The sequence below is a fragment of the Rhopalosiphum padi genome, chromosome 2 (assembly GCF_020882245.1).
Source record: "Rhopalosiphum padi isolate XX-2018 chromosome 2, ASM2088224v1, whole genome shotgun sequence".
In the NCBI taxonomy this organism is placed as follows: domain Eukaryota; kingdom Metazoa; phylum Arthropoda; class Insecta; order Hemiptera; family Aphididae; genus Rhopalosiphum; species Rhopalosiphum padi.
This window is the reverse complement of record NC_083598.1, coordinates 69,119,474-69,263,652: the sequence shown is the minus strand read 5'-3', so window position 1 is coordinate 69,263,652 and position 144,179 is coordinate 69,119,474. Positions and strand designations below refer to the sequence as shown.

The 144,179-nt window shown below is 28.3% G+C and overlaps 4 protein-coding genes across 10 annotated transcripts in view; 2 read left to right on the top strand and 2 right to left on the bottom strand.

Annotated features, from left to right (window-relative positions):
- LOC132920786 (serine/threonine-protein kinase NIM1-like) overlaps positions 1-41,624 on the top strand; it is a 46,893-nt gene extending 5,269 nt beyond the window's left edge. Inside the window, exons 2-9 of one of the 5 annotated variants that reach the window (XM_060983451.1) lie at positions 13,486-13,670; positions 33,536-33,611; positions 33,753-33,905; positions 34,878-34,989; positions 35,240-35,396; positions 35,497-35,602; positions 37,388-37,627; positions 40,125-41,624. In XM_060983451.1, the coding sequence (XP_060839434.1) occupies positions 13,596-13,670; positions 33,536-33,611; positions 33,753-33,905; positions 34,878-34,989; positions 35,240-35,396; positions 35,497-35,602; positions 37,388-37,627; positions 40,125-40,543 (1,338 nt within the window). In that variant the 5' untranslated portion in view covers positions 13,486-13,595 and the 3' untranslated portion in view covers positions 40,544-41,624. Of the gene's footprint in view, positions 1-13,485; positions 13,671-27,840; positions 28,220-33,098; positions 33,197-33,535; positions 33,612-33,752; positions 33,906-34,877; positions 34,990-35,239; positions 35,397-35,496; positions 35,603-37,387; positions 37,628-40,124 lie in introns of those variants that run through there. The other 4 variants (XM_060983453.1, XM_060983452.1, XM_060983455.1 and 1 more) reach the window with 4 other exon arrangements.
- A 27,429-nt stretch (positions 41,625-69,053) lies between these two features.
- Positions 69,054-93,813, top strand: LOC132921591 (uncharacterized). Of its 2 annotated transcripts, none has more exons than XM_060984695.1 (8): positions 69,054-69,309; positions 76,675-76,797; positions 78,892-79,188; positions 85,668-86,000; positions 92,237-92,338; positions 92,531-92,650; positions 93,086-93,163; positions 93,244-93,813. In XM_060984695.1, exons 2-8 carry the CDS (start codon positions 76,690-76,692, stop codon positions 93,436-93,438), a joined length of 1,233 nt encoding a protein of 410 aa, XP_060840678.1. In that variant the 5' UTR covers positions 69,054-69,309; positions 76,675-76,689; the 3' UTR covers positions 93,439-93,813. The 2 variants fall into 2 exon arrangements, with proteins under 2 accessions (XP_060840678.1, XP_060840677.1); XM_060984694.1 differs by having other exon boundaries at positions 85,665-86,000.
- Positions 93,814-94,015: 202 nt separating this feature from the next.
- Positions 94,016-127,039, bottom strand: LOC132921590 (FERM, ARHGEF and pleckstrin domain-containing protein 2-like). Of its 2 annotated transcripts, XM_060984693.1 has the most exons (23): positions 126,518-127,037; positions 110,846-111,206; positions 110,679-110,780; positions 110,382-110,604; positions 110,189-110,312; positions 110,043-110,130; positions 109,826-109,981; positions 109,575-109,735; positions 109,437-109,511; positions 108,437-108,525; positions 107,437-107,613; positions 101,213-101,366; positions 101,055-101,145; positions 100,821-100,907; positions 100,557-100,748; positions 100,292-100,478; positions 100,128-100,237; positions 99,922-100,065; positions 98,032-98,171; positions 97,736-97,872; positions 96,734-96,900; positions 96,289-96,548; positions 94,016-94,644 (listed from the first exon to the last, which is right to left on the bottom strand). In XM_060984693.1, exons 2-23 carry the CDS (start codon positions 111,038-111,040, stop codon positions 94,548-94,550), a joined length of 3,156 nt encoding a protein of 1,051 aa, XP_060840676.1. In that variant the 5' UTR covers positions 111,041-111,206; positions 126,518-127,037; the 3' UTR covers positions 94,016-94,547. The 2 variants fall into 2 exon arrangements, 1 of the variants encoding a protein (XP_060840676.1); XR_009660913.1 differs by lacking the exons at positions 94,016-94,644; positions 96,289-96,548; positions 98,032-98,171 and having other exon boundaries at positions 96,758-96,900; positions 126,518-127,039.
- LOC132921589 (uncharacterized) lies at positions 101,338-107,430 on the bottom strand. Its single transcript, XM_060984692.1, has one exon. The coding sequence runs from the start codon at positions 107,402-107,404 to the stop codon at positions 103,538-103,540; it is 3,867 nt and encodes a 1,288-aa protein (XP_060840675.1). The 5' UTR covers positions 107,405-107,430; the 3' UTR covers positions 101,338-103,537.
- Positions 127,040-144,179: the final 17,140 nt, after the last annotated feature.

Here is a 144,179-nt window from a genome sequence, read left to right as displayed (position 1 = left end):
AGTATTAATTGTTGTCAGTAATTAATAACTATTAATATTATAACTTAAATATGCATCTAAAATATTTATTAGTAGAAAGTATTATGACAGGGTGATAATGTGTCTCCTAAATGCATATTGAACTAATTTAAACGTTATTTGCTCATAAAATTAATTATTAATTCAATATTATTAAATAGTCTTCCATATACTATAGGCTATACAGTAGGCGCAGGGTAATATGAAATTAAAACTCTACGTTGTCATTCAAAAAAAGTAAAAATTTAAAAAATATAACGATAAAAAATATTTAAAAATATAATACGTTCAACGTTGTTTTTTTTAACAACATGAAACTATGTAAAAAAAAATGTTTTCAAAAACATGAATTCTTTTTGAAATAATGAGTGTTTTGTGATAAAATAATTGCCCTGTATAAAAAATATATATATTATTTTACATTATATTTTTGTTACTTTTAAGAATATGAAATATATGTAAATGCCATTATAATCAACTAAAATTAAAATTGTGTACCAAACTTTCCAAATACATGCAAAGCCATTGATGTAACCATCTAACTATCTATTTATTCAATAACTGTATTATTTATTATTATAGCTAATAAATACTTGAATATGTTTTGTAGAAAAATACTTGTATGTTTTTACATGAATAAATATTATTTCATGTATAAATAAGTTCATATTAAATCAAAAATCAATTATATATAAGCAAATACTAAAATATTGAAACAAACATTTTTTGTGACTTTAAAAGCTGGGAAATTATGTAAATTGCAACTTTTGGCTCTGCTGTCTCAAAAGGTTGCCGACCTCCGGGCTTTAGCTATATACAAACATTCAGTTAAATATTACCAATGAAGTAATAAAATATAAATTAGTTTTATATTTTGTAAATAATAAATATGACGTAAGTAGGTACATAGGTACTAGTAGTACTACACAGGTCACAGGCACATCACAGTAACACACGCAGTATATAGTGTCTTAAAAGTGTTTATTATAGGTACATTCGATAATGTTTTAATAACATTTGATTTTTTTAGCTACAGAAAAAAAACTTTTAAACTACGTTTGATTGATAATCTTTAGAGCTACGTAAAGACGCGCTGTACAAAAATACCGTAAAAAAAAAAAAAAAATTAATAAAAGAGTTCACCTATACACCTGCAGTGCTGTAAATATAGCTTGTGTGTATTTTATCGAACGACTAATCGTTATTCTATAAAAAAAATCAATAGTATATAAAATATAGATATTAGATATAATGATTTACTATGTATAATATAATAATATATATATTAACACACAATAGAAAACAAAACAAGATAGGTACTACTTAACTCAAAAATATACTTATGTTATTGTAAAGAGCACAACTGAACGAGCATCTACCATTTTTTTTAATAAACATAATAGTATATTATTAAATCAGATGACAACTGACACCTTAAATTCTTTCTATGTATATTTATTTATGTATATATAATAATATCGATTATTAGTAAAATTGTAATGTAATCGTACAATATACGTATGGTTTATTCTAATATATTAAATTAATAATAGTCATTATGCAGTTTATTAGCTTTTGCGGTTAGGATAATTTCCCAATACACCCGCCAACGCAGATGTTGGGACAAATAATTTAACTTTATTTTTTCTCAGTTATAAGAAAGTTATAAGCAAATTTACTTATATTGATTGAAACCGAATTGTAAACAAATAGAAACCATAAACTTAATTCTCAAGTATAGTTTCAAGACGATTTGTTTGTTACAACTTACACTCAGTACACGCATATTCAGATGTTAGACCTTTATGTCAAACTCCTTTTCATTTATTCAAAATGTATTACATACTTATCTGTTAAATATCAACAACAAGGAACATCGATGAGAAAAACTTTGTGTCAATCTTAAATCGAAATTTAAATATTTTATTTGATATGCAAAATGTATAGGTGTATACGTATATGTTACACACAAACAACTTTATATATAAACACATAATCACAATCACGAACCATTTTGTTATACTTCACGCGGTGTTGACAGCCTTAAGTGTGCATACGTTAGACGAGTCCGTTGTTTTAATTTCGGGTAATAATTTTTAAAAAAAATAATCGTTTTTGGTCATTAAATACATGTTAACAAACACCAATATGTGTTGAATTTAAATGAATATCGTAATATAATTTACAACATGAATAATATTAAGTATTAACTGTGTTATATATATGTATACCTAAAGAAATATAAAATATTCTTTCTAATTATTTAATAGCGTATTAACGTATAATGATTTTATCACGCAACGCGTTTATAAAAGTGGGTTGGTGAATGCATTTTTGCATATCATTTTGTTTCAATCATAAAAAACGTAAACCTTTTTTTTACAACGTGGTTTAGTGAGACAAAAATTAATTTTTTTTATGGTTTCAAAAAGTTGTATATTTTATTTAATTCCACATATTGTGTATTTGCGTGGGCGAATTGTTTAAAAGACGCTATACATGTTATTATTATTGTTAAATCTTCTTATTAAATTCGATTCATGTTTAAACATATCATCGAAATGGATTTGTTTTGTGTTTCATACGTTTTTCAAAAGAGAATCATATCGCGGTGTGCATAAAAGAATTGTCGGATTATCGTCACACGTGGTGTGAGGCTTAGAATATGCGCATTATCCGTATTAGTGTGTGTTTATTCCAAATTCCAAAGCGAGTGGTGTTTATTAATTATTCTAATATTTTACTAAGAATTCATTGAGGGATTGAATTTATATTAATCAACACCAGAGGCTGTAAGGTTATTGAATATATTATAAATATATAACACACGCGTTAGTTGTTATTTAACCAATAATGAACACATATTTTTTTAGAAAAAATTATTGCCGATGCACGTTTTTATTTTATTTTAAATATTGATAAATTGAGTATTGAAGTTTTGCATTTATATGTGAAGCATTTTTCGTTATTTAGATTTATTAACGCGATATTAATTGTATGTCACTTCTTAATATTATTGCATATTATAATGTGTATAAATATTAATATTAATGCACGAGAATAGAATTTATCGTATAAATATGATAATATTCCAAATTCATGTATTATTTGGACGAAAATAAATATAAAATAAAAAATTGAAAACTATGAATAAAATATAAATCGGATATATAATGCATATGCAAGTAAGGCCACTATACTTATAAGAGTTGAAAGGGATGGTATTTTCAATTTTTTATAATTCTCTTGACTCTTGTCCTTGAAGAATCTATGAAATACTAAAAACTGGTGTTTGTTTTAAATTATTTAAAATTTCGAAAGAGCGTAATTAAAATTCAATGCAATTTTGGTTTATACTTTATAACACATATATACACACACACATACACACATGTAAATTTAAAATATGTAAGTCGAGTTAGTTCCACAATGTTTTTTTCACACATATTTAGATGTATTACTGTACTCGTATATTTTAAAATGAGAAAATATACTATAAATTAAAAATAAAAAAATGTTTATTTGAGAAATTATAACTATACGTTGGTACATTATACCTAAGTATTTAACGATCATTTTACAATTCATACGAATAAATGAATAATTATACTTGATATATCTAGGGCAAACTATCAGACATTTGGTTATTTTAATTTCTTAAGATTTATTTTGTTTATCAAAAAAAAAAAAAAAATGTAATTATTATTGCCGTAGCGGCGAAAATGCTGATTGTACTATCAACACTGAAATATATATTCTTTAAGATCTTATTTTTCCTACACATTTCGTCGTCCCTCGTCCATAAATATTAGTCTTTAGAAAACAGTAAATTAAAATATTATACGGCGTTTATTATATGTGGTTATCGTAAAACATTTCGATGACCGTGCGCGCATTAATGGCTGCAGTTTTGCAGTTTATATGACGTACTAACTGTCTTCCAATTTCTGGGTCACGGGCACTGCATGCACACAATATAATATATTATAGACTATAGTATATATATATATGAAAAAAATGCATATATAATATTGTATTGATATTATTATTATTATTATTATTATATGAGCTAGGGGTGGTTTTTTTTTTTTTTGAAAACGGAATAAGCCCACGAGGACTATATCACGACCATATCGTGCCTCACCGTCAACAATCGTAAAACACATTTACGCGCGATCGTCGTCGGGAATAGTATCGCAACGAGCTACACATAATATTTAATATAGGAATTATTATTATTATTAATATTATATATAGGTGCCTTAGAGGTACGTGTACGCACGTTATGCCATTATTCGAAAGACACACGATATTATATAGTATTATAGGTACTACTGTGATACCTTTATAAACCTACAGTCAACACCGTGCGTTATATCAGCGTATTATTGCACGGATACGGGATATAGCTATACAATATATAAATATGTATAATATATATTATACATCATAATAAGTAGGAACTTATCATTCGCGTGCCGTACAACACACGTTTCGTTTCCGGAACAATATTATAGCGAAGAAGTAAAATATTATATTATAGTCATATTATGGCCTATATATACATGGGCGATGATAATGATATATAATACGTTTATGTTATTTATTTATTTTTTTTAACTTATTAAAAACTCGACAGCAAAGGCCATTAGTTATATTTACCTACTAGTACTATATTACATACAACTAATTAATTTCTAGTTTAAAACTAAATTAAAGTATTAACAAATTATTTTTTAGATTATGTTCTATCGATTAACTTGGCTGATTTTAAAAAGCTCAGGATTATCTTCTTCTGTTCAACGTTTGGTCCAAGTGAAACGTCTAGGTTTTCTGTTATGTTGAGATTGTTTATATTTCGTTAATAAGTGTTCTACCGTGAGTGCATGTAACACCACGCAATTGGCAACCTAGGGCCTAGGGGGTTCTTCTCTTACTATAAGAAATTCGTGTAGTATGAGTCTTATGTGCTTGATTCTCAATCGACTCATAAGTCATAATTGATTTTTCTTTATGTTTAAGAGCTATATTTTCCCATATAAGTGTTGAATTCTTTGTTTGGCGTTCTGGTTATTCCAGAATATTTTCCATTTATGTCTAAAGTAAATTTTCATAAAGTTATCAAAGGTAATTATATTTAATAAGAGTGTGTTTTGTCGGATATAGCGAGTTTAGCGTGCTTATCCACAGTTTCATTTCCCTTTATGCCAGAATGCCCAGGTATCCAGGTGAGTGATATTTGTTTTTTTTTTTAATGTTGGTTTCGTCAAGCTTATTTTGTTTTGAGATTGAGGTATATATATATTATTATTTTTGAATGTAATCAATATTTTTTAATATAACAATAATAATTTTGTAATCATACTATAACTATATACCAAGTTGAAGATTATTAATAGAATAACTTATTTTTTATACGATTTATAGATATTAAAGTTTTAATTTTATTTGAATGTTCATTTTACTTTAGCTAAAGCACTGCACTGCATTATTAAATTATAAAGCAACTTGCAGATTTTATACTTTAACGGTAACATAATAATATACAATTTCTTACAATCGAAATTTCTTGACACTCGTTAGTCCTGTGATAATCTATCAGGTTGAAAACTATAATGAGTTGAAAGTCTATTAGTCGATTTTGGTATCGCTGATAATATATGTGTATTATAATATAATATATTTTACTTGAGCGCGATATTGCGATCGGTTATCTCACCGTATTATTAGTTATGGAGGGTATGGTACTAGAGTTTGGGTACATAGCGCCAAGTTGAAAGTTTATTTTTTATCACCTAATAATAATAATAAAATACGAACTTTTAAGCCCGTCTCGTCCCCGTTCTCGTGGTTCTCCTTTAACAAGAGGTTCAATACGGTCAGTATGGGTATATTACGTATATACAGAACTACTTAATACAATATTATACATAGAGGTTAATGTCTTCCGCACGACGATAACAATCCCCTCGGCATGCACCCCCGCGCGCGAAACCCAAAGTATAACGTCCGACGACGGTATATAACACCCCCTACACACACAAACAAATATTGATCCCTACAGCGGCATACCTATTTACATACCGACCACCATCGGACAGTACGTTATAGTCTCGTGCGGTAGATAGGTAGATAGGATCACACACATATATACGGTTTAGTGTTACCACGACCTACTCACCATAGTCACCACCACACGGTGTGGTGTTTTCCTCCGTCCGGCGAGACCTTCGCGGATAGCAGTGGGGCACGACGGTTTTCGCGTGTTTTACGCGTTAAAACTATAATAATAAGTAATAACAATAATTATTAACACAAAATTACACCACTGTGTTTGTGTGTGTGTGTGTGTGTGTATAGTGTAACGTAGAGAAATACGCGCGAATAATATAATAACACTTAGGTGTACGTTGTACACACGCAGTCCAGTTCGAAGGCTCGAGAAATGCGGTCGCCCGGACGTACTTTGACGGCTCGGCGGACCAAAAACGTTCCCTGTAGTGGTTTTCGTGGTGCGCGTATAATATTATAAAATACACTTGATTTCCTCAAACAATCGACAAAGTATGTATATATTGTATAGTGTGTACGTTGTACATAGGAGCGAAAGTAGGGATTTAACTAATGGGGGCTTGAGGGTCCACATTTTTTTAATGAAAACTGTTGTGGGCAGCTTTCCCTCCTCCTGAAATTTGGAATAAAAATATAATTTTACAATATTTTTTCATATGAAATAAATACATATGTATATTGTATTATAAATTAATAATTGCATAACATTAATTCGATACTCTCGACATACAATGCAAAATCATATTTTAAGGTTATTTATTATAATGAATCATGTTTACAGCATTGTAATTTTAGTTTTTATTTTTGTATGGTTGAAAAAGATTATTCAAACATTGGTAATTTAATTCCGAGTAAGATCATTAATTTTATTATAAGCACGTTTTTGTACAATTTTTTTTTATAAAAATGTATGCACAGTCACGGGGTATGGTTGAAATAAATTAAATATATTGGTAGATTAATGGGGCTTAATTTCTACTAGGACTAGGGTCCCTTTCAAGCATTACCCTATTTATGCGTATGATGAGCATATATTATATACGATTGTCCGACTTTTTTTTTAACTTTAATGTCTCCGGATTTTGTGTTGTTACACGCGCTGATAGGTTAATTTTATGGCGATATGACATGCATAATGATATTATCATTCGGAACGAGTTGACCCAACTAAATTATCTCTGACTTAAAATCCAAAATGACGTCACGGCGTTCCTATACATACTATCCATCGCGCGTGGTAAATCCACAATGGTTACTAAGGTTACCACAGTGTGCTCATATACCATTGTCATATGTATATTGTATACGCGTAACTGCAGACTGGTACCTACCTATAGGTACATTCTATAAGTAGTCGTAAAACAATAATATAGATATCTACAATCTACATGGCTACATATATTTTTTGTTTTTATTTAATATACAGGATGATACATCGAGTATGTTCATTCATACTGCTTTACGTTTTAATATATTGGATTCATACAAACTCTAATTTTTAGAATTTTAAATGTTTCTAGAGTCCGAAGATCATTTTTCAAATACTTAGATTTTTTTTAAATATTGACCTTATTCATACTTACATTTATAATAATCATATAAAAAGCAAAACGTAACAATAATTTGCGTACTTACAGTTTAATTATTTGGACAAAATAGCGAACAGAAAATAAAATATTTTTGAACCAACTAGGACTCTATGACCTAACCTCAACGTTTCCATTTTAACAATAACGCGTGTTCTCGAATTCTAGAAAACTTTATAAAACATATTTTGCAAGAATGTATAGAAAATGTAGATATTGTTTGAAAAATGTCAAAATAAATTAGTTTTAAAAATGTTATTTCTATTGGTTTTAATTCATGTCTTATATAGTTATATGTACAACAATCGCTATTGTATTTTACATTACCGATGTATTAAATTTATTAAGCAATATGAGTACGAATTGTACGTATATTGCCGAAATGGCTAAAAGTAACAAAAATAACAATATTTCTAATTTCTAATAAGAAAAGTAAAATAGGAAATTAAAGTTAATGTGTATAATTTAATAAATATAAAATATTATGTACAATTAATTAAAAATATTTTTTTTCGTTTTTCTCTACTCCGATTATATAAGGTTTATTCGGTTTTAAGACTCATTTTGTGCTGGTCCCGAAGTGTGTCTTATAAACGACGTCCACTGTATTATTAGTCAGTCAAGTTGACCTTCAAAAATGTATAATTACAGCTGATAAATATTATTAAAATGGCATGTGTTTGTGCGGACGAAAAAAAATATCTATATATAAGAACACGGTTATATATAAATATATTATAAGACTGTAGTGTATATAATAATAATATCTATATGTATATGCTAGTAAAATGAGTAATGAATCAAAGATCGTTTTTTATTACTAATATAATACCATCGTTGTTGGAGTATAATAATATTATCGACATACCTATTTACTGTGACGTGTATAATATTATGGCGATGGGCATATTATGTCAGTTATAGTTTTTGTATAATGCATCGCAGCAAAAACGAATAATATCTATGGTTTGTTGATTACTTAACTAAAAGGGATCTAACAAACGCAATTAATGACGATAAATCGCACAATGCATATGTATATATATATATATTATATTAGTTATCGCGATTGATATTGGAGAGGGACAATATACAGTATATTATTATATTTAATTGTGCGACAGTAGTTCCAGTGACACGCGCGTACAAGCAGCATAATATAATACGCTCAATTGACCAATTATATGGGCTAAACACTAAAATGTCTATTAAAGTATTAACACAAAACAAAGTTCATGTCCGGTAGTCGCGGTACCATTGTTATTTATGCACAACGTTTACTAAATAATTTTTATTAATTCGTCGACGTTTAAAAAACTAAATCGTTTGATTAAACCGATGCCGATATGGATACATTTTTCTACAACTTCCGTAGTCGCAGGAACTAGGTATATATTATTATTTTAACAGTGTAACAATGTTTATAGTATATTATAGTTATTAGTCAAATGTTATCTTAACACAAATAAAGCAGTCTACATTTCAAAAGAATTGTAAATTTTCAATATTATGCTGACGCTGTGTACCTAGCACTTTTTAAGTTTACATAAACAGGACGTCAATATGAATTTATTTTGCAAGTTAAAAAAGTATATACGTTTCCCACTATTCAATGTACGGCTAAAATGATTTTAATTTACGAACACTGTAGATACAGCGTGTTCAAAATAGTAATGTTATTACAATGTTTTCATTGGAATAAAATATGTTTATAATTTTCTGGTAGATTAGCGCAATAAACTAATAACTTATAATTCATAATAAGTAAGACTGTTTAATAATACGAGTATTGTCTGTATAATAATATATTATTGCCTAATAACGCGTTATTAATCGTTATTTAAATAATACATCTTGACCGATAAAAACATTTCGCGTTCTTTGTTCCCAATAATATCGAGAAAATAAATAATTTTTTTTTATATCATGATTATTATTGTGCGATTATATTTTGGAAATCGAAATAATATTTTATGCGTGCAAATTACCGATATTCGTATCTTTCCAAAACCTATACAATGATTTAGTTCGTAAATGTATACAGGTATGTGTACGAGTATTATTTTGTATATTTCTCGCGATTTACAGATTAGCTTAATAATAACTATTGTCTTGTATAAGTATTAATTATTAGCAGTAATAATTAATCAATACATGTCTCGGAGATGCTTTGTGTACAAAACAATAATTCACAATACACCGTACTGAGTTGTTATTTTTGGTATTAAATATATAAAATATAAATTGAGTTTAGCATCATTCATGACTGAGGTGGTGGGTGCGAGTTTGCCAAGTTTATTATTTATCGCGTAGTGCTAGCCTGCAGCTACTCTATATAGTAATATAAGTAGCATAAATTATGTAACTAGTTAGTATATGTATATGTATATATATATATATATATAGTTTTATATGCAAAACCAGTAGTCTGGTGGTGTATAACAGGAGTCTATTACTACCTATTTAATTTGTTTTAAATTATTTTTATTATTATTATAATTGTTATTATTATGCAATTTCGAGATGGTCACGGTGGCCGCCACTGCCAATTTATATTTTATTGGTCCAATTTGTTACAAAGTTCCCGTGCCCTGCCATATACACATCGCTCTGCACAATACTGCACCCGCGTCCCACGCACACTTATAATTGTTATATATTATATTAAATGACACACAACTCGTAGTTGGGCCGTTGGGTGTACCTAAGTATTTGACAATATAATATATATATAATAAGAAAAATGTACAATTAATTGACATTTTACTCACCTATGTTTTATTGGACAATATAATAAGCGACGATGTGGTCACTTGTAGGCCGAAATAGAGAAGTATATACCAATTGGAATAGATTGATCGGCAATAAATTAATAACGACGTAAAATAGATGTTTTAAAAATAAATCTTCATCACACGACTCACTTTACCACGTTAAATTCCGTCAACGATGATGTCCTTATCAATTGGGACCAGTAAAAATAGATATTGGTAATTTTTTCACACCTGTAATCTATAAATAATATATAAACGTATCAATTATTTCTTATTATTATAAATTGTCAGTTGATTTCCATACCCAATTTCATGTGAGATATTGTGTATATTCCAGCACGTAATATTACCCGCAACGTATTATGCGAGTACATAAATTAACTTATTTTAAACCGAGTAAAAGAGAGCCAATGATATCTAAAATTAAGTCACGTATTTATTTGGTCTGTAAGTAATAAATATGAAATAAGTATGTGCTTTACTTAAAATATGAAAAGTTATAGCCTTTTATAAGTGCACGCGTTCGAGTTTGGACTTAAGACGTCAACTTAATTACAAAAATTGTATATTATATTTTAAATGAATGTTATTATGTTATAAAATATTTTCTACTACTGTTTTTACTCATGTATAATATAATATAAGTTAATTAGTTTATAATAGTATTTATAATCAGTGGCATTTAAAATATATGCGTTCCGGGAGAAATAATTTTTTCCTGCCTCCTCTCATCCCACTTATTTAAAAAAAAATAATACACTCAGTACAACAATACAACTGCCATCAGTGCCATCCCTAAAACTGTAAAATGTTGTCTCTGGGGCATTCGCTTCCTCCGCTCCTCCCCTAAATTCGCCACTGGTTATAACTTATAATACTATATAATGGTATCTAATAATAATACATTGTGGTATTGTATACATTCGTGGATATGTATAATTCATAAAAATAAAACCATTAATTTTTTATCATATACGTGAAAACGTATATATAGGACGGTACCATTTGAGCAGTTAAGTTGGAACTTAAACACCATTTCTATCATTATTTAATAAGTATTTATTTGTTAAATATTATAGTATTGTAAATTGTAGCCTTGTAGGTTTTCCGGTCAGGAACCAAAGACGTTTCCCGAGAAATTTTGATATATCATACGTCACATTACGTGACACGCAGTTGTTTTGGAATAAAATAATAATAATGCATATACATGTGAGTAAATGTAAGTTCTTATACGAGAGCTAACAGGTAAAAGAAATACTTTTACTTTTTAATACTTAATATGTTAGTTTCTACATTGTGGAAAAATGATTTATGTTTGTTTCTAATGTTTCGTTTCTATACTAAAACTGTATATCTGTGGTTATTGGAATATAATTGTGTGTATTAAACATATGTTTTGGTTTTATAAATTTTATTACCGTAATTTATAACATATTATATTTTAATTATTTGATAATGAAATTATATAGAACTGTTATTTTTATATATTAATTAATGTAGTCAAATGGATGCTAATGTCTTAACTTTTAAAAAATAAACAACAAGGAATTAACCTGTATAATTTTTTATCCACTACTCTCATATAAGAACTTATTATTTTTCATATACATTATTCACAATAAATCTCATATAATATATTTAACAGAAAATTTACCTGCGGGTTTCGAGTTACACTGTTATTATGCTACACGTATAAGTTGCTTTATGGGCATGTTTGATGGAAGTTTTTCGATGTACCTTCAAATATTTTTCTTCAAAATATACCGCGCTTATTATATTCTTTATTCAAAATAATCCCCATATAAACCACCATATATTAAAATAATTACATTTTTTATTATAAAATATGGTAATATTATATTTAATTTTACTATATATTTATATTCAACATCAAATTTTTATAATATAATTGAAAATATCATTCGTAATTTTCATTTATTTTATTCAGAACTACAGGATCACATTTTAAATTATACTTTTGTAAATATATCGAATAAATACTTCTATCATAATACACTCATTACTTTTTTAAAATTACGGATTAGGTTTAATAGCTTAAACATTGTTCTGAAGTACCTACATTTTTAAAATAAATACTTACAATACTTTATATTTATTATGTATAAGTTTTTATTATTATTATTTTTATTTTATAATTTTATTGTAAGCAATTATCTCATATTTTAATATGAGTTTTGTGACAATAACCTTTACATTTATTATTTATATATTCAACATTTTTAATTTTCGGATTTCAATTTAATAACAACATAGAAAGATAAGAAAAATAATATTTAAGCAGTCTCATGAAATATCATCGCTCAAGAGTAACGCCGTTAACGTAGGTACTAGGTACTAATTGAAAGTTTCAAAGAGTCATTACCTCATAAAGTGCTCTTGGCTGATTATTATAATGATAACATTATATTAAAAATCTTACCTTTATAAATTTAAGGAAACGCACATTTCTAGTGTATGCAATATAATCGTTGTACCTGCAGTTGTATTAAAATAGAAATACAAAAAAAAAGTTTTATCGCTTATACTGAGATGGTATTAATTTAGATAAAAAAAAATAATATGATTGTAATAAATTAAAATTTAATATGAATATAATTGTGAAATAAATTGTTATAATTTACCAGTCAGTCGGATGCATATGGATATAATTGAATCGACAATAAAATGCAATAATAAAATATATTTCTAGGGGTAATTATAAATATGTATATTATAAAAACCAGTTATTTTGCTGTGAAGTTTAATTTAACATTTTTATGCACTTTTAACTACAAAATAATTGATATATTTTTGTGGTTTTGACAAATTTTGTAAAATTTTGAATTTGAAGCAGTTAAAAAAATACAATTATATATTTTTAATAAATTTTAATTTTTCTAAGAAAAAATTATGAAAAATCTTGTATTGGATTTTCAAGTTATACTCATAAACAAACATTTTATCATGTATAAATCAAAAATAAACTAAAAGAGAGAATTCTTTTCCTAATTTTTTTTTTTTATTTTTCCTAGTATTTTAAAAATATACGGGGATGTTTTTCATAAGAATCAACTAGATTCAACTTGCTTAATACCAATTTGCTACCAGAAATTGAAGTTGAAGATCGAAGAATTTTTCCTACATGCGTACACATCAGATACAAAAAAATACACATCATTGCGCTGCGCTCAGAATCTATAAAATGGGAATGATTGAAGTAAGATATAATATTTATAGGAGTATTTTGTACACGAAAATGTTTTTAACGAGAAGTTTTGATCGTAGGATACTGAGATTCTTTGAAGCATGGTAATTTGAGGGTGAATCAGTTTTCTATTAAAGCGTCTACACCTATAATTGTATCAAACACATTAAAGTAATCTTGAATATATTAAATTCAAGTCAACCTGCAATACGTTATCGCGTGTATGTTTGTATATTTGTATATTGACGTTTTACAATACAATAGTTATATATACAGAAATTTAAACAAGAAAAATTTGCACACCTCCTATAAGCTAAAAGCTTGTGTTGGTATAGGTGTAGTTCTTAAAATTAAGTTTGTATACGGACAGTACAATTAATATATAATAATGAATATTTATACTAATTTACACAGAATACAATTTGGTAATAGATAAGTGATAACAGTATAATACAAATAAACAACTTAATATTAATAATTTGTAACAATAGTTGACTTATATTAATTTTAAAATGTTTATAATTTCTTAATTGATTAACATTAATATTTAATTATTTAATTGTCACGTTGCGGTATTCAACGAACTTTTGAAACCAACATTTTTACAACATCTTTCAATAGTTATATCATAACATTTTTTTTTATATCCATTATTAAAATAATGATTACATTTTGGAATAATATTTTTATGTTTATATATAACTATACAAGTGATAACAGGCATTTTTTCAATAATCTATTAAAATTAAAAACTTTTAGCTCATTGTAGCTAAAATCACTATAAGTATAGCTTGGTAATTTTAATATAAATTTAATTATTTTATTGATAGTAACTTTTAATTTTGCTCAAATGGACATCATAAGTACATCCCCAACTCTCAATATACCATAAGGTATAAATTATTGTACAAGTGAAATGAATATATAATATTCTTAAATGTTTTTCATCAACAATATGCCTTAAATTAAGCAAAATATGAAAAAATGTACGAATAAGTTTTACTAAATAATCTATATGTTTTTTCCATTTTAATGGCGAATCAATATATAGCTCCAAATATTTAATATAATTAACATTTTCAATGCATAACACAAGCAATTACATTTATTAGAAACTAGACCAGTGGTTCTTAACTGGTGTTCCGTGGACTTGGTATAAGTGTTCCGCAAAAATCTTAAAATCAGTAAGAAAAATATTAAAAATATATATAATTACTGTTGTATTCTATGGCTGTGTTCTGCGAAAACCTTATAAAATATTAAGTGTTCCATTATTCGAAAAAGGTTAAGAACCACTGATCTAGACATTGTAACGAATGATCGCAAATATTTATATTGCTTTGAATTATAACATTTTGCATATTAAACACAATATGTTTAGTTTTATTTTAATTAAGTTCAAGTAAATTATTATTAAACCATGATTTAACTATGGTAAATGTTTTATTTGCTTTATCATATAAATGTTCAATATTTTGATCATGTAGTAGAATCGCTGTGTCATCTGCAAAACATATTGTTTCAGCTTCTACATTAATATTAAGTAACCCATTTATGTATAGTATAAAATACTATAAATAATATCGGACAAGCACAGTTTCTCGTGGTACTCAATGGTTAACTATTAGAGATTGACTCAGCTTATTGTTAATTAATACGATTTGATGTCTTTCATTAAGATATGAGCTAATTAAATTATTTGCAGTACCTCTTATTCAAGCATAACTAATTTTTTTAATTAAAAGTTTATGATTTACACAATCAAAGGCATTTTTAATGTCTAAAAACTTACCCATAACTTTTTCACTTTTATTTAACTTTTAATGTATATATTTATTTACAAAAAAACGCGCATCTCTCCTTGATTTCCCTTTTAAAAACTCAAATTGATTTTTAGAAAAGAAAAAGTTATCATCAAGAAATTTCATAATTCTGGTTTTAATGCATTTTTTTTTATACATTTTGGAAAAACTTAACGAAAGAGAAATTAATCTATAGTTACTAAAATCAAGCTTATCAGCTTGTTTATAAATAGGACTAACCATAAATTTTTTTGAAAAAACGATGGATATGCGCCTGTAGAAAGAGGTAAATTAAATAAATGCATTAGAGGTAAAGATAAACTATACACACAATTTTTAAGTAGTTGTATTCCATATTTACAATATGAGGAGTGATTTTTAATTTTTTAATACATAATTTTCAATTTCATCTTGTGTAATACGTGTAAGAAAGATAAAATAATTTATGTAGTTTTCATTATACAATCTAAGAGTTTATAAAAATTGTAGTTTTATGGATATATAAATAAAAACACTTTATGAAATATTACAGCGTTTCTACATCTATTTGCAGGTCTCAAACACACAAAATTTTCGTCCTCTAAAATCAAGGTCAAAGAATCAATGTAGTTGAATTTTCCTAATAACCGAAGAAATAATATATATTATTATAATATACGAATAAAGTTTATTTCACGACGAATTGTGTCCAATGGATTAGACATCGGGTTTATGCAATAACATTTTGCGGCCCGCGGGCAATGTTTACGCCAATATAATATATAAACTTGGCATAAACATCATATATTTATCAGCGTTGCTCGCCGTCGGCTCTAGTCGGATTATCTCGAAGCGTTGTATAAAATAACGTTAACTTACTATTGTAAAAAAAATATAATGCTATGGGTTTTCAAACGTTATTAGAATATATTAAATCACATATTTTTTGTTATAACTTACAACTATGTCGCAGTGCGTTTTAATGTATTTTGTACAAATATTGACTTATGAATCTGCATATGTAGATAGGGATTAACCTATCCAATTAGGATTATCAATATTCAATTAAAAATTAATGGTTTAACTTAATACTGATTGGTATAGACCCTATACTACAGGATTGATTCACTTCAATCTATGACGAAATATCAATGGAAAAATATCCAGTACTAAAGTATCTAAATCAAAATAACCAAGGTAAAATATACCGCGATTGATAAAAGTCCAGGGTCAAACAATATATGCATTAAATAGTCCGATAAAAATAATAACAATAATTTCATCATGACTGTAAAGTGTTTATATAATATAGTTGTTATAATTTTGTGAAAAAATAATCCTTAGGTATATAATATTGTTATTTACTGTTACATATACTTTATTATTATTTATAATTTATTATTGACACTTTTATTCACTTGGCAATCATTAACAAATAAAATGTATATTAAACGTATTTTAACTTGAATAATTTATTAATTTTTTCATAGTTAGCTATTTATAATTTATAAAACATAATTTTAATCTCTTTTTTTAACAGTCAATTTACATTTTGGATTTTTGTCTTGTCATTAACATTTTATGATATAACTATTGACTACTATAATAGTACTGCATGAGCGATCGATATGATACGATGACCGATAGCGTTATGATAATAATTTTAATAATATTATACCTTGTAATTAAAGTATCCACCGTTATCAGTATGTAATATACTTTACCAGTGGCATCGAGTTGGGTAAACATTATATATTATGATAATATGTACTGTCGTATTTTATATTTTATAGTTGTTTTTAACATCAACAACAGAAAAAAAAATGAAACACAATTTCAAACATAATAAAATTGTTTGACATAAAAAAAATAACCTGTGCACACACACTACCACTGTATTAATATTATAGTTCTTTGAGACACGCGTTTATACATATAGGTGGCCGAAATATTGACACTATGAGACTAACTCGTGGCAGTACAACAAAAATGTAAAAAAAAACTGACTTATGTGTTTATATACTTTAATACTTTATACAACTCAATCATAACGTAAATTATTAGTGCACACACAGATAATGTGCCTCTAATTAAGGATAATGGGCCATATGAAATTTCAAGTTTGCTCTCCCTTTCATATTTTATCGATTATATAATATGATAAAACGCAATTTTCCACAAAATACAAAACATATTTGATTTATTTGTTTTTAGACACACGTCTAACAACAATACTATTATGACAACCTTTATTAAAAGCTAAACATTTTATTTTGCTTTTACCGACTTAGCTCAGAGTATAGATATTGGGTTATCTTTTTTGAGAATAAAATGCGCGTGCGAAATCTCGAGGCGTGTAAAAATATATTTTCTTAAAATTTTTTCTCATATTCGTGGAATTATATTTCGTCCGTGAGTTGTGTGATTTTACGGTGCAGTATAATTACTTTACGCCATCTATATATATTATCATGACATATTATGCTCAGTGAGTAAGTATACACACACTCACAAAGACACACATAAATCTCGACAGCGCGCGCGGTAACTTAATTAAGCGAGCTCGTCGTCGTAGGCAGAAGGGCCGAATGATGCGGAATAGGATTACAAATAATATAATATATTATAGGGGGTGGGATTTGTCGTGCGTATATCATAGGATCATTTTGCAGGAATTTCTCATTTCTCCATTTTCTGCAAATCTATACACACCTATAAGTTCCAACTATAGTAATGCACTATACGTCTATATACATACTAAAATATCTGGCTATTTCATATAATAATATACAATCTCGCACGTATATATTGGTATCTAAGAGGTAGGTCGTCTTCAAATTTCAACAGCTTATTGCAGCTTCTGCACAATATTTATTATTTACGTTTACCTTCGATAAGCCCGAAAGCAATTGAAAGCTCGATAAACACGTCTACAACGCTGAATCGGAGTCATATTATGATAATAATGTGTATCTACCGCCCAAGGTTTAGTATTGAAGAGGACGTTATATAGCCGCATTTGTTGTCTCCGTCTTACAACCAAGTGCGTAACATAGCAAATCTATCCTCTGCAATTCGCGACTAGCTTCGTTAGCTATGTATACCTATTAGAGTGAATTGCACTATTATGAAACTTAATGTTAAGACTTTATCTGTATTTTCATGTTGGTTTTTTACGATAATTCTATTTTTAAACAAATAATGGTTATTTTTAAACTGAACTATTTTATTTACGCAAAATCAATGAAAAATTGAATTACCGTAAAAAACCAACACACGAACACAGATAAAATTCTTAAAATTTCAGTCTCATAATAGTTCTATTCACTATCTGATAACGAAAGCTAACGAAGCTAAACGTGAACTGCAGAGCGTAGATTTTCCATATGTTACGCACTTGTAAGACGGAGACAATAAATGCGGGTGTAGCGTTCTCTTAATAATTGATACTCAATATCTACCAGCTAAATAGAGTCGTGTAATAAGTTCCTAATTATACTTTTTTGTTTCCACTTAGATTTTTCTCAATGAAGCCTATATTTTTTTGTGAAGAAATTAAACAAATAAATAGTCAATTTTGTAGTATTTTGAGTTCAAAATAAAAACAATTTGTTATCCGTATGACCGTATCCTCTTTTCCGTCTATTTAAAAGTGGAAAACATTTCGTGGATAATAAATTTAAGCTTATAATCGGACTACAGAGATAAACCCTATTTACACGTTACACCCTTCTCGAAATCATAAACCCATGGTTTTTATTGCGTGTTAAATTTAAACTAGGTATCTTAGTAGCTACCTATAAAAGTATAAAACACAATATATAACATACAATTGATTTCGTTTACAACACATATTTAATGCAGTTTATATGTAGTTAGTATTTTATACACTTAGTCGAAACAAAAACAGGTAAACGAAAATTACCACGGAAACGTTCCAATTACAAAAACTGAATAAAACGTTTACAAATACTTTCGACATGTAAGTAAATGTAACGTGTATTATGTGACATGTATGGCCATTATACTATTATGATCTACTTTTTTCAGACCGTAGTTAAGTTTATTCATTTATATACATATATATAAATACATAATATTATATAGTATATACTACATAATATATTTATACCAAACTACTTGTTTTAGTTTCGGAATTCATGATATTTTTTTTTCAAATTTCATGTATTGTGACTGCGAAGCCACTACTCACTAAACTATATAATATATGGAAACCAATTAAAGCCTCTATACGATACACTCGTAATTCGTGAAACCATTACTACCCAAATGAAGAAGACCGAAATTACTTTTGGCAAACTTTGGACACATTAAGAATGTATATTATACCTATACTTATATATATTATACAGCCTTGAAGGGAGTAACAATTAAAATTTAAAATTTTTACATAAATTATCTAATTATATTCAAATAATAATTTAATTTAAAAAATATTTTATATTATGTGCCATATTAAATGTTCAATTAAAATGTGAAAATATCTTAATTCTAGTTATGAAAAACAATTAAAATTATTATTTTTGTGCTTAACGATTTTGATAAGATGTCAAGATGCCAAGAAGGGCACGTGTTTAAAGTCTTTTAGTTGCATGTATGTGTGAAATTGAACAGCGTAATTTGTAGTAACTAATAATAATAATATCTAAACTTCAAAATCAATTTTTAAATTAATTATTTTCTGTTTTCATTTATAAAATGTAAATAACAAAAGCCTTTAATATGTATTTTTTCTTATCTCTGTCTTTATCTATCTTTAAAATTATAAATAAATCCCAATGGTCTATGTTTCCACGGGTAACTATATAAAAAAAAGCAATGATAATATTGGTGCTTATTTCAATTTGCAAAATTACAATCTTTTATTTCAAACACGACCCTCCACAGTAACCTTGGTATTAAAACAACTGAAGAAGAAACAAGTGCAATTTTCTACAGATGTTTCTTTATTAGATATGAAAACCACGAAAATCCATTGATAAAAAGCTTACGTATACCGTGACTGCAAAACATTCATTATTTTGAAAATATGTATTTGTTATGTAGCTTATTATTTTCAAACACATGATAGTTTTCGAAAGAATGAGTGTGTTAAAAAAAAATATCCGGAATAATTACAATATTGGATATACATTATGAATTATGTATTTAATAATTAATAAAATATGGTATTCTGGAAACAAGAATAATTTCAAACATGTATATGATGGTATTTAAAATGCTACAGTTTGCATTATTTCAATAATATTTCATTAACATTGTAATGATTAAAATTGATTTTAAAATATTCTATAACCATTCAATTAAATATCATAATTAATGTGTAACTCAATTAATAATTACATTAAAATTAAATGCATTTTAATGAAGTTTAATATTTATTAAAAAACTAAGTAATAAGCGTAATATTATGTTGTTGTATTATATTACCGGGAAGTAAAGTTACGCGTGTAATGACTCAGGAATTGTATCTTAGGCGATTAATTGTTAATACTAATCAAATACAATTTTTACAGTTAATTATCATAATCAGTTGGATAATATATTTTATGTAAAAGAAATAGCTATTTGACTAATTATATTTTAGGTATCGATTAATATATTTAATGGTGAATCCAAAGTATGAAGTAGGTACCACCACAAGTATAAAATATTATCGATTCTTATATATTTATTTTATTAACTTATTGATTTTAGTTCCTGATATAAGAATTGTAATTTCAAACAGGCGATATATTATGCATATGAACAAATAGCAGAAACGCATTTTATCACAATGAGAGAATATTATTTTTTAATAGTGTTTAGCCGTATACAGTATCCATTGTATCCAGAACACACATTAGTGCGCATTACACATAATTACGTTTTACCAGATTTTAATTAATCACCCATTACGAGCGTCTGACGGATATTAATTAATTTTATTTTGGTCAATCATTTGAACTAGATACTGCAGATATACTATTATATACCCACTCCTATATTCTATACCGATAAATAGCACATGCTTGTACAATATTGTATAGTTGAGACTATAGTAAAAAGACGTGTAGTGAATATGATAATTTCATCGATCAAATTGATCACCGAATTCGTTATACATAATTAAATTATGTATGAATATATATGTAATATATATATACGACCTTTGTGTTAGATATGCATTAAGTGTAGTATAACATAAATGGTATAACCACGACATATGATGATATATTTTATTATTTAACATTCCAAAGTACTATAAATGATTTTATCACAGATGATAGATAAATACAAAATATATGGTTTTTTTTATATTATAAAATGATTGTTATCATAATAAATTATCACTATACTATACTATCAATATAAATATCGTTAGTTAGTATCCCACACATGATTTTGTTCGCGGGAGGTGATAATAATGATTTTCCAAAAAATATTATACATTGTAGTGGTATTAGAGGAGAGAAGACTTTGTAGAATTACATTTTCACGAAAGAAGAAATCCGTATTCCGTTATGTGTGGTTGGGAGGTGATCCTTTCCACCGGGCCCTTTGTATGTTCTACTATTGCTATGCTTTATTGTTTATATTATAATGTAACGTTTCACATAAATAGTTTGGTATATTGTTGTCTTAGTTGTACTTACTGTAATTGATATATAATAAAATCTTGCATATAAAATGATAACAAAAACGAAATAAAATATATTATATTTTAATTTGAATTTGAATATTAAAAACCAAACAATAATAAGAAACCTTCTTAATTTTTAAAAAATTGTCTTCATAATTGGTACACATAACAGTAGTATAGCTTGTAATATAGTTACCTATTTTAAATCATTTAAAAAATAAATCGACTGAAACCGGTAAAATATATTATGTATAGATTGTTATTATTATGTCGGGGTATAATATTACAATATATGTCGTGTGTAGACTAAGAAAAATATTTTTCAAAATATAATAAAAACCAAAGTTTTCGTTTATAATAGGTCGGTCATTCATCTCGGTTTCTTTTGCTTGTTCATTTTTTTTCATATTATTATTTTATTTATATATTATATGTGTGAAACTTTGGATAACTACCAAAATACCCACGCTTTGTTACACAACTGTAGCATAATGTATATTAATGTGAATAAAACTCCAATAAAACTATAAAACAAACGTAGTTATAAACTATTATTGATATTTAACTTTTGCGTGACAAAGTGTTTGAAAAAGTCAGCTCTAGGCGGAACGTTTATCATCAAGTTATTCAAATGAGTGTTTATATTATTATTTACTTATTTATTTATTTTTTTGTTTACCATAATACACAGAATAATTAATTTACCTTCTTTTATAGATTAAATCATACATATACATATTATAAGTTATAACAATCTCAAAATATTTTCAAATCTGAAATACCATTCAATACGGACTTTTATCATAATTTTTTAATTATAATATTATTATGCAGCTTAAACAAATACAATACTAGCTAAAATATGGCCATAATATTAACATAATTACTTTTGACTATTATACATCGAGAATATTTCAACACATAAAAAATATCTGATGATTAATAATTTATATTGTAGATCGATAAAACTTAATATTTTTTAAATAAACATATTTAAATATAATATACTTAGTTGGTAAAATATATTTGAAAGTTTTAAATGTCATCAATTATATTATTATTATTATTTGATTAGTGACGTTAAATTAACAGTGAAATAATAATTATAATATTTTTTGACATTGTTTACTTTTAAGTTATTTATTCTGTCATGGTATAATTATTGGTACATCGTGCATGCATGTAAATATAGTATTTTAAATTATCTAAATTATCCAGAAATTCTTAAATTATAGAGTCGATATTACGAAAAAAAAAATTAAGTATACAAAAATAAAAAGTTGAATATTATACGCAGTAAATTATAGTTTTTTGTAGTAAAACAATTCTTTTTGTTATAGAAGGTAAACAACGGTACCTAGTATTAAGGTTTCGAATTTCGGCCTTTGCACGGATACTCATTATAATAGTATTAACGAAATTCGTAGTCACTGTACTGTGTCACAACAATTTTCAAAAGAGACGAAAAACTAAATAAACCACGTTACGAGTAATAATTGTAATAGAATTGTTTTTCATACCATCCGGTTATGCAAATGTAGCGGTCGAAAGAAATCGACGTTTGGAAACACATATTATTATTGTTTACCACGTCACCATCACCGTCCTCCGGTCACGGTCATATTTGTATAGATCATTCCTATTTTACTCGTCTATAAATTATATTATATGCATAGTAATATTTTTATATTGCATGTGCATATTATGTAAATGGTATAGAGTATTAGACAACGACAACGACAACGACGACTACACGTCTGAATGCGATGGGTTGTACCTATACAATAGGAGTAGCTGTTGTAAATTAGTTCACTAAAAAACCTCAACTCCGAACTTGTACAAGATATCCATCCACTCGTGGTTAACGTAGAGGTTAGGTTAGTCATTCCTTTGGGGAATAAAATCGCTCCACTTATTTTAGTAGTAGTATTCCATCTCTTTACTTATTTGTTTCAAACTATTAATCCCTCTTGGATTTTGAAAAATTACATTTGTTTTTCTATCGGTGATCGGTCATATAATAAACAAGTAAGAAAAGCTCAATCTTCAAGTGTGCTAAATTAACGATTTATAAACGTATTATAAGGATATTCGGTAATCTATAAAAATGTGTTACGAATAATATTTATTTCCATCTTCCTCACTAACCAAATCAACAACAATAAATCATAATTATATGTACCAGTAACTAAGGATGAACATAATAAAGATATAACTGCCTAATGTATCTAAGGTCACTTTTTGTTTTCTAAAATGTTAACATTTGATACCGATATTTAGGGAGCTAGGTGAATTGGGTCCGCGATAATTTGGGTCCGTTTTGAAAGCGGTAAGTTGAGTCCCGGGTATGAAAAGGTAATAGGTAAGTTGGGTCCCGGCTATAAATCATTGCGCCAATGATGTCTAAAATATTAAAAACTTAAAACTTTAATATTTCATATTTATATAATATACTTTTGAATAATTCTGTTACAATACTACGTCATATTTCATACAGGGGTACACCGCCTGGACATCAATTAATTCTACTTTGATGTTTATGTGTGTATAGACAGGTATTCTTATCGCGGATTTTATTACACTGGCCGTAGCCACTTTTATCCAAAAATGAGATACCGAAATGTCGTATCTTTGATTAAATCTAATTAAGATATATATACGAGTATACGAAATACGAGCGTATACAAGTGTTAGTATTATTCGTCTATCTTTTTTTGTATTAGTTAGTAGTTATCATCGATTTTTATGATGATTACATACAGATATACGTACGATATCTGGGATATTTCATTATATATTTAGTAGCCTGCTGAACGTCAACTTGTGACTATATCGTGTCTTACAGCTATACAGTTACACAATTTTACAGTTATTGTTTTTTTTATACATTTTAAAAATGGAAATAATGGCTAGCGAAAAAAACAAAACTGTTATTATAAAATATGGTCATAAGTTTAGGTTTCACAAAATGTTGAAAAATGAAGTACAGAGATGGACCTGCTGTAAAAGTACATGTAAGTGTTTTTTTAAAACTTATAATGGTGTTGATACTGAGATTTTTAATGATCACAATCACAATAAACCTAGCGAACAAGACATCAACCGGCAAAAATTAAATAATAATCTCAAGAGAAAAGCGGTAGAAGAGATATCGGTGTTGCCATCGAAACTTATTTGCAGAGAGTTAAAAAACTGTGATATAAATAGTTTATCTTTAAATGATACTTCTTTAATAAAAAGAAATATAAGAAATGCACGTTTATCTGTTCATCCCAACATACCAAAAAACATAACAGAAACGCATACTGCTATGAATGAAATGACATTAGTTACTAATAAAAATGAATCATTTTTATTAGTTAATGATTTCAATAATGGTATAATTGGGTTTTCAACAAAAAGTAATTTAGAAGTGTTATGCGAAATTAGTACAATACTTGTCGATGGCACTTTTAGAAGTTGTCCAAAATATTTTTACCAATTTTTTACCATTCACGGCCTTGTTGGCGAATCATATATTCCACTAGTATTTTTTTTATTACCTAATAAAGAAACAGAAACATACGTACGTTTATTTGAACATACTGTAAATAGTTGTGCACAATATCAATTAATATTTTCTCCTGATGTAGTATTTATAGACTTTGAGATTGCTATACATACGGCTGCAAAGCTTGTTTGGCCTAAAATCAATATAAAAGGATGTCGTTTTCATTTAGGACAAAATTGGTGGAAAAAAATTCAAACTCTTGGTTTAGTAAACACATACAACTCTTTAAACACAGAAAAAAGCGATTTTTTTAAATGTTTTTTTGGTTTGCCATTTTTAAGACCTGAAGAAGTTGGCGAATGTTTTGCACAAGATTTAATGGCAATACAACCAAATGACAAACAAATAAAAACATTTTGCGATTATGTACTAGATAACTACATTTCACCTGATGCTACATTTCCCCCATATATTTGGTCTGAATTTGCAGCCACCACTGTGCGTACAACAAATAGTTGTGAATCCTATCATGCTGTACTAAACCGAAGATTTTATAGTCCCCATCCTAATATTTTCAATTTTGTGGACGAACTATTACAAATACAGTCTGAGACACATATTAAACTACGAAGTACAATACAAAAAAAGAAAATCACGCTCGGTAAAGAAAAATACTTAAGAGAACAAATGATGAAATATACTAATAATATAATAACTCGATTAGAATTTGTTAAATGTTTATCATTTAAGTTTTTACCTAAAGCATAATATGTATTTTATATCATATATTGTAAAATTTGACGTACTATAATATTTAGTGTATTAACATTTTTTCCCGAGACACAATTTTTTAATTATTTATACCATATATTGTAAAATTTTACATACTTTTATTATTTAGCTTATTAACATTTTTAAATTAATCATTTACACTATTATTTATTTAGAACATAATATTATAAAAACCATATATATTTTAATAATTTATATTTTTTTTATCCGGGACTCAACTTACCTACAACCTTTTTTTATCTGGGACTCAACTTACCTACAACCTTTTATTTTCCGGGACCCAATTTACCGAGATAAGGTCATTTGGGACCCAATTTACCAATCCCGATATTTAGAAGGTTAGCCACTTACAGAATGTTGCTTAGCCGCTAAAGATACATCTTCACGTCTACAATAATAAAAGTAAGTAAATTATGTCCCAGAAAAAGGTCACAATAATCATATAAAAATGGAAGGGACATATTGATTTTCAAAAATATCCCTAACCCTGATTTACTTATGAATAAGAAATATTTAAGCCACAATTTACGCATGTATAAAATATAGGTACCTGTGCTGTGATTTAAATAAAAAATGTTAAACGGGATGCAATTTACGGTGACGCACAATAATTTAATAAAACAATTAAATAATTATTAACAACTGCAGAGATCTATAATATATAACAGCAACCTGTCCGTAAAGTTGCCCTCGACTTTAACCTACATACCCTAGACTTTCACACGGTTTTGCAATTAATTTGCTATAATTTTCTACGAAAAAAATCATTATCCGTTTGTAATTTTTTTTTTTTTTTTTTTTGTAATATTCTTATCTACCTTTAATATTTTATAAGTTATAACTATTAACAAAGCTATTTTTATATATGTTATTAGTTAGTATACCTATTACCAGTATTACCTATTATAATAGTTTAAGAGTTAAGATATTTTGTTTTGGGATTAGTAATCTGTGATATAAAAATACTTATTCTGATCAATTTTTATCGTTTCGCTGTATCGATCCTTTTCGCTGCAGTGTGACGTGTGTACGACGTATATATTATGGTAACCCACGTAGACGGAGGAATGTACGAGCTATGTGGTTCACCGATTTATTTGTTTTTAGCAAAATCGGGATCAGGTGTTTTATTTTTTTTTTTTTAGCTCGATAATAATCATATATATATATATAAATATCATATTATCAGTGAACCGTACGTTGTTGAGTAAAAATAGCAAAACGAACTGACACTAATTATTATCCACACGTGTATTATACACTATGTACTTAGTACGAATACCCCTCATATCATATCTTCTTTACCGCGTGGGTCATATACGTGAGTTATTATTACTATTATTAGGGCGATAAGACGCAGGACCCAAAGTGTATAGGTATTATGCACACACACACACAGGCGCGCGTACACAACGCACACATTTACACGTCGTCGTCGTACATGGCGTTTTTAATCTCGCGTACGGTCCGATCGAGAGGCCAAACGGTAGACGTTTATTCGCTGCTCTCCGACGCGGGAGTGCGAAGTTCACGCGTTCGCGGCTATTTGTTATAAAGTGTCTACCTTACGCGTGTTATTCTACTACGCGAGCTGCCGGGCGCACCTACGCGAGAACGTCTCGTTATCGCCGTTCCTCTAATACAGTGTAATATTATATATTATGGTAAGTACTTTTGTTTTCTGCTGTTTCCGCGTCATAACGATTGACGAAGCGTTGCGATAGATTCCGTACCGTCGTAAACATAATATAACATTATTATTTTAATCGCCGAATCCGAATTCCGAATAGTATAATCGCGATCGTGTTCCGCGGCGACGCAGACGATGCCGAAACTCTGCTGGAGAAAACCCGTCGTGAGTACACCTATATACTATATATGCACAGTATCCTGTATATTATTATTATTATGTATTAAACCTGTGGCCCGCGATGCGTACACACGCGTTGTATGCATATGATATACCTATATATGGCTAGATCTGAATGTACCACAATAATATCATCATCAGTATAGACCTTCATTCGGTGTAGGCATCTAAATTATTAATTTGAATAAACGTCTACATATATAAACGTGTACCGTGGTTGTAAACACCGGTTTAAACGCTTAGAACTACTAATGGAAATAGTGGAAATATGCGATTGAATCACATTTATGTATAATCTTTCCCGAATTTCCATGTTAAAAAATGAATATTTATTCCGAACAGCTTACATAGTTTTGATTGTGGTATTTTAATCGGCGGAGTTCGAGTTAAAAGAAAAATAATAAAATGCATCGATGTGTTGCTATATAACATATGCAATCTGAGGTGTATATCAATATCAGTTATACTAGTTATAGGATACGAATTAAAAACAGTGGACGAAAATTATTGTAAAATTATCATGCACAAGAACTTTACCATAACCTTAGATAAAATGCGTTTTTTTTTTAGATAAATGTTTAGAACAAAACACACATAAAACATAAATCAACAACGGTACAACTTACAGTAAATATTTATTTAAATATTTATCCACATATTATACAGATTTTGAACAAAGTTTATCAATATATATGTGTGTGTGTATACATAACTGTTAGGAATTAATAATTCACGTTTCCATTAGTGTCAAACTATATACTGTTTTAGTTGTATATTGTTATTGTTATTGTGTAATATAGTATTACATATATTCTTGAGATTTTGAGAAAACATTAATGATCACACACAATTACGCCGATATTATGTTACAGTATACAAGCTTTAAAGTTTATTCCCTTTTTCGTAGTAGAATGTACTTACAATGGCGACGACGGCGTCACGTTTGATCATTCTAGGACGACAACTATATTTTTCTGGTTAGGATTTCCCATTGATCGCCGAGTACCTACTCGGAAAATTCAATCGGCGTAGCGCTCGCGTAATAAAAAATCAATATTATAATATGGTATATTATATTATTACAAATCCTTGACAAAATAACGTCCTATTGATTTTACTTGTAATTTAAACTCTGTTGTAGCTTGTAAATTTATTAAAATAAAAAACAAAAACACACATTATATTTCACGTGATTAAAACATATACAGTATAGCTGAGTTTGATACAATAATGAAGTACATAAAAAGTATTATATTATACCATGTGACATTAATAGGTACACAATACGCAACCGCTGTCATTATTGTGTCCGTGAACAATTTCCCTCGATTTGCAACGTGCAAGGGTTGCCATAATTTCATAAAGTAGACAAAGCAGAAACAAAACATATAAGTGAATCATATAATTATTATATTATATAATAATTATTGGCTATGTATTAAAAAAACGAACAACGATACATTATTTTATACACCCATAACAATACAAAAAAATTGTATCAAAAATTGTATTTATTGTTTAATAAATTATCAATTAAAAAATTAATACTTTTTTTAGTTATCAAATATCAAATAATAAATAATAAAATTTATAATATTTATTTAATTTTAATTAAACTGGTCAGTGGCAGTACACACGCGCTTGTTTGTTCCCACTAATTTTCCCATTACCTAGTATTTTATAATTAACCTATAGATTTGTCATTATTACTTTATTCCGTATTTGTTAAAAAAAACATTTTGACTCTCAATTACAATTAATATTCAAAAAAATTGTCAAAATTAAACAATTAATTTTTTCCCCAATACCGGGACGTCCTGAAATTTATTTTTGCGACTCCGGTACACCACATTAAAAACCGGTGACAGCTTCTTGCAAAGCTTAACACAATATTTTACTTCAATATTTCTGAATAGAGTATAAACGTTTGTTGTATATATATATATATGTGGTTTGTACAGTGAGGTTTTATTGAATTTAAAAAAATATATGATAAGTAATAATATGCCTCAATAGTTGTGTATATAGATAAAGTAAGGTCCACTGTCCACTGATTCCATCATATGATTTTATCTGTTGTACGCGGTCGTGACGTTTTGATATAATTATTTTCGTTTTTAATTTTAATTAGACCTAAACACTTGAAGCTACGTAAATGAGAATATATTATTATTATTCATCTTATAACCTTGAATTTAAATTTAGAATAGGTAACGAAACGGATCTGCCAGAGCGCTAATCACCGCGTAACGCAGTTGAATTTCACCTTTAAAACCTGTTTATTGTGTTTTAAGAAAATTTCGAACATCTCGATGTACGAAAATCATTGTTCATGCTTTCCCGCTTTTACGTGTGTTGTTTTCTTTTGGAAATATGTACTTTTAAGTACATTTTTATCATTATGCGTTCCGACTTTCCGAGCCTTCGAAAATATATCGTATAATGTTAATTTGCAATAAACACATCTGGAGAAATGAGACCATAGAAACATAGAAAACATTATGTTAGCATATCGCGTGTGCATTATGTCAGTTCGTAACCGCCAATCGACGTTATACAATAATATTTTCTAGAAAATAATATTTTGATGGTTTCGTGATGTCCGTTTCTAAACTCTTGTTTGATAGTAATCATAACTTCGATGTTCATTTTGTACCATTCTTAATGCCGACTAAGTAAGTCCACAAGTACGCCTACTCATGTTTTTGTTCGATAAAAATATTTATGGAAAAATTTAAAAATAATTATCACAACTAAATATTTTAGTATAATATTATGAATACTGCAGCATTATACGAAGTACTAATTTATCGTCAACCGACTGAACATCATACAATTCGACTTTAGAGCAGTATATGGTGTTGTATCTATGTGGAAAACCTTTACGAAAAATACAAAGCGACAATAATAAACAATAATTTATTAATACTATTCGTATTATGTGTAATGTTATGATGAGATACTGTGACAGTAGAACACATTATGTTTTACATATCTTCTGCACCAAGGAACCGCGGAAACCAATATGCGTTATTTTGAGGATAATAAAATACATTATTATTACACAGTGCCCCACTCCTACCTACCTGTCACACAACGTACTTCACCAAAAAACCATTAACAATCAAAGGCAACCATAGACAACGAAAACATTTTAAATATAATATTAATAACAACACAACCTGTTTTTAGTGTTTTTACCAAAAATAAGCTAATGGGTTTTGTAATAGAATCCCTATTATATTACTTAAATAAACATATGTATATAATATATAAATTTATGAATAACGTAATATGTTCAATATAATAAATACTAATGAGTTATCGATTCTCAGTTCTCACCCTCTCCTTGCAGGAATTGGCTGTGAGGCGTCATTTCTGTGAGCTTTTATATATATATATGTGTATAATATGGTGGGAAATATATCGAGCTTTTCTAATGACTATAAGGAGTATAAGGTTGAAGTTACTTTATTTAAAAACAGTTGGGTCCTACTGCTATAAAAGTATAGATAATCACGCCACTGATATTATAGCCGTTTTTGTGTAGGTACATAATAATATATAATATATAATATTATTATTTTATTTTTTTTTTTAATTCGAAACATTCAAATACAATCGATATAATGTTTATGTAATGTTTGAACAACAAACATTTTATGCGATTTTAAAGGTATAATAGCGTGAGTGTTTTAACGAAAAACCTCCTGCAACCCATACTTATTATCACTGGTTTTAAATACGGTAAAGTTAATTAATTTATATATCCGGTTTAGGATATCACTAAATCAGTGGCTCCATTTGAGGATGAAAAGAGACTATACTCGTAATATTAAAGTTTATTATATATTAAAAGACTTCAGGTCGTACGATTTTTTTTTCTGATTTGTTTACACGGATTTATACTTGCGACGTTGCGTTACGCGCATCTTCTCCCGATGACGGAGATTCATCGACGGCTTCGGAATGATGTAATTTAATGTTACGTCACGCATATAAGTTATTCGTTTTTCATATATACTCGGGGGGGGGGCTTTACTCCAGGCCTATGAGCAAGCTAACTAATTAGGTCTCTATTGCGGAATAATAATAATATAATACGATTATTATATCACTACAGCAGCACAGTGTATTCGATAAGTACGTTCGCACCTGCCACTTGTATTTCGATTTGAACGTTGCGTATTTATGTACCCATATATTATGTCCGCGTATGTGTGTAATTATCACGTTAATTAGCACGAGACTAAAATTGAGCTGAGAGTGTTGAACATCATATGCTCGCAGACCGTAGTTGCAGAATTTATTTCCTAGGAAAAATGTCTTGTCGACGACGACATAATCGCACAGTCAATGAACAATAAATTTATCACTATGTTAACGCTTATAACACATAAATGAACGTTAAAAGGTAATTATTTTTGCGCATCGCGTCAATGCGATTTCATTAACTGAACTAAAATATTACGAGTATAAATCACTGTACACAAACTTCGTTGTACACAATACTGCATAATATGGATTTTGGTCAAAAGTTAACTGTTATCGCAATTAAAATAAATCAAAATAAAATGCATTCATTGATACGTTCAGAATCTAAAACTAAAAATAAATAATAAAAATAAAACTAAAGGTGAAATAGTCGAAGAAACTAGTTTATAAAGTGTAAAACATTTATGTTAAACATAATTTTTTACCAAGCCATTATAAATTTATAATAGATATGTAAAAAAAATACCATTAGCATTATCAATATAAATAATAATATAATCGTTATTGTTTATTACGTCCGATACAACAATAATCGTCATAAAGATTATATTATACGTCGGACATAATTCGTGGCAGTTGCTTTTTCCTTACCGCGTCGCGTGCTCGTCACTATAATACAGTATATAAGACTATAAGAGTACCTATATATAAACATATATACATGTTTGGGTATGCCTAAGTACAACGGTGCGTGTATTTATTATTATTATTATTACCACCTATATAAATATAGGTAATATTATAGGTATGAAGTGCGTACAAACGATTTGATAGGTATTTAAGTATAAAATTCATGTCGTACGCGTATAATACATCAATGGGACTTCTCCGTGTACATTGAGAGTGGCGTTGGTGTATAAAATATAATATATCGTTATATACTACACTATATATTATATAATAATATTGTACTTCTCTACTATAGATATAATAATAACAATAATAGCTGGAGAAGGGCAGGACCACGAAGTGCGAATATGTGTACTATACAATATATATTTATATTATGTGTTTCGGTTGTTTCAGAGAACACGCGATGACGTTACGACGATGACCTTGTGCGAGTCTTCCGAGGAGAAGGCGTCTCCAACAAAGTTAACAGGTAAGTCCGCGCACGAAACCGTACATAATAAATACTTGTATAAAGTATAAATGCCGCAGCTATCAATATAAAACTTTATATTATACAGCACCTTGCTACGGCGTTTTGTTCACGTTTTCGTTTTTCGTTTACTTAATTTAGCTTACCGAAAGGCGATCGACAATTTGGACAACGACCGGAAATGGCAAACCGATACGGCTGTTGGAAAAAGAATCGGTCTATACAAGCTGAGCGGGGAGCTGGGCAAAGGCAATTTTTCGCAAGTGAAAACTGGATACCACGAGTTGACCAAAGGTACATAGGTCCCGGCCTTGACTGATTAAACGGATCAAATGAAACACTTTGACAATAATTATAAATGTCACTAGCATCGATATAATATTAAAAGTACATAATTATCGATTCACTTTACTCTAATCTAACAACCTATGCGCAATTTATAAAGTATAAGTATAGTGTATACTTAGAGCTAATAATTTCAAGTAATCCGCAAATTGCATTTTACAATGTTTAAATGGATTTTTTTCAGTATTAATAAGTTAAGGTTATCTGTTGTTGGCACAAAATATTTTTTCAGATTTCCTTTTTTGTATTTACTGACGAATTGACACTAATAATATTTCATTTAAATATTTAATTAATAAATGTTTACTTAGTTATTGATGGAATATTTAAGATATGAAATAATTATAGGAACGAGTGACGTTATAGATTTAATTTATCTGTGGAAAAAAAAAACTAATAACTAGTTGCATATCAGCTCAATAATTTTCATCCTAGATAATGAATATAATTATATTATTTAACATATTTACAAACATCTATTAGTCGTAAAAAAAAATTGTTTGGTATTTAATTTTTATATCATTATGCAATTGTTTAATTGATTATTAATATTCAAAATGTGCACATAGTGTATAAACAAAAAAAAATCATAATAATAGGTACCTATAGAATGAAAATAAATGCAAAAATTAGTAGATATAGTCTCATAATAACGAAATATGTATTATATAATAATCAAGTAATCGAAATTATTCGTATAACAATTAACAATTTTTTATTATGTACTTAAACGTTTCCTTGCAGAAATGTTTATACAAACTCGTTTATACGACTTCCTCGTTTTCTGTAACTGAGCGAGCGATGTATATATATATATAAAATAAATAACAATAAAAAAATGTGATATATTTTATTTCATACGCCACACCATTACAGACAGCGAATGTATAATACGAGTTTTCTTTTATTGTATATTTTCAGAACGAGTGGCAATCAAAATATTAGACAAGACAAAATTGACGGCGAAAGCGAAGAAAATGCTGTCCCGGGAGATCTCCGTCATGGAATCGATACATCATCAAAACGTTATTCGGTAAAACTGGCCATCTGTATACATCGACACGTGTTTGCAAGACATTGTGTGTGATATTATTGTCATGACTGTAATGCGATTCATTCTCATATTATTTTGCTTTTTTCTATTTTCGTTTTTCTTCGTTCGATTAATATATAATACGCACTATATAAATCAATAAACGATCTTAAAACGTTCGTATCTCTCCATAACCCCATCGCCATCTGTGTATATAATAGTATATAATACCAAGTAAATCCCATTTCAGACTGTTCGAAGTAATCGAGACGTACACGAAATATTATTTGATAATGGAGCATGCGGCAGCCGGGGAATTGTTCAAAAGGTTGATATCCGAGGGCAGAATGCACGAGTCGGAAGCGAAAAACATTTTCTCTCAAATCGTGTTGGCCGTCAAACACTTGGTGAATAATTTTTTTTCATCGATTTTATCGACGTCGACCATAATAATTTATTAATTCGTATTTTTTGTCGTCTGTGTTCCCGGTTACATGTACACTGTAGCACGACCGCAACATCGTTCACAGAGACATCAAAGCGGAGAACGTGTTCTTGAGCTCCAGAGGCGTCGCCAAATTAGGAGACTTTGGCTTTAGCATCACAGTCTCAAGTACTTGAACATATATATATATAATATAAACTCATAATATTTTAACAAGTTAAATAACATGTTCAGCGAGGCCTATTATCATTTTGATAAATAAATAAATAAAAACGAATATATATAGGTACTACGTACCTTCACGAGTATAGGTAATACCGTTGTTGTTAGTGAGATAGAAAATATAATACGATGGAGGCTCAATGCTCATACACAGAATGATAATAGGATCGCTATTCGTTTATTTCTGAATCGTTGAATGTGACAAAAACCGATAGTCGAGTTTTAGATTGATAATGATTTTTATTCTGTCTTTATTCCCAACAATGAATGTTTTTTTGATCGCTTTTATCTCACGTTGATTCAATATCTCCAAAATACGATGTCAAGGCAATAACACACACGCACATATATATAATTCAATTCGATAGAAGCTCTGTGACGTCATGTATATTATACATTAATGTTCTTTTTAATTAAACAATATCGATTAAATTATTTTTTATCAGCCGTGTACAAACAAATACTTTTTAATATTATCATAATCATAATATTATACACATAATATATTTTTATCACAGTTAATATCATAATGTGGCATATCGTACACACGACCATTATTCAGTGTCGTTAAAGTAAGATATAGTAATAATTATTACAGATATTACTACATATTATATAATTCTACCTACAGCCATTTCTGTTGAACAGCGGCAAAGTTTTAATTTCCTAAACGAATTTACTTCGTTATGATTGACAGCGATTATAGCAATTATTGTATTACATTTTTTGTATCCCAAAAAAGCTAAATACAAAGTATAGATTGTGATTTTAAATTATAGTTATATCATAGGCGTGCGCAGCCTCCGGTTTCAGGAGCAGCAAGAGATTAATTCGGCTCATTCTTCAAATTCACCATTAAAACCGGCTCATAATTTTACTTTTTTTACTATTGAGTATCAAAATTAAAATTTCATTGGTTATTTGTTTTTTTTTTTGTATAAAAGTTGTACAGTAAGATACTAAGCCACTAAAGGTGTACTTTTCCACAAGCCTGTATAGTTAATATTTATTATTTATAATATGAAAAAAATATCATTTATGGAAATATAATTTTACCGAGGCCCATTATTTAATGTTTGCCGGCCCCGATAAAGAAAGTTCGGGGAAGCATATGCTGTTTCTGCTAACCCCGTGCGGACGCCTATGAGTTATATCAAATTTTCCAACATAAATAATTGTTTTATGCTTATGCGTATAACTATATAGTTGTGGAGAAAAACGATAAAATCAAAATAACATTTAATTCGAAGAATTGAAGAATTTACATATACCTATTACTATTCGGTAAAGTACGTGTAGTCGTAACCATTTCTATTAACTACAACTAATAATTCGTTTCAGGCGAATTGAAATTCATAATAACGAAAAAAATACTGAGATGCTCTTATTATTATTTCAACGAGGGTTGAAAATGTTCGAAATCTTTAAATTCGTTCCGATAGTACAGAAATATAGCATTACTTTAAACGTTGGGAATATATTATATATTACTCTTAAACACGCGTTCTGCATATTTATGACGATTTTTTTTTCAGTTTATAAGGGAGTTTTTTTTAAAAATATCTAACATCTATTCTATAATATTAATATATTGTTACTTATATTTTATCGATCAGTTATTCATTCCGTTTACCGACGTTAACGATACATAGTCGCCACCTACCTATTTATAATAATGACGGGTACCTATATATACAGCGAGGTGGTAAAATGTGTTTTCGTGTTTTACAGATGACGAAAAATTGGAGACGTTCTGCGGGTCCCCGCCGTACGCCGCTCCCGAACTGTTCCTGGACGAGCGTTACGTCGGCCGTCCCGTCGACGTGTGGTCGCTGGGCGTGCTGTTGTTCTTCATGACCACCGCCACGATGCCATTCCTGGGCGACAATATGGCCGGGCTGAGGCGGTCAATACTGGCGGGGCACGTGAACTCGCCCGCGTGTATGTCCCAGCTGTTAAAGTCACTCATAGGTACATAATATATGGCTATAAATCACGATAAATATGATAGCGGATGAGTAATAATAATTGATGGTATATAAATCGTCCTCGAAGGACGTCCATCCGCCCGAGTCAAATGTCTCGTCATGAATATTGTGCTTCGAGTTGTATACACGACTGTGTATAGGTACACTTATTTTAGTAGTGGTCTCAAATGAAAACCTTATATTCGCATAAACGCGCGTCTCCTCGCAGAAATTCCGTACAGTTTTACGAGTGTTGCGGGAAGAATTGAAAAAGGTTTTCTTGGTTCCTTTTATACGAAATCAAATGTCGGTTTTCTGTTAGTCAGCGGAGGATAATCGCGAAATGTCACGCGTGAACCAGCCGCGCGTTGCAGCAGATTTAATAGAATTATAATAATTATTATATATGATTATTTCCGGAGTATATACGTAACGCAGAATATTCACTCTTATACCTAAGCTGCACACACTTATTATATATATAGATAATATCATATTATATTATATGTCAATATAATATTATGCGTGTGTGTGTGTGTGCGCGCGCACTGCAGATTTGCGCTGAACTTTGTAATTTGTTTATATTTATAATACAATAACAGTACTTATATATACCAATAGCATATATTGATTTTGATTTAAAAACTAGTCGTGTATTAAGACGGTTCACCGCGCAAATGAACTTTCAACCATCAACACATCACAGACATTGAAACATGTGTAAACAGAGTACTTTGACCTGGACAATGTTGAATGAGTGGGTATACTAACGTTTATATACAACGAGAACAACAACAGCATTAGAATTCGTAGATGATTTCGGTATTACATATTTTACAGGACGATATTGACAATAAATTATAATAATACATTTTTATACATTTATACATATCTAATTGGTATACGGACAACAACAAAAAAAAAACACGAAACACAAAAATACGTCTTGTAATAATATAGTTATAGACTGTATAGGATATGAATAGGCGGTAGGTAATCATATATGTATACAGACGATGTTGCGTTAATATTTAATAATATACGATATAATTATATTATTATACTCGGCGATTTACTAAACCCAAATACTCGATATTTTGGGATACATCGTTATCCGTCTTAAAAATACTGAGCTGTGTACACGTATATAATAATGTCGTTTAATCACTAATCACACTGTATATATGATGTGCGTTTGCATGATACACTGCACTCGTATACACACATTTGCACACAGTTATACGCATTGTTTTTTTGCAAATCAATACTCGTGTGTATTACATGGAAGGACTGTAAGTGTAGTGTTTAGGCTTAAAAACTCTGTCGTATATATATTTATTATATATTATATTATATAATAATATGTATAGAGTAGTGATTCCCACCCTGTGCTTAGCAGCGGCGTTTCGGGGCATCGCGAACTCATTTCAGGAGCGCCACGGCTCAATATGATATACTCGAACAAAAAAAAAAAAAAAATTATAAACATTCCATATTGTAGTTAACAAGACAAAAAGTTGTTTTATGTATACAATTATTTAGATCTGTTTATCGTAAGCTGCGTTATCGATTGATAGATAAATTACTTACGCCTAGGACACCTGCTGCAGCTACTATAAGTTATTAATGAGATTTAGTGTAGTTCATTTTTATCGTGTTCCTTGTGGTATTCACAGAAGAACACCAGGGTTAGGTTAGCCAAGGCTAACCCATTTTAACTAAAAAGTTTGATAACCGCTGGTATAGAGAACAATGTATAAATAAGTTATATTTTCTTTATAAAAATCGTGTTGTTTTTTTATTATTTCGTTTCACACGACATTTTATTATAAAATTAAACAATTAATGTATAATTTCCAAACATTTGGTAAAAATATATTTCCACCTATAGTGAATAAGATCAGATGACATAGGTTGGGATAGTGAGTGGAGATGATCCCAAAAAATTGGATTTCATCACGGAAAATTTAAAAACAGTATATGTCATATTATTGCGTGTGTTTAATTACAATATTATATACAATATGTATCTAAATAATGATATCACCAGAGTTCTAATGATTTCACCTAAGCATAAAAATTGTTTTTAATTAATTTTTTTTAGAAATATTAATGCAGTTTACCTAAGCACAAATTAAAAAATAAGTAAAAAAAATTAAATATAAATCTTTGTTTTCTATTTAGGAGTTTAAACACATTTATGTAGGTATCTTAGTCATATACTTTCTAGTAATGGAGGGTAAGATAAATTCGGTATATTATCATATTCATATACATATGATTATAAAAATTATGCGTTATAAAACCGTTGAGGAAATATTCTCAGATTTGTTAAATCAATCTCTATACTAATTCTGTAATGATAAAATATCTGGAGAACTCTACTTAATACGCAGGTTACTAATATAATATATTGTATCATATTATGACATAACGACTATGTCATATTAATAAAATGTATTATTATATACTTATACGCATATGTATTTCATATTTTACAGAATCCATGCTCAACACGTCGCCCGAACACCGGTTCGACATAGATCAGGTGCTAAAGTCCGACTGGCTGCGGGAGGCATCTGCGTATCAGATACGGTTCAACAATAACTCGGTATACGGTCAGTGGTGCGCTTACCCGACGGCGGCTGGAACTGAGATCACCGACACTGAGTCGAACGCCAGACGGGCGCTAGAAGTACTTGGCATATCCGAAGCCATGCTCGACGAACACAGTTCCCGAGGATCTAGGAGTAACGTGGTGGCAACGTACCGGATAGTGGTCAACAGGTTATTGCAGCAGCGCAGGCTCATGGGTCAGCAGCATCACATGCAACATCAGAACTCGACCATGCAGCACCCACAGACGGCTTCCGGCCGGAAACCCACTAAGACCAAGTCCCGGTTGTGTGCCATAACGTGAACACCGGAACAGCGACCACTGCCGCTATTAGCCCAACAAGCACACACACACACACACGAGACGCCCACAATAACACTCCTATAACTCAATCGCCACCCCCCGGCCGAAATAGAATGCGGCCATACGTTTATATATACATATATACTCGTACATAATATCAATTGATTATTATATAATTATGCCACGTATTGTTGTACGATAACTTTTTACTATGTAGAACGCTGCAGAGTTTAAGACATGCCTAACTATAGGTAAACTATCGAATAGTCTAGTGTGCGGTTACTAAGTATATTTTATAATATTTGTAATATTGTACCACCTATTAACTATACATAACTATAGTGTACGCCTGCGTTCGTTCGTTATATAAATTTATAATATTTTATTAATGTATAATATATTATGTACACAAGTACACAAGTGCCATCGATACACTATAAACGATTGCCTATGTATAACATTAGATTGATACGAATACGTATAAATAATATTATATTATTATGTAATATGGCCATGTCAGTGTTGCATTTTACTGTTTTAGATGTACGACAAATGACGTGTTATTATAGACTAATATAAGTGTATGCAACTATACGAGATCATACACATAGTTTTTTAAGCAAATATTATGTTATAATATTATAGTACCTATACATATAATTTATTTAATATATATTATACAGACTGTTTTCGATGCATATATATATATATATATATAGATATTATACTTGTTATTAATCGACGGTGAAATAATATATTACCAATGGGTTTTTTTTTTATTATTATTGAATTTGAATCTATATATATATATATATATATATATATTATGTTATTAAGCTTAAGCATTGATATATATGTCTGGACATTTCGTGTTATTATATTATAGTTTTAAGGTCTTGTACGGTGTACCTATTATATTATTATAGTTCTTCAAAAAACTTACATTTTGTCTACAACATCATGATATTATCATTGTATTACGAATTTACTCGAGACCATTTTACTATGTCTATACTCAACCGATAAAAGTTGAACAATACTATATACCTCGATTGAAAAAATATATTGACCTGACAAAACACTGGAGTGCATTTTATTTAATTTTTTTTCAATTTTTCCTATACCGTTAGTACAATACCCGTTTAATGTTTACGGTAGTAGGTATAGGTATTAAGCACATTATCTGTGATCTTTCTAGTGTCTTAGATGCCTTATATGTCATATACCCCGTATGTAATATTATAAATAATGCATTGAAACTCACCGCAGAGTTCACGTTAATGGGAATAAAAATGTATCAGTTTTATACTTTTCTGATAGTATTTTTATTATTACTGTTGAGAAAAATTTGATAGTTATTCAAATTAAGTCTATCTAGAACGATTATTTAAACATTTACAAATCATAGTAACTGATAATTTGTTTTGAGTATTCTTTATTACTTTTTTTCTATGTTTACAATTTATTGTTTCTCATGCAATGGCGCAGGCATCTAAATAATAATATTAAATTTATTAAATAAAACTTAAACCTACTAAAATATATAAAATCAATATCAATACATTTTTTAATACCTGGTTTTTGATAATTTGCTATTTTAGATTGTCATGGTTGTTAATTAATTGTTAAAAAATAAAAATATTGTATTATATTGTTAAAGTATAAATTGCTTAGGTATTTACCTTAAAATACGTGTGAGTACTGATAATATTATAAAGTAGGTACCAATAATGAACTGTCAATAACCGACCATCTATTTATAGACGTGATGATATTTTTAAATAGCTTTGATGATTAAAACGGATCTGTACACTGCACGATTGATCGATCTTAAGTGGACAGTGTAGAATAGTAGATATCTTCATCTTAACTTGAGTCAATGGCATAGACGATAGAGATTATACAACAATAAACAATAAAATCATTACTTACTTGATTGTTTTATCACCTATCAATTAGTAAATTGATAATTGATATGACCGAAATCACGTCAAGTGAGCAGATGGACAAAACTTTTTTTCTTATTACTTGCATCGTATACATTTAATCATCATTACAATATTGAATATTGAATATTGTTACAAAAACTATAATGTGGTCATATTATTAGATTAGAGTTATTATACAATTACGCACTTACGCGATAAAAAATTTAAAATTATATTTGAAAAATAAGATGATAGAAATAGATCAATGTTTACACTTTTTACAATAGACAAATTAATATTACATAATATTATGAATAATGACGTATTTGAAGTAGGTATACGCGTGAATAAATTTAGGTAATCGGTGCTTAAACATCTTATAGGTATATAACGTCATAGCTATGACGATTGACGAGTCCAATTGTCTACGAGCATACAACTAGTTTGACGAAAACCGATATTTTAGTAAAATAAATAATAATATTAATTTATATTATTACACGAGTATCGACTATACTTAAAATAGTGCACAAATATATCGGATATTATTTTAGACATAAGACACGCGTGAGTGTAACATCGTCATAAAATACTGTGGATCTATGAAAATATGAAATCAAATATTAATAACAGATTTCTAGACTTCGTGTCCCACACATTTATTTAACGACTCCTAATTATTCCGGCCTCAATAATAACATTTAAACAATTAAAATTTAAAATTGTCCATAAAGCTTTACGAGATTTGATTTTTACGTAAAGCTCTCCATTAGGTTCGGAGCGAAGCGATAAAAGTATAGATTTTTTAATGATGTGTCATATTTATTTTGTGTCATTTTTTACAAATTTAACATAAAATAAAAATAAAAATTTTTTTAAAGTAGATAATATTCAATAATAGTGTAAATTGTAAAAACTATAAATATTCCACTGCTACTTAAATTATTATTTTCTATACTCAATAAAATATGTATACTAATATTTTAGACTACATCAAACAACTTAAAAACTTAATACAAAATCCATATAAATTATTCTTTCAAACATTTACAAATATATTGGAAATAAATAGTCACATTTTTTTTTATATGTATAAACATTTTTAGTCAATACTTAGAAATGTTGACAAAATTTGTCAAAATCACGAGAGTATGTAAATTAAATGACTTGTAGTTAAACATTTATAAAATGTTTAATTTTATGCTAGACTTAAAAATAACTAAAAGTCTAAAAACCCAAAAATCTAAAAAAATATTTGTCACAATTTTTTTGAATAAAATATAACGATTTTAGTTATCTTATTATTGTTGAAAAATATTTCTCAAGGATTTGAAGTTTTTAAGTACCTATATTATTATATTTAACTATACGCAATAATATTTTAAAAATATATAGATTTATTTTAATCTATTGCTTACTTATATACCGTATTATTAATATTCAACAATACATTTTTATAATAAAATATTAAAATATATTTAGTATGATAGACGGTCTTCGCTCACAGTCATTTTTCGTGTGCAATTATGTATTTTAGGTATTGAACTCAAATCTAACACATTTATCTATAATTTAAATAAAATAATGACTAAACATGAAGAGAAAACGTTAATTATTTTTATTACATATTTTTAAATATTATTAGGTAAATTCTATATTTCATGACATCTTGAATCCGTGTCTGTTACAGTATAGTCTTCTCAATGATGAGGTAGGTACACTTGACACCTTATAGAAAGTACACCACAGAATTACATACCTACCTGATATTTTAGTATTAAAAAGAAGGCTATGATATTACATAGTTGTTATGTACGGATTTGTCAATAGCTATTTCGGGGTTGATCAAAATATATCTAGTTGCTACTGTTGCTAGTATACCATTGATTTTAAAATCAACACTAGTACCAGTTGTATCTACCACAATGACATTGCTTTGCTTCAATCAACTTTAAATTAAATCTATTTAGTACATAATATAGTTTTACATTTGTAACAAAGAAAAATAATTTTCTTTAGTAGGTATGTATATGAATATTACTTTTTACCATTATAAATTCTCGTCAAAATATAGAAATTAATACGATCACACGAGATGATTTGAAGTATCTACCTATGGATCTTAGACAATTCTAAATATAACGTAAATAATAATAGCAATAGTATAGTAATGTTTCAGAGAAAACTATGCAAAATGTGCCAAGACATTGTATACTTTAATAATTGAGGTTTGACTATATTTACAATTGTGCATACTATTATTTTTTGTGAGTAGAACTTTAAAAAAAAAAATATATGCTATTTCTCATGGTTTTCACTGTTTCGTAAAATATTATTACTATTATTGTTTACACTTTACAGTTTGTAGGTAATGGTTATTTCAGTTTTTATACGTTGTATGTTCAATGATAACAGTTTTAGGTTGTTGATGGAGTAAAAAAAAAGAGCAAGATTATTCATAAAAATATATGAATTATAATCATTTGCGTTCAAATACGCTAGTTGTTTGTCTACACTCACTATAGTATAGTTTTATGCATAATCTTACCTAATCTTTTGGCATTGAAAAAAAAAACAAATATCAAATAAATAAAGCTAGTAATCTCCTAAAAAATATTTATCTAGTCAAAATGATAATGGTATGCACTTTTCTCAGTTTCCCAAAATAACCAAGTCAGCATATTTTCTGTTATAAACTATGTATTATTACAATAAATTATAAAAGTATGGAAATAAGACGTAGATAGATATAGACATATACCTAGATCGTATACCGATAAATATTTTCCAGTCTCCTCGTGACTGAGCGTACACTGTTTTATTTTCCACGAAAACAGTTTTTGGTGATCATTTTTTGTTTTCGTCTCGACTGTCGAATATTATCATGACAACTGACAAGTGATTCTCCAGACCAGCCACAAAATAAATCAATAATATACACGCGCATCTATATTTGTATACAAAATAATGTATTACTTATGGGCTATGTGTGTATTAACTATAAAGTATAAGTAATTATTGACTATTACGCATTTTAAATTAAATAAAGGGAGGGGGTTAGTTATCAACTAAAAAAGGTCATCAACTATTTAAAAAAAAACTTTGTTGGAATATATAATATTTTTTTTGTGAACGGGGAGGGGGAAATTGCCCCCATTGCCCTCCCTTGTATCCACCCTTGACTCAAACTACTATTTAATAATATAACATAAGTAATTAATTATACATAATTGTTGTATTTTATGGAAACAGCTTTTAATTTATAGCAGAAATTTCAAATATCTTAGAAATTGCTGACGAAGAAACATTATTCGATCAATTGGTAAAAAATTAAAATAATCTAAAAACATGTATTATACGTTTATATTAATATACATTCATTAATTTAGGTTTAGTTTCTTATTGAAATTTATCTTAGTGTTCAGATAATCAGATATTTATATTATATTATATAAATCTATGAATATGATCTATTGAACCGAAATACTTCTGCGTGTTATTGTGTAATTTTATGGTTTACCGATAAAATTTCCATAGAGATGATAGTTTAATTAATATTATAACATTTCATCATTCCCGACCCCCTAAGAAAAAACCAGTAGATAAAAAAAAATGTATATAATTCATCTCAATCATCACTTTTAAAAAAAACGAGGATTTAATTATATAAATAATTATAAAGCGTGGGCATTAATGACGTGCACGTAGAGTCGAAAGTTGCCAAGTCTTTTTAACATTGGTAAACAAAATGAAATATTAAGAATTTAACTGCAGTAATTTAAAACACATTTTTATTTAGATCACTTTAGTTAAAATATATTTATTTATTAATTTGTTGTTATTGAAAGTATTTTGATAATAATTATTATCAATAAATTTTATCTATATAGTATATACATTATACATAGGTATACACTGTAACCATGAAATTACGCGGATCACGTACTTATCAAATATGTATATAATATATGATTCTAGCTATGCTTAAGGGGATAATTTAATTTTAATATGTTACTATTTATTATTACTTGATTTAAATGTAATGTATTGATTAAATTTAATAATAATAAAAATATTATATTATATTATAGTTATATTATACACACATTATATAATATGGTAATCTCCAATCACATAATATTAATTGTTTTTCAATATTTTTTCAACTGGGTTCATAAATACAGTTTCACAAAGTTTCCAAAATATTTCATACACACACAGGTCGAAATGTATAAAGCAAAATTGATTTTCGTACTTCCGATAGTACCTGTTGTGGCGGATTACTATATTAATTTCTATACATAGAAAATTAGACTCGCGGGACATTGGATCTACAATAAACGAGTATAACCTCTCGCAGGGACCTATAATGCACCAAGACAACCCTAGAGTCCCGATTTAATATAAGAATCAGAGCTTGAAACGGAAAAAAAATTTTCGAATTTTGATTATGGTTTTGGATATTGCATGTATTAATTTTTTTCAATTTCGGTTTATAGTACTGATCAATACGACCATTATACAAAATGTGTAGTTGAATGATAGGATTGTCTTCTAAAATGTTAATAATTAACTATATAACATATAGATTTGAACTAAGCTCAAGTATATTTAATACCAATCATGCAACTTCATTACTCTAGTCAATAAGACTGTATTTAGGAGAGAAAGTGCATACCGTGTTGTAGTGAGTGTAATCTTTTAGTATATCCGGGGGCAGCATATTTTTTCTTTTGACTACAATAACTAAATACTAGTATAAAATATTTAATTTATGCATTTAAAAGTAAAAAAGGTAGGCAAGTGAGTTACGTTTTGATGTACATTCGGTGTCGAATGGTTCACTGTTTGGATTCAATGATACATTAATATATCATTGTATACAAAAAATGATTTTGAGTGAATACGGTCTATCAGAGTGGCAAACTTATCACTAAGTATGATGTATTAAAGTCACATTTTACTTTCAGTATTACGGTGATTATTAATATAATTTTTATCGAAAATATTGCATTAATTATAATATTATTATTATTATATACCATATTATATCAGCTTATATAATTCAAAATTGAATAACGTGACACTTGACACGATGAATAACATCACACTATTCCAAGCAACCAATGACGACGGAGGTTATCGACTACATGGAAATCGATTCCTGTGCACCGGCCGAACCTCGTGGACTACAGATATCAAGGCCGACAGCGGTTACTCTGGAGATAAACCTACAGAAACGATAGTACCCGAGCATACGGTGAAGAATGATATGGATTTATTTCCGTGGACACCGACACGACAGTGCCATTTGTCTCCGTACACGTACACGTAACTGTTGTAGAACAGACGCCGTTTCCTGTTGGTCTTCCGGAGTGGTCTACGAGCGGAGGGTCTTCAGGACCATATATTATATGGTGGTTGTGTGACCTTGTGCTACCGATATCGGGATTAGAGGAAAAACCGAATAGAAGTCGAACTTGACGGACGTTCGAATAGGTGGACAAAAAGTAGAGAAAGAGAGGAGTGCACAATCGTGTAATAAGGCGGTATGTTATCTATATCGTGTTTTCTGCGGTCGTGTTTTTCAGCCGGACGTGTTGTGGCGTTAATAATTTTTTTTATTATTTTCGGATAATTAATACCTGTTTGTTTATTGTTATGAAAATTACTTTTGTTAAAATATAAAATAAATTACATTTTTTGTGTACACAAAAAAACTTTGTTTTTCATTTAATCGTTTATTATTCATATTACCTACCTAAATGTTTTATTGTTTGAATTGAAATAGTTTATATCCAACAAAAAAACACGAAGATATATTATTTCACTGTGTAATAAGTTTCCTCGAAGTATCATAACGGCTTGATGTAGGGAGAGTTTACTATAATGGATGTTTTAAACTCGAATTCAAGTAGTCTTTTTTTTATTAAACTGGAACATAGTATTCTTAGTAAGTTACTAGCATTTCTACTCGGTAAATAACTATTAATCGAAATTTATAAAAAAAAAAAATGAAAATAAAAATTTCTTTTGCCTATATAAATGGCTAAAAATAATCGAAATATTTTAAAAATGTTATCGTAAATAAAAACGACAATATTTAAACAACGATATTTGGTGAAAATATCAAATAGGTATCTGCGGTGATTCTTTTTTTAGTTACATCAAAAGACAAAACCGATTTTGTCAAAAATTGGATTTGCGTAAACATTTCTGTTTTTCCCAATTATAAAAATAAGTACTGGTAGTTTTGAAGTGCGACCTCTTTAAAGTACAAACTAGATCCAATTCGATATCCAAAACCACCCTCGTTTTTAAAGCATTTTATCAACAACTTATCGTGTACTCGTCCACAAAAAAAAACACCATGATAAAATCAATACACTCGTCGCTCCGCTCAGAATCTAAAATATATTACAGTAAATTCCCGTTACAACGAAAAATCCCGTTATAACGAAAGTTATAGAAGTCCCCTGCCGAAAATCAGGGCTTATAAAGAGCTTATTCTAATTTTCGTTACAACGAAATTTCTGTTATAACGAAAATAAAATTCGGTCCCTTGGAGTTCGTTGTAACGGGAATTTACTGTATTTTATTATACATGTACAAGGAGAAGCATAAACAAACTGCAGACGATTGCTCCTATACATCTATGTATACGTTTACCATTTACCTAATTCATATAAGTATAAAAAACGACGAAATATTTACCAAGTATTTATAATGTATACTAAGGTACATTAAACATTTTACCCCTCTACCTCCCCCCCACAATAATGAGTTTACATCGCGTTCTATTTCAAAAATAAATTTCAGTAATAGTATAGTCATGTTTTCAAATGTAATAAATAAACATACTAATATTAAAACATATATGCTGTGCATTTCACCCGCAACACACGTTTGCAGGTACTTTCAAACTGAACTTTATACATAAAAGTACCTATCCAACGATTGTTTTAATTAATATTAATTACAGTTATAGTCTTAAGGTAACTCACATATTTTTTTCATTAAAAATATAGCATAATTATTTAATAAATTATCGTATCGAGGTCAACAGCGGGTCTCCTTCCTACTTTCTGCACAATTAATTGTCAAATGCCGTTGCGTTGGGCTGTTGCTTTCGATGATTGTTTTCCGATGAATCCCGCGACGTCATTCTAATTGCTCATTGTACTCAGTTGTGTATAGTATGCATACAACTAATAATGATTGTAATTATTTATATATTTTTCTGGACAGAAAAAAAAATACACCATTATAATATTCTATATGATGCAATATACAATTAAACAATACTGCTGGACCCGAGGGACAATTTTTGAAATAAATCGACTATTTGTCATCCGAATGGTTAAATCTGATAATTTATTAATTTTAACGACGATTGAATATAACAATAACCAGCGTAAACAAGTCATTAAGTTATGCATTTATTATCGTTAGTTAATAAAACAATTATTATTTTTCATATCGTTCAAAAACTTCAAATGTATTGAGCTACGCTCGGTAACATTGTATAATATTATATTTTGACGATGTGTCCATTTCGTACGAACGATTTGTCCAACACGAGTTTTTGTTCGATAGTGAAATTTAACGAAAATACGCGCCACGAAAAATGTTGCGTATTCATCAACCTATACAGTTCGTGACGCTTAATATTGTGCGCTTAATATATTTTTAATTCCATAATTTCGGTAGATTTTTATGAATGCTAAACGATTTTATGTCCCACCGTTGGTTATAATTATTATTAATTGACCTACGAAAAAAGTAACTATAGTCTATAAATACCTACATAGTAGGTACATATTTATTTTGTAACTTCAGTCAATAGTTTTACGATATTAAGATAATACAATGATAATTAATTTTATCATTTGACTATCATACTATTTCGAATTATACAATATAAAATCCAATTGCTTAAATATGGTATTTGTGTATTACAAAATTAAATACCTTAGTAAAATTGATTATTCATTATTTCTCATCGGTTCATTCAATATGTAAAACAATCTAAAATTAATCTTGAAAGTCATATTTATTCATACTTATAACTATAGTAATATTAGTATTACTATAGTAACTAGATGTTCGTACATTATATTTGTGGAAAACGGCGAATACGATAGGCAACTACATTTACATTAACCCAACAAATTCTTCGCGGATAAGCGAATGATGAATTTTACTTAAGTATTCCATTTTAAAAAACAAAACATTTCGACCATATGTTTTTTAACTTTGTTCCTCGCAGAGGTCATCTCTCTGTTTTACATTTTACATTACCTATTAACAATAATATTTAAAAGGACATTATTAACAGTTATTTTATTCATTTTGCAGATGACAATCTAAAATTATTGTTAAAAACTAATTCTCTTAGAGACTGTTATATATTATAAAAGTACATAATGCGTTTAAATTAGTTTTCCCTGTCTATAGAGTCTTTATATTATATCTCTGTGAGATCTATATTGGTATATAGTATTGTTGTTTGGGATCCATTTATGTCTTGTGGTATTATACATTAAATTGAATGGGTAAATATCAACAATTTCTTAACTATGCAGTATGCAGTGTTTATTTTAAATATTGATTAACCACCTATAATGTTTTGAGTACATAAGTCGACAGAAGGTAAGTTACTAATTTAAACTTCTCCGATAACTAACCTAACTAGTAGATGCCAATATTGACTCTCCTGTATACTACTTTCCGGGATTAATTTAAAGTCATTTTCACTCATATCCATCACACATATCCATTTTTTACACCTAAATGCAACACCAATTATTTTGAAAACCGGCCAATAACTATAGGGTGTTGCGTATGGGCGTATTGACGATCCATCGTGTTTTTAGTATTTTTATTTTTTATTATCGATAATATTATTATTATAAACGAGTGTTTATGATTAAATTTTCAGGTAACCGGGCTTGAAGCAGCCCCCGTATTGTTATTTAAAATTAAATTAAAAACAGCAACGGGTCGGCGCGATGTTACCCATAACCCATCTACCACAAGAATGTCTGGCACATTATATCCGGCGTAGGTATACATAATATTGTACCGATCGGATTTTTATATCCGCGACGTGATCGTATACGATTACAATATCGCGGTTCGCCATCTGCAGCAGTGCAGCACACAGTAGCCATATTATGCCTACATATACCACGGTAATCACTGCAGCGGTGGTCAATAATCGTCGAACACGCGCGTATATACACATAGTATACTGTATATTATACTCACAATAATATAACAAACCTATTTACTTTATTTTTTTTTATCGAAAACGGACATTCGCGATCGGCCGGCGGATTGCATTGATCGTTATTATTCGCGCCCGTCGTACACACTATATATACGTATATATTATTATATAGGGCACAGCCGCCACGGTTTCAACGTATATATATATATATATATACGTCCGGCCGGTGTAATAACGCGTATTATACGAGTACTGCGCGAGTGTAATAATAATAATAATAATAATAATAATAATAATAATATAATAGGCGAACGAAATTATCGCTATACGAGATAACGTATATAGCAATATATATACATACAATACGCTTACATACGTATAGGTATTTACGTGTAGGTATATAATATGAGTAGTGCAGTATAAGCGGATCCGTTTAAGGAGAGAAATTCGTTTTTTCATTCATTTATTTATTGTTATTTTTTGTACGAACCATTTATTTCCAGACGCGTTATTGTCCGGCGTGTGCTGACCCACACGCTGAAACCCAATCGCACTGCGGACCTACATCGTCGGACGCATAATGACGCATATTATTATGCGCAGAGCACGCACGTCAAACGCGTGTCTCGTCTCCGCGGCTGGCGGCTGTATACCAATGTATATTATAATCGTATTATTATCTTTCTTCTCTGGCGTTTGCATCGTTTTCTTCAATAATAATTATATTACTCGGACGTGTGCGGGCAGGTAAGTCGGGCAATCGGCAACACTCTGCGATATTGTTATACTTTCAGCGAAAGCGACGACGAAAATGCTATATAGGTACGACTGTTTACACGATAATATAATATATCATACTATTTAGGCGTTGAACCCGACGGAAAACGGCCGAGGAGTCGTCGATCTCGAGTAGTAGCAGTGCATGATATATATAACTATACATCGTACAGTGTACAATCGTTGGGTATACGGTGTGTATAGTTAGTTATGATATCTTATATTTGCTGTCTGCTCGACCGTTAAGAGAGAACGATATCGTTCGCGATTTACGTTTCAATCGGCTGAGCAGCGAATAAAGAGGAGATGTACCGCGAACCAGGAAGAGTCGAGAAGATAATAATAACATTAATAACGACTGCCTATACGTATTAAATATATGTTGCTGTACTCTGCACGCGCATTATACGAGTTACGACCGCGGTTACGGTTAAGAAAACACATATTTCTATGTTCTATGTTTACGACGTTTCAATATAAGCTTACTAATTATTACTATAGTAGCAGTATAGCCTCTGTATATAATTTTTAAAGAGTTAAATTAATCGATATTGATTTTTATTTTGTGCCATCTTTTAAGATTAAGTTTTAAATGAATAATATATTGAAAAACGGCAACAATAAATTAAATTGTTATATTTTCTATTCGTTGGCGATGTGATTATTTATAGGCTACGACTAAATTTGTTTTTCTTCGATAAATATTAAAATGAAATACAAATACTGTCATTTCGAAAATCTATATTAAGCTATAATTTATTTTAAATTATGCTATAATCAATATTGAATTTTCAAACGAAACATTATCAATTGGGCAGACATATTTTACGGAAAGATTAAGAACACGTCAATTTATTATTTTATGTGAATTTAATGTTTATTTAATGTTTATGATGTTAAATCATAAGTTATGACTATACCCATAATTCTTTCTTTTTTTAAATTGTTTTAATGTGAATAAATGTATGGTTTTTTTTTTATTTTAAGTTAATAAGTAACCATTTTGTAATTTTCATAAAAAAAGATTAGGACTATACATTGTTCTTTAAATTTTATTTTTATTCATTTACATGTTATGGTGTATTAATAATAAATAGTAATACCTCCCTTTGCTCAAAGTATGACAATTTATGAGAAAAAAAAAGATTTTATAAATTATAAATAATAATGTCTTTAAATATCTTTTAAAATTAATTTATGGATTAATAGTGTTAACACATATTATATATTTATATGTATAAGAAGATGGTTTGATTGAATAACACCTTTTGTTAAATTTATATAAAATTGTTTATTGTTTATAGATACGAATAAGGAATAAAAACTAAAAATACATTTTTTCATATTAAAATATATACAATATTTTTAATTTGATTTACGTGAGTATAGGAGTACCAGTATAATTATAGCACACATGTATAAATATTTAAATATAAATTTTAAGCATATTTGATTTAATTCAAAATTACAATTTATCGATATAGGAATGATATGTGATGACTTAAAAATACATAAATCATTTTGATTTCGTTCCACCAAAATAGATAAATAGTAATTGGTATACTATCAGGAAAACGATTTGAAAGATACGTCGAATTATTATTGTCATTATTTTATTAAAAAATGTAAAAAAATATTTTTCATAGAACGAAAGGACATAAGGTATCCCGTCGATCTATACAGAAGAATTTCGCTAACCGATCTCACGGTTTGTAAACAATGTTTTAGGGCAATATCCAAACAATATTTATAAAAAAAATAGCATTACCAAATCCATAAATATAGTTCGATTAAAAAATTATCCACTTATATATTATATAGATTGAGAAAAAAATAAACCTATAGTTACCACGCAATATCATTATTGAGTTTTTTTTAAAGAATTTATACTGAATATATTCTATTTTATTCTATGTAATCGATAACATTTTTAACTCAATTGTGGAATTTAATACCTACTATAGTTTTATTAGTTTTTGAAATATTTCTAGAAAACTCGCAACAAAACTATCTATTATTTAAAAAGTTAAATTTTTGTATTCATGAAATAAACTTATACTAATGCTTCATTATTTCGTTTTTTTAGATAGACGTGGTAGAATTTTTGATGTCTGTTTTTCAACAGAAGACATTTTTATTATAGAAATTATGTATCACTTTAATATTCTTACAAAAAAATAATAACAAATAATAACAATATAATAACAGTAATCATAACGATATTTAAGTAGGTATACGTTAAATTAGACAAGGTATAAAAATGTTAAACAAATATTTTATGATACTGTTTTCAAACTAGCAGAATTTTGGTTTCATTTCAATATATACCTATACTATATAGAAAGGTAAAAACATTGATAGGAAAGGGTTTGCAAGCAACTATACACAGATTTTTGACCCGTAAGTATCTTTCAAATCAGACCACTGCCGTCTAATCCAAAAACGAAATCCAAGTACAAAAAAAATAGATGTACGCCTATTATATGTAATTCGACATTCTCTGCTTTATAATAACATATACAGACACAAAGATTTAAATAGTTTTTAAACATAATGTATGTTTAGTTAAAAACAAATTTCTAAACAAGTTTAAATCGTTTATTGAAGAAAAACGTAGGCACGTGTATAGTGAATATTATTGCATAGTTTTGAAAATGGTTAAATATAAAGCGATTTTTAGTTATAATATACTATACCGACACACAACACATATAGACGCTAATACGAATGTGTGTGTTTTGGAATGACATGACGATCGTTTATATTCGTGTATCTATTATAAAGTGATAATAATTAAATAATTGATTCACTACAATATGTAAAATGCAACTCGACGTTTTTAGCGGGTTGGAAAGTGTAATTTAAGGTCAGAGCATTGCAAATGCATGTAAGTATTGTTATTATATATACATATAAATATTAATTAATTTCGTGTTTTTATTTCTGCATCTTATGCTCGCCATTTATGCAGCACTGCATATGGGTCTTCATTACACAGTCGCCACTGATCTAAATGAATAAGTCAAACGATGTTTTTTTGTACAATGACTTGCAGTCATTTAGGCGTACTTGTGGTGTCTGAAATATATATAGGTGATTTGAGCTGGATTTTTTCCCCGTAAATCATCATTGTCAACTGTCAAGAATGTTTACAATTACTATTTAATCGCTAAAATTAAATATCGTCAGTGTTATACTTTTGTGTTTTAGTATAACATCCCCCGCTAATCTCGTCGACGTGCGCTACATCTGAAGAATAATTTAATGCATTCCACCGTTTATGTTTCATACACATTAAGCTAGGAATAAAAAAAAATTATATGCACCACCCGTCGCGGCTTTATATACTTGTACATATTTTATATATGTTACAACGAAACGATGTCGAAATGTCGAGAGCGCCAGCCGTAAATCGTTCTTCTGCAAAATATCACCTACTTAATATTATTATTATGTTCTACGGTAACGTCGTCGTATTCGAACCAGTGATAAGAAATTGGGCGAACGCCGAACATAATAATATAATAATAAGTAATAACCGTGTCACGGTCAACCGAATAAGTTATACATATACGGATCTCTTGTAACAGCTGTCCGCCAGAAAATTGGATTTTATTATATTACATTATTATACTGTATAATAAAAAAAAAAAAAACAAAATCTCATTCATAACTTATAGTACACGAAGTTAACTACAGAATAGTTATACGGGTTTATCTTATATGTATAGGTATAATGTATAAATAATACTAATAATAGGTATAAGCTTGGATAACATAATTTTCAAATGTCCGCCAAGAGAAATCCATAAGTACAACACGCTTATAATCTTAAACCTATTTAAGGAGTGCAGTAGGTGTATCGCAATCGCATAGGTTTATCTTTACGTACAACGATTTTTCTTATACTTACACGTCCCGTACACGAAGCTTACTCGCGATCGTTAAAAATTACCTATGAAATACCTATATTTTCAATTATATATATGTTTAAAACATTATTATTAAGTATAGTCCTATCGGTTTTCTGTACACGTTGCCGTGGCACGCACTATTAATTAAATAAATCGAACGAATTGTGCACGAGATAACGGTAATATTCTGTTGTTTGTTGTTTTTAATACAATTTTTTTCTAATTATATACGAGTTATCGATAAGAAAACAACAATATAATTTATTCATAAAAAATATAGTTTCTTTGCTTTTTCGTTTGGATGTATTGATATGATGAGAAAAACAATTATAAACAATTTAGTAACATCCAAGACATTCTGTAAAATGTTATAGTTTCGAAAAATTGTGCACAAAATATTTCAATTACATTTTTACTAACAAATTATAGTCAAAATCACACATTATCTGAAAAATATATCACACAGTCTTCAACTACAACAGTCACTATAATACTTTATGAATTATGATAGATGTATCTAACACACAGCTGTAATATTTGAATGGAAAAATGTCGTAAAATTATATTTTAATGATGCATGTCATTACTGTGCATAAAAAATAACATATAATTTATAAGCCTACGGGTATATTATAGATTAATATAATTTAATTATGTTAGTAATACCGTAACACTAAAAAATAAAAATTGTCTAAATGAGAAAAAATCAGTTACTTTATTATGATCGTTACAGCGTTAAATATTAATACATTATAATTAATGAACAGTATTATGATCGTACGTGGACTAAAATAATATTATTTTGTTCAATTAAAATTCCGATCTTGTAATAGTGCATATAGTTGTTTTAAAATCAATTTTTATATAGGTATCAGGTTAGATCGTTGAACCTAGTTAAGCAATTATTTGATAATATGCTAATATTATTATGTTTATTTATATTTCATTTGTTTATTTAATAAAATTAATGATTTAAAAAATATATTTATAACGACGTAACGTTGATACATTATAATACCGATAATTTGAATATTTTAATTATATTTAACTTCAGTAGATACCGAATATATTATATAATATATATGTATATATATTTATTTTTTTTTTTTTGTTAATTCTATTAATTTTAAATTTTAATGCAACTCAAAGTATTAAAATATCATTTTATACAAAAATTATTGATAAATATTATTATATTTAATATCGTTGAATAGATAAATTGTGCGTACTTCTTTTGAAGAGGAAAATAATTGTATTCAAGCGTATAAAAACAATTATCAAAAAATATCACAATATTTATAATAATACTAATCAATATTAATAAATGTCTTATATATAGACATTTGTTTTCTGTAAACTATAAGATCGCAGAACAACTATATAGACGAGTACGTTCATATATTCACCGCTGCTCAACCGTAGAAACTTATTATTTTTCATCCGAGTTATTGAACTTCTTCTTTCGGTATAGTTTTTATCTGTTAAACATTCTGTTTCGGTGATCATAGTTTTCATAAATAATTATAACGAAGGCGTTCGAGTATAGTTCTGGAATATTGGTTTTGTAAAGTGTTTGAATAATAATTGATTTTCTTCGTTTTTACAACTGCTGAACTTCCTAACGTGAGGTTATCCACCTTCTATAGTTTTAAACATAATTCTCTATAAAGATCAAAATAATTAAACTCTACCACATATACCAACATTTCAATATAATTAATTTAATAAATGACTTGTTTTTAAATCGTATCCATATTATATTTACTGTGTTTATCTCTTATTAATAATTGTATATCTTTGTCGTGATTTAATTTTTTTTTTTTTTTTTAGTTGCCAAGGATAAATTATCAATTAGGAAAATTGAAAAGATGACTTATTTTTACCATTTAGCCCATGCGAAATGTTCATATTATCGTAAGTACTGTCCGAAAATATCTACCCCCATGAGTAGTATATCTTGTTAAATAACATGAAATCATTATTTTACGTCAAATAAATGACCCTAGTAAAATGGCATTTCAAGTATTTAGACTTATACATATTGTTTTTGGTAACGGTAGGCATGAATAATGAGAAGACCTATATATATTTAAACATTAAATCAATGGACAGTATAGGCCTTATTATCGCCCACTTGACTGTCTACTAATGAAAAAGAGTAGGTAATCATTTAAATGAGACAATGGTTATCGATTGACCTAAAAATGTTTAATAAGTAATTTAAAAATATCAGTATAATACATATACATATTATATATTATATATATTGTATTACATAGAATAGATTTAAACTTTCAGTACACTGCGGTTGTACGACTGCCATCGACCATTATTAATATACTTGTCAATATTTTCATCGTGTCATTTATTTTGAACTCGACCACTTACTAATGTTCTATTTTTTTAATTCACTATTATTTTTGTATTACGTTATTGTCTCAATAATTATAGGCGCTATATGTTTATGTATTATTAAACAAGTATATATAATATATATCAATATATATCATATATGCATTCGAGATCAACAACCATAAGAGTATACTCATATAATAATAAATAAATGTAAATCGTTATTGATAATATATACGAGATAGATGTCATATTACATTATGCACGATATACCATACAATATCTCTGATACCATTGTATAGTTATTTAGATATTATTGTTTCAACAAGTAGCTATACATTTTATTTGATTTAACTTAAACGCCATACGAATTTTCAAATTGTTTAACTTATTTATGACAGTATTGATATTAGTAAAAATATATATCATATATACATTATACATATAGGTATATTGAATTTTTAATTCGATTATTTTTTGTGGGTACAATTTATGTTTATTCATTTGTTTCGCGACTCAAACGAAATATATTTTATAATTTATACTACAGTGGCTTTTAAGTACCTATATTTATTTAGCCTCATAACTACATAAATAAGCCAAAAAGGTTATCAATAATATAGCTGCACGGCATAGTTATTAGTACTTGTTTTAAAACGTACCTACTAGTTTTATTTAGAAAAAATAAATTCAAATAATATTATTATTATTATATTATTTATTATTTTCATACTGTAAATAAATAGTATGAAAAATATTTGCCTAATCCATATAATATCAATACTAAAAGCGTTACTGTATAACAATTCTACCTAATCTCTATTGGTCAATTATAGAACAGCTAGTGTAATGTTTTATGTTTTTAGCACTTAAAAATATTATATATCCTGTTCAAATAACGACTAACCTACCTACCTTATGATAATTGTACTTGCATAAATAATTATTCGGTCTACACTGTGTTCTTTATATAAGCGTATCGTTTAATCGAATAATAAACGACGATATCATAATTATATGGCAATTATTGCCACTATAAAATCTAAGCCACTTCCCGCTTTCCGGTGGGATTTAATCTTCTGAAATACAAAAATCTTAAATTAAAATACAAAAAACGGTTTTTCAAATGCCTAATTTCTCACGCGCCCGGGTTTTTTTTTTTTGTTATTCTTTGTTAAAAATTCAGACAATGCATCATAGAAACGGTAGTCTTAGCGTAATTAAAAAAATGAGAAAAAATCCTCTTCAACGCTGATGGCGGATCTTGCCATGACAAAATACCGCTACCGCGAATTCGGTGGACTGTGAACCGCTCCGGCCAAATCTGAAAAAAGACGATGACGCGCGTTGTGACAATATTACAATAATAATAATAATATTAATGAGCCGCTTACGAATTATTCATTATTGTTATTATAAGATCGAATAAACTGTATCGACGAGAGAACAGACGATGGAATCGAAAAAAAAAATAAAAAAAAAAAAAACAATAAATAATAAAAATAATTATGATTTGTCTCTGGTGCGTAAACCCCGAAATGTCTGTTTGCTCGTGCGGACACGTTGTCGTCATCTATACATTAACGTAATGATACGAGTGTGTCATTACAACGTACTTACGCATATTATATTATTATGATTGTATACGATCGTGTATTGTTGTACTACACTGCTTGCAGTCTGCAGATCACGCGCGGTGTATGACACGGACTCATTAAATTACCGTACACCCGAATATTTTGACCATGACAAAATAAATATCGTATTCATACGCGACGGAGTAGGTTAGGATGCGATTCCTAAAAAAAATAAAATGATATACATATATAAATTATATATATTTTATATTTTAAATACTCGTTTATGGTACCTATACATACAGTAGGTGTACGAGTATATTGCAGTATATGTGTATATAGTTTCCACTTTCTGACCGAATGACCGATACATAATAATATTATACAGGTGGCCAGCTGTATCCGGCAAATATCGTACGATAGTAAATCAACGCGGTACAGTATTCGATTTGGGTCACTGAACAATGAAAATTTAAAAAGGACGCATTTTTTTTTTAATTTTTGTTTTTGCGTTGCCCGTATATTTGTTGCGCGCGGACGGTAAGAGATCAATGAGAACGCAGAGCGTCGACAGTCGTGATCTACCGTGCGCCGTCGGCCAGACACACGTATAGTGCCTATGCGTATATTATATATTGTTTTTGAATATTATCTCGTAATTTACGTATAATGCGTGCAATGGGATGTTTAACTATTAGTTATCGTCGAGCCCGGGCGATGTGCCGACGCGGCGATCGGATTACTGTATGAACCGATCGCGGTTTTTTAAAACCACAAAACAGCGAATAAAAAAGTCACGGACACGTTAAAAAGATGTGTATTTAACAACCGAGAATACTTCTATCTGATTTTCATGACACGTTCACAGTTCTGGCCGCCGGTAATGTGTTTGTATACATGTATGTGGTAAACTCGTTTCGATAAATCAGAAAAAAATGATCATACATAACTGTCATAAAAATACCGAACGTTGCAATAATAACTATTAATGAGGGGGAATACGCGCGAATAGCCAGTCTATACCTACTATCGGTGACGATTATAAAAGCATAATAAATATAATAAAAAAAAAAAATAGAAAAAAAGATACGCACGTCGATCGAAATCTACACCACACTAGTTATTAAACTACAGTAATTAATGAGCATATATGCTATACATGCATTGTTTCATTACCATTTTCCGTTTTATGTGATCGTCATTCGACATCTAACCAAAAAATAATATTGTTTTAAATACCTAAGTACGTAATATGCTAATATATCATTATGCTATTGCGTGTGTAATAAAATAAAAGAAAGATCAATCTGTGCGAACGGGTTGCACAGTTATACTACGAGAAAGAAATTATGAATCGTAAACGCGCTAAAAACCAAAATATTCAGCATAATTATAACGCGCATTGTTAAACACGACGCGTAATATTTCCCAGCAGTGAACACATGTAAATTTCATAATACCTACATAATATCTGCGTGTACTCGAGTAATACGTCTAATAAAATAAGTTTCCAGGTTTCCCGTTAAAATTAGGTATAAAATAAAAATAAGAAACATGTATAGGTACACACGGTTTTCGTTCAAATAAGTGTAAATATTTTATTATATATAAATAAATTTACGATAATTTCTCACACTCGCGATATTCCTGCAAGTCGTGTCGAGTCGATCGCATAGAAAATACTAGAAAATACATATAGGAACATTGCAGCTAGGTATAGGTAGGTAACCACAGGCTTCCGGTCGTATATTATTATATTATCTATATTTATATGAAATTTAAGTACACCGACGATTCTCGGCGGCCGCAACTGCAGGATTATTGCACGGGACAGACAATAATGCAAATTATTGTTATATGGTTGCGTATCGCACGTGCGTGTATGTAGCCAGATAGAGGTATCATGACCCGTAATGTGCACTGTTGAATTCGCGACTACGGTATAATAATAATATACATATAATATACATATAATATATATATAAACCTATAGTGCTCATAGGTTAGGTTTGACTGTAATGTATCAATATAGTCTATAATATATACTATACAGGGTTTTAGCCATAGTTGTATAAAAAAATACTAGAGAAGTCGATTCTCTATCTCTATACATTACAGAATCGATATTATTATTATTATCGATATTACCTACAACCAAAAGTTAGGCGTCTTAAAGTAAATACCATAAAAAAAAAGTTATAAGAGTATGAAAAAATGATTTTAGGTAAGAAGGTCTTGTTTCCTAAATTCAAATGTTTAATTGCAGCTACATGCATATGTAGTTATTAAGTTATAGTAAGTTCTATAGTATACATATACCTACTATCATAATATTATAGCTGTCACCGCGATTGCAATTAAGATTTATATTTTACCACCCGCAGCTTAACATGTGACGATGAGATTGGCAATCAGGTTTAATCTATAGTGTATAATAAATAATAATTATTATAATTTATATTATGTTCAGAGAATATTTTTACCATATTCAAATTTGTAAATTACTCTGTTGTATTATAATAAAATAAATATACATCATATTAATTATGAATATGAACAACAAAATGTAATATTTTGTTTTTAATCTTTAAAAAAATATATTATTTTATAAAATGTCACGACAAAAGCTATAGATCAAGTACCATATCTGCCCCGTCAAATCTCCCCAATTTACTTATATACCTATATTGATGTAATATTGTCATGTTTATTTTAATCATTTAATACATAAGTTATACCTATACTTACTAAATTCTATAGCTACATTTGTACATAAATGATTATTTGTAAATGTTTTAAGACAACTGCACTCTTGGACGAAAGAAGACGACTACATTTTTATCGGCATTCGGCTTCACTAAATAATATCTCCAAGACGGCTATATATAGTATAGATTTAGATTTGGGACTTTAGACCCATTGATATTGAGTGTTTATTGTTCCGCGTTTACATACGGAATAATGTAGGTACAAACATGAAAAGGCGATATTAAATTTGTGTAAAGAATTTTGCGAACTAAAAAATTAAGAGACATTCTGCAAATATGTGCCAATATTAGAAAATTAAGCGTCCGGTGAAAATATAACTCGCATAGTACAGGCACATCTATCCAAGTAAATACTAAAAACCTACTGGCTATCTATAATATCTATATATTAGTAAAAATATACAGTAAAGACATATACTATACGTAGTAAAAAAAACTGTAAATCGTTGCGATCTCGTGAGATTTGTGGCTATCGTGGCCAAATAATAGATGGAAATATGGAATCAATCGGCCGTAAAAAATAATCCTTTACAACTATAGATACGAATATTACGATATTTTTTTCGTCGGATATCTGACATCTGTCTGTGGTCGTTCAAAGAACATTTTTTTTTACGCCTTACGAAAATATTGCATAATCGTACTCGTATAAAAGTATAAAACAAATATCAGCTATGCGCTTTATACCAATTCAACTATAGTATTTATAATATTTAATATCATAGAATAAAATATTTCCATTTTTAATTAAGTCTCATCCATTCGTTTCTAAGTGAGAATACTCTCATGTCTATTAACTATTTTTTTTATTAATTATTAACAAATAATATATTAATTAGCATATTTTATCGCCTATTCTTATGCAATAAAACAACGTTTTTACATGTTTGATGTATTTTTACAAGCACAATTATATTACCTAAGGTGTAAACAAAAGGTTTTACCCGTATAAGAAGTATACATACAGATTTTCAAAATAATATTTTGTGTAGTTTAATAAAAAAAAAAAATAGGTGACACTGTAAATTTAATACATGAAAAATTAAACGAAAATTGTTTGTTATATTTTACCTGGTTTAAATATCGATGCATAAAACATCTATGTATTACATACATGATACATCAATTCATCACTAGGAGACTACGAATAAACAAATGTAGATTATTGAACATGTAATTCAAAATGTATTTATTGATTAAATTTGTGATCGGGTTTTCATATGGCTTTATAAGTATTGTCGGAATGTATAATAAAATGCGCTATTACATATCAAAGTACTGTGGGTTCAGCAATTCATCTGACGATGATTCTAAACTGCAAAAGAAGGAAAATTTAGAGGTTTACAAAATATAATACATAAATTATAATTTCAAATCGGTCCAAAAACTACAAAAGACTGTGGAGAGGCAGCAATTTATAATCGAAAAAAGAAGAATTGTGATAAAGAACGTTTAAAGGAAAAATTTAAAGCATTAGAACTAGAAGGTTAGTTTTTTATGTAGTTAAATTAATATATTGTAAAATACATATTTTTTAATTCAAAATATCTTGTATAATTTAATACTTTCTAGAACTGGTATAGAGGTGAAGAAGAAAAAAAAGCATCTAGAAAATTAGAAATATTAATTAAATATATTTTGAATTAAACAAATATAATGAACAATACTCGTGTTAATATTAATAAATTTGTTTTGATTTGATTTTCAGTTGCATCTTTTAAAAGAATGTAACCTAATAAATTTAACGCAAAAATCCAGAGTTACGAATACGTATGAACTGACTGGGACTGTCCATAAATTACAAAATAAGTTAGAGAAGCAGAAATTTGTGAACGCAAAAAAAATAAATATAATGAAAACTGAAGAGTTTAAAATTAGATATGTTAACTATTAAAAGCGATTTGAACGCGTTGATCACAAATATCAACAATCCCAGAACTCAGATGATGTTTATAGAAAGCAATATACTTTCAAATAGTAAAATTAAAAATTATTTATTTGACTAACAATCGTTTAGGAAACAACGAATCGCTTGCAAGTAGCTAGATTGGCAAACTAAAAAATCGACTCGGAATTCTTGAAAATAATTAGAAAAATATCAGATAATTATAATACATACCTAATTATTAATATTAATAATAAAAACATCGAAAAAATTCACATTCACAGTGTATTTTCTATAGAAATTGCAGTACAAATTTTGATATTTAAACGAATTGTATTAAAATAAACTAAAAATTAGGAATTTAGCTGTTTTGTTAAAATTCAATAAGTATTAAACTTAGACATTTAGAATGAAATATCCTCTCTATTCAGAATTGTTTTTCGTGTACAATGATTTATTATTGAATTCAAATTTAACACAGTGACCTACTCAATGAAGAGGAACACTTGACATTATAGACATCAGAGCGGCTTCCCTAAACTATGAAATAAATGTACTTAAAAACGTAACAATTTTTCTGTGGAAGAAAATACTGTATGTACTTTATAATAATAATAAAATATTAACAGAGACTGATCTACGTGCACCTGTTGTTCTATGAAGAATCCCCGTTTTTTGTGGTGTCTTCTTTTCCGTCAAACGCATACTCACCGAATGTTAAACCTACTGTGATATATATAGGAACTACCGGGAATAATAACAAAATATCTAACGATATTATACATACTACTTGTGTCCCAAAAAAGTATATTTTACAGGTTGTAAGTTAAACAAGTGAACTTGTTCTATTTCGGGGACACAATTCGACTATTTATTCTAACTACTGGCTACTATTATAATGGTCATAACCGAGTTACGTCCATAGTGTGTTAGTTATATGTATTACAACTTAAAATTACATTGATCATATTATAAATCGTATTTTAATTTTATAATATGCTATGTCCATGCGATAAATGATAAAAGGTTTATAGTACTCGTATTTACGGTTTATTGACATACAATATGCGAAACTTTTGGTCCGGAACTTCCAGTTGTCAATACATTATCATTATCATTCCTCCAAGAATCGGAATTGTATATATTAGTTTAATATAAACTATTACAAATATTTCATTATTATTTAGTTCATATTTCCCTATATTTACTCAACTTTAACAATAAATTTTATCAACACGGCAAAATGTAAAAAATATATTACATCAAATGTAACAGATGAATCCAACGGTCATGTTATCAAAGGTTATTTCTTTGTGAAAAAAAAACCTAAAGGTACCCATTATTTCAGATTTAATTAAATAATATTATCTCTCTACAATATAATAGTTATGTTTATTTTATCTTCCACACGTTTAATTTAAAAATATTTTTAAATTTATGATGTGAAAAAGGTTAGGCTATTAAGAGTAGTTTTGACTCCCGGAGGGTTGATTAACGAAGTGAGCATGGGTCAAAGCTCCCTAGTGGCCTAGTATATATATATATAATATCGTTATGTATAAATAATAGCACTAATATGAAGCGTGTTTTTTGTGCAATATATTACAATTATAATTATGTTACCATTAAATGTATTAGAACACATTCTCACTACAAACTATTATTCACAAAGATTTATACACGTATTATAATTTATAGCGCACATTCTGTTCGACGCAGTATTTTATTTATAGTGGCCAGTGTATTATGCCCATATTAGTGGTGCGACCGGGGTAGCTCACCGGATACGATCTGCCCGCACACCCACCCCCTTTAACCGTTTCAAATAATGTATTAACTAAGTATATTTATTTAATATAGAAAATAATATATTATATATGAAACTATTAACGATTTTACGTTGATTTCGCATGACGTACAGCACTTCAAACAAAGTATGGACTCCCTTCATCCGTCCATTGAAAAAATGTTTAGTTGCGCCACTGGCCCATTTAATGCGTTTATTGTCATCGGGTGGTCGAGTACTAGAGTGATTGTTTAGCGATTTACGGTTAACAATAACGTTTAGAAGAAAGTTTGAGGTGCATAACACGTCATATTATTATTTATATACAGCCCCCGACGTGCTGCGCGAAGAAAGAGAGAATCGGAATTTAGATCATCACGAGAGTGTATACAATAATTATTAAAAAACTGCGTAATGACGACGATATAATAAACGCCCTAGTGCGATTGCCGCCGACGCCATGTGATGGCAATACTTACGCGTATTATTGGCGGCGTCTTATTATAAGCCGCGTGTACCGCGTTGTCGTCGTCGTCGTCGTCGCCGTCACTGGGTCAACGCTTGTATACGAGATCACGACACAGCGCGATTTTCTTAAGTTCATTAAAAAAAAAAAAATAATCTAGCCGACGGCGAAAAAATAATGGACACGAAATATGAACGGAAGGAAGAATTTCACCTATATATATATATAGGTGAAACAATAATATTTATAAACGCAATCATACTACACGCGTTACGAGAGAATATATACTAAATGTAATAACGTTATACACAATAAAACTACATTATATACCTACAGCAGAAGCACAAAACGGATCTCACATGAGAGTACAAGACACTATGTACAATTTGAGTGCATACGCGAAATTTCTGTTACGGCAATGAGTAGAATAATCTACATTGCCGAAGCGATTATATACCTACGATACGCTGTATTACATCCGGTGCGTAAAAACGGATTAATAATAATATTGTAAATTTATAATTGATGATGATATCGATTACCAACCGGCAACCTGCAGTGTGACGCATTTAGGCATTATGCGGCCTGGGAGAATATTATAATTATATCGTCTATATTAGACCGTAACTGATCCCTATTTAATAAAAATAATATGTAATACCTATTAAATATATTTAATAAAAATTAATAATAATATCAATAATAATTCATTTAAAATATTTCTAATGTCTTACACAGAAAATATTGAACAAAATATTTTGTTGATAGTAAAATATAATGGGTTTAATAGTTTTAAGTTTCAGCTCTTACAGAAATTTAAAAATATCGAAAATACATGTACACGGAACGCGTTATTGTAGGCGTTTAAAGTTTTTGTTTTGACGATATTGTACATTAGATATTTAAATGAAAATTAACAATTAATACATTTTTTTTTACCAAAAAATATAGCTACTTGAGCACCAATAACTTATATCTTGGTTGCTATAGTGGATATTTAATTTTGTTTTTCAAAACATTTGACACCCGATGTGGCAATGCATTTACCCCAATCGTTCATTCTTTATATGCGTGTACTTTAAGATGATAATGTGATTGTCAATGGGTTCGTTTATTATTCATATGTCATCTGATTAGCAAATTGTGCAGGAAAAACTCACAGTTATGACTATAGAAAACCAGTATATATATACATGTAACCTATTTTTTAAAAACAATTATCATATGTACCAACTTCAGTTGTGAGAGGGTAGAGGCTGGAACTCCGCCAAGAAGTGATGGATTCAAGTGGGGCCTAGAGGCTTGACCCCCTCCTCCTTGACAGTTATACTATCTATGTAAAGCTTAAAATCAAATCCTAAATATTGTGTTTACAAAATTATATATTATAAATATAAAAATATGAAAAATCCCCTACCCCCAAAAAAAATCCTAGATCCGCTACTTCAACCTAGGGATGATGTGAATAAATTACGTCTATGTGTATGTTATACCTGAGCTTAGCTGCAGACGTATATAAGTTTAGTAAAAAGGCGAAGGAAAATTAGAAAAAAGTCCAATTCATCATATAGGTACGTCAATTACGTTCGACTTACCATCGAAAACGCCACTGCACCTATAGAGTTCAACAAAAAACACTCAACCCCGAAAACAAAAATAACGAATCCGTATAAGATTCGAGCCGTAGATATTATGACTATTATTACAATTTTTCTGTGCCTGTGTACTATCGTAGATTCGTAGCCCCTCTCCGGCTACGTAATCGTCTTCGTCGGCGGCGGCGGTGGCAGCAACGGCGGCGGCCGATCCGGAGGATATATACCAACAGTTCATCCGTCCGTCCGTCCACTGAACACGCTACAGTGCTGTTGTATCGCTGGTCCGATAAATACACGCCACAATATACATAGTTATACGACGACATTATAAACAGTGGAAATATAAAATAAATATTTACAGTCGGCATATATTGTACGCACGAGTCGAGCACTGAGCAGTCAGTTTTCCGCGGGATAGATTGGATCGTTCCTTTTTTCCGGGGGCAAGCCTGACTATATAGCGAAATCGTCGATTCTCTTCACGTAAGTGTTTATTTCGTATTATTATCACTATTTTTATTTTATATTTATAACAGATATGCATATACCTACATCATACGGTGTGCTTGAATAACAGTTTATGGTATATTCTTCTGCTATTCTACAGATCAACAGATCATTACTTATATAATTTATTTTTAATTTTTAACTCTCTTAATATACTGTTTGATAAAGTTTTGTAGCAGTGCATAAAAATATACACCAATAGATACTTTCTGTAATTGGAAAAAATAAAAAGTTCCTTACAACTATTGGTTATAATGTTTTTATTACAATTAAACTATTTTTTCATTGTTAATTACTTGTGTAGTTTCATAACTTTGTAAGTACTATTATGGAGAACATAATACATGGATACATGATATTATACTCAATGATGCTACCTAATAAACTAACGTACTTTTTAAAACTTCCGAACGTTAATATTTATTTATTAAGATGCATAAAAACATAAATAAATTATTAATACAAGTCATAATCATTTATCACTATTCGAACCGAACATAATAGTCAAAACCTAATGTTTTCCCTGGTAAAATAAAGTTAATAATCTTAAGATATTCATGTTATATAATATAAAATACATTATTAAATAGTTTTTTTAATTTAAAAACTATTTCTCTTATAAATTCTATTACATTTTATACAAAGCAAATAACTAATGCTGCCAGTGAATACAAAATACGATCAATTTAACTTTACTTACATTTAACTGACCGTTTGAATAACGTTCGATTAAGAGAAGTGAATACTGGACTAACACTTTTGTTAGAATTTATATGGGCACATAAATAAGCAAAATCGAACTAGGTCGCAGTTATATCAATAGAGTCTATTATAGAGACTATTAAAATCAAAGATTTATCTGAAGTACGTAGAAATCACTAGGGTATACTATTGATATCATATACCGTCACGACGATATTTTTGTTTTTAACATTAAATAATTTGACCGAGTTTTACTTGTTTACTTCCGTCAAATTAAATATACACAATGTATCCGTTTTACCGATGCAGTGAGAACACCTAAGACCTAACCATCAAAGCGAGTAAACATAAGGTGTCGTCGTGGACCGCTAGAGCCACTAATTGATTGTATTAGTTGTAATTATACTGTTCACAACTATTGTCTTTTACATTGTGTACAGTAGATACTGATAAAGTATATTAATAAGTAATAATTAAATTTAAACTCGTTCAAAACTACTAGCAAACGAAATAGACCGCATTACTCATAAAAAAATATATACCCATATGGCTATATAAATTATTGTATTCAAAATGTGCAGACCTGATGAATATTGACGAACGTGTATGCCTATACTTATTATTCGAATTAATATAATAATATCAGGAGTGTTCAGGTATTCCAAGCGTAACAATCTCAATCAAATGATTCATACATGTCAAATTTCCATCACAACATAATATTATATTAACGTGTTTCTTTTGTCCGACCAACTGCATGATCTGTTCACATAACGGAAACAGATACGATTAAATTATTATAGCGTGAGTTTAATGTGTGAAAACGTACACTACATGCTACCTATACATACTTATACATGAATACACGATTACTTAAAAATGTCACACATTTTATTTTCTCTATTATTAATGTTCTAAAATCATTATGCGTGGTTCTCCCATAATTTTTTCAGGCATACTTCGAGTCATTAATAAAATAATTATATTTCTGTTTGGCGTTACGGTTATATTTATACACTAATAGACAATATAGCAAACATAATTTCAAAATTGAAAATTTTTATAATCACTATCTAGGCCATATAAACAGTTTATATCAAAACATGCGTAAACATGGCTTATGATGTGGTAACAATTTAAAATCAACTTACTAATGTTTAATAGTTGATTATTATTTTATTATAGAGCAATCTGTTTTCACGATAATATCAATATAATAGTATAATATGCTGTTTAAAAAATGATATTTTGAATGTATGTCGTAAGTCCTATATGCTATGCTATAAAATTATAAAATTTATTTAACCTTATGTTTGTCACTATTCTACTGAGTTCTCTTAGTTGTGTTCCAAAATTTGTTTTTTATAATTATTGATTTGAGAAATATTGTATTTTTCAAAATTATTATTTAACGTGAGTAGAGCGATTTTGTTTTTAAAGAATATTACAATATTAAGTATTAACACTATACTGAACAAGATTATAATTATAAAATGTACTATACATCTTATTGAGCAATGAAACTTTTTACCTACATAAATTGGACGAATGGCTAATACTCTATAATATGATAAGCAAAATATGTAGATATAATATATAGTTATATTAGAATTTAGAATTATATTGTATAGGATAATAAATTCTCATATGTTCATATTAACAATGAAGCTGTCCATAATACTTCATACATATTATAGGTACGATATAAATATATGTATAGTATAATAATGCTACTCAACTGAATTATTCTGGGTGGTCTACAAACGATTCAGAAATATATGTCAAGAATAACTTAAACAGCACAACTTATTCGATAAGTGGCATGCATCTTATTTATGCACTCTCGAAATAATCATTTGTTATACATTTTAATTCTAGTGAAAACTGAAAAAAAATGAATAACTTATTGACAAAAAAAAAATTATGAGTAGTACATACAATGTAGATTAAATCAATTTTTAAACTAAAATTATATTAATAATCGATATCATATATAAGTCATACGTATTATCATTGATTATAAATAATAATAGTAACAGTATTTATAATCAATGGTATTATATAGCTATACACACGTTCACGTTGAAAAACTGATCTAATACACGATTTATCTACAAAGTATAAATATTAAAGACGTGACATAAAGAAACATAAAATATAGAATGGTTAAGGTTATTGCAATTCATAAAACAATTCATAATGGAACTAATGACGAAGTTTTCGAAGTTATTCGACAAAAATAACAAACCCGTTGAGGCGTTGATTATGGAAGACACTTTTATTATTATTATTATACACAGGTAGGACAGTTTTTTTTTTAAAAAATCGTTGTACAGATGGTGTAAAATTATTATTAAGCGTTATAGTACCATATAATACATAAATCATTCAACCGAATGAAAACGTAAAACGTTTAATATTATTTATCATTGTTATTTGTTGTTATAATTACACCAGATTCGCATTGCCTCTTTTTGAATACATATTAGAAAAAAACAACGTAAGAAATAAAAGGTGTCACGCTAATTTTATTATTATTTTTAATATTAGATACAAGTGTACAACACTGTTGAAAAACTAAATTCCTATACAATTATATACGATATATATTAACACACACACACACACAAATAAATATATTATTTCTACAACAAATAAAATGTATAGAGCAGTAATATTTATTTGAAAATAGATATCTAGATTGACAGAAATGTGTTACGCGTTGGTATAATCACAATATGAATAGAAAAAATACCATCGTTGAATTTTCTGTAGATAATAATATACCAATCATTTTACAATAAATTTTACTCTCCCGCGAATTAAACCGTATTATTAAAACAAATACAAACGTTTTTAGCAATAAATAGATTACTCTTGACTCATAACAGTACCTATAATATAATATCAGATATAATAATATGTCTTGACCTATATCAAAACTTTTTTATGATTCAATGTGAAAATCCAACAAATATAGTTACATTTTATTACCCTTGAGGAACAAACTAATCTCTCTTTCTAGTTTCTCCCCCTCCCGTAATTGAACTTTACCTGTGCGCGCTTTTGGAGACGTATGACTTATACGAATATAAAAAAAAAAATATTATAATTATTATAATCCAGAATGTAAACACTAGCACAGTAGTATACCATATAATTTACCTAAAATTTGAAACTGCTCGTAAAACCAATAATAATATGTGTTCTATAATAATAAGTACATAATATTATAGGTACCTTATAATTTCAAAACTATTCGAACGCGCACATCCGTAGGTACACGCGAAACCGTAATAATAACGGCACGTACTTCCATCGCAAAACAAACGAAACTGACACATGTCCATTATAAAGTTAACTCCTCTGTTCGGGGTTTGCAGTACCGCGAGACGCATCGCGGTGTATTATGATAATAGTATATAATAATAATATTATTATGCCAACCGCAGCAGAACGTAATGAAATCGCGGTCATCGGCGGCGATAGCGAATAAGCTATAATATATAACCGATGATTGCACGCGGTTCTGCACATGCTATAACAATTAACATTATACACACCTGAATAAGTTGTAGTCACGTTGCGATATGTATCATAATTTTGCGCACCTAATCTTTTGGAAAATGTTACGCGTGATTGATTCTACTTTACTTAAGAGTTAAGATTTAATAAGACGACACCAGTGATGGTGATGAGCAATATTTTTGCTACAAATAAAGTAACATTTTTATTTCATAGTTTTTCATAATAATAATTAGTAGACTACGAGCATTGACCAGTGTGAGCTATTTAAATGTTTGTTGTATTCACTATATGATAACTAAACTATTACTAAAATAATATTTATAATTTATTGAAATTAATATAGCCTAAATTATATTGTATATGAAAAAAATATAACACGATGGACGACATTTGTATACTTCACCGTAACCGTCTATATCCAAGTCCATTTTTTCTTAAGTTCGGGGCAGGTGCTTATTTAGACCAAAATACCACGTAACGTCTTAACACTATCGTCAGTATTATTCGAACGATTGATAAATATTTTGAAATCGTTAAATATTATCTACGCAAAACATTGATATAAGAATGGAAATAATAAGAAGAGTATACCTACAAGGTTTACGACGTCATCATTGAATTTTATATTATCTACTATAAATAAATTATAATATTGATAGATTTATTTGAAAACCATAGAACCGGACGCGTAGAACGTATTTAGTAGGTATTTTACACGTGCCGTGTGTAGGTAAACGTTTTTTTTTTTTGAAAATTAAATACTTTGCTGACATGTGACGACAAACCGCCGTCAGCGGCTTCGGACTGTATATATATATATCTTTCTAACATTATAATACAAAGTTTAAAATTACTTTATTTTTTAAATGTATTATTATATTTTAACTTTTTAGGTATAATGTCTACGACTAAATAAAATTATTCGCAGTGCAGGAGGAGTGCTCGTGTAGTCGTACAAAATCGAGATTTTCGGGGGGGAAACAACGCGACCGACTGCACGTTGCCGGTCAATCGCTATTATTACAATATAGCGACATTGTAGACACGTATAGCGTGTGTGCGATTATCGTTTGTGTTGATATAATAACGACGGTAATTATTTATTATAATTCGACGACGGAATCGCGCGTGCGGCGCCGCCGGGTAAATGTTCGGCCGGTACGAAAAACGATCGGCCACGCGACCTACCCGACGAAGAGTGCACCGCCGCCGACGCTACACGCAGTTTGCGCGGTGATCGGCGACCCTGACCTATGCGTGACGGACGGTCGTGTCCCTCCGGTCACGAGCGTTGTGTCACTCGCGGCTCAAACGAATACCAGGGTCCCATCCGCGCGACTGTTCGTTTCGCGAAAATTGTGCAAAATACACACGGTGGCGTGCAAAAAAATAAAATAGTATAATAATAACTTATAATCGTTGTAAACGTATACGACATATTGTATTATTATTTTAACAAACATAAAATATCGCGATAAAACACAATGTCCCCGAAGACGACATCACATCCGACATCCCTATAAGATCACAACAAAAAAAAAAACAGTTAAAACACAAACCAGCCCTCGTATAACGGCACAGACGTGTAATAACCCCCGATAAACAACGAAATATATTGTTCAATCCGAAAAAAATAATAACCGAGGCGACAGCTATAGATACAACATATCATCTGTGAATAGTATAAATTATAGTACTAATAGGCTGACATTTTACTTTAAAAACTCAAAATTATTACTTATATTATTATTTTATATAAATAGATTTTTTTTATTTATATATGTGAATAAAACTTGTTTTAATAATTCTTACCAAAATGTGTTTGCGAACAGAAATTTTAATATGATCATAAAACGTATATTATGTATCATGCCTGAAAGAATAATTATATTAACAATAATAAAATAAATGCTTCCGACATTACCGTGTATAAGTACAGTGCACGATGACCACTGCTGTGGCAAATCTTTCGAAATGTTCTCTACCGTAACACCGCATCAACGATGAGTGATTACCCGACCGCGTTGTAAATTATTGTACCATATTATTATATTAACTTTTTGCCACGTCTTTATATATACTATGCTGATCGTCACAGTGCATTGTGATCTGAATTCATGGGTATATATAACGGGAACCAGTGGAAATGACAAACAGACATATAAAACGTTACTGAAATAATATTTAATAATATATATAATATATACTGTTAAATATTTCGCAATTTTCGTGCCTACATAAAATGAACCGAATATTATGCAAATCGAACGCTTTTTTGCAAAATGATTTCGGATTATTATAATTATTACCTATAGTAGTAATACTATAGGGCGGGAGAAAGACGTATATGTTTCTATTATAATATCAATTACCTATCAGTTAGGTAAAAGTATTTGAAAATTTTGTTTTTCATCATCACCGCACTTATTATAATGCGTATAGGTAGTAGCCAGTAGATTTATTGTACTTATACCAAACTATACAACCACGAGACATTACAATCTATAACTAATAACTATATATATTTATTTGACAACTTACATAGGAACTTTCAAACTTCGTGTACCCGAGGTGAGTTAAAGTGGGAAAGAGGCCGCTACAGCCTCCCCCTAGTTTACTCACTCGCAATTACTTCATCATCAAACAATTAAAACATTTTTCCACCGTTTGTCCACTGTCCGTTCGCAGTACCTACGAGCATTCTAGTGTAGTAGCTGATAAAATACCCGTAGATATAGGTATCTTTTTCTCACACGACGCATTGTATAATATTATATAATATAAGTCTACCTGCAAATATTTTAATTACTAAATTAACACGATCAAATTGAATTATGTGTACAAAAGATAATCTGCAGTGCATTGTGTATAAAAAAAAATATTACGGTACTTAAAATTAAATCAAATATCGTAGTTTTTACAGTTACAAAAGCGGCGAGATATCTGCACGCTTTAAACAATTATAAATCGTTTGCAGTGCAGTATTAGTAAATTAATTATTTTTGAACTCGTTGTGATCTTACTGCATGATGAGTTCAAACAATAGTACGCTTACAACGCATTATGAGATTATACACGAGAATAACAATTGTTTTTTTATTTGTTTTCCAGCTAGAGTGTACTAATATGAACGTGTTCCGGATTGTTGCGCTTATTAGCGCGCTATGCATAAACGGGAACTTGGCGTTCACATCCGGCGATGATAAGTTTATAAAAAAATACGCCATGATGAAGGTACGACACACACACACACACATAATATATATATATGTATGAAATATTATTACACGTGTTTTGCAAATGACGTAGAATTAAAACAGTGATGGATATATAAAAAAAAAAACGGTTACTTCCAGAGTCCGCACGCATTAAACGAGCAATTATTATTATTCTTATTAATGTTATTATATAGTTCGACGAATAATAACAATATATTTTTTTTATTTCAAGTATTTCACACGTGTGACATACTGAAATTACCATCGACTGCACCGTCTAAACAACTGTATATATTTAGACATTTAGTATTTACTGTAAATACTGTACGGTTGTCTGCTTAAAATGTGAAGTTAAATAGTTGAAATAATTGCCGAACACTATTAAGTATAATATGACGTTTAAAAATATAAAATATCTATATACATTACCTGTACATTAGTACATATAGCAATCCAATTTTATAAACGAACGTTAAAATTCCATAACTCTAACAACTATTTATTCCAGTGCCCCTAGTTTTAATAAGCTATAATTTACAAAAAGTTAAATTTACAATAAATACCATTTTGAAATGAATAATCATTTATTACTGAAACCCATGACGTATCAATATTAATTTTATATATTACGTTGTATACAAATATAGGCATATAACCGTGTAATATTAAAATGTTAATAAATATAAATATAGGTATAATATAAAATATTTCCCGACTCGTAAATTATTATTGTTATTTTTATTATTATTATTATTATTATTATTATTATTATTATTACAGTTTTAACAGTGAGGTAGAATAAATTAAATATTATTTATGCTATTTTTTTTTATAACATAAACGATAAAATATGATGGGATAAATTATAAAATACTTTACCGGGTAATTGTTTTACGATTAATAAAGATTTTATTTTTTAAATTGTTCGATCGCTATTATAACCGGTCTATTGGCTATTCAACTATTGTATACCTATAGCCTATAGGTAATATCAGTGACTAACAGTAAATAATACTAGATATATAATTTAACGATAAATATTTTTTCGTTGTATATTATGTCATTTATGCCTCCCATGTAGGTTTCCCTGTAGTTATTATTATATATTTTATTGAAATTCAAAGTTCAATTAATTGTATATTAATAAGAAAAAAAGATCAAATGCCTGCAATAATTTTTCTTTCAAAACTTTATCCAAATCCAGTTTTTAAATTGTAAAGCAATTATAAAATGTGATTATTTTTTTTGTGATTGTTTGTTTGTTGTGAAATTTGGTTTATCTATTACTCACTCCATTCATCAAAACTACTAATTTGTTACTAAAATACTAAAAATTATTCACACTCTGGCGCCCATCATCATATACCTCATAAACCTAACCATAATAAATATGTATTAACAAATACGAATAGATATTGACCAATATAGTGATTTCATTACTTATGTAAGTGGAACACCCAAACAAACACTTGGCCAAATATAATTATTTTTGAAGATTCTTCTTTTTTTCTAAAACAAAAACCATTTAAACCTTTTTAAATCGTTGAAAATCCTTCGACCGGTAAAATAATTAGCATTTAATTCAGATAACGTCCAAAACGTTATGTTAAGCGCCTATAATTATGTATAGGTATGCACATAATGTACATATGTTTATAGTGTACAGTACATTATAAACATAATATATAATTACATACTCGGTAAGAGCGGAAAATGAGCGGTTTGAATGGCTTATCTTATCATGTAGGGTTTTTTTAATGTATCAATATCGTTAAATACGTATCAATTATTATCAATAAAATACAGAAGTGCTGACCGCGATGATAACTTTGTATAGAATCAATTAAAAGGCACTTGAGTGATATTTTTTTCTTTCAAATTTGAGTTGCAAAATATACATAAATATTATCTTCAAAATAGTACTGCTGCGGTATAGCTCAAAAATAAAGTACCCATAATACGTTAATAGCAAAAAATAACGCAAATATAAGATTTAAATATCGTTCTCCTACAAAATACCAAGAAAAAGTGACAATATATTATTATAATAATACTAATGCCTTCTGATAATCACACCGATATGATCACACATATTACATTATTTCATCAGGTGTACGAGAACTGTTTCGGGCCGGAAGTTGTGAAAGAAGTTCGGAAGGAAATGAAAATCGCTACAGCTAAGTGCAACGGCAATATGCCCATGAGTGTGCCGACGCCCAACATAGGCTCTTTGAAACTGGCTGCAGCGCCGTCGAGTATACACGAATTTAGCAACACACACCACCAGCAGCATCAGCACCAGGCCAAGCCGCAAGAAGAGCAAACGCCTTACAGCAAGACGCAGCCTAGTGGTATCGACATAACGAAACTTCAGCAAGCCATTCTCGCCGGATACAACAAGCACCTGGTGAGTAATGCTATTTTTTTTAAATAAAAACAATAATTGGCAGACGAGTATCTATAGATAGCTTCCGTGTGTGATATCAATTCAAAGTTAATCTTTCTCAGTTGAGAAATATAGTATTAATAAGTAGTATAATATTCTAAATTATTTTTTACCTTGCCTAAATTATTACAAGACAATTAATTGTATTGATGTATCATCAGTGGCGTATTCGAGGGAGGGGGCAATAGGGGCAATTGCGAGAACCGACATTCGCACTACTCTTTGAGCTACAGTGTGACGTAGTGTTTGGCCGTTAGTCATTGATTAGAGCTGCGGTTAAGCACCGTCCGGCATTGCTATAACTATCGGATGGGTGACCACCCGGGTTCTTAGTGACGAAGCCTTGTCCTACATAAAACAAAACATGGTCCACAAACCTACCGTAACAAATAACCCACAACTAATAGCCATAGTTTAAAGTTAGAGGTTTAAAAAAATAAGACATCTACAAAGTAATTATATAAAGGGGGCACTATTAGATGATCCTACGTCATTGGCGGTCATTGGCTCGTTGTCAACTTCTTGGTGGTTATCGGTTGCACCACATTGACCCGAACAAGTTCGTTCATCGTTTACTATTCGACATCCGGCATGATGGTGTAACGGTGTCTGGTCACACAAAGCGGCCCTTGCAAAGGCCCGCCTTAATTATTTAAAAGCTTCACATGGGACCGGACCTAAGACTACTCGTCAGACTGTTCACGGTCAAAGACCTCGTGCACGTTTACAGTTTTTCAAACATTTTTGATTTGACAACCACCCTTAGTCATACCTTATATTATATTCGGTTTCTCGACAATAGGTGGTTTCTCATCGAAACAAGTAAAAATACGTTCGTACCGTTGCTGTAGAACTATTCACAGAGGCGAGGCTTTCCAATCTTGTTTCGGTTTGATAGATTCTTAAGCAAATACGTATCACTTTATCCTAAAACATTAAATTATTTCACGATTAACACGTAGTAGTTCTGTTGTACTTTCGCTTACCGTTAAAACCCGTCGTTGAATTTTGCTCTTCCGTTACGGACCACAAAAATACAAAATTATAATATAATTCGGTTGGCTAGATCGGGAGTAATAACAATGGTTTACATTCTAATTCGAGTATTCGACCATCAATGCATATGTGTCATAATATTGTTCTTAACAATCATCAGACACGTAGGTAATATTTAGTTAATTCTGTTGCTTTATCTTGTAATTATCCTCTAGTTATTTTAGATTATATTTTTAATATAATAACATTTATTTATAAATATGTGCCACTCAAATGAATAATAACGTTCCATATTTTATTCTATTTTATTTTTTTAAAGTATATTAACTGTAAATTTATTTACAAAAGTAAACATTAGCAACAGTATAATTTAGTCATGTCAAATATATAATAATATATTTCGAAAAAGTAATTAAATTATCAATATTTAATATTGATGGTGTTAAAATAAATATTTTTTTTTTAAGTTAAAGATATTGAAAAAAAAATTAAATCATACAAGTTTAAAAAAGAAGGATTTAAATATAATTATATGTAAATATTTTAACACTTAAATACATTACAAAAGAAATCTATAATAGCTATTATAACATTACTAATTATTAATTACTTTATAATATCAAATCTTATTTTTCTAGAGTTTATTTTAACTCCCAATAAGCCATTTAGTAAGTATATTACGTTTAATGAAACCAAAAATAAAAACAACGTATAAAATTCAAATTTTATGATATATCGCGTAATTATATAGGTATAATGTATATAAATATAATATTATTTTGTATTGCAAATGTGTTTCATATTTTTATTATCTTTGAGTTTGGACATTAAGAAAGTCAATGGACATAATGTTTTATGACAAATTAACAGGAAGTCGTTACGCATAATAAAAACGTATAGAAATAATTGCAAAATAACAATCATTACAGTGGTAAAAATAACTCGTTACCTATTCAAAAATTCAAGAATATATTATATATTATACTATAAAATAATTTTTCTGTGATCTAATTATAATTTTCTAAAATATTATATTTTCTAAATGACTATAGCATACAAATTGGAATATCATATTTAATGATAAGAATATTATCTATGGTGTCTCTTAGGCGTTAGGCTATTATTGTTATGATTCAAATTAATAAATAATATATATATAAATAGGTATACATAAAGTCATGAACATTTTAAATTAGGAATATTTTACATATAGTTATAAACTTATTACTCACTTTAAAATCAAAATATTAATAAGAACCTATGAAGTACCTTATTAGATATTATTCTTGCTTTAAAGTTTTATAATAGGTCAATTTACTTTAATATTAAAGTTAACAGCATAAAATTGATTCTGTTAAACCCGAATTACCATGCCTAAATAGTGTAACTACTCCAATTTATTATACTGTACAGTTGTAAGACGAACCTCTGTAGTTGAAATTTTTTACTCAATATATAGAGAGAAAAAATGTAAAACTAAGACTAAATTTAGTTGTCACTTTAAAACCTTACTATGCGCAGCAATAAATAAAATTTAAACAATATATAGATCTAAATAGATAGTTAACTACAATATGATGGTCTATTGGTCTCTAAGGTCCCAGATAATACATAAAGCATATATTATACATACATGGTAAATTTTAAGTACGCATGAGGTAATTTTTTTGTTAGACGATGTTTGTGTTTCATAAATGACATTATATAATTTAAAAACTCCTTGTACTCAGAAAAATATCTATTTTATTTTATTACACGGTCACTTTTGTTTGTAATTTCAATCTTAAATATAATACAATTTGTAAATGTTTTATATGAGTTGAGGCAAAAATCAAATAAGTGGAATGTTAAAGAATTATTTTAGCCTTTAGATATATAGTAGGTACTATATAGGCGTATACTTAATTTTAAATACGTAAAAACAATAACCATTGGTTTAATATTTAATATTTTAATATATTGCATGTAATATGCAAAATACAATTTAAAAATAATAATCTTTCTTGAAGTATACAATTTAAAACTCAGGTAGATACTGTATTACTGTCTATTTCTATAATAATTATTTTAAATGAAGTTGCGTATTTCTATACCTTTTTGTATACCTTATTAAAATATTTATAAAATATTCAGTTTTGTATTTTTTGTTAGCTATGAAAAAAATAGTTATCAACTTTTGTATTAAATTATAACATTAATTCATTACTGAGTATTGTATACAAATTCTTTACACAAAAATCTAAAATATTTAATAATAATTATAATAATTTAATAATAGACAATAGTAAACAGCTATTAAATAAGGCCAATACAAAACCAAAGCTCGTAAACTATATTATGCGTGTGTAATTATAATTGATATACTAAATTATTAAAACATTAAATGTTTCCATACGATATTATTATTAGGTCAATATATCGACTCTCAATCGTTATATTTGGTACTTACATTGATTAAATATTGTGTTAAATAGTTGCAGTTTATTTTAATGATGTTCATTTTGTACTTTCTCGCATAACAATAATAAATTATGATTTATAACATTTTAAATAAATGCTATTTAATATTAAAACATTCAACAAAGGAAAATATGTATATTTATATTTACATAAATTAATTGTGAATAAAATATAACGTAGACCACTTATAAAATATAAATTTAATAATGCAATAAAGTAGGCCAGTGAGGTAATTTAATATCACAAATTTTATATGAAATATCATGGAATTAATATAACTATTTACTTAAATAAATATATTATTATTTATTACCTATTTCATCTACCCGAGAAAATTGTAGGTACTTAATAAACAAACTGTTATTATTTTATTGTACCTAACACATTTAATTGTATAAATTAATTATAGTTGTAAAAAAACTAACTTAAGTTAGTAGCTAACCCACTTGATTATAACATTACAATGGGTTTTAAAATAATAATATATTATTAAATAGATTGTACTTAAAAATTGGTTTAAAACAATGTGCCTAAATCTGCTGCTAACATTGACTGTATAATTATACTGTTTAACAGTTTTGCAACTTACCTAACTATATCCCCGCCTTGACTTTTTATTTGTAAAAATACTTTTTTTCGTACGTTTTAATATATTGTTCAATTTATTCCTAAGGAATCGTAAAATCATTGAATTAAATGTATCCAGTTTATTTATTGTAAATATCTGTAGTAACTAGTTTGATGTTTCTGTCAAGTCAACAAATTTCGGTTTACTTGAAAGTATAGGTATACTTATAATGTATAATATATATTATTCAAATAATATAATTGGAAAATTATAATCAACAAGTTTAGTATGAAACTACAACCAAAAATTTCTGAAATTAATAGTAACATTATTTCCTTTTGGGTTTAGCTTTGTTACTATAATATAAAAAATACAACAATAGTTTGAAATGCATAATGTTCCTACTGGATTTCACCGCCCACGCAGTGCTAAGTGAGAAATATTGTATGTTACAAATGTAATTCAATTTTGCCTTTTAAATCTCATTAGTCATTATACGTAAACAAATTTAACATCAATATAATATTATTATTATAAATTCTCTAAAAAAATGTTTAAAATAAATCACTATAATATTTGGGATCTATATTATTTATATATACATATTGTATATGCCTGTTGGATGTTATTATTGATTCGTATCGATCAGTAGTATCAGAGACGAGCAAGTTTTGTTTTAAAAATAGTAACAACGTGACACTACATAGATTTTGCTCGCGCTTTTATTAGCCTTATTCATTATGCTCAGTAGGTACTTACACGTCATAATATTATTATATTATTATGTAAACGTAGCGCGTCCTGCCGCCGTGCCGCTGGTGTCGTCATCTGCATCGCACATTCTCGCGCATGAGCATATCCGGACGTATCCCTTCCACGCGGGAAAATAATAATTTCCGTATACAGTATGTGTCACCTCAGCGACACCGCTCGATTCGTACCAGGGTCCCATGAAACGTCACACCGGGCTCGTTTCCTTTTCGCATCGATCTGCGAGACGATTACCTGTGCGAACCTCTGTTGTATTTTAAACGACTCGTATTTTATACGATAACACCACGACGGTTGGCCACTCAAACTTGCTAAGACACAGCTATACGTCCCTCGGTAGAATATATAATTTTTTTACCAGTTGTTATCAGCCTCACAAACACTGCTTTTAATTAAATAATAACGGATTTACGGATTAATCATAAAAATACCAAAAGCCCGCAGTATTCCTATTTACCCAATAGTCATACTTCCATAATCGATGATACGACGACAAACTATGATGACTATCGATTTATTTAAATAGACATGTAAACATATATAACTTATCTTTATATATAAACAAATTTAAATTCCCATGTTAATAGACTTGGAAATTACTGAACCAATTGGCATACAATATATTCCTCGAGACTTGGGAAATGTTCAAAATGTTCGTTTTTAACCCCCCTATATGCCTTTGAACGGTTCAATGCTCGAGCATAAATTTTGTTTTGGCTTACGAAAATCGAATGTTTTTCATTTATTCATTTAAAGAAATAAAAGAGATTTTCGTATAATCTAATTACGTAAAGGTATATGAATCTATTTTAATAATTTTGAATTATTCTTAGAGCTATCAGAAAGGGTTAGAAAGGAGTTAGATATGTTCAAAAATATATATCAAGTGCTATATCCAATCCACTACAGGCAGGTTGCTCACTTAGGTCAAATTCGTTCACAGAGCGAAAAGCGAGGTACACCGACGCCGATTTTCCCGTGAACTGAGTTACACCTATTACATATAATATATAGCGCTATATTTTATACTTGTCTGTCCAGTTTTTCGTGGGCAAAGTGAAGTATTAAAATTGATAATCTATAAATCAATACCATTAAAACCCCGTTATATTAAAATAATAAAAAATAAAATAGACAACTGATTGATCTAAGACACAAAATGTGTTGAGTTTTTTGCAATTATATCAGGGTTAAAAACATTGCAATGAACGTTTATCGAAAATAATCGTGTGAATTGTCTGTATACATGGTAGAATATCAATCGACAACTTGAATTTTAACTAAGCACAATATTGTAAACGCAAATGCGTGAATGGTACCCCCACCCCTTCTAAATGCCACATTGTTTGCGTGCACTCGGTTAATCTACGCTAAACCTAATATAATAATTTGATATTAACCGCGAGTTGATAGTTACACACGCGTGCGTCATATTGTTCAAAGAAATAAAACAAAACGATTTTAGAACCATCATTATCATACAAATTATACTACCTATATAGAATATTTCTACGGTCTATGATTTTATAAAACTGTGTACCGCATTACCACCTATGTGTCATATTTTATACAGCCGCTATACAATATAGATTGCATAAATACTTTATTATTACTGATGTATACGTCTCGCACGGTGTTTTAGCAGCAACAGTCCTCTCATCAGACGTATTCGCAGTCGGCATCCGCGGCATCAGCTCCGCATCTCCAACCACAACCGCAGCAGCAACCGCAACCACAGCAGTACATCAAACCATGGACGTCGGGATCGACATCGCCGTTTTTGGACCAACAGCCGTCGTACATGACCAACGCTCTGTTCTATCCACCTAACGCGGCATCGAACGCAGTCAACGACATGTATCTGCCGAGAATATCCTCTGTCTCACAACAGCCCTATCCCGGACCGTATCCAATGATGGCCGCCGGTCAAATGTACCAACCGTATTATCAACCATTCTTCCCCACACACCGGACTTCGGTAAGTTTAGCGGTGATTATGATAATATAGGGTCGGTATTAATTATGTGTTATATTATAAGAATACTAGGAGTTTCAAGAACAGTACTAAAATATATTATTATTTTGTAATAGGTTATTATCATAAGCGTTTGAAATGAATAATTAAAAATACTATGTAAAGTATTTTATAATGTATTGCCCATAGTTATATAGCGATAAAATAATCACTATGTAATATTTACGAATATATATTATATACCTATATATAATATAAATGTGTGCTGCAGCCAATAAATGGACCAAGGGTGTGGGAATAACGCATCACCTGCAGGCTGCGGCTACTTATCTTCAACTGATCAGATCTTAGTTGGACGATTATTATAGTTAAATATTAATTATCGGTAAAGTTTTTAATCAGTAAAAAAAAAGAAAAATATGGGGACGTTATTAGTTGTTTGGATTTTATTATACCTATATAGCGTTTACAGTTTTAACATTTTAACCAAATATTGCATCCCTAAGTTTACTCATCCAAGAGTCGTAATGTGTTCCATTCGTATTTCGTATTACGGTACCCGGTAACGCGTGTTTTTCAAAAAAATATTTTTTCTCTTTATATTGTTGGACTAACGGATTATTATATTAAAATTTAAAAATTATATGCAGTACTTACACACTTTTTTCACATTTTCTTTCCTTACATATCTAATATATTTCAGTAAAAAATCTATGCAAATTCTAGTGCATACAATTTTTCTTCGATCAATTCTCCTATACGCGTGCATTGGATGCAAATTTTAATCGTGAAACTTGCAGGAAACCCATAAAGTAAACTGTTAATGTTACTTTTATCGATATTATAGAGTTTAAAGGTTATTCGAATAATATATACTATACTTCGTACCTACAAACATTAAACTTGCGTTCCACGTTGTATGATAGTGTACCATTTTAGTCGTTCAAATTCACGAGGTACTATATACTTGGATAATTCGCTCCAGTTTTAACATGTACATATTTTTTAAGTTAGTTACAGTTCAGTGACTTACCATTACCATTCTACTAAGCACTAAGCAGTTTCATCTTGTACTGAAGTTACTTCTACACAATATGCACCTACTCATAAATTATGTATATAAGTTTTAGCCTTATAGCCAATATATCGTTAAATTGGAGTGACATTTCCAGAACATAGACTTTTAAAGACACTGAGAATGTGCTATCAATTTTATATTACACGCAATCTAGACGATTATGATTTCAACAGTTATAAAACATAAAATGTAATTATTTCAAAATTAAATTGAACTGCATTTCGTTTTTGATTTATCAATACATATTATATTATAATACATTTATATTTATCTTCATTCTTTAATACTAACCTAAAATGGTAATATATATAATATAAAAAAAATTATTACAATAAAAAAATCAATAACTCTATTATATTAGTTAGCAATGGATAATAATTCGTATATTTCATAATGCATTTTTTGTACACGAAATTATAATACCTATCACCGATAATTTTTTAAGCTTCAATTTTTATAACTTTAAAAATATTTAATAAAAATATCACACTTGGCCATATTTATTTTGTATTATTTTAATACTATTCTTGTGAAATAGTAAAATTATATCCATGGAGACAATATTCGTGTATTTTATAATTTTTTTTACATTGAAATCTATTTGAGTATTTTTTTTTATTATTATTACCTATGTAAGTCAATGTTTACTAAACCGAATAATTCAAGCGTGTAATACAAAATATAAAATATAAATTATATAAAAACAATATTATAAACCATCACAGTCTATAATAGCCTATATATAATATATATATGTGTGTGCGTGTGTGTTCAAAACCTTTTCTCTTCGTTTATTTTTTTAAATCCGGTTAGGTTAAAACGGTTGATATAGGTATATAGGTGCAAGGTGCAAGATGGCCACACTAATTTATCTTTATTTTTTGTGTGTGGATTTTGACCTATTTTTTTTAGCATACGATTTCGTCAAAAATTTACAATTCACTTATAACATATTTATAAATAATAAACGGATCTCATAGAAAAATTATATACAAATTGACCATCGTGTTGCCCATTTACCGGTCATGCGTGCAGTGATTCAATAACAATCACGTTGTCCAAAAGGGAATAATGTAGATATTAAACTAATAAATATAAGGATAAGCTGAACGAATCATTCGATCACTAAGACAGCTGTAGTACAAAATACAATTATTTTTATACGCTTCGTTTGGAGACAAATTCATATTTAGGCTGGGCGAATGACCTTTTTACTGCATAGATACGACAAATGTATGAGACTAGAACTAGATACATGTTCTAATATATGAGTATACCTGTATTATACACATACAAACTACCTAGGGCCCCTAAATATTTGTCCGGGCCCTTTATAAAACTCTACAGTTTGTCGATCTTTGGCTGAGAAGTGGTTCTACAGTCTTCACCACCACGCGTCCAATATTCCAATTCGAATCAAACGTTTTAATCAAATCTTTTAAAATATAGATTATAAACACATTAAATGACTAAAAGCTAATAAAAAAAAAAGTTACAACGGAATAAATAATTACATCAACAGATGAAAATCATTCGAATCTCCGAGATCTTGCTGGTTCTGTCAACAAAATATGATTATTAATTATTATATTATAATATAGGTATTGTATTGAGGTTTTAAGCGCGAATAGTTTATGAGTTGTAACTATATTTACGGAGATACCTCACAAAATGATATTCTAATACTCCACTGTCTCCACTCACCTTTAAGTAGTTATAGTTTATAAGTAGGGAACGGATACACTAAAAACCAAGAAAAATGCCTGAAAAAATACGATTTAATGCACTCATATAAGAGACATTTTTTTTAAAATGCACTAAAAAATGCTCTTAAAATTATTTTTAACTTTGAAAATGTTATTATTCTATTAATTATTCTTTTAATTGTATGTATAAAAAGTACAGTAAGTTTGTATTATAAGTATCAACAATAATTTCGTTTGAGAAATCTTATTATAGATGGCGACGGTGTCATATTTACCTATCTGATTGGTAAAAACATTATAAACATAACAAAAAATACAAATAGAAGTACGAGTAGTCGTATGACAAGGTAAAATAAATTATAATTAATTTTATTCTTTTGAATTTTAACTAAATTTGACAAAAACGACTTTAAAACGTAAAAATACACTAATAATGTCAAAAAAATGCAAAATAAAATTTACATCTTTTAATTCCTTGATGTATGAAATGAATATTTTGCTTGAAAAACAATGTTTTTGGATAATAAAAAAAAATGCAATTTGCATTCAAATCCGTGCCCTACTCACAAGTTACTCGTTCCAATTTAAATTTTTATGCATCAAAATTCTCCGAAAAATATTTAGCTTCAGAGTATTAAATTAAAAATGCATATTTTCATTTAAAAAAATTACATTTTTTATTTTAACTGTAAATTACACAAGAGAAATATTTACAAAATGTTAATAGCTTTTAAAATAATGAGTATTGTGCAGTAAAAGAATCACTTTGTACATACATAACTGATAACTATAATATGTATAAATATTACATTATTACATGCTTACATGCAACGCTACCGTTTTACGTTCGGCGCGCGATGGATTTATTACAAACGATTGGGATTCACACAACGCACACCAACACAAATTCTACCTTTATTATATAAACATAAAATAATAATAGGCATTATTTTTTTAAATATTAAATAAATTTATCCCGTGAACATGTTTAAGTAATATATAATATATATTATATATATATAGTATGAACACTATAGGTATAAACTACAATTTCATGCGTGCGTATAGTGGCGTGTTTATTCTTACGACTCCGTGTATAATATAGTTAGGTGATAAACGATATTGTATTTGCATATGTCTTCGTATATCTGCACAATATTATAACCTCATACAATTTCAACACTGTTAGTAGTACATTTTCAAGTGCTTATTTATAATTTACCAACCCTAAATACCGGTAAGCAAGCCCCCCACCCACCCATAGGTTCTAATAGGCGGTAGATATATACTATGTAAAAATATTGATAAGAAAAAAAATTATAAACAGAAATAAAAATCATGGCGAGACCACAAAGAACGTAAAGGCGTCTAAAAGGGGGAGAACATAATAAAGTGACTGTAGTACCTAGTATTTTAATGATTATTATTTTCATTAGTTTATAATAAATCTATACATTTATCTAAAAATTTAATTTAAAAACTATACTATACTATACTACGTATATATATTAATATGCGCATAATGGAAAATTGTTTATCTCCCATCATTATCATCCCTCATTAAAAAAATTCTCGTACATGGCCTTGACCGAAAAGCGAGGGCGTATTTGAGGGAGGAGAAGTGCGTATTCGCCGCACTAATTGCTCGTATTTTTTCTGTATAATACATTAATTAATAATTTATTTAAAAAATTTTCGTTTGATAGAGATTGTGAATCGTAATGATATCAAACTTAAAATAATACGAATTTTATGCCTATTTAGGTAATCAACTGTAAATTATTTTTAGTTTGTATAGAAGAAAAATTAATTTTGCCCTCCCCATCATGATCACAACTCAAATATGTAGGTACGCCCTTTCCGAAAAGTACTTAACATAACATAAGTATTATACGTATGTATTTTATGCACGCCTTGTGATGCTATATGCTAGGTATTCTCGGTGCCTATATATGTATACCGTCGTCTTTCTTAACACCGTTGTCCACCTACATTAAACGTATGCATAATGAAACGATGATAGTATAATGTAGTATAATACACGCACATTTACCGGATCGCGGTTGAATAATTGCCGGATGCCGGTTAAACAATAAAAAAATTACTACTGGAAACGTGACTGGAAGCTTCGCCCGCGTTTCTACGTACCTATACGTTGTCGCACGACGACAAAAAAAAAAAAACAAACCAAGTCTCTTATATTACACACAATCGCACACGACACTCGCGGTATAAGATGCAAAACATGGCCAGTCCTACATAATAAATAATAATAATATACACAAGACGGACACTATATAGACAGTCGTACGGTAAATTATTATTATTATGAAATGGTTACAGGCCAAACATATACTACGCATACTTACCGAAGATATTTAGATATATATCAGACACGACGTAGTAGGTTAATAAGTTTATGGTGGTGTACCTATCGTACGCACGTTTATATTATTATTATTATCATTATTATACTTATACACAACATGATAATAATGATACATCGGCGGTACCCATGCGTTCGGAATGTCCCGTACGGCCGTACCGTATGGCGGACGTATTTCTAATGCGACTATATACCGAGTGGGACACTTAACTATATAGTTGACTATATAAGTCTAATAAGAACTAGTTTCAGAAAAAACGGTTGAGCATATTATAGCAGATAAACTTCGGTTTCGATCTAGGTCGTGTAGTCACTAGTCCGTATAGGTATCTACTTTACCTGCTGGCTCCTATCTACCCAGTACAATACCCATTAAACTCTTTTCGCTGTTCTATAGTAAATTAACTTCTTAACTAGATCAGCATGTTTAAAATGCCCATGCATACGTATTAAATATTACCTTATTCGAGTTATTCGCCCTAATAATAATAATAATACAAATTAGCAAAATCTATCATCATCAACGATGTTAGGTATATTATTTACTCTTTATACTATGTTCCCAATAAATGCCTTTACACGGACATCATAAAAACGAAATAGACCTTCCCTGCAGGCTGTAGATAATTGAAATTGAAAGAAAACGTGTTTCTCTGGAGAACAAAATATAGTGGTAAAAATGTGAACATAAAGTAAACAAAATTTAACACAACCTACTGCTGTGGCTTGTGCGCCCGTGTAAGAGACAATCGACCAGCTCGGCCATGTATAGTATCCGGTATTTCGATAATAACGGGCTCAGATAAAACGCGTGACAGAGGTGGAAACCGGTAAGTCATATCGGCGAAGTCTCCACTCAGACATTCAAATAATGATAAACGCAATCTACTTATATATTAAATTAAAACGGGACGGGACCAAAGTAATCAAACCACCAGCGATGGTCTTGCCATCGCGTTTTTTCGTATCCTATAGGAAAACTGCGTTCCTTTTACAATTTTAATAAGACCATACTACCATAACCACCTTTAAAAATGGTGATTTTGAATAGATGATTTGACGTTTACAGAGAGTTGGAGGTTTTGACGTCCGCAACCAAATGGACACGATGGCTGCCAAAATGACCGGCAAGATTCGAAACGTCACGTGCGTTATGCAGGAACTTGGATACGTAAGTGTTTATTAATGTACTGCTGTGAATATGTATTTTGTTGATCATTCTATTACGGTGAATAAGGCGATGCCAACCTTTAGGAAATATTTACAAAGAATATTTTAGTTCTTAAAATTAAAAATAAACACAATTACATTTCTTGTATTTTCTGAAATAAGACTTAATTTAAACATGACGTTTTGTATACAGCTCAATCAAAACATGGAACCAGACTATGAAAATATGAACGACAGAGTGATGAGGCTACCGATCGCCGAAGAACTTAAACAAGACATGGTCGATGGTATAACATATTGCAAAAAGTTTTCGGTAATATGCTCTTCATGAAACGTCTATACATTTATATATATATAAAATGTTAAATTGTTACAAAAGCCCGCATTTCTTAATTATTCAAAATTAATTAGAACACGTTTATAAATTCATTCAGAGATATACTTGTTTTCAGTTTTTTCCTTTCATATTATAATGTATAGGTATCAATAATTTAATCATATAGATAAAGAAAATATACATTTATATATAATATATGATACGATATTGGAACTTACTAAAAAAATGTTATTATAGAAGTCATTTAATGTGCTCTGAACAGTTTTTCAACTATAAATATATACGTTTCTATTTAATTACATAATATATATATATTTATTTATTATTTAATAACAATACATTTTTTATCATAAAACTATTTAATATTTGATTTATTTGAATTAAATATGGTATTTCTATATGTCTCAACAGATGTGCGTACCGGACGAGAGGAAAGATAAGTTCGCTAAAGAATTAGTGCGGCCAATGTTCTTTTTTAAATGCTATAAAGTACGTAAATGGTCGAGCACAAATAAAATGTATTTTATTTCAATATTGAATAATACTATTATTTATGTTCAATAATATAGCATAAAAAATTGGAGTCATGTATAATGAAGGACATCAGAGATCGTTACACGGCAGAAGAATTCGGCGAAGACAACATAGTGACGTCCGAACGATCTATGAGAAGTTCGCAGTACTTGGAGGATGATACTATCGAACAAACGGTGTTCGATTATATTTATGGTGATAAGTCAATAGACTTGGACGTTTTACTGTAAGCCGATCGTGCAAGTGTTTATCAGCAACGAAATGCTCAAACACGTCGTCTGTCACACGAAAGAAAACCTTATCATCTGCGTCCTATAGAAAGTAAAATTATATAAGTTTAGTATAATTTTTTTTTCATTATGTTTCCTTAAGATTAAGAAATAGCCTGTAAGAGATTAATTTATTATTGTGTACGTTGGTCCTGGTTTTAAAACGTCACTAAAGATAAGTAAAGTAAAACCAGCAGTGACGTTTCGATACCAGGACGAACTCTCAATCAGAAAATGTATGTATTTATTTTAATTTGTCAAACCTATTATAATTTATTTATTATACATTTATAAATAATACTTGAATATAAATATATATTATATATTATATACATACATGATACACACCTATTTATATATTTTAATTTTAATTTATTTTCCATGCAATCTGTGCGCAGATATACCTAAGGTGTTACATTGTAACATTGTAACAATTACAATATCAAATATTTGATAACAGTATTGTTGAAATTTAAAAGGAAGTTATTGGTGAATATAATAAACATTATACGTCAGTCAATAAATTATAAACTGTAAATAATAATAGTAATAAAAATAATTTTATTCAACAAGTATAAAAGAACAAATTTTTTCACATAATAATAATGATTATTATTACTGCATTATTGTTATGTTTAGTTAATTATTTATTTTTTTAACTCGTATAATTTAAACAATAATTCGGTGTTCAATTATCTCCGTATAACATATTACATGGATAGTACAATAATAAATAAATAGCGCAGAATAAAAATGATTGTCGTACAAAATGATTAAATTTGTGAAAATATAATTATAATCATGCGCAATTGAACAAGTCGAAAATAAAATAAAAGTATAGTAAAAATAATAGTAATAATTATAATAATGGGGGGAATGGGGAGGATGGATTAGTTATACGACGAAAGTTGAAAAGTTGAATAAAATCCTGGTTTAATTTAATGACAACAACTATTATAATATATGAATAACTTAAGATTCCTTAACATTACGTGTCGTGTTAGATATTTCTCTAAATAAAAATAGTGATAATAAACACGTTTTGATTGTAAAATTATATTCGTTATTGACTATATATTGTCCGAGTAATTATTTTCACTATCTTTGCGGCTGAACAATCTCATGCGACCAGAATGTTGTGTAGCACTACTAATCACGCCCATCCACCTGAAACAGACAAAAAATAGTTATTTTAATATTTTAGTCGATAATAATTCAATATTCATAAACAAACAATATTACGACGAAGAAAATTGTTCACTAAACCTATGTCTACAAGTTATTTTAAACGTAGAAAGGTCACCTACATAAAAAATAAACGTTATTGCTTGCCGATTTGTCAATCTATAATAACGATTTAGACAGTATAGGTATCGTACGTGCAATTATATTTAGTAATCGTAACACAATTACGGCGAAAACCGCAATGTTTTACCTAAATAACGGAAATCATTAAGCAGTCATATCGGTTTTCAATCAAATGGACCACGACCATAAATCATCGAATGATAAGTTTTCAGTTAAATGTACGCAAAAGTGACTGCCGTCAATCACTCAACTTACGAGGAAATTATTATTACGATAAAGTATTATCAGTACCCAACACTAACATTTGCATCCAATTGAACATATTTACATAACTATAATATTATAATTATTCAACTAACCCAAAACATTTAAACAAATTAAATTCATTCCAGCGTAAAACGAATAATAAAATAATCGTAAAAAAAATAATTGTAATAGGTACCATTTGGGCATTGATGGAGGGTCATATACCAATTGCGCCGAAAATCATAGGCAAAGAAACAACAATTATTGGATAGAAAAGGTATACATTAATACATTAATTACGCCGGTCGATATTCCGATGTAATACATTGTTGTATGTCAATTGCACCGATCGATTCCTAAAAATATATATTTTGTACATAATATCATTGTCGCGATTACACGTGTAATGAACTACACGGATACCCGTGTTTTTACCTATGACGGGGTTAAAGCCCGTGTTATAAAAATACCCGTGTATTTAAATACCCGTGTCCTTAAATACTCATATATTTAAATAAAATCGTATCGAGCAATTTTAAAATCACCAAAAATGTTTAGATAAAAAGCATACATAGGTAGTAGGTACGTAAATGTAATGCAATAAAATTGGCAATATGATAACTTTGCGAATATTTATGTTTGAATCTTAAAACCAGTTTTAATATTACTCTCATATATATTATTATACTTATAGCTTTTAGTGTTTATGCCTATATAATATTATACGATAAACGAATGCGTCATACTAATTTTTAAGCATAACTAATAACTATAAAAATAACTTATAATAAATGAGTATTAATATAATTAACTTGTTGTGCTATTTAATCTTATAAAGATTTGTATAAAGAGTTAGGAAAAGCTAGCAAAAAAAATATTTATATTAAAGTATATCTGAATTTTGAATTAATATACAATATATGCACGGGTATTAAATACACGGGTATACACGGGTATTATACACGGATATTAAATACACGGGCTTTAATATATTTTTTACCCGGGTATCCGGGCTCCGTGTGCCCATGTATTCTAATACCCGTTCACAACCGCGACCCCTAGTATATATTAATGTTAACTCTGGTCTCTGACTGTACACACCACACAGTGTACATTATATAATATAGTGTATTATTATGTCATATAAGATACAAATAAAGTTTTAAAATCGATGCATCAATTTATTTTAACTCAATAATATTGACGACGAAAATGAAAAATAAATCTCAACTCCAATAATAATAATATTTCACTCACCTGCCAAACGTGTATTCACTTTCGGCTCTGAAAAAGTAGACATGATTTTTGAACTGCAACTTAAAAACGAAGTCTTTTTCGATGGAATCGTCCTCGTTGGGTTTTGAAACGCTGTAACCGAGCAGAGGTAAACTAGCCAACGGCAAGTCATCTTGAAACGACTTGTAGAAAAACAGACAGAAATTGGTGAACACAACCCACAGCTTTTGCCAACCGTTGCTGTTTTTGAACTTGCGCAATAGAAAACCGCTTAATTGGTTCTAAAAAACAAGCACGATGGTGGTCAGACGGTTTTAAGTTTAAAATATTTAAGGGTTGTTAGTAAATTTTCATTTAGAAATAGGGCGTAATTTTTTTCATGATCGAAACGGTCATAAAACAAGGTTTAGGTCAAATTAAAAATATATTAAACGTTATAAACAATAATATTAGTATAGGAACTCACCTCGGTGGCCCGGAGATGGTCAGCCATGCCGATGCTAGTATTCCGATGCCAGCAAACGTGAACGGTCGTGTTGTTTCTTTGCGCGGCGCCCGGTGCTTTGCCACCATTAATTTCGGACAGCACGCCGTTGCAGTCACCGTTGTTGCTCATCATATCGTCTGACGAACCTAAACACAATGACAGAATTTTAAATTACAATGCGTTAATAATGTAACTGGGTAGTGAATACAAAACACAACAAATATATATCATATTTTTTGACAAAAACATTGCATTTATTATTTATAATATTAATATTATATATACTATTGTTATTAACTTTTTAAGTTAATACTAACTTACTGTAGAACTATGTGATTAGGTATAGATAAGCAATAACTTAAAATTAATCTAAATGTTTTGAAAATGCCATTGTGAATATAAAATACAATAACTAAAATAGTTATTCTTCATTTAAATATATAGTTTTGTTCAAATATAAGCTACTTATGAGGAACATTGTATTAAATTTTCAAGCTTAAGCTAAAAATTGAATGTTTTAAAAATATTTAACTTTATGAGATAACAGTTGCAAGTACAAAATACAAATGAACTATTACGTAATATTATTGTTTTTCCTTAATTATTTTCTCTTTAATTATTAAGAAAAGTACCAACAAGCATTATTTACTTTAGATCCGTCCTCTTTCTCACAAGTACTAACTAGAATCACTTCTCTATCAGAAAAGATTTTGAAATTAAAAATCAAAGCATTTTTCAACTATAAAAAGTATCTCCAGGCGCAAAATAAGAGAAAAATATCATTGTAAAATCAACATATTCTTCCCTCAACTCATCCACTCATAATCTGAAAGACGTTTAAGCTTATAATAGGACTTATAATACATTGATTTTGAAATTAATTTGTATTTAAAATACTCAAAGGTTTACAAAATACACAATATTTTAATTAGCCTAATTAATAATAATATAATATGTTAATGAGAAGTATGAATATCTTACTGCATGATTTCAAACTCAAATAAATATTTGGTGGCTCAATATTTGTCCGTTCTCCTTTGTACGCTTGAACACTTTCTGCTATATCTTCCACCCATTTATCTTTTTCCTCCTGACTGTTCGCCGCAATTGTGATTACCCTGGAAAAAAATAATATTTAATTAATATTGAAACAAATGTTCGATGACTACAATCAAGCCAAATGCACATCACAGATATACAGGTATACAATGTATAATATATTTTATTAAAAAAAAAAACGTAGTCGGCAACTTATTTTCTCAATAATTTCCTCGTACCTGTTATTTGAATAGATTGAAAAAGAATATTGTGTTGGGTTGTCAGTTCGTTCTTCAACAAAGAGGTCGTTGAGGGGTATCTGGCCATGGACGCGAAACATGTGGCCAACCCTTGCCGTGTATAGTAACATATCAGACATCTATATTGGCATGCACAAAAGCGCAACACTAATGTTAAGCTGAACACATATTTCTTTAAAGCTATAAGTTAAATAAAAGCTTGATTGAGACTGTGCGGCAGCATCAATTAATATAATGGGAGTTGTCATTATGAGTTATGATACATTCAATTTTTAAGAAATATGACAGTACTCTATTTACCTTTAAAAATCAAACTTTAGTTAAATAAGTGGAAAATTAAAAAATATTTTTATCTCAACATAATAGGAAAAAATAAATTGTATTTTACAAATTAAAAAAAAAATTATATCTTGGAATACTCATCAATTCATTAATTTGTACTCGTTTTTTGAAATATTTTACATTTAAACCATCAAATTTTCCTGTTAAGCAATCTATTACTCATTGTAAAAATTTGTAAGCCGTTATAATATATTCTTTAAGTAATATACTAATTTTATATAATAAAAACGTAAATATAATGCTTTGAATTTAAATAATATTGAATATCTCATGTATATTGTGTTAGCTGAAAAATTTAATTTGAATGCATGCAAAAATCTCTTTGTAAAAGGAATACATATTATATTTAAATTTTAATGTTTATTTGTTATTCTATCATTCACTCATCTTAAACTATTAAGCACTGTTTCAAACATAATTTAAGTGTTTAAAATAAAATTTGGTGTTTTTAAATTCTGCAAGGTTAAATTTAAATTAAATATAAACAAAATAATAATAATGAAATGCTGGTACCAAGTAAAAAAAAAACATTGAAAATTTCTAAGAATTAACTAATAAAAAAAAAAAAATCAGATAATTAATCAAACAAACAAAGCGATTAAGAGGACATTGTACCCACATGTGTTATTTCTGTTTTACTAATGCATACCATACCAAAATACATATTCAGCAATTCCAATTTTATGTGTTTTGCTTAAATATTAGAGTGAAATGATGTCTTAATTCAACAAAAAGTTAAGAACATTATCAATGTTTTCTCTTCGGTTTTTTACAGTATTTTAATTTTTAAGCAAATTATAAATATTTAAAAATGCCCATAGTTCACTTAAAAATTAAAATATCCTAAAATGCCAACCTGAGAACACAGATGATGTTCTTAACTTTAAATTAAATAATGGTCATTTCACTTTAATATTTAAGCTAAAAACACAACAAAATTGAAATAGCCGAATGTATATTTTGGTATGGTATGCGTTAAAACGGAGACAACATGTGTAGATATAATGTTCTCCTCTTAAGATAATTTTAATTCAACATTTTTGCAAGAAAGATAATAAAAATAAATATTTCATATTTATAATTTTTAGCATTTTCAAGCATATAAATACATTACAATTTCCAATCCAGCACACATAAAAAAGTAATATTAAAACTGTTTATTCTTAGAATATTCTATAATTACTGATACTTTAATTATGATAGTTAACACCCAATAAAACTTCTTCATAGATTTTATAATGTTAACAACACAAATTAAGTTTTATTTATAAAATTACATGGTTTGTAACTTTTACTTTTCTTTCTAGACTTTTTATGGAAACACGGGGTTTTAAAATTTAAATTTAAACAATGGAAATTAATTTAAAATTATATGAATATTATATTGTTGAAACAACATTACAGTATACATTAATTTTGTTTTAAAATTGCTGGCCCTCCATAATTTGAATATTATGTATAGATAGCGTGCCGCACAGATAAGGCTGCTAAACAAATAAGATAATATTAAAACATGCTTCAACTTGCCAGAAAAAACATGCGCTGTTGGTAACCTTTTCTCTGTGAAAATTTGGTAAGACAACCTTGCCGTACAAACTCTCGGCCAGCAACATGAAGAGTGTCAATGCCAACCATATCTCTCTCCAACTCACAGAGCTGCACAAAGTTCTCCTACAACAACAAAAATAAAACAAATTATAAAAAGTCAAAAACATAATAAAATATGTAATTACCGATCTGCGAAGTGCACTTGGTAATCTCTTTGTTACTTTCAATAGTTTTGCTCTTGATTCCAAACAGTTATTGTAATCAATATGTGAAGGACCATAGTGTCTTATTAACTCTAAAAACATGGATGTTAGTCAATAATAAATAAAATGTTTTTGAAATTACATACTTTCTAATAAATGAGAATAATGAAGTAATCTTTGAAGTGGTTTTAATATAAATGAAGACAATGGCAAGTAGCACACCTTTTCTACTTCAAAATCTTTATAAAGTGCTTCAAATTTTTTGTTAGTACGATATGCATGATCAATTTTTTCTAAGACATTTAAGTGTTCATCTAAATAATTATCATACAACTAAAAATAATAAAATAAAAATATATTAATTTTATTGTAATAAGTAAAACTGCATTCATTAATTATTATTATACATACTTCTAAATTATTAAAATGGCGTAATAGAACATCGGCTATACTAGGAGGGTCCCAATTATTTAATCGCATTTCCACATCTTTCAAAAATACAGAATGAGCATCATAAATTGGATCAATTAAATTTAAAAGCATGTTTACAGATTCTATCTGTCCCATTTCATCATCTTCTTTACTCATTACATCACGCAACCACTAATAATTAAATATGAATAATCCAATTATAAAAATATTTTACTTAATATCATAAGTATTAATTTTGCTTACAAAGTTAATAACTTCTAAGTCTTTTCTGTAGGTTCGCTCTGTCATCAATAATTCTTTAGTAATAAAATATGCTCTATCAGTTGGCCTCTAAAGTTAAAATACATTTAAATTTTATAAATTAAGAAAAAATAAAATAAGTACATTAAACAATACAAATTTACTTTATATTTAATATTTATATTGTATTAATGTGTAGAGTTTAAAAGGTAATTACTAATTTATAATAACACATACTTTTCGTTTTGTATCAGTAGTCTCAATATTTTTCAATAAAGTTTTATCCTTAGTAGTATTTATTGTGCTAACGTTGTTATAATGATCATTGCTGAAAAAAAGAAGGGTATTAAAATTTATTTATATAGTAAAAAAAATAAGTCTGCATATTATGTTACCTTATATTTCCTAATGATCCATTAGTTACATTGCTTTTAGGGGTAGATGATGTTATTGCCATTACACCATTTTCCTTAACAGACATGGAAGACAAACACAATGCTGATCCGTTAATTTTCTTAAATGGTGAATCTACTTCTTCAGGAGTGTCACCTTAAATTGAAAAACTTTGTTAATAAAAATATTTTATACAAAATAAATCATGCAATGTACAATTCACAAGTGTAGAAACAAAAAAAATATAAATAATGATTTTATAACCATGTATGTGTGCAATTTAATAAAATTAAAATAGGGATAGGTTTGTGACAGCAAATAAAAACATGTGATAATGATAATTTAATCAAAGTACAAACATATACTTAAATGTATATTTATTTGTGTGTTGCAAAATAATAATATAATATATGACAAACAAAAAAAAATTAAAAAAAATAAATGAGAAGCAACTGTATGATATATGAATGTTGATAGGTATATAAATAGGATTCAACATAAAAAATGTACAACTATTTATTTTATATGTATTCAAAACTCACTTTAACTCCATTGGGTAAAACCAGATATGCATAACACGAATGATTTAAAGTGACATTCAGTAAAAAAATATGTATAATATGGAAATTATTAAATCATATTTTGTTTTTTGTTTTAGTTTATTGACTTTTATTAATTTATTATATTTTTTAGTCATTTATTTACATAGTAAAATAGTACCTAAGTATAATAAGTATAATAAATTACTTATAAAAAATTTACAAAAAAAAATATATCTAAATACCTAATTGATTAATTTAAAAAAAAATAACAAGGTATAAATTATTGAAATTCAGTTTCACATTGATGACGTAAAATTTTACGTAATATGAAAATGTTCTTGAAATCTAGCAATATATATTATATAAGTAAAATTGTGTATAAAAATGAAACAAGGAATAGAAAAACAAAACAAAACAACCACAACAGAACATAGAATCTTTTAACAATTATTAGTCAGTTGTAATTAAACAAAATGAAATAACTACAAATAATATAGATAATGATATATAACAGCAAATGTATAGTCAACAGAATAAAAGAGAATTAATGAATACTGAATACTGAAGACTAATTTTTGAAAGCAAATTAATTTTTTTCTTTAATGAAACTATGTTTAATAAATATTGTATACTAAAGGAAGACCGTTTTTTATTTGATATAATGTTTAAGAATTAGTGTTTAAATTTGCAATTTAAAAATTAAAAATATGCATTATAATTATTTTGACCAAATTTAGGACCCCCAGAGTTAGAGTAAATATTTTGAATTCATTTATTTCTCTTTTAAAATTTGGTATAGTGACATTATATTAATCTTGCAATGTTTTTAACTTTCCTATATATTATATACATTGAAAACAAATTCTAATAAGTAATTTGTCATAATAATATTCAATATCAGTCTATTATAATATAATAATTATTTATAAATATTTGTATTTTTGATGTGTTATCATTTGAAATATAATGGTCAAACAAATGGTTAACAAAATAATGATGTATGATTACTGATAAGGTGACACATTCAGTTTTCATTTTTTCAGTGTTAAATTTTACATTATACTCAATCAAGATGAAACATTTATATGAATATAAGAGGTCAACTTAATGATTAAATAAATAACTTAAATTATTATTTCAAATACAACATATTTGAGCACCAAATAAAATTTAAATTTCCAATAGAATATTAAATAGATTCTTTAAAGTATGTTTTAAGTACTTTAAACTAATATTTATTACCAAAATACAGTTTGCTCAAATTAGCCACCCATTAAAATTAAATATGATGACATTCATTATTTGTTTTTTTCCACTCAACCAAATACAGTTTACTATTGTTTACAATTTACAAAAATGTCTTCATAAATATATTATATACCTAATTGTTTTAAGATATAATATTATGTTGCTCACTTAGAATTAATAACAACAATTCAACAGAACAAAACTATTATTTAATATTATAAAATAAAACAAAACAAAACCCAAAGACAACATTTTTATAAGATTATTATCACAACCACAAAAGAAAATATATATATATATATATATATGTATCTATAAAAACATAAATGTTAAAGAAAAATTACTAATATACCATGTAAAATACTAAGACAATGATTTAGAAACGTCTTTGTTGTAATTAACTTTCTTAAACACAATATTTGTTATTCTACACCCTATATGCCATTAATTAAAAAATTGGTTCAAATTAATTTTGTTGTAATTTAATAGAAGTTTGGATATTTATAACTAACATTGACATATATTAGAAAAGTCAATCTATACTTTTGTAATTTGTATCACTTTAGGTTTTCTCTTTAAAGTATGTGTATATCGTCTTCTTTTGGAAGCCCTAGGTATTGTATTTGGCACATTAGGTGGTTCTTGAGCCTCAAGTGAAGATGATGATGCATCGCTAGGAGGACTGCGAGTCAATGAGAAATATGAATGGCAACGAGCTCTAGTAGCTAATGTTTTTGGTTTAGGTCCTGGTGCATCCAATGACGCTGGACCATGTGCCATACGACTCTTTCTAGTTTTCATACTGGTCTTGGGTAGTTCAAACATGTGTGGTGGTGGCCGGTAGAATTTTGATTCATCAGATTCAGTAAATGGTGAGTCATATTCATCAGAATCTTTGTTCAGAAATTCTGGAGGTGGACAAACACTATCATAATGATGAAGTATTGTAGCATTACTTGAAAACTCTGATGTAGACACACCAGCTGAAGTGTCGTCACCAAATGATAGTCTAGGTTTATTAGTAGATGGTACTCGACGCGGTTCTTCTGTTTCTTCTTCTATAAAATCTTCATTATGAATCGTTTTAGCATCTTCATCATCATCAAAATGTTTTTGTTCCACAGGTGTAAGGTCTTCACTTTTAGGAGAAGGCCATTGTTCGACTGGTGGAGGAATATCAAATGCATACTCTTCTGGTAATGGTGGCAAATCTGGTAAACTATCCAGTGCATCAGAACATAAACTTGGCTGACAATCACTAGACAGTATTGAATCATCTAATGATGCTGATTGAGTAGAATATTTTGTTGATAACTCATCATCAATTTCAGATTTCTCTGATGTACTTTGTTCGCTTATTCTTGACAATGTTCGTGACATACCATATATACCATACCCTATGAGATACATACCAGAATAAGTAACATCTGGAGTTGGTGGTAAAGGACTAGATGTAACGTCTTCTTCATCAGCAATGTTTCCGCTCAAATCATCCATATGAGGTGGATCATCAAGACTTGAACTACCAGAACTTTCTAATGAAAGCTTATGAAGTCGTTTGGGTTCTAACTTTGGCGGTATTTCAATGCAGCCTAATTTATTAATCAATTCAGCATGATCAATTTCTTCTATAAATACATCTGAATTAGGATCAGGCTCTTTTTCACTTTGTTCATTTTTATCTACTGTGAAATTATCTGCTTCAATTACTGTATCCTCAATAATTTCTGAAACACTGTGACCTGTTTTTTGAGTTGTACGTTTTGTTTCATCTGAACTTTGTGAATCAAGTTCTTTAAACGGTATTTCCTCACTGCTTCCAGAATCATCGACAGACACCCAATCATCATCAGTAGAACATTTATTATTAGGTTTATTATTTTGGGTTATTAGATCTGTATTAGGAGCAAAATTGTTATCAGATACAATAAATGTTTCATCTTCAAAATCCTTATGTTCATAATCAATAGCTGATGCCACATTTAATTCTTCTGAATCCCAAACTTCAATTTCAAAATTTTTTAATTTTTTTAATGAGTCCAAACGTTCTTGTCTAGTACTTGAACGTCTTCTTTCTGGTGTAATGCTCGGTGACAGTGATATACTATTATGTTCTTCACATTCTTTTACAACAGTATTAATTAAATATGTTAGGCATTCTACAACAGTCTCATCAACTTTAATATTCCACCATTTAATTGGTTTTTCTTCCAACTCTACCTCATCTTCATTATCAACTGTATCATCTTTACTAGAAAATGACGTAACTAAAGGAAGCTGATGCAGAGAAACAACTGGTGAATCCAAAGATATTGCTCGCCTTTGTGACTGGTTTTGGCCAGATACGTTTGGAAATGCTGAACCTTCAGATAAACCTAACCTAGCAAAAAGTATAGGGGATTTTTCTCGATTCTGAGATATTTTATCAGGTAATATTTTCCCCAATAATTCGGAAGGTAACTTATCTTTTTTTAAAGTAGTTAATCCACCAGAATCAGCTATTTTTGTTGCTAAAGATTGGAATTTATTCATTTTAACAGCCTTAGATTCAGAATCTTTTGATTGTACCACTTTTGTTTGTTGTGAAACCATCATACTAGATAGCGCATTTTTCAATTTTAATTTTATTTCATTAGAACTATTACCATCAGGAACAACTTGTTCTTCGTCTTTTCTTACACAGCTACTATCAACTTTTCGTGTTTCGCTATGTATAGCTACTTTTGAATGGGAGTTCTTTACAGAATTAGACACAATATCAGGAAGAGCGTTGTACTCCATTAATTTATTGTTTTTTGTTCCATTATTATCATCATCGCTTATCACAACGTTTGGAACCACATGAATAGAATTTGAAGTTAAAGCAGAAGCAATTTTGATTTTAACAACGGAAGACTTGAACATTTTATCTTTTTTGGGGCTATTTGAAATGCGTCTTTCTGGAGATATTCCAGGTGAACTTGAAGCAATGGATGTAGAAGCTGATCCTAAATTCTTGTTATCTTTACCACCCAATGAGTCCCTTCTTATTTTTTTACCTTTTCCTCCTCTATATTCCACAATTATTATTTCTTCAGGTTTAGGCTCTACTTCATCGGGGTCAATTTTTATAACTTCCACTTCTTTTTTTAATCCATTATCTGCACTACGAGGTTGGTAACAAATTTTCTTGCCTTTATTTACAGGTACACTGTCAGCACTATGACAAGACTTTAGTTTGTTGTTTTTGTCAGTAGAAGATGGTTCAATTTCAGATTCATTAAATGAAGTTGATTTATAAGCCATTTGAATAAGCTCTGAACTTTTAGATGTAGTTACTACATCATCGTGATATTTATTTAATAAAAGCGCATCTAAATCAACAGGACTGTCATCTTCAACACTTACATTACCAGTGGACTGCGTTGATAATGATAAGCCAGAATCTTGAGAATAATGATCTGAACCACACTTAATTGTTGACCATTTAACTGTACTCTCTTCATTAGGTGAACCCTCAATTGTGTGTCGTTTATGTAATATATAGGGTATATCCAAATCTAGTTTAACAATATTTGGCTCAAAATTATCAAGGGGTGTTAAGTCTATAGATTTTTGATGTAGTAGTCTATGAGATTTATGTTTAGGGGCACTCATATATGAATCACTTTTTGTTCGTTCCACAGGAACATGACCAGTTTCACCTTTATTTTCAAATGCATTGAATCGAATTGTATTATTAGTAAAAATTTGTTCTTTACTTCGAGAAGCTAATTCTTTTTTACAAATTTCATTAAACTTATTGAACTCTATATCTCTATATTTGGGCTCTAAATAACCAAATCGTTTTTCAATTTCTAAAGTATTTTCTTTATTATCATTTTCAACATAAAATATTTCATCTTCATCATCACTAATAGTATTATTAAATACTTCTTTTTCTAATAATTCATATGAATCTTGACTAATGTCATCTTGGTACATATCATCTGTATCTGGCAGTATTCTAATATTGCCAGTAATTTCAAGTTTACGATCACTACCACTTTCAGTTGATAAACTAGAAGTTGTGCCCGGATAACTACTTGAGAAAATTTTTGTTATAGGATGATCTACCAAACTATTTCTATCAAATGAAGAATTTACTTCTTCATTTTCAATTGGAGGAGTTTCTCCGGAACAAGACCTAGATGAATTAAACTCTTTGCAGCTAGAGCTACGTTGCCAACTATAAATGGAAGGGGTAGATTTGTCAATAAGTATTAAATCAGTCTGACTAGATTGACATTTAATATCTTTATAAAAAGTTTCAGAATATTTAGAAGACGCATATGATTTATCAGTATCATAATCATCTTCATAATAATTTGACCTGATAATATTTGTACGTGTACAAGGTCTAGTGCAAATGACGTTTGGGTACATAATAATGTTGTTTACGGCGGAATGTTTCTGACCTGGATCGTTGACGCTGTACGAGTGCTGGGACGAAGTGATGGAAGTTATGTCCGAAGTTGTCGTCATCACTGTCGTCGGATGTACAACTTGAGCAGTCGACACCTCTCCAGGCACCACCTGGCGATGGACTGCGTTCGGACTCAGAGAACCCGCTAGGCTCGTGGCTTCCGAATTTGCTAAAAATAAAAAAGTTACATAAAGAATTAATAAGAGTTTAGAAAAAATTAAGAGTGGGTTGTAAAATATTTTAATAATATATGTTAAAGTTAGCAATTAAAATATTTTTATTTATATTTTTGGTTATCAGATATTTCTTTAGAAAAATAAAATAAAATCAAAATGCATGCTATAGTTTATGGAAATCATGCTTAGATCTAGCAGACAATAGCTAGTAGTCAAGAAAAGTGTTCAAATAATTTATATACATATATATGAATGTATAAATACCATTATTACATATAAATTATACAAAGCAATGAAAATTTTAAAATAAAAAAAAAACTTAGAAAAAAATACTAAATTAATTAAAGCAATAAAATATTAAATGAAACACAGCAGTATCAAACAATATATGGATGTAGTTTTATGTTGATATTCCAAAATAATAAAACAGATTATTTGATCAATCAAGATATATGAACTTAATGATAAACTTATTATATATAAAATGTAATTCTTTTAATAAATCTAAACCTACTATTAATAGCCTCCTTCATATTAAATCAAAATATATGTTTAAAATGTAATAATGAAAATACAAATAAATGTAAAAAGTGTAGTATACAATTTGCAAATAGACTTAATATTTATAGTAGATATAATCAATATTTTCTAAACTTATAAAAATGTAAACAAATAAAAATAAAATTTTTATTAATATTTAACTAATATTGGCTATACAAATTATAAAATTATTATTATGAAGTGGCTCCAATAACATAAGAATTATAAACTTAAGTTAAAATAAATTATGATAAAAATTAAATCGCAAAAACATACCAAGGGGCAATAAAGGATGTGCTGAAATACTGGAACCAACATTGGATATAGTAGAATGCGACAATCCGGTATGCCGAAATGATTGAGACCTGTTGGCAGAAACAGGGCAAACGGTGTAAAGAGAAACACTATTTTTTTTCCAATGAAAGTAACCCATTAAATTATTTTAACACACCATCAGAAACTTACTATTTGATGTTGTTTTTAATTAATTAATTTTTATTTTTAAAAAAGTAACTATTAATATATAATAAAAACATGCATTTGAAAAACATTTTATATTTATAGCAGACTCTTTTTTATACATCTTATTTTCGGTCAACAAGTTATCAATTTTAAATAATAAAAAAAAAAAACTACTGTAAAATAAACAATATTAAAGAACTATGGAATTGCACTCATCTGAGTTTTTATTAATTAAAAATAATACATTGCCATAAAGAAAAAAACCTAATACCATGTTAATTTTATATTAAACTGCAATATTTTAGACCAAATATGTAAATGTAACATTTAGTTCTAACGTTTGATATATTTTTTATTATGTTATAATTTATACTATCAAGAACACAATACAATTTTATGTATGAATTTGTGATTGAAATATAATTATTTATAAATGTGAATATTTACTTTACTAAACTAAAAATTATATTATACATATATAAAACAACTAATAAGCTCAAATTAAAATATCAAGTCCCATATCGTGTTATAAAATTAACAACTACAAAATATCTTTATTTGATATTTTAGTTTCTGATGTGTTTTTAATTTGGAGCCACTTTCATTGACAAAGATGTGAGAAAAATAAACAAAAAATCATTCTCTTCTATAATTTTTGCATGCTAAGAATTACAACCAAGCTATTCTTATGGTTGTGTGTATTTACTACTAAAAAAAAAAAAAAAATTAATACTTATTGTTCATAAGAATAATATCATTAAAGTTGATTTTTATTATTTGTCATTTATGAGTTATGACTTATATATAGACTTACCTTTGGAATGTTTGACGTTTAACAAAGTTTTCCCTAACAAATTCCACCATTTGTTTTTGAGTTTTACCGCTATATCTATAATTTAAAATATGGTTTTTAAATTTATACATAAAACACACAAATATTATTAGATTGAACCTGAATGATGATCCCCGACTTAGAACTTTAGTTCGCTGACGTGGTAAACGTTTTACAGTGAAACATCTAAAAAAACCATGATTTTCTACACATTTTTTCCAAAAACTTTTACAATCATTACGAGTTTCAAAAATGAATTCCACAATATCTTTAAAATAACCCTGTTAACATTAAAAAATGTGTTATTATTAAAATGTTACAATATTGACTACTTTATTTATTTATCAATAATAAATATAAAAATAACTTACATATCCTTCGGGATGTAGTTTTATGAGGAATTTTTTACGTTTAAAGCTCAATTTTCTGATTTTGGCCCAAGAAAATGTATTGATTTTTGTAAAATTTTGAAAAACCAATACACCCAAATGTGCAACCGAAAGATTTAAAGGAACACCTTCAGGGTCCTTAAAAACAAGTTTTTGTATGTTAAAATATTTTATAAAAATCCAACAATTTACTATTTACCTTTGCTGAATGCATTTTGATCCCATACAATTCACACCGGCGTGCAGTCTCTAATAAATTTAAATCTGCTTCTGCTGGTGATTGTCCTCTATAAAATAAGTTAAAAAATATTATTTAATCAACAAATATGTTAAAAAAGGACTTACATATGTCTTTTATGACTCTCCATTATTCTTATTTCCATTTCTCTGTCTTGGTGAGGGACAAATTTATGTGAGGATAAATATGTGTGATCTGGATAATCATCCGCAGAATAATCACCACATTCAGCTAAAATATTTTATGTACAATTAGTTGCAAATTATAAAAAAAAAATGGTAACTATTATTATAGTTTTACCTTGTACAATATAAGAGGCCATTAAAGCAGCAGTATTATCATTACATTGCATGTGCCCATGTGATAAATCTCGTTTAACTTGTAAACAAAACAGATACCTGGTGTATTCCTCTTCCAATTGAGCAGGATCAGGTGTGTAAAACTTAACACAAAACCTCATTAATGGTTCTACAAGCGACAGTCCTATTTGTTTGTTTAATGGCTTTTCTAGGTCTAACCAATGCTGAAAAATACAATAAAAAAATATTAAACAGAGATCACGTAAAAGAAAGAAAAATTTATTTTTAGTAAACTTACTTTTGTAGAACCTTCTTGATATTCAAGGCCAAAATAATCAGCTTCCAACAAGTTTAGTTGTTTACATACTTGTTCGAATAACACAGACCCATCAGCTTTAGTCTGTAAAATAATATTATATAATAATTACACTTTCCATAAAAAATATACCAAGATTAATGTCAAACCTGCACTTGAAAGAGTGTAACTGAATCGTCCAACATTTGGACACGAACATTGAGCATTTTTCCTCCTCTTCTGGGTGTCGTTGGAGGTGTTTTAGAACCAGCCACACCAGGAGTCGATTGTGAATGGGGTATTTTGTTCAGAGAACTTCCCAGAGAGCTTGGAGTAAGCGATTGGTCTTTTTCCACTGGAGACATTTTCTATACTTATTTTAAAACTAATTTAAAAGTAACAAAAACCAAAAAATTCACGAAACATAAAACATTAAAGTGATTCAAATCATGTTTTCCTATCAACAACATTGATTGGTTCTGCGTGATTGATAGAATCTGTTCTACCGCGGTAGCACCAATGATATTCCATCTGAAATCAAAAACATTAGATTAAAATCTAAACTTATATTATAACATAAAATAAAGCTTAGTATTTTTAGTAATGCCAAACGGATATAAAACCCCATACCTCATTGGAAGGGAAGCAATCATAGTTTTTATAGATCTATTTTTAATCTTTTAAAATAAGCGAGGGGATAGTAGTGGCAAATGATTCTTGTAGTAATTCTATTTATTTTAGACGGCACAAATAAAAACGACTGCGGATACACGGGTGTATGACGAAGTGTTGTGACCTTAAATGATTAGACGCCACCTAATTCAGTTGAACATATTAAATAGAAAAGGTCTCTTGCATACAAAGCCGTACTTCGCCGTTCAATGGTCTGCATAGCGATGCTAAATTGTTTAAATTAATGTGTCTTCAATTTAATTTCATAAATAAACATAAATGTATATAATATATGTATGTAAAAGAAAAATCGTTTTGCATCAATTATCTTCGAATGACTACCAGAAGACGATTATATGATTAATAATTTAAATATATTTAATTAAACTATATACAATTCGTTGATTACATTTTTTTAACTTTATTTATTTTATGTACATGAAGATCATAACTAAAAAATGGTGGATAAGCGAGTACCACTCTACTATACATTAGGCGTCGAGTGGGTCACTATTAAGGGTACGTTATTAAATTTGAATTCAATGATATATCATTGTATACGAAAAACGATTCTAAGCTAAAACGGTCAGTCAGCCTGCTATATCACTAAATATATTAATCGTGATTCGTGATATATTTTTTAATACAACTATTAAAATCATTTATTTTACCTTTAGTAGATACAAAAAGTTGACAAAATTAAAAATTCCCAGTGCTTTTTATTTTAACCTCTCTAAAGTACAAACTAAATCCAATTTGCTACCAGAAGCCATCCCCATTCTTGAAAATCAATTTATCGACTACTTATATTGTACAGTGTACACGTACACACACACACACAAAAAGAAAAACATATGCAATCAATACATTCGATACATCGCTCTGCTTAGAATCTAAAATGTACATATCGAATTAATACATACTACTTACGTACAAGGCCTTTTAAATGGCAACCTCACGAAAATCTTAAAGAAACAAAGACATTATTCTTATATCTTATCGTATTTTATTAGTTTGACTACTAAATATTTGAATAGTATTTATTTTTTATAAATTACTAAATAATTTTCATGACGCTAAAAAAACAAAAAATGATTGTATCCATGGTTGATTGTTTTACAACGACGGGATTCAAAATGTTGCTGATGATGCATAAGACATAAATAATCCAACAGTTAGATTTATTTTAATATGTACACATGGAATAATACCTACATACATCACATATTATGTAGGTTAGGTTAGTAAAGAAACGAGTGAACAATTGAACATACAATTAAATGCCCAGCGACTCAGTCACTTATTTTGTTATTTTACTATTTATTCACATGGACCCATTGTCCATTACATATTACTTCCTTTATTATACATATACTAAAAAAGATGTTATTAAAATTATTCTTCATAAAATACATTCTTAAATATAAAATATAAGTTATTACGAATTTAGATTTCAAATAGTGCATACATATTGTATTTAATATACGAGTACCTATGTAAATTTAAAATATAAAAATAAACTCAACTGTACATGCTTTCATGGCTTCATGGCTACATCGAGAAGTATAATTTAAAGTTTTAAGTTACTATTATAAACACTAATATATTATAATAACCTTGTGTTGGTCTTAAGAAAAGTAAATTTATTTTCTACAGAATAACATGCTGATAAAGGATTATCTAATGTATGTATCATATATGTAACAGTAATTAAAAATTACGTAAAATACTAAAAACGAAATGTCGTATTATTTAAGATAAGGTTTATAAATAAAATTCACCATTAGATCTATCTTCATCATTAATAAACTTTAATCTGCTTTTAGATAAAGCGAATAAAAAAAACAAATAATACAAGTAATTGTACACATATTTTTCATCTTTACTCTTTAAAATAGATTTTGTTTTCGTATTTAGCGAAAAGGTTGTAAATTAAAAAGTTGTTACATAAAGATAAACTTAACTTAAAATGCAACGTGATTACCATTTATAGCTAGTAGCTACTGCTGTACTTATCAATCTAATATAATACTATAAGTAAACTATTTTCCAGTTTTAAGAAAAAATACAAAATTAAACTAGTCAACATCGAAAATGGTATGTCATCTGTAGGTTTTTTTAGTTTGTAAGAACAAAAAATAAAGGATATAATAAAAAAATTTACGCAATTTTGATCTCCCAATGAACCAAGGTACAATTTGCTACCAAAAGTCCAGAAACCACCCAAGTTTAGACCAAAGTATTTTTTCTAATATAGTATTTTTAGATAAAAAAAATTAATGATAAATAAATAAATATATGAGTAAACGTAAAAACTTATCTTTATACATAATTAAATGAAAAAACATCAAAATTAAATAAATTTAAACCGCTAGTCATGGTTTACATCTATCAAAAAATGTTCAAACCAAAAAATAAAAGTTTATAATTTTATTTTGTTATATAATATAACTTATTAGTTTTCGTATTAAATAAAAACAATAGTTAACATTAAAACGATTTAAAAAAAAAGTGCACAAGTAGGTAACTACACAGTAACTATACAGTAAAGTAGGTATCGAGTGTACTTCGTCACTGAACAAGTCACTATACAATGAATGTATTCTATTAGAATTGAATAATGGTAAATCATACAAAAATTATTCTGAATATAGACGGTCAATCTATATTCTAAGTAAACTTACTATAATATAAATGTATAATGATATCATACACCAATTTATTTAACTATTAGTAATATCAATAGAGTAGTTTAAATTAATATTAGCTGACAACTTGACATTTATTATATTATTAAATATTAAAATGATGTTTATAGAATATATATTAATGTTATATGTTTGAGTAAATACCAACATAACATAGAACGATGTGAAATAAATTCGTGGTATAAATGCGGAAAAAGTTATAAGTCCCCCGAGAATAATATTTTTAAAAAAGTACCTAAAATTAATTAATCAATTGTTATTCTACATTTAAGTAACCAAATTCATCAAAATTTGCATTTCAAATGTCTATAAAATAAATTTTGTAAGAACAAGTTAAATGAGATCTTGTATTAAATTTTTAAGTTTTTTATAACAACACTAAAAAAATCGAAAATTACAAATGCCTAAAAGTAAACAGCTTAAATTAAGTCTAAATATTTTAAAAATTTCTTTAAGTATAGAAAATGATGATTCAAGTGAAAAATCTCAAATTTCTACTTTTGGAAATACGAGTACAACAAAAAAACTAAAATCGTTTGATGAGAAATTATTATTTTACACGTAAATTTAATCATAATTCAAACTTCAAACGTTCATTTAAAAATTATGGTAGATTTACAATCAACCTAATTTTTTAATTCCAGTATTAATAACTATAATAAAGAACATTGCATTAAATTTTCGAAATTTATTAAAAAAAAAATATGAACATTTCTATAAATAGCACAATAAAAATAAAAATATTTTAAAGTCATACATATAAAATAAGCTAATATAAACCGCTGGTGAAAATTTTAAAAATATTCGATTATTTGTTTTTGAATTACAAAAAAATAACTAAATCGATTTTTTCGCAAACTGGTTTTTGCATTCAAATTCCAGCTTTTCAAATTTAATTAAAAAATTACTCAAATTATAAGCAAATTTGACAAACAAAAAAAACCCATGCACCATGGACAGGTTTCATTAAGAACACAAATACTTTTTTCATAAATAACTAACACAATGTATCCAACAAGATATAAAAGTTATTAAATCAATTTTAATTAATAACAATATCATCTTAATTCTTCGTAAATAAATGTTATACAAAGTTTACTGTCTTTAAAGTATTAAATAAATATTATTGTTATTTAATCCCCAACATTTATTTTGTTACTGTACTTTCCATAGAAAATATCACTTGAACAATGATTCGTGGAATCAGTATTACGGAATTCTAAAAGAATGGTACAGAGGTTAGTGTCCTCAATGCTGCGCCGATGTTCACTTTAGATCACAGTTAAAATTCTGCTTAAACCCCTTTTGTATACACAAAAACTACAAAATCGATTTCGTTGAATCTCTGTAATAAAAATTAGAATGACTAATGTAAGCGCCGACAAACAATACAATCGAATTCCAGTATTAATGGGGCTGACTCTATATACATTGTAAATTATTTTCAGACGACACTGATAAATTTTTATTAAAACTATCTGTAAATAAATTTATATTTTAATTAAGGCCAAAAAATAAAAACTAATAAATCACGAGGAGTTTCTGATTCATATAATAACATTTATGGGCACATTGTACTATTTTCTAAAAATTGATTCGATCAATTACTACCATCCATAATAGCATAATATAAAACAAAACCGCTGAGTAGTGAACTAGTGGACGAAGAACATTGTCCCTCACACTGTATTATTGAGTTCTTAAAAAGCTAACACATGGTTTAATAAGAATAACAAATGTTTTGAAAAGGGTAGAAAAATGAACACTTCTTATCAATATTTCACATATTGTTGCGGGTAACACGCACATTTACAAATATCAAAAATTGATAAGCACATTATGTCATCATTAGTCATTACGCGCATGCTGCGAATCACGACCTGTATAATACATCACAACAACCTACAGTATCTACAATACACGACATATTGCATGTATTAATCATCCCGCGGAAATCATTCAAAATAAATTTAATTTTCATACACCTCTGAATTCGTGATGTATAGAAGTAATAATATCGGTAACGAAAAAAAATAAAAACTATAGAATACTACATAGTACTTATAGACAAAAACTAAACTCATGAATCAAAGAAAATCAACGAGGCAGCGAAACAACTATAGATTGGAAAAGAGATAAAATATGCTATAAATATGCACCACATCGTCCATGCCGTTAATACAGTCGATACTGCTAGTATACAGGACTTTTTCATGACAACCGTAACTAGTTATTAGCCTTTATTAGGATGAAATCCGGCACACTAATATGAATACAAAACAGACACGATAGACAAGTCTATTCCAGATTTGGGTGTGGAATTCCAGTCGTTCGCGCGCGCAATGCGTGTGTTCTCGAATCACTTTTTTCCTCACTCTCACACGGTCTCTCTCTCTCATTTGTCACACGATGCCGCCTGATAATACATATACACTGTACTTATATATTATTATATGGACTGCGATAACCACGCACTTTACAAAACCACACGGGTCTACACCATACAAATGAATATTGACTGTAAAAGGAAACGTCCGGTAGAGTAATGTTGCAGTAATGTACATGTGTGTATGTGTGTACGTGTACCGTGTACGAGAGTGAGTGTAGTATGTAAGCACATAGTCATCTAAACATCGTTGGTCACGACGTTTTAGTTTTCGTCTCCAGTGTTACAGTCGGATACCGTGTATAAGTTTAGTCACCGTTGACGACGACGACGACGTCAACGCACATGCCCAGTTAATCTATCCCCACCAACGACTACGACGCCGCCGCAATGGGAAAATGTAGTGAGGGATATATGACCATTACACTCCTACAGTATCCTACTACATTATTCACCCAACATCATACAGGGTGATCGAAATTCTGTTAAAACAGTCGCAAAATTAAAAAAAATATATGTAGAAGATATTATTACTTCAACCTTCCAACGTTCCTAACCACGTATATAAACAATAATGAAAAAGCGTAATTTGTATAAAAAATTTTTTTGGAAAATACATTATTAATTTGTTTATTTTATTATCTACTAACTAGACTAAATAGAAATGCCATAATATTAACTCTGCAAGTGTTTTTCGTGTAAAAGTGTAAGATGTAGCCAACGTAATGCTCAATGGAGAATAAAACTAGCAATTAACATTTATTACACATACAAGTATACAACAGGCGTGCATCGAATCAATAAACACAACGAATAATATGAATCTATTAACAACATGATTTAACATATTTATGAAACTCCGTGATAAAATACAACACAATTTTATTCGAAGAAAAATACTTATATTATAAAGGATGCCTTTGAAGTTTGAAAACGTGACATTCATAACACTCTGTATATTTCCAAATACCGAACCGTGTCCTGTTGTTTGGGTCCCGTTGCATGGAATAGGACATGGCGTTTGTAAAGCAGTATGCCATAATAATAATAATAGCAGCAGTCGGTGTGTGCATTCACACAGATCGGCCGACGTACATCCGGCCGCAGGAAATGTGGTATGTTTTTATATTATGTAGAATATATTATATTATTTCATTTACCTAGAACGACATCTGAGGAATGACAAGGCAACTACAGAGTACAAGAACAATATTATTTTTGAATGATAAAAACGTTTAAATGTTAAAGTTAAAATCCAGAAGAATCTTATTATTATTTATTTGTGTGCTATAAATGTCTAATTTTATATAAACCCTTACACACACATACAATATAATATTATCCTCCTCAAAATCAAAAACCTCTTTGAACAATATTTAATGTATTTCAAAGATTTTGTTTGCATATAGTTAAGTTATAACAAAGAAAAAGTATTTTGTATTTATAGGCGCAATTATAATTCAAGGGACTTTGTCATTTCAATCCTAAAATTACTGAATATGTTATTCATGAATTGATTCATAACTTCAGAAGCAAAAATTAGAATTGAACTGTGTATCAATTTCTTTGGAATATAAACTTAATAATTTTTGAATTTAACGTCACGATAACGTTAATTGACATAATAAAAAACTAATTAATAAACCATCTGTTTTAAGAAAAAGACTAAAAACATAGTCAAATAAAAATATAGGTTTTGTTTTCAAAATAAAAATATTATTATTTATGCATCATGGATAACATTTAAAAATTAAAATATTGCAATTGACGCTCATATTTAAAATTATTAATCAATCCGTGTTTTATGTTTTACACTTTAAATTTATATAAATCTAAAATTATCAACCTATCTTAGAAACTCAATGTATTAAGACTAATAACATACAGAATTGTATATACATATTGTACACATAAAAAAATGTATATAAAAATCAAAGAGAACAAACTTCAATATTGATCATTCAAAAGTGAGACAAAAATATAAATCATTTATATTTTTATAAAAAGAAATTCGCTCATAATTTTGTTAATACTTTAATCTTCTATTACCATAATGTTTCTACTTCCATTAATTAATATCTAAACTTAAATGTTATTTATAAGGTATCAAACACAAACGGTGTTTGAAGACACATTCTCGGTGTTATTTTCTTATAGATAATCAAAAACCAGATAATATATATTTATGTATTTGTATCATCGTATTCATATTACCCAACGATAACACAAAAAATTAGTATACTAAAATGAAAATCCACATAAACCATAAAATACACAAGTAATATTTATACGTATTTTTTTTAGAGGACAATTACTTTATAATATAATAATTAATAATACTATATACATTTGTGTGTAGTAATTATAATATACTGGATTCGCTGATCGTTATAATTCAACTAAAAATACTGCTATTAACTATATGAGAATATTTTGATTACACTAACCAACCTACACAACTATCCAAAAGGAATGGATACACTGAACATATTTTAAATCTTAATCAATAAATTATTGACAAAAATATCACCTACACCATCGAAATAATATGAAAAATAATATTGTAATCAGAAAATCTATTTGAAGTAAAAAAAGTTTTTTAATACTTATATTAAGAATTTAAACAAACTCAACGCATTCGTCAAAATGGTGCTTAATAAGTACAATAAACTGTACTTATTACGAATATTATAAATATTATAAATGTAATACGATATAATATTGGTAATTTACCTCTTAGTACCTAATACATAATCGAAATGTTCAAAATAATATCTATACTATGAATTTTATAAAATATACTTACTTTTTTATTAAAAGGAAACTTAATATAGACATACATGACCACCCACTAATTTTATCATAAATAAATGCGATGACCATAAACAAAACAGTTATGGGTTAGGCGCCGCCATCAAAGCAGACTAAATTAAAAAAACATGTGTGAATTCCAGCTCTTTTAAATATATGTACATATTTGATATTTACAAGCAAATATCAATTTAAGCTTTATTGTCAATTTTAAATTTTCGTCTTCTAATTGATTTTTTATAAGGCTACTAATAGTTTTCTAAATAACTAACACGTTTAGAATATATAGATATTAGGTATATAAGTGTTTATAATATAATATTAATTAATTAAATATTAAATAAAAAAATATTGTAACAAAGAAAAAGAAACAAAATATCCTTTACACGCGCGAGTCATAAATGTGATATTAGAAAGTAATGATAAAAAAAGACTAAAAATATGCAAATGTTATCAACAGTAGCGTCAAATGGTTATTACTTATTAGTTATTTTCCTTGTTTAAAAAATTAGTGATAAATTCTTATAAAATCTAAATATATTTAAATTATCGTTTAGACTCAATTTCAATTTATGGAACTATCTCGATATTTTGTAGCATTTTTATGGCCAAAAAATGTCCACAGAAAAATACATCATTTTAAAGCCAATAGGAATAAAACATATACCTAGTCCTGAAATGTATTAAAGGTTAGGTAGAAAAATATTAAGTTTTTACAAAAATACCAAATATTATGATTTTATTATGTTCGTCATACCTGAAAAAAGGTAAATGGACATATAAATACCCACACTAGTTGTTATAGACGTATAGTTGACATTGATAAGGTAAAAAACTATTCATAACATAACATAATGCATATAACACTGTATGCCCACCTTGACGTGTAGGTACTATCTGTCATAATCATAAGAAATTTGTACTCATAATACACAAGTATTACCCGTAGAAGACGTCATAATACTTAAAGTTAACATTAATTTATAATTTTTATATAGCTTATTTTGTTAATTAGCTATATAGGTGCTGATTAGTATTGTGTATAATCTTATATAGCCTCCATCCTTCCACAGAGCCACCCTAGAGCAATATATCATTTTAATACCTCAATATCAATAAGGAGCTATTAAAACAACATATATTTCATGTATAATACCATACGAATATGTGAAAGGTGCTGCCCTGGAGCAAAAGCTCCTTTTGAACCTATATTAATCCGATCCTGCCCTTCCGATTCATACATCCTTTGATGCTATCTCCAATTCCTGTATGTTATTATAGACGTTGTTTGTTCTTTATAGACAAATTACTGAATTTTGTTTTATAAAAAGCAAGCGAACTTGTTGAACTATATTATCGAGTGTTTTGACTAATTTATTATAAGTAAAATGGTATTAATAATAGAATACAACAATAAACACATATACTGATTACTTAAATTAATTAAATTATTTATAATTATATATAACTATATTTCTTAATCAATTATGACTTAATTTAAATGTTGGCAGTCGAAATTATTCAATTTAGTAATTGAACACTTAACTATATATATTATTTTTTTTTTTTTAATATAACTTTTTTGGTACTTATTTATAATATATTTAATATTATGATGCAAAACAAAAATTAATTTCGAAGCAAAATTTAAATTTGCATGTGTTCGTAATAATATAGTATAGGTTAATAATTATATTACAACTATTATTTGTAACAAGTATGAACGTACTCTTTTAAATTTCTAAAAAACTTTAAAGATTTATATATTATTCATCTATAATCTAGGTTTATATTTTACGCAGATATGACGTGTAAATGCCTAACATCAAATTTAATTATTTGAATACTTTAATTCTAAGAGAATTTTTACGTGTCACTATAACTAATAAGCACTTATAACCACTTATTCTATATGTAGGCCAATGAGCTATTGTATAAATATGATAAAAAAAAAAAACGTGCCTATTTAAAAAATGTTATTTCTTAATTTTATGATGGAATTTTTTTACACAAATCTCGCAAACCACTTGAATTCATAACATCCCGATATGCATACACATAAAGATAGTTATAAATCGATCCGTCTGCTGCCCTCTGGTAAAACTTTAAAATGGGTCATTCCGAACGAGTTTATAAAATAGGTATATTATTAAGAAGACAAATCGTACCTTTATCGGTATCTAATTCTTAAGCAAAATACCAAACCAAAGTTCAAACATTCAGGGATTTTATTTAAATGTATATAAACACTATTTAACAGAAAGTAAAAAAGTCTATATAGATTAATAAATTTATTTAATAATATATTCAATAAAATAAAGAAAACAATAATGGCAAACTTTTTGAAGATCAGTCTATACACAGTCTATTGCAAAATATTGGCGTTTATAAAAATATTTGTCATTAATATAAATTCCAATACAAGGATTTTAAAATGTCTTATTCCAAATCAGAATATTCCTCGAAGAACTTTGGTATAATATAAAAATTGAATTTTTAACAAATAATTAATTGGATAGCTATAAGTATTAAAATTTTGATAAGCAGAGCAGAGTAACAAAATGGGGTAACTACGCAACATGATAGTCTACTACTCAGCTTATCTAAGCTTTTAACACCATAAATAATTAACTACTTGTTCAAATTTTGATTTTTATACATCGATATCTATTTTGATTTTTTTTTACAACCTACTCGTATAAAATGAATCAAAAATTATTAATAATGTTTAATATTTAACTTTTTTGAATCAAGCATATTAACTATTTCTTCAGAATCAATATGTATCTCACAACACGTGAATATTCATCAGTGCACAATACTACGATGGTAAGAAACGAGTAACGATTCGTGCCCGCGACAAACGAATATACAATTATTTGATATTTCGGGGGGAGGAGAGGCTTAGACCTTAAACCCCTAGCAACAGTACTGGCAATCTGGTCTAGAGTTTTAATGAACAAAATTGCTAAGGATATGTGAAACATAAGTGATAAATAAAACATTCTGTTTAAACTTAATCCCCGAGTATAAATACATAAACGAAAAATATTATGGCGTAAGTTTAGATTTAATAAAGGATAATCGGGTTTAAATCTTATAAAATTATCACAGGTTGTTACGAACTTATATAAAAATGCTATCAAAGACGTGAAATCACCAATAATTTATAAGCCATCGTCACGCAGCTGTCTTATAGGACTTATTATATAGATATTGTCTTCCGTCTTATAAATCAAAAAATCTATAGTAAATTTGATTATTATCAAATTTAATGGTAAGAAAATTATAATTATCTAGGGCACTAGAGGATAAGAAGAATTACAAACTCGTAGAGAGTAAAGCTTCATCGATCTTGAAATATAAAAATTAGTTATTTTACCTATGTAAAATATTACTATATTTTAATGCCTAAAAGTCGCTTTAATTTAAACATAAATAAAAGCCTAAAGATACCCTAGATAATATTCTTATGATTAAATATTATATTAAGTCAACTCACCCTTATATTAGAATGAACTACGAAAAAATACGTCTGTAAAACGGCGACGGAAAATGTGAACATACAACATTTTATTAAAAATTGACGAGACTAAATAAGGCGAAAATCCGTTGTAACAATGATTTAGTACGATTTGAAAATAAAAGAATATTAATAGAAAAATATCGGAAATGTCTACTTCTTCTATTTAACATAATATCGTAATAAATAACAATATACATAAAAGACGATAAAAGATGACTCAGCTTCTCAAAACTATAGAGTACTAATTGCACAGATAAGACATATTTGGATTAACAAAATTTAATTAGACTGATGTGAACTAATTTGTATCTTGGTAGTAAGTTAACATAGGTTATTTTGAAAATAATTAATCACTAAATGTTGACATTTTTTTAATGAGACATATTTATTTTAAAATAATAAGTAGGAACCTATAAAAATTAAGAATCTGTTTAACGCAAACAAATTTGACAAATTAGCATAAATTAGGTATTTAAAATTTAATTAAAGAAATAATTAAAAAAAGTACAATAACCTCAATTCTACCTTAGAAAATATGGCTATTATCTCAATACTCAGAATTTTTTATCATAACGTCATAAGTACAAGGGCTTATAAATAGGTAAAATTGAGTCAAAGTAAGTAGTAAGTAAATAGGTAATAGCTAAGTAAAATCCAAAATAACAAATGTATACTTTAATATATTAATTAAAATAGATAGATAATAAATACACCAATTAACAATTTTTAAAGGAATTTAGTATTTACTGGTCTATTATTGTTATACCACAGGCTGTGTAACTTATATTGCCCCATTAAGCATAGAAAAAATACTTATATACCTAGTTTTTAGTCTCAAATGTTTCAATACTTTTTGTACATTTATTAATAGAGACTAAAATCATCTGATATTATACAAGAATAAAATTTCAAAAGTAAATATAAATTTCCTCTAAAATAAAATATTAAATTCTAACTGATACACTCGCATATGTTATTGCTGGTCTTATAAACATATAACATAGCAAATTGACCTATTATCAAAATTATTGTAAGTTAAGATTATTATTTATAATACCTATCTCATCAATTTTTAAGATATTTTGATTTTTAACCAATTAATGTGTTATGAGTAAACAATAAACATAATACTAAAATATAAAAATGTTCATAATTTGCTTAAAAATTAAAATATCATGAAAAACTGTAAGCAAATTTGGTATGTTGTACGTACATTTAAAAGATGGAGACCATCTTGTACAAGTTGTAAGCATCCTTTTAAGTACAAAACATTAGATATATTAATTAAAACAATTGTGGTGAAACACTAAACGTATAAATCTGAATAAACAAAAACTTGACAATGTAAAAATACGAACAAAGTAAACATATAAAAATATATTAACGGGTTTTATTAATGAAAAGTATGTTTCTTAATGCTTATTAACTGCATTTATATGTATAAATATTTTTCAAATAGAATACCTACATATATTCTAAACAACATAAAGTAGATTGCCAGTCTTGGAACATATGGCAAATAGATGTTAATAGTAATAGAGATGAGAACTCTAATGTGAACAGATACAGATTAGATGAATTTTATAACTTGCATAATATCAGATCATTAAAGAATTAAGAAAAAGAATAATTATTACAAATAATAATTTACAACTAAGTTTTGAATTATATGTTTACAGTTTACATGGTAATATCAGTTGTATAGTTTGTGACAAAATAATAATAGATAATAAACTAATACCAAATTAAAATTACCCATATCTGTACCTAGCTCAAGTAATAATTGTTAATATAATTTTATTTTTTCATATTTTTCTTTAAATTATACAAAAATAAAAATAATTAGGTAATTGGATTTATAACTAAATTAAAAGTTTAATCCAAATTTAATCATGAAATTGGACCGCCAAATGCTACTAAGGTAATGACAGAGGTAATATAAAATAAATAAATAACTGTTATGAGTTATACAAGTGTATGTTGTACAAATAAATATACAAATTTTAAAATGAATTTGAACAAAGTATACCTTTTTTTTAAAAAATCACCAATGCTAAAAAGGAACTAATTAGAGTGCCTCAAAACCGTCATAATTTATTGATGATTTTTTTTTAATTTCAAATGGCGATTTATTGATGATAAATATAATAGATACATTACATATGCATTTATATCATAATAATATATATCATAACCTTTCTACTGTTATTTAACCATTTAGTGGTAAACATTTAAATTAAAAGTACATTAATATTTACAAGTTTAAATATTCAACTAAGTACTCCTAAATTAATTTATTATACAAGGAATCAACTATCAAGCATTTATTTATTGATTTATTGATTTTGTTAACATAGCCCAAATAAAGAGCTAGCTCTCATAGTTAATGCATATTAAAAGATAATATAGTTAATTAAATATTATTAATAATTATGATTCAAATATCCATATTATAAATTAATATTGGCCTTTAGAAATATAAAATTATATTTATTGGTACCTATTTAATTATCCATAAAATGTGTTATTACCTACTCTAAACATGGGAGTAGGTCATACTCATTAATCATTATCATTAAGATAGTGTAGGTACTGCATAATTGTTTTATTTTTTATTAATGCATTATATGGAATATTGAAATCACAATTGACAAAAATAATTATTTTGTTAAGAATTTAAATTATAGATCAACGAGTAATATTAAGGGTAATGTTATGTTAAAAAATAATAATCATAAACAATTATTTAAATATTAAATTTAACAATTAATAATAATATGGTAAATATGAAGCTACCATGGGCACAATACAAGTATTAATGAAGTTAAATATTTTATCATTCATTAGCTATATAGGTAGTTTATGCATAATATACAATCTTGAAAGCAAGACAATAAATAAGAAATAAGAATTCCAGAGAAGGATTCTATAAAATGCAGTTAAATTGCTTATATATTTTAAACAAGGTAATACTAGTTTTATATTGATGTTGTATAGTAAACAAGTAGATCTCACTAAATCATTATCTATAATTATTCAAAATAAATATTACAAATTACAACAAACTACAATCGCTCTAAAATGCAAATGTATTTTTAATTACCTAGTAGATAAAAACGAGAAAAGAAATATTTAGATACCTAGACACATACATAATAGTAAAATACACAAATATATTTTAATAAAAAACAGAAATACTTAAACTTCACCCGAGCATCTTAATCATTAAATTAATAAGCAATAGGCCTAACTGATAGTGACTATATCGGACCATTTGGTTTTATCAAATAATAATATGATACGAGTAGACTTTGTGCTTTTAATAATGAACATTCAAACAAATGAGATTAAAACGGAGCAATAAAAAACATGAAAATGATCAAATAAAATAGCTAACAACAAACGAAGAAGTCATATTTCTGTACACCTCAAACACATATTTTAGGCCTTTAGGGAAATCGGGGGTGGGCGACGACGACGGATGGTACAATCCATTGTACACATTCCGTGCTACACAGGGGGTTAGCTAGATCGTACATAATACGGTACGTTACAGTGCCCAGCCACAACTCCCAAGACACCACCTGAGAGACCCGATGCACGCGAAACCGTCGGTGGGCTGTGCGCACGTACTACACACACAATCCCGCAATACGCGCCCCATTTGCGACTATCGGCGGTCGGCCGACGAAGCAGCTGCGCGGAACAAATCCATCGGCGTGGAGCCTATGGAGCTTACCTTTAGACGAAGACGAAACGTGTAAAGACCACCGGACACCGGTCGCCAGCTCGGAAGACGGTTTCGACGGGTTCACCAATCGTAATTGGAACAGACTAATTCGCACGTACAACACATCGCGCGCGTCGCCGCGGTCGGTCGGGCCGAGTGGAGAAAACGCACCGCGCGCGCACACACACTCACACACGCTGTAGCACACACGCGCGCGCACAAACGGGTAACAACTACTATAACAACGCGATCACACGCGCTCGCACACACACACGTCCACAATAGATATTATAACTATTAAGTACTACACAACACGGGCCCCGCAAATCGGGCGACGAGTTAATCAGCGGAAAGAAAAAGCGGCACACGCACGCCCACCGCGCCAGTTGCGACTCGCGTCAGCGGACCGGACCACTTGAGGACGAGACGACTCGCGGTAGGGCCAAGTTCGGACGGGAACGTGAAAGCGATAACGACGTCGACTGCCGGCGAGTACGGTGTGTACGCGACTCTCTGCCGAGTGCCAAGCGGAGAGATCGGCGTTCGGACGTGCGTACGGGCGGCGACGGCGGTAGTGCGTACGGTTTCCCGCCCACCCGCCCAGTGCTGCCACCCGACGGCCGTGTCGCGAACTAGGCGTGCCAAAGACCGATGACAATCGCGTGCGCGTTGCGAACCGCGTCGTACACGTACGCTACACACTCTGCCGAATTGTACCGCGCCTCAAGACGGCGACTCCGCGAAATGTACGTCCGGACCGGACGGTTTACATTACAATAATAAGTGTATTATGATACATTGTGGTCATTAGAACCGACTAAACAAGTGATTATTTTTTATACCCGTTTTGGGTCATAATAAACAATGAATTATGTTTCGAATAATATATTTTTTGTTTATTATTGAACATAATAATATAATATTATATCATATATGTACGATACTACGATGTACCTAATACATTGAAATTGAGGGATTATATTTTACCAAAAAATGTACATCTAAACTGAATAGTAAAGTACTAAAGTCTAAAATTAATATAGCAGGTAAAAATGTTTTGATGTTTTTTTTTACATCGATATATTTTAATAAATGTCGATATGTCGACCACCACCACCGATGTTCAAAAAATGTTGTCCGTCCGTCCAGAGACCGTCTCCACGGATAGTCAATGTCGATAGTGACGTCACCGGAACGTCGCAACTAAGACCGCCACTGCGGGAGATCAGCCACAGTTAAAAGACCATAAATATTTACGATTTAAACCACCACCGTCAATACCAGCCAAAAACTGTGGAATTTACTTATTTAGTACCTATGTATACAAGTATTCAGTGTAATATCTACCTACGACCTACCTGCTACCACGATTAAAGATATATATCTTCACACGACTATTATTATACATAACCTACATCGAAATTCCCTGAAAAGAGGGTGGTAAAGGACGAGAAGGAACATACGCATAAGAATTCGTTTATGGTTTATAGTTGTGGTATTTCAGATAGGACGTCGATTTTACATTTGTATCTGCGCAAAGACCACGATTTTACAGACGACATTTTAGCGTCAAACGCGCGTGAACAATTCGTTTTTCGCGTCGACCGTAATGCTGATACTCAATATCTTTCGCCGAGTTCACGCACCCTACCCAATCAAACTGCATGCTATTAGTATATTTTATATTATCAATATGTATGTAAATACCGAGTGATTCATTTAACTCTAAAACTTTTTTTTTTGTTTTTGAAAATATTAATATTGATAATATTATTCTAATAATAATAATTTTTTATCGTTATCATTTATTTTTTATTTTTTTTTATGTTAACATCTATTATTAATTCTTTATTTCATGGCAGAATATTTTTTAGAGTCCATCAATGTATAAAATAAAAATTTTGACGAGCAGCTTATGATATACGAAATTATATATAGTTTTACTAAGCTTAGTGGCATATTACAAGAATACCTACTATCAGATACGAATTAGGAATTTTACACCACAGGTAAGAAAAACCTAGGTACCATATTACCTAAAAATGCTCTCCAAAATTCAAAATTTACCGCCCGAGGCCCAAGTCCCACTGCTCCCCTAAATACGTTTCTGCCAACTATACAAAATATTATTAATGGCCTACTCCGCTTTTTAAGTTTTAAAAACTTATAAGTTTTTTTTTATTTAAAAATGAATATTTACAATCTGTGTACATTTAATACAATAAGTACATTTTGAAGACTAATATAACAACTATACTTATCCAAAATTTGATTTTAGAAATCGAATTACGCCGAATAATATTCTGCATCGTAATTAAAAATTAAAAATTTATGTTGTAAAAAATAGTTTTAAATATTTCGGTATTCTATTATTGTATAATCTTATTTTTACAGTGGTTTATTAACTACTTAATGATATACTCTATTGTCTGTATTAATGTATAATAATAATTATTTACCTTTTTTCTGATACATTTTGTACCTAAATTATTTTTCAACATGAAATGTCACTGTCTAAAGAATTCTTCATTTTAAATTAATTTAAGTTGAGTGCTGGTATAGCATGTAGGTATTGAAATTGAAGTACCAATCTTTAAATTGGTCGTTGAAGGTACCAATAATATATAATATTGATAACCAATCTTGGGAAAAAGTTCTAGTGAAGAAATAATTGAGTATATTATTGCGAGTGGTTCTGTAGATATTTACTGAGTAGGGAGTATAAACTAAAAAATCATATGTGAGCAACAATTTTTGGTTTTACTACAAAATTATGCCTAATGCCTATTATGATCGGATCTAAACAAATAATACGAAGTAACGATAATGTACTATAATATACCTATTTCATATATTTATATATTAATACGTAAAATACGTTATTTATATTTTATAATATATAATACTAAAAACGAAAACGCTTGTGTGGATTATTTTATTCTATAACAGTTTTACCTACATTTTGAATATGTATACACACAAAAACCTACACAGCTTACAAAGTAATAAAAATATTATAAATTTATAATGAATTCTTCATAACAGTTTTAGAAGCGTATGAAAATATGAAATTGTATATTTTTCAAAAATTACAGGTACCTCTATATTCATTCCCTTATAGACTTATACTATAAATGCATGTTACAGAAGACGTAAAACATTATATGTAACGTTGGTAACAACCAATGTTATCGTTAGCAAAAAAATGTAAAAAACCAAGAAATCAAAATGAAATTTTACATCTTGGGTATCACACACATTACCAGACACTTATTCAGAAATTTGACGCCCGCGAGTGCTAATGTTTCTTTATTATTATTTTCTCGACTTGAAATAGGCATTTAACTTAATGTATAGGTGAATAGTGAAATTGCATAAAAATTAAATACTTTGACTATATGCCTATTGCCTAGGTATTTAGTAAAATGCCTTTTGCCTGATTTAACTAATTGTCTACGACATATAGGTACATTCATTTGGAAATGATAAATCCAGATCCGTTGAATAGTGTATTCAACAGGACATTATACCCGTATGTGTAGTCTGGTTGTCTCTATCTTATCAGCGTAGGTACATCATAGCAAATTTGCATTTAGTAGAACAAATTGTATATTGTTAGCTTTAATATTGGAGTCAGTTTACCCATAATTAAACTTAAAGGTACAAATATTATCCGGGACATGTCATAATATACTGTTGATATTATCATTTTAAAGTGAGTTAAAGCTATATAGAAAAATTATAACTTTAAAATATTCATAACTCTCTTTAAAATTATAATAATATCAATAAAAGCATATGCCATTTAGCCATTTCCTAGATAATATTCTTACCTTTAAATTTGATAATAGGTAAATTTACTCTAATATTAAAGTTAACAACACAAAATGAATTTTATCTGTTTCTTTAAACTAAAATACGGAAATGTGGTTCCTCACTCAAGGTTAGAAATATATACCACAATTCTAAATATATGAATTACCTAAGTGACTAAGTTTACTGCTGTAAGAAAAAGTAAAAACCGCTAATTTAAAATTTCACAATAGTTTAATATTTAACTGATGAACGCGGAGTAGCATACGTCTGAAAAGTTGACCTAAAATATGATATTAAAATTTAAAACCTGTAGATATCAGGATTCGAATTATTAATAAAGGGGTGCTGGTACGGAATACCTAATATTTTACGGTATGTTATCATTAAGTTATGACTAGATGATAATGTACCGTATGTACTGGCGAATCGTAATAACTAATAACTATATGATCTATGTCTATAGCCTGCTATAGTCTATAGGTGTCGTTAAATATCTAATAACTCATTATTTTTTTAATTTTCAATCATCTACATTACCTAAATGATAAAAGTGATTCAATAAATGAAATAAAAAATTTATTTAAAATATATATTTCACAAAAATTTAGTATAATAGTATACCAACAAATTTCTATTTGACCGATCACTGATTACTGATTGATTCTCTATAAAATTCTGTATTCTTTGAAACTTCTAGTTAAACTAAATAAATTACTATACTAATAAAACTAGAAGTATGAAAATGAAACACTTATTTTCTTTGTTCACACTGTTTTACAGAGGAGTAAGTATGATTGTGTTTGTTAGCAATTCCTAGTTAATTATATTAATTTATATAATATGGCCTTTTTTTTATATAAAATATAAATTATGAATAAGAATGTATCTAAAATTACCTTGTAAAGCTATTTAACATTGTATTTTTTAAACAGTTATATTTATGTAAAATAGTAAAACACCTTGATCATTGTCTGTTACCTATTAGTTTTATGTAATATATTTAAATTTACTTACAGAATATGATTTATTTTTATATATTTATCAATATAACTTTATGAAATTTGTATGTAAATATTATCAACATCAGTATTCATAAAATATATGTTTTTATCTTCGTATTTATACATTCATAATCATTATACAATGTAATATTTAATAAAGTTGGCAGTAGCAAATACATTTTCATTAAATTATATAATATTAACCAGTAACCTGGCTAACAAGTGGCAATATAATAAGTTCTTAAACCAATATAGCTCAGCATTGGAAACAAAAAAAATTAAAACTTTGCCTCTTAAAATACCAAAACAGAGGCTGAGTCCTTCAATGAAAGAACTACCTATTCAATAAATAAAAACAGATCAGAATTCAATTGTATAGTATAAATAGTAACAATGTGCACTTGAAATAAATAATATGGACGTTAAATAAAGTTATTACATTGGCGAAACTTTATACAGAGATGAAAAATATAATCATGTACCCACCGGCCACCATAGTATATTAATGTGCTAAAATGATGTAACTATATAAGTATATTCTTTAATATTGAGCCAGTTTTTTATGTAAAAAATATGTAATGTCTAAACTAAGTCCTTACTTTTAATTTGTAGTTTATTTTATATCATATAACTAATGTCTATATTATACATAAATATGTAATAGATAATATAATAGATGAGTCTTTAACTAGTGGCTAATCTTAGAAACTACTGGACCGATTAAAATAAAAGTTATATTAATAGATTTCTGTTTGAGACTCGTTTTAAGGTTATTTTCAAGTTTCAACTATTATACTTAGTTTGTTATTTTGCTAAATAGGATGGCTGATGGATTACGTATGAATGTACGTACGTATGAAATGGGGTAATTTTTCGGTTATGAATGACGTTGACATTAGAAAATGTCAAATTATAACAGAAAAAAATGTGTAAACATATTTATATACCTAGTCTATAGACTAGCGACCCGCCATTCGTTAGTATGCGATTTTTTTAAATGAAAGAAAATAATATTTTATTTCTAATTTGATTTCAAATGTTCAACAAAAGGCAATGTTCTTATGTTTGTAGTTTATCAATATTCAAAAACTCAAAAACTACTACATCGATTTTGACGAATTTCGGAAATTGCAACAGTTATTATAGAGATCCTTATCAAATAAGATATACAATATAGTCTATAGATAATATATTACATTAGGTTTATTAATTAAGATAAATAAATACCGTATTACAACTAGACGTAGTGACGTACTACGTAGTATAATATATTTTAATTCATTAAAATAAATAACAATTTTATCAAATATCAAATATAATCTGTTTTTTATAAACGTGATTGCTAGATAAAACAAAAATTATTTCTGGTTTATAAAAGCTGTGTTAACTGTTAAGATATTATACAGTATATACAACAGAAAACAAACATACACAGTATCTGAATTTTAAATTTACTTTAATTTTTCCAACCTATTTTACCTATATATGATTGCTGAATACCGGATACCGTACCTACATGAAGTAAGACTAGTAAGAGGTAATTTAGTATTTACAGATTAATAATATTAATGTGTTAATAATTATTCATAGGTAACTTTATATAAAATAACATTGAATAATAATCACAATCAGTAATATTACAAATTAGTAATTACAATAACACGAATATATAAAGAAATCTTTCAAAATTATTTATTTAAACATTTCATTATTTTTATTAAATATTTACAAATATCTGAAATAAAGTAGTCAACTTTATTAAACGTATCTAATTATTCCTCTATTTCCTCTAATTTCGCACAAATATCTGTTTAGGGACCTTTGCTGTATTCTTGGTATGAACTATCCATGTTATTTTATAGATACTTCGTTTATAATAGATAGACAGGTATATTTTATTTATTATTATTAAACATTTTATAATAATTTTTTCAAGTGCATAAAAGCTCAGAATGTAGACATTAATGTTGTATTAAACAAATTATAATGCATATTATATAATTATATTATTTACTTGATAAAATAATAATCGAATACAGTTGTGATTTGTAATAAACTAGATAATTTATTAATAAACTTTTGTTTTAATTTAAACCATCTCATCAGGAGGGAATTGCGTTAGCATTACTTCCCTAAATATACCTATTAATACACCTAGATAATTATAGATTTAAATCGTGACATATCCAATATATCCAGGAAAACTGTACACACTGTTGTCTTTATATTATTGGATACGTGCCTGAATAAACACATTGTCTAGTTACTAGTTACTAGTTACTAGTTAGTAGTTGGTAGTTATACCTACGTCAGAATACAGCGTTCCATTATAATTTTATTCAGATTAATGCGTCCTTCATTGCAATTACCTATTTGAATTAACAAACATCAAATACATTGTATTTATGTAAGTACTCTGCAAAATATTATCTTATCGAGCGGAACGAAACAATTTTGCAAGGCATAATAGTATAATTAATACATAATATATACCATATACTAATATGCTATGTATGTTTAAATTGCGCATAGACGATAGTATAACATAATATTTAATAAAATATGTTCTTAACAAACAAATTAAATGAAGTTAACTACTTAGAAACGTGAATTCAAATAATTAATAAAGATTATATTTATTTCCATACATACATAAACATAATAATATAAATATAGGTAACATAATATAGATAATAATAGTTAGGTTTATGTATATAATATATTCTATTATATAGATACTAAGATAACAATATAAAATGAATATATTAACTAATTATTAATATAATAGTATATTAATTTAAATAGTAGTCAGTGCCCAGTAGGTATCTGCATCCTAAAATAATATAATCTATGTAATTGTATAGCTATAAATGCGTATTAACTAATAACTAATAATATCAAAATATCATCGTTCATTATATTTTTATATTATTATTTAATAATTAATTAATAATTAATTGAGGTAGATATGTATACCTAAGTATCTAGTAAGTACCTTACTAATTTAGTAAGTTCAGTCATGTTACGTGAAATAATAAATAAACAAAAGTATAGAAACAAAATAATTTATTAATTAGTGGTATCATGATACTTATTGCAATAAGTGAACAAAATGTACCTATTCGTCTTTTAAAATATATAGTTTAGGTAACTATATTCATTATTCTAAACAATCTAAACTAAGAAACTGAGATTTAACTGTCTATAGATTTAATGCTGTATTCAATACCTACCCATCATTCAGTCATTATTTTGAATATGCATTTTATACTTTTCAAAGCCTGAATACTGAATAGACCAAGACCCTAAGACGGTTTATAACAAAATGTTATACCTTATACACGTTTCACGTACTAGTTTATTTAGTACTATGAAATATACTATATTATGTTCAATTGGCACCCATCAATATATAATTATTTTTCTGTCACTCGTTTAAAACAGACAACAATTCATAAATACTATTATATTATTTAAATATATTGGCTACTTATATATGTTGTTACAGTTCAATTTTTTATGAAATATACCTTAATAATTTAGATGTGCTCTCAAGTAAAAATTCTACAAGAGGTACATTCATGTGAATTGTGCAATACTGCAAAATTAAAATATCCACCATGAAATCTCGAGGTGTTGTATTCAGTATTGTATTGTTTTGTTTAAGTTGATAAGTAGTAAAATAATTGTTTGCTCGCATCAGTCGAATTTTAAACGTCCGTTTCCTATATTTAAAATAATATGTTGCCTATTCATTTCGTTGGCGGACTGCCCAATAAATGTTTGAAAAAATATTCCATTTTAGTATTCCTCATAAATTTTAACTCGGAACAAACCTGCTTTTGGAGAACTTATAATAGTATTACCGCCTGCCAGAGAAGTAATTTTTGACAATTTCTGAAGATTTACAAACCACAGAAGTGTAAAAATAATCTTTCACTCCAGTTCTTGGCACATTATGTACTATCTTAAATCTTAACGCGTTAATTAATAAATTAATTTATATATTTCGTTTAAAAACTTTGAATTATAATTATCAACCATGACGATGATTACCGAATTTCGTAAAGTTATGTGTAGAATATAATGCATAGAGGATATTATATATTATACCGTTATACTTCCCACACAAACCCACACGTAATATTATTCTTACACATAAAATATTTAATATTAGGTTCTTACTATTTTTTTTTTTTAGAAACTATTTTGATAAACGTGGTCTTCTCGAATCTCGATGTTGTAAACAAGTGTACATAGATACTGCATCTTAACTATACAAATATATTAAGAAATTAAGAAATATACGTATTGTATAGTTTATAATAAATAAATTACATTTAACTGTTCAATATATTTAATCATTTTATTTAAATGTTATAAATATTAATATTTTAATTTGTATATATATAAGACATAGGTGCAGTGGCGTAGCCAGGATTTCTACATGGGGGGAGGGAGTTGCAAAAAAAAATTAAATAAATAACATTCAAATAACAGTGTTATAAAAGCTGGTAAAATGTATTTTTCGATATCTTCAATGTCTAAATCATATTGGTTTAATTGTTTATATTAGCTAGAACTAAGCCACTTAATCTTTCTCCAGCCATAGTTGCTCTTAAATAAGTTTTAAGTCGTTTTAAGACTGAAAATGTTAATAAGGTTAAAAAGCTTATAATGTTATAGGTATCTGTAAAATGTTAATTATAATCTTTTCAATGACACATTACACGCCTTAGATCATATACTTGTATATGATCTAAGCATCATAGAATATCAGAATATGATATTATACTGCAGCTAGCATGTAACACGCTTATCAATCCACGGTGTTTTGGTAAACAATAAACATTATTTTTTTTAAATTTAAACTCCAAACCGGTACATAGCCAAAATTAATTAATTTACGATTATTTTTTATATATTATATAATATATGATACGGCCAATGGGGGGGAGGGCATAGCCCCTGTGGCCCTCTAGCTATATCACTGTATAGGTGATATAATTTAAACTAGGTATAGAAGTTCTACACTTCTATACATCATTGTATCAGTTTATTATTACTCGACTCATCTACAGTCGTTATGACGTTATATACATGTTATCCACTCTGTAGTGTTTTCAATTGTAATAATTATAGACAAACTATGCATGATGAAGATGCATCGTGCATATATATTACATACACATTATATAATATGTAGGTATAAAATATATATAATACCTGTATTTAGGCTATAATGTTATCGTTATGTATATATAAATATATTATACATCGCACTTTTCAGGCAGACAGGTTTCCAATATTTGTTTATTATTTTTTTTAGAATACTTTGATTTTAATCAAAAGTCCAAATTTGTCAACATGTTTAAGCCGTTTAAGGTCATCATGATTAAAAAACATTTTTAAAGAACCATTATAAAAAAAAAAATACCACTATATTATATACATGATGATCATGACATATTGAAATTGAAATGTATATATAATAATAATAAGTATTTAGCCATATTGGTATGTATATACATATAGTTATAATATGTACATTTTTAAATGTTAAATCGATTACTTCCAAAGTTACATAATATTAATACTCAATCTCAACACTTATAAATTATTACTACGCAAAAGTGTAAAAAAAAATATTTTATGATTCCATCACTCACAAACACACAGTTTTAACTGTGTCCTGTGTTCAGAGTATGCATGGTCAAATTTATATATATATATATATATATATATACATTTTTTAATAATTCTTGTATGTATTTATAAGAATTCATGACACGTAGGCATTAGTAAATATAATATAGGTACAGTCAGTACAGACCATTTCCTGTACAAAAAAAAAAAAGCATAAACAATAAATTACTTGTATCATCATTATTCATTATTATTCATTAATAATTTGTGGTAATTGAAAGATGAATATTACTTCGAAAATAAATGTAAACATTTGCCGTTTTGTCATTCAATTAATTTATAACAAAAAATGTACCTATATATATTTATTGGTAGGTAGCTAATTCATTAAGATGTCAAATAGGGCATCCGGGTCAGAACATCGATCGTTATTCTATATGACGCGACGTATTAATTTTAGAAAAATGTATACACAGGGTAATTTACCAAGCATGCTCATTTCTTTTATCCTTTAAGCATTTATTCAAATTCTAATGATGACGTCACGAATACCACCCCCTTAGTTTATTTTAAAAAAATTGTTTCTTAAACTGAATCAGCAGGCGCGGCGCGCCGGTGCTACATGAGGGTCAAGGTGGGAAAATGCCCCTCCCCAACATTTTATTTTGCCCCTTTATTGTCCTCCTATAATTTAATGTAAAAAATATGTAAGAAATTGTTATTTATTATTATTTATTAATATATAAAATAGTATTAATTACTTTAAAGAGTTTTTAAACTTAATAGTTATATTATTTTAAGTTTAACTGCAGTTATATTCAAATTAAATATGCTTTTTTTTGCACATTTAGAAATAAATATACTTAATAAAGTTTATACTAACTGCACATTTTCTAAAATCTGATACATTAAAAAATAAAAATTTGTATATGTATTGTTACAAACAAATAAAAAAAAAACGGGGGAAATTTGAAGTTTTACAGTAGTATACATTTGTAATAATAACAAACTAGGGATATTTTTTGATTATTTATTTATAACCAAAACATTTTTAGCAATACTTTTCTGAAAATATGGTACTTACCATAGGAAAAAACAACACGGCAAAAATAACAATGTAAAATATGTCAAATGCATTTTACTTTAAAATTCCAAGTATTAGTTAAAGTATAAATATATTATAATTTATAAGCCAATTGTTAAGTTTAATAAGTAAATAATAATAAAAATAAATCATAGATATCGAATACTACTCTATGACTTATGAGTACAATAGACATTTCAATGAACATTCTTTCGTACATCTCCATGTTAATCGCATGCGTCCTTGATGTTTCATTTATTCATTATACCTATATAATATGAATATCCCTTCCAACAAATTTTGAACCCACCTTCGTTTGATTTAATAATTTCCATATTTTCAAAAAAATAATAATAAATTACTGTAGTATGTATCAAGTCGAAATCGAGATCAATATGAAACTGACACCTAACGTTTTACACAAAATATAGTGAACCTACAAACTATAGATATAGGTTCTATAGTTTATAATGTTTATATCTATAATATTATCATGACATCCAAAGTCATAATTTAAATTTTGGTTTATCGCAGCCCACAAGTATCACTGAATCGTCTGAATCAACAAACATATCTTACATATTATTATTTCTTATTTAATATAGGTATTAACATCACTAAATCAAAACCTTAAGTGTAAAAATTAATATAAATGTAAAGTTTATTTCAACAAACGTGCTTTTGAATTTCTATATATATTAAAAATAATTTTATTTATGACAGCAATTATTTTAATAACTTTTAACAAAAATGAATATTTTTCACCGTGTCGCTCCTCCTCCCCAATAAAAAATATCTGGCGCCGTCACTATCAATCAGCACAATGATATACGTATTAATAATTCAACTTATTAAATGTTACTACTTAAGTCTAATATTATGGTTTTTTATTTCTTTTAATTATCTTATCAATACAAATTATCGAATTCAAATAGTATAAGATATTTTTTATTATGGGTTCTTTCACCAGATGTCATTCTTCTTCCGTTCTTCGTACCATTCATGTTATTATGATAAATTTGTAAACATAATAACTAATAAGTAACGATATTTAGTACAAATATTATTTTATATTCATAGTATTTTCATTATGCTTTATAAATTGTAAATTTTCTAAATAAAAAAAAATTTTGTATTAAGTTAACGGAAAATTCAAATACCTATTGACCTTGATAGTCAATGGTATATGGTAAAATTAAAATTATTGGTTATAACTTATAACTTGTAGATATCTTCTCGCCTTATTTATTTTTAGTTATTACTCGAGTTAGGACGTTAATGACTTTAAAAACACACTAAAATTCTATAAAAAAAAAAAATGCAAAAATGACCTAAAAACTTCAAAAAATGAACTTACAAATGATCTAAAAAATCAAATTAAATAAGTGAAAACTATTTATAAATAATAATTTCTATCAGAGATATGGGTGTGATAATAAGGTTAGGTTATTTAAAATATGAATTATAAATAATTATAATATTAATAAATAATAATATACATTTATTCCATACAATTTATAAACATAATACTCGATAAGCGTGTATGATCGTGTGTGTCTGAAAAAACACTTGTTTTATCAATGTATAACACTCAAACAGTAAATCTTATCGGTATACGCGATAAATTTAATCACAACAAAAACCCCACAATAATAATATTACATTTTTTTTCAATATTTTACAAATTTTCTCTAAAATCTGAGAAAAATGCCCCTAAATTAAATAAATAAATAAATTGTACAAAAACTACAAAATATGAAAAAATGACGTTAAAAAACAAAAAAATGTAAAATAAAATTAGAAAAATCTGAATCTAGGGAGAATAAGAAAGCTTGTATAGAATCAAAGGAAAAAAATGCAAAAGTCATCAACATCCTAACTAGTTATTACTGTTATTTTTATTTAATTATGTTTATTTTATATTGATTAATATTATGATGTTAGACAAAAGAAAGTTTTTAGTATTTTAATAGAAAATGTTTAATTTATTCTTTAGATTCTAAATTTTATATCCATAATTTATTTTAGACATTTCCGGAAACATACATTTAATATTAGCCTTTAAATAATTTATTTTAATACAGTTTAACAATTTATTGAATAATATTTTAAGAAAAAATTAGGTTCAAAGATTTTCACTGACTAATCAAATATTAAAAATTGTACCTGTTATCCTGTGTATACCGAGACGCTCGAGATAATTAACATTATTAACAATAGTTTATACTTTGTAATTGTCATTACTCATTATAGAGAAGATGAGTTTCTAATGTCATCCGTACGTATATACTAGTACCTACACTGCAGTAGCCGGTATTATTATATTGTAAAATACTATATCAGATATAGTTTATATATATTCGTAAAAAATATTATAACGATATAGTAATTCAAACAAGTTATTCTTAATAATTATAGCATGGCAATAGACTACATAAATATATAGTATAAATATATAGTTTGGCAGTTTGTGATATTATATATTTATATGGCATGATATTATGTAATATAATTCGTTATAATTTGTATAAATGGCGTAGATTGCCAGATTGGGGAGATACATTATCCTTTTTTAAGCTTATATTTATGTATAATATATTAAATGGTTAGCTATATTTTTTCAATAGGTAAGTAATAAAATGCTATACAGAGACATTTGGCATTATATAACAATTTCATCTGCCCTCTCAAAGAAATCCTTAGTACGCTACTGATGTATGTAATAAATAATAACGCTACTATTTGCTAGTCACGAGGAATGTTGTACGGACATTTTTTATCGAATGCATAATGTAACGAACAATAATATAATATACATGTGACATGTATAAACATTATGAACGATTTCTGAAAAATATTGAGTTTGACGAGTAAATAACAGTAAAAAATATTGATAATAAAATATTAAGATACATTGTATACTAAATAATTTATTAATAAAATTATTGTTAGTCGTAAATAAAGTTTTATCCGTATTAAAGATTATTATTATAATTATTATTATATTACCAAAACCCAAGTGCACCTGCAGACATTTTCAGCGGGAGGGGAAGGCAATGTATATATATATATATATATATATATATATATATATATAATATACACAATACACGACCTAACATATTTCAAAGTTTTAACATTAACTGTAGAAAAATATACACTATGGCTTTTACAAACATTAGCAAAATTGGATAGAAGGAAGGAGAGGATTAGTTCCCCTTGTATGATAACTACCTTTAAATGTATTTAACGCAGACTCTAATTGTTAAACAGCGTAGCCAGTAGATATATGTGTATAGTAATTAGTACTATATATGAATTTAGAAAACTGGGAAAGTCACACTGCTGTGAGCCTGCAGTAGTAGGTTTCGTCATTGAGTAGGTCACAGTGATACTTATAATATAGTGTGATGGAAGTGTTATATTTGAATTCAATGATAAATCACTAGATAATAAATACAACGAAAAATACGTAATATGTATAATTGTTTTCATAAGTAGGTAGTTATATTTTTTTATTTTTTTGTTCATTTTAATTTTATTAAAAGAGAAATTTACTATCTATACAGTACTTACATAAAAAAAAGTAAATATGATAAATAATGGATTTAACATAAAAAGGCATGAATGATATGATTGGAGGAAAAGGCCCATTATAGCAACGCACTCTCAGATTGTTCTAAGCAGTTTTTTTTTTTAACTAAATAGGTCGCGAATCTACAGTTCCTTTTTAGGCTTCGTATATGATGTGAGAGCCGAGAGGATATATCTCATTTTTATTAACGAATAACGGATTTATGTGGGAGTCAAGTTTGAAACGGAATGATTTGTACTTATGGTTGCTAATTCTTTAACGATTGTTATGTTAAGGTATTTGTAAAGGGAAGCATTACTAATATACAAGACTGGGCATTATCGAGTTAAAAAGTTAAGTTACTTAACGAGCTACTTTTATTTTCATAAGTAACTTCTAACTTAACGAGAAAACCCAGAATGATTTTAATATATTAATTATTAAGCAATAAATTCGTTGTGTCGTTAACAATTATTATAGGTATATTTTGTTCGTATTGTTTCCTGTGACCTTTCATGTAATTAATTTTACGCGAAAAAAAGAAAACTAATTTATTTTTAACTAAGGTAAGTTACTTTTTTTCAAATTAACTTTTAACGAGTTAAATAAATAAAAAAGTAACTTCGAACTTTAAACTTAACTTACATTTTTCTTTATTAATTTAACTTAACGAGTTAAAAAAATTAATTATAACTGGCCCAGCCATGCTAATATACGACGGTGTCCCTGTGATTAATCGAAGAGTAATATTCTGATGAACTTGGATTAGATGGATGTCGGAAGGCTTGGCCGGTCCCCAAATTTGGACCAGATGGGCTTATTATTGCTTTATAAATTAATAGTTTTGTTTTTAGGTTTATTTTGGATTTTACACGTCGTATCCGACGAAGTTTGTGGAGTCTAATGTTAGCTACTTGTTTTTTTATTTATAAATGCGGACCCCATGCGAGGCGACGAGGAGTTTATGTAATGTTAAACTTAAGTATTTTATTTGGTCGGATGATGATATGACTTTATTGTTAATTATAAATATTGGGGACATTGGGGTTGTATTTTTTAATATATTTATAACAATTTTTTATATAACATTGTAACAGTGTTATAATCTGTAATAAATTTAGTAACCATTTAAATAACAAATTATTCAATTTCCGTGAGCCAAATTCCTAAAACTATATTCATGCGTCAGCTATCTTATAGCAACCTACGTATATAAGTGTTGAAAAAATAAACCATAAACACTCTCCAAGTGTCAATGAATTTATATATATAACTTTGATTGAAAACGGTTAAACCGTTCAGAAGTTACGTGATCATAAATTCAAAACAGGCGGACAGAATAATTACATATATATATTATATTATTAAAATGTACTGTTTAATTGAAATACTCGTGACCCGTATATTTTTTAGCACACGCCACACAGGTACCGTATAAATGTATAATTGTATGAGAATAACGTCGAAAACTTACCTATAACAGTATAGGTAGGTGGTATAGTCGTATATAAATAATACATTGTAATAGTCAAAAGCAAAAAAGAACAGAAAGTAATACGCTGCACTGTAATTTGATTACTTATACATAAATAATTAGGCATTACACACGCATATTATTATGTATAATAGAGGCGCATTACATACAACCTATTTATACACATATTTATACTCAATAGCTACAGGTGTCTGAAAGGGTTATACATGCAGATTAATGTATTATATAATACGTATTACACGCCGTACTTACCCATATGGCCATTAGGTTGTGCTATTACACTACATATTGTCTATATTGTACTTAACTCGTCTATCCATATTATAGTTGTCTGTATATACACTATTTTACGAGGTCTTTGCCTCCTTCAACAGAGCGCAATGCAGATACGTATATAAGTGGGTGCTAGGTAGTGTGCAGTCATTATATGCATAATAATTAAAATCTAATTTGCATTAAACACGCGACGGTGCACAGCACAAACCACTGCATCAGTGACGCGCACGCCGTCATCCGATACGCGCAACGAAGTAAAAATCGCGACACTATTACAATAATAATATTAAACTGACCAATCGAACGCTTGTATATACCTACTTATATATGTATATATGTGTGCGTGTATGTATCGTTATAACGTGATTTGTTGTATATTTATGACCAACAGTCAATACCTTTTTATATAATATTATATGATGATGACAGCGGCGGAGACGCCTAAAAGATTAGAATCGCGTGCGTGGCGCTTATATTATAGCTGTGAAAAACCACAGCGATGTTCCAGTTTGAGTTTTCTATGGGCTAGTATCCGTTATATAGTCATTACCATTATTTAAAATATAGTACCTTAGGTAAACCGTGTTTATAATTCGTTTTAGTCGTTATACACAAAGTTATATAATATTGTGAAATTGAAATATAAATTATAACTTATGGCGATTTATTATAAAATGGCCGGTATCAAACCGCGTAGGCGTAGTCCAATACCCTCACTTTATTGAACTACGTCAGTATTCAGTATTTACTCAATTTTACTGTTCCTGTAGTGCAGTAAC

What these genes read in the sequence shown, in the direction of transcription:
- LOC132921591 (XM_060984694.1), top strand. Translation starts at nt 76,690, where the DNA reads ATGAACGTGTTCCGGATTGTTGCGCTTATTAGCGCGCTATGCATAAAC. An exon ending in AAAAATACGCCATGATGAAG is followed by an intron (nt 76,798 to 78,891) that starts GTACGACACACA and finishes TTATTTCATCAG; the next exon opens with GTGTACGAGAACTGTTTCGG. An exon ending in TCCCCACACACCGGACTTCG is followed by an intron (nt 86,001 to 92,236) that starts GTAAGTTTAGCG and finishes TGACGTTTACAG; the next exon opens with AGAGTTGGAGGTTTTGACGT.
- LOC132921590 (XM_060984693.1), bottom strand. Translation starts at nt 111,040, where the DNA reads ATGTCTCCAGTGGAAAAAGACCAATCGCTTACTCCAAGCTCTCTGGGA. An exon ending in GGCCTCTTATATTGTACAAG is followed by an intron (nt 110,313 to 110,381) that starts GTAAAACTATAA and finishes AAAATATTTTAG; the next exon opens with CTGAATGTGGTGATTATTCT. An exon ending in AACAGCGCATGTTTTTTCTG is followed by an intron (nt 98,172 to 99,921) that starts GCAAGTTGAAGC and finishes ATGCCAATATAG; the next exon opens with ATGTCTGATATGTTACTATA.
- LOC132921589 (XM_060984692.1), bottom strand. Translation starts at nt 107,404, where the DNA reads ATGTACCCAAACGTCATTTGCACTAGACCTTGTACACGTACAAATATT.